The 144,179-nt window shown below is 39.0% G+C and overlaps 5 protein-coding genes and 1 pseudogene across 8 annotated transcripts; 5 read left to right on the forward strand and 1 right to left on the reverse strand.

Annotated features, from left to right (window-relative positions):
- Positions 1-5,161: 5,161 nt before the first annotated feature.
- Positions 5,162-27,532, forward strand: Chordc1 (cysteine and histidine rich domain containing 1). Its single transcript, XM_059267361.1, has 11 exons — positions 5,162-5,355; positions 9,162-9,211; positions 12,215-12,271; positions 13,047-13,204; positions 15,045-15,148; positions 15,934-15,992; positions 20,664-20,734; positions 22,136-22,241; positions 24,385-24,504; positions 24,977-25,039; positions 25,257-27,532. The coding sequence occupies exons 1-11, from the start codon at positions 5,292-5,294 to the stop codon at positions 25,401-25,403; spliced, it is 999 nt and encodes a 332-aa protein (XP_059123344.1). The 5' UTR covers positions 5,162-5,291; the 3' UTR covers positions 25,404-27,532.
- Positions 27,533-37,342: 9,810 nt separating this feature from the next.
- Positions 37,343-96,862, reverse strand: Naalad2 (N-acetylated alpha-linked acidic dipeptidase 2). 4 transcript variants are annotated; one of them, XM_059267363.1, is made up of 21 exons: positions 96,680-96,861; positions 95,700-95,820; positions 93,378-93,508; positions 92,625-92,736; positions 89,231-89,417; positions 87,401-87,502; positions 85,844-85,969; positions 83,724-83,910; positions 72,152-72,245; positions 70,942-71,040; positions 62,587-62,672; positions 62,215-62,334; positions 62,032-62,114; positions 58,394-58,457; positions 57,311-57,378; positions 53,497-53,588; positions 46,541-46,631; positions 43,383-43,647; positions 41,245-41,326; positions 40,024-40,116; positions 37,343-37,633 (listed from the first exon to the last, which is right to left on the reverse strand). In XM_059267363.1, the coding sequence occupies exons 2-21, from the start codon at positions 95,762-95,764 to the stop codon at positions 37,444-37,446; spliced, it is 2,337 nt and encodes a 778-aa protein (XP_059123346.1). In that variant the 5' UTR covers positions 95,765-95,820; positions 96,680-96,861; the 3' UTR covers positions 37,343-37,443. The 4 variants fall into 4 exon arrangements, 3 of the variants coding, with proteins under 3 accessions (XP_059123346.1, XP_059123345.1, XP_059123347.1); XM_059267362.1 differs by having other exon boundaries at positions 96,655-96,861; XR_009380183.1 differs by lacking the exon at positions 41,245-41,326 and having other exon boundaries at positions 37,519-37,633; positions 96,655-96,862.
- LOC131914743 (histone H3.3A-like) lies at positions 59,885-60,712 on the forward strand (annotated as a pseudogene).
- A 117-nt stretch (positions 96,863-96,979) lies between the features above and the next one.
- LOC131914620 (upstream-binding factor 1-like protein 1) lies at positions 96,980-109,600 on the forward strand. Its single transcript, XM_059267227.1, has 4 exons — positions 96,980-97,032; positions 100,396-100,551; positions 102,737-104,219; positions 109,535-109,600. The coding sequence occupies exons 3-4, from the start codon at positions 102,873-102,875 to the stop codon at positions 109,598-109,600; spliced, it is 1,413 nt and encodes a 470-aa protein (XP_059123210.1). The 5' UTR covers positions 96,980-97,032; positions 100,396-100,551; positions 102,737-102,872.
- Positions 109,601-117,927: 8,327 nt separating this feature from the next.
- On the forward strand, positions 117,928-121,022 carry LOC131914621 (upstream-binding factor 1-like protein 1). Its single transcript, XM_059267228.1, has 2 exons — positions 117,928-119,196; positions 120,995-121,022. The coding sequence occupies exons 1-2, from the start codon at positions 117,953-117,955 to the stop codon at positions 121,020-121,022; spliced, it is 1,272 nt and encodes a 423-aa protein (XP_059123211.1). The 5' UTR covers positions 117,928-117,952.
- A 4,618-nt stretch (positions 121,023-125,640) lies between these two features.
- Positions 125,641-128,670, forward strand: LOC131914622 (upstream-binding factor 1-like protein 1). Its single transcript, XM_059267229.1, has 2 exons — positions 125,641-127,070; positions 128,635-128,670. Exons 1-2 carry the CDS (start codon positions 125,808-125,810, stop codon positions 128,668-128,670), a joined length of 1,299 nt encoding a protein of 432 aa, XP_059123212.1. The 5' UTR covers positions 125,641-125,807.
- Positions 128,671-144,179: the final 15,509 nt, after the last annotated feature.

The raw sequence follows: 144,179 nt of genomic DNA on the forward strand, positions 1-144,179 counted from the left end.
CCATCAAGTACACCTCATGGTGGAGAAAGGAGGAAGGGGGAAGAGGAAAAAGGGAGGGGTTTTTCCTTAAAAAAAGGATTTATGTCAGGACACAGGATGGGTCCCCAAGGGGTGGGCCAGAATGCTAACAAAAGGGAGGGCAGGAATGCAGAACCCAAAAACCACAGACATAGGGCAGTTCTGACCTATCTCTGCACTGGCAAAAATGTTCAAGGTCATGGAGGATGGTAAATTCAAGAGTTCCCTTCAGTGGCCATCTTGATTGGTTATCAAGAGCGTATTGTGGCCAGGCCTTAGCGCACAGAGAAATCAGGCATTCAGGAGATATGGTTTCAGATAGCCCCAATTTCAATAGATTTTGTAAAAGACATCCCAAGGATGTTTGGGGATCTGGCTTAGACCTACAGGTGACTATTTCACAAGCCTGTATTGGGACCTGAAGTCTAAAACAATGTGTCCACTGCTATAGGCCTTGGGTCAAAAAAGGGGTGTATGGGATGTGCCCTTGAGCAGAACATCTTCTGAAGGGGTCCCGAGGAACAAAGATGGGTCTTTGCTCCAGTAATGGGTCGAGGGCCTGGCATGGCCGTGTCTTCGGCAGGACATCCCGAAAATTGGGGAAGGCCCTGGGCCTCTAGGGTAATGACTAGGAAAGGACAACTTACCTATCTAAAAGCTGTTCTAATCTGGCATAGAGCAGGTGTGGGGGAGGGGGTGTTTTCCCACCATGTGGCTGAGGGCCAATGAGGGAAGATCAACCCTCCTGGCTAATGCACCAGATGAAAAGTTTCTGAATACCTGGATATTAAGCCTCTCTACCAACGCAGTAATCCAAATCAGACCAAATCAAACCGAATTAAGAATTAAAAGTCCAGGTTTAATGAATAAAAAGCTCCCGGATGATCTTTTGACCCCTAGTGAGGAGATGGGGAGAAGAGACCAAAAAAACACATGTCCTTTCTCTGAGGGACAGTTTAAGGTCTTGAGCAGGTGTGGTCTTGAGCAGGTTTTCTGAGATGAGGCAGGGTTTGGAGAGAGAGATGGGGGTGGCTGAGGTGGCACTTCCACCTGAACAGGTTGCACCATTTTCTATTTCCTCTTGTACTTTCAGGTTGGTGATCACAGTGTTTCTCTATGTGACTGAGCTATCTGGTTAGATTTTATTTTATTTTTTTACTTTCTATTTATTCTTTAACAATTTCATTCATATATACAACGTATCTTGACCCTATCCAGTCCTGCCCCCACTCCTCTGTAGACTCAAACCTAATCCTGACTGCCAACACAACCCTTTCTCACTTTTGTGTCCTCTTTATTCATAACTCATTGTCCACTCCTTCAAGGATATGGGATTGTCCACTGGGACATGAGGAACCTATCAGCGGCCAACTAAGGGAGAATTTCATCCCTCCGCCATAGTCACTAATCACCAAAAGCTCTTCAGTGAGGGGTGGGTCCTCATGACCCCCTCTTCACCCACATTGTCCTGCTGACAGGCGGGATCAACTACATCATGCTTTGAGGACAATGTTTCACAGCACTCCTCCACATCATTCAGGTCTTACTTTTTGTTGTTGTTGTTGTTGTTGTTACCTTCTTCCCTGTACAAGGCTGTTGGAGGCATTGATACAGATGCTCCATTTGGGGTTGGGAACTCAACAGTTACTTATTCTCAACACATTTACACATTATGAGTCTACAGGAGACACTACTCCACTGTGAAAAAGAAACTCCTCTGACCAAGGTTGAGAGAAGCAGCCGTGTAAGGGGTATAAACATAAACATTTAGAAGGCAGTTTGGCAACATGTCTTTTTAGCAAAACAAGAGTAATAAGTTCCCTGTTAGGATCTATGAGCCTATCCATAGGCTATTGACAAGATATGACAAGGTATAATTACGTCTTTTGTGAAGCTACTAAAACTAATAATAACACTATCTTCAATAAAAAAAAGTAAAAACACAAATGAGGGGCTTCTTGGTTTTGGTTTTTTTGTTTGTTTGTCGAAGACAGCATCTCATTATGTAGCCCAACAGGCCTTGAATACTTAATCCTCCTGCTTCAGCATCCTGAGTGCTGGGATTACAGTTGTACAACATCATACTAAGTCCTCAAGATACTATAAAGAAATATTTTCACAATTCTGATATGACAATTTACTAATTTGTTTCCATCATAATTGCTGAATACAGAAAAAAGTCAAAAATTGATAACACTAAGAATAAATGTACTCTTCAAATATCCATGTACACGTGCATCTGTGAGTGTCTATAGGCACAAGCCACAAAGGAAAAAATACAATTTTTTATATATTACTTCTAGACATTCTTATTGTTTAGATTTTAGTTACTCCCATGCTTCATAAAAATGAATTTCAATGTACTCTTGTTTGTAATATCTATTGTTTATTTATTTATTTATTTGGGAAGTTACACTGAAAGGGTCAGAATGTAACCTATCTTAGACACGGAGCAACTCTATTGTAGATAATAACCTAAGCCTGAGTCCATGAAGTCCCCCAGCCAAGTTTAGCCAATCAGCTAAACAGTTTCAAATGTGGTTTTATAAGGCTGGGAGACCCAAAGTTATAAGATATGGCTGTTATTGACCATATGTGACTAAAAAGCCCACAATGGGTGAAACTGTTACTAGCTCTGTCCAATCAACATGCGCCCCATGTAACTGCTCCATGACTGCCCAATTAGAACAGAGATTAGCTCACCATACTTAGAATTCCCCAAGTTCTCTTTAAAAGGGCCCACGAGCCTTTGTCCTGGGTCAACATCTCCACTTTGTGTGGATGATCAGCCCCTGCACGCTGGCTGTTTCTGCAGAATAAAGGCTCTTTGTGTTTGCATAATATTTGAGTATGGGGTCTTTCTTCAGAGATTCTGGGACCCTAACAATACTCACAATCCTCCAGTCTTAGCCTCTTGCCTGATGGAATCACAGTCATGTGCCCATACCTATCCTATAATCTTTATTTTTTTCATAATATTTTTATTGATTATTTGGGAACTTCACATGATGAACCTGAGCACCCTCAATTCCCAGTCCTCCCAGATCTGAACCCCCCATCCCTATGGACCCCTTCCCCAAAAAGGAACAAAAAGAAAAAAAAAGTCTAATTTGTGTTGCCCATTTAAAAATTCTTGTTAGTTCAGTTGGTAGGTGTTGGCCTCACTTATACTGAGCCCTAAATTCAATCTCCAGCAGCATAGGGAGCTGAGTAAGGGAGTAAACGGTAACATCTGCAATCCCAGCAACTGGGGAGGTAGAGGCAGAAGGTCAGGAGCTCAAGGTCACTCTATGCTATACACTGAGACTGAGCCCAGTGTGAACAAATGAGATCCTGTGATGAAAAGGGAAAAACAAACAAAAGAACCCAACTTTACAAAACTTCAAAAGCTTGAGGCTCTGTGCCAATTCAAATCGTCACATATTTAAAGACGTTCAGCAATTCTGAATGATCTGCAAGATAATAAGTTTCCATCCCTGGACAAAAGGCTGAGGTTCCTACTTAAAAGCAGACCTGGCCTCCAGGTTCTCCCAGCATCCCTCAGTCCCTACCAGTTACATGGGATGCCTGGCATACCTCAACCTTTCCCCTGAACTCTTCAGCCTGGGGGCTGGGCTGCCCTTCTCTAGAGGCTCTTCCCTATACAATCCAGACATTACGGTTACCTGCCCCTTTTGGACCTTTGGCCTCCAGGATGCAACACCTAGTTCCTGTTTCCCTTCCCCTCCCCGTCTCCCTACATGGCCCAACTCAATCTAGTCATGTCCACTCTGAACTCTCCCAGATGTTCATTTTTTATCTTATTTTTTATTTTTTTAATTTATATATTATAAGCAATTGTTTTCTGAATGTAAATTTGTATCACTGAAAAACAACTGACATTAAATGTTAAAACTACTTAAAAGATTCATCTAATAATCCCATTAATGATGTTGTGACACTATGATATGAACCATTGGAACTGGCCAAAATAAAAACTTTTTAGAGCTCCTCATTCATTTCTTATTATTTATGATTAATTTCTATGGTCTACTATATAAGATATCTGTGGCTAAAATTAAAATTGGCACCACTTTTTAGAAATCAATTGGCAATACATAGTCTTTAAAAACTTAGAAGTCTTTAAAAGGCTTATGCCCTTTACACAGTATTAGCTACTTTCTAGAAAAAAAAGTAATATACAATAAATTGATTATTGACTTGGGCACAATTAAGTTGGTGAGATTATAGGAGAACATGTAAATGACAGAATTCAACAAACTATTCCATCATGACTATAAATAACAATGACATAAAATGGAAATCATCTTAGGTTAAATGAATAAATCATTTTATTTATGTTACAATAATAGGTAAATTTGATATTTCTAGGCATTAAAAGGATATGAAAAATGAGAAGTCTTTTATTATTGGGATGGGAAGGTTGTGAGCAGGCCTCCATTAATAATAAACTTGGGATCATTGGAAAAGTACACATCTTTTTGGTGTATCTGTCATCAAAAGTGTTTGCTATTTTAAAAGCCCCCTATAGAAAGTATGTGTTCAGGATAATATTGTTTGCATGTTGTCTATTAATGTCATGATGAGCTTTGTACACTGAAGTTGAAATTTTACTTTATGAGACCCACTAACTGATTGAATAGTAAGTTAAGTGGTGGCTAATGTGAAATTTCAACTTAGAATTATGACTGATTCTAGGAATGCACTTGAACCATAGTTTTGCTCATTCTAAAGTGCTGTGTGTTTTTAAAACGATTTAACCGAAAGTCTACGGTTACTGACACCGTCCCGGAAGAACACCGGTCCTGAGGCTGCGCAGATCTGGACGAAGGGACCCGTTAAAGAGGCGGTGCTCACTCCTCCTCCCACAGTCTCTGCCGAGCGAGCGCGTCTGCGCGGAGGACTGGGCACGCCACTGCCTCCGCTCCATGAACAGCGTAACACACGCCACCGCCGCCTGGGACGATGCGGGGCACAAAGGGAGCGCGGCTCGCCGGGCCTTCCGCTTCCGCCCAGGGTGTCACATCTATAACTGTCCGGGTCCACCCACTGCGCTCACCTGCGGACGTCCGGCGGGGAATCTACCGCCCAGCGCCTGGCTCCGGCCCCCCTTCCCGTCTCTTCTGCGCCTGTGCAACCCGAACGTTCGCGAAAATTCCTGAAGCGGCCCCGGCGGCTTCCGGAAGCCAGCCGCGGCCTGTCCAGGAGCGCCGGCGATTGGCGTGGTGATTCCCTCTTAGTCCCGGCGGTGTGCGTTTCACCTAGGCAACGGAATGGCGCTTCTGTGTTACAACCGCGGCTGTGGCCAGCGTTTCGACCCCGAGGCTAACGCGGACGGTAAGGAGGACCCTGGCCCGCAGCCTTCGCCCGCCGCTTGCCGGCCCCCGTCTCCCGACCCCCGGCCTTGCTCGCCTGGCCCTCACGCTGTCCCGGGAGCCTCCACGTGTCTGCCCCCTCCCTGGGAGCGCAGGGCCGGGCGCTTCGGTGTCCCCGGTGCCCCTCATTCCTCAGAGGGCATCCCCTGCACCTCCTCAGTTCCAGGGCTAACCTGACCCAGTTCACACTTTGTCACTGCCTTGGTTCCTGGGCATGAGAGGTCCGAAGAGGTGGTGGGCCGTGGACCATTCTTGCAGTGGGCTTCTTGTTGCATGTTGAGTACTAGTGAAAAGCGTAGTGTGACTAGTTCAGCCCCCTCTCCTATAAATCACTTGCTTTCTAAAGAACTGTTGCGGAAACGACTGTTAACACATCCGTTCCACAGTAGCAACGTTTTCGGTATACTTTTGCTGGGGCCTGCAGTTTTAAACCACGCCAAGCAGCATAAAATGAGCCCCATTGGTGCTCCAAAAACCAGTGTGGTCTAATTAAGATCGTACAGGGAAAGCAAGCACAGGCTGGGTGAGCTCAGAGGTGTGAGTGAGTCTCATTAGTGAGTGGGGATAATTATGCAGATTACTAGGCTCTTGTGGAAAGTGACAGCACTTATCTCAGGTTCGCCTAGCATGTATAGTATGCTTTTCACACATGCAAGGTAAGGTATTGGACTGTCACTTCGTTATATAACTTAACTACACTGAAGTATCTCATTGCAGACAGAAGCTCCACGTGGTAGTAACACAGTTCTGCATTGTGAAAGAGTTTAAAACCAGTACCTTATTTAAAGATCTGGGGTTTTTTGGTGGTGGTGGTGGTGGTGGTGGTGTTTTGGTTTTGGTTTTGGTTTTTTGGTTTTTCGAGACAGGGTTGCTCTGTGTAGCTTTGCGCCTTTCCTGGATCTCGCTCTTGTAGACCAGGCTGGCCTCGAACTCACAAAGAGCCGCCTAGCTCTGCCTCCCAAGTGCTGGGATTAAAGGCGTTCGCCACCACCGCCCGGATCTGTTTCACGTTTGAAGTGATTGAAATATTTATCTTGGTACCCAAGTAAACTGGTGACTTCTTTCAAAGTAAAATTGGTACAGGATTTAAAGAGAAAGATGAAGCCAGTGTACAAGCACTTGTTAAACTGCATTGGTAATGTGCACATTCTACTTAAATACTAAGTAGGTTGATGCCTTGTAGCATGGGGCAATAGTTGTAGTGTACTAGATTCTGGTTCAGAGTTCAGGAGAGATACCAGCTTGTTACTGGAAATTACTCTATCTGTGTGTGGAATGGTGTAGTACTTAGAAAAGATAAAAACCAGGCTAGGAAAGCCACACAAGTAAATAACAGCCATCAATTTGAGGCTATTAACAGCATCACATACAGCAAGGAACTCAGTCAACTGGCAAAAAAAGTTATTCACTTTAGCAAAGTGGGAATTGTTTTAGAAATTAGGGGTAAATGTCAAGTAGATTGGTTGAATGAATGACAGTTGATAACACTAGACTTAAAGTTTTTGGAATGGGAATAATTTGACCTTATACATTGAAATTACACATTAAAGGGTTAATGTCGAAGGTACCAATGTGGTCTGTGATTTCGGGGAGTACGGTCGGTGATGGATGTATTATTTGTAAAGAGCTGTAAGTCTGGATGCAGTCTTCCCTTTCTTAATGGTATAGTGTGATTTCCACATTCGTTGATTTATTTCATCTCTTTTAAGTTTATTTTTGTTTGTTTTTTGCCTTGTGTACAAAAATTTGACTCTTTTCAAGATATAGGACATTTTAGCTTATGATTCAAGTACATGTTAGAAAGAAATGTGAATTGTAACTTGCACATGTTAAGTATTGTAAAGTAAACACGTGTTTACAAACAGGACAGCAGCTACGAGTGACAAGTGAAAATTTCAGCTAAACCTAGTGTTAAAAAGCCCTTAAAATTTAGCCACTAACCTGTTGTAGCTTCTCAGCATTAAATACAAATTTCAGCAAAACTGGTAAACCTGATAAATGCTAGAGAAGGAACTCTGTCTAGTTGTCATTTCCTTTTGAAAGCAGTGATTTTCACATTTCGTTCATGCTGGTTACATGGGGAAGATCCAGCTGTCCCAGACTGTTTATGCCTGGCTGTGTTTATACATTGTGTACTTTATGGCAGTGATTATACATTAAATGATCTGGTATTCCCCTCTCAACTTCATGTCTGTGTTCATACACAGTTCCATGCCCAACTTTTTCTAACTCTGCTGTATATAACCAGTAGCCTCTTCCTAATCTGTGGGTTTTCTTCCTGTTCCATTTCATTAGCTAGTGTTTTGTATGCATAACCAACACTTACTAAGGAAGTAGTATTAGTTGTTAATAGAGATTAGAGAGATTTCAAGGCAATACCAGAAATCAGACTGTAGGGAATTGAAAATTAAACTTGAAAGATTGAGTGAAGTAAGAATATTATGGAGGAATGTAACTTTCTCTAACCTCATGGTACTGTATTCTCAGATAATAAGTGTGTCCGTTACCTGATTGCTTTAAACAAAATATTCCATATTGCTAGTGGTAATAAATGTATTTGGTATAAGAGTTAAATAAATTAAATTTTTTATTCTGTAATATGGAGAGAGACTGGATATACAAAATGATCAATAGCAACATACTATAACAGAGCAATAGAAACAGACTCTAGAACTCAACTCTGGTTTGTATCTAGGAATTACTGGTTAAGACTGCTAATGTAGTTATTACAGTAGTTATTAAAATGTTGAGTCAATTATTTTTTTCAAAAGAATTTTTTAGAGGATCTCTTGGGCAATTTTATGGATTGATTTATAAGTATACTGAAATTTGATATTTTTCTAAAAAGATAATTGCAATATGGCCAATCAGAAGATGGGAAGGAATGCTGTGAAATTCTGTGCTCACATCATGACATGACTGTTCATACATGAACTCTCAGCTGGTGTGGTTGCCTGCACAATATAGCATCATCATCTAGTTAAAATATTCCAGCAGAGTGGAAAGGGAAGTCTGTGGCTCACCCAGGCTAAACTGAGAAGCTGCTGGCAGTTGATGGCTTCTGAGGGAAGGAGTGACTTTTCTTCCGGGGAGTGGCTAGCGAGGGGCATGGGCATAGAGGCAGCACTAGTTGGACTCAGTGGGCATGAAGTTCTGGGGAAAGGAGATGAGTTGGGAAGTGTAGGTGGGGGTAGCAAGTGAGAGAGGTGGGCATGACTAAGATACTTTGTATAAATGTATGAAATTTTTAGAGAATCAAAAAGAAATACTGCCAGAATCATTAGAATTTAAAGTTTACTAGTAAACAAATTTTACTCCAAAAGATGGAAGAATATACAACAGTGGTTCTCAACCTGTGGGCCACAACCCCCTTAGGGGTCAAAGCAGTCCTTTCACAGGAGTTGCCTAAAACCATTGAAAAACATATTTACATTATGATTCATATTTACATTATGATTCATTTTATGGTTAGTGGGGTCACCACAACTGAGGAACTGTATTAAAGGGTCACAGCATTAGGAAGGTTGAAAACCACTGATATAGAGTATTCCTGAATGTTATTCTTGAACAGTTCTATATTACTTTTGTCTGTGTATCATACTCACAGAGATTTAACTGTTAGTATTTGTAGTACAAGGAATTAATGAAGTGTTAAGAGTAACTTACCTGCATTTGGAAAAAGGATCAAACCCTAACAACCTGAAGGAGTAATACATAAACTTCTAATTTATAAACAGCTGTATTGTTTCCTTTTTCTGTTTTTGACAGATGCTTGCACATACCACCCAGGTGTACCTGTATTTCATGATGCCCTAAAGGTAGGAACAAGATACTTTTCAGTTTCTTTATACCTGTATGATAAACTTCAAGATACAATAAAAGTTGTTTTCCTCCCTCAGCTTGTTGGTTTTTCCTAATGACCATTTTGGGGTGATTTAAGCATATTCTCTAAAGACAGAAGATAGTAGACAGTGATATTTTCTAGTTAGAAAGTTATTTTATTTATATTCCAACCCATTTTCCTAATGATTTATTCCCTTCCTAAGTTTGAAGTGAAATAAAAGCAGTCATATTGGTCTCAGTGTTTAGTCTGTCACTGCTGGCTAATAAGAAAGGCTTCCTCTGGGTGTTGGTTGTTTCAGATGTTTAATGCTTCTATAAGTGTTTTACTGGAAACATGGTACCACATTTTCTCTTTTATTTCCTTTGTGAGCTGAAGAATCAGAAATAGTACAGTGGTGGTTTATTTGTTTGTTTTTGCTTTGTTTTGACCAAGTTTTCAATGTTACCTTTTAAAAATTCATGATTAATAAGAGGTATACAAGTTCTCAGTAACATATATTTTTAAAGAAAGATAAATTTTAAGTATGTAAACATAAGGTTACTTTACTATCTTTCCTTGAATATTAACATTAACAGATCTTTTCTCTGAATATTCCCCTTATAACATTAGAATGTTTTATTATTAATATAAATTTGACCACTCATTTCGTTAGAAGAAACTAGTGGCTTTATATCAGTGCTTGTATTACCTGAAATTTACTGGGCCATGGAATCCAGCAGACTTGGAAAGCCGAGGTTTATAAAACATAGTTATACAGACAGACAACAAGAGTCTGCAGAGTGACTGACAGTGACATCACTCATCATCCAAGCATGACACCTAAGTTTGGATCCCCAGCACCTACATAAAATCAGAGTGAGGGCCTGCTCTAACCCAGGTCAGAGAAAAGTAAGTCCTTGGGCCTTTCAGTCTAGCTAGTCTGAATTATCAAGCTCCAGGTTCTGTAAGAGAACTTGTCTCAAAAAGTTAGGTGGAGAACAGAAGACACTAGATATTGACTTCCGGTCTCGACTCCCACACACATTCACATACAATGAACAAAGCTAATAAAAGCCAACACAACTACAAAATGAGAGTAATAAAAACATTTGAGTTTAGGAATGATTTGATGTTATCTGTACATCACATACATGCAAATCAGAGAATCACTGGACTAGAGGTGACAACGTGAGGACACAAACAAATGTACTTAAGGAGTGAAAATGGGAAACATCCCTATGATTACAGGGGAAAAATGAGAAATAAAAATGTACAGTAAGAGAGTAATAAACAGCAATCAAGAAACAGTCCTTTTCCAAGAAAGAGAAATACACCTTCATAATCAGTTCCAACACCCATAAAGGCTGTTAAAGAGGCTAAAGAGATCAAAGCAGGAGCTGGACAAAGGGCCCTCTGGAACGTTGTTTCCCTCACACAGAACTGAGCAGATAACACAGACTTAGCTGCTTGCACCTTTGTTTACATTGTTTTCATGTACCAGTTAATTACTAAGTATCTCTGCCCCCCCCCCGACACACACACACACACACACACACACACGATTAAGTCAGTAAAACTCTCTTACAGAATACATTTGTTGAATAATATCAGCACTCTTTAAAACACTGTAAGATGATTTTGGTAATTGGTGGTTGCTGTGCATCTTAATCCAAAGTTATCAAGAAAAAGAAAAAAGAAATTACAGGATATTTAATTTTCCTTCTTAAGAACAGGAGAGCAGGAGAGAAAGTGCGTATAGTGTTAAAAAATTCACTACCAAAACTTCTGTGCCCTAAGAAGCTGACATAAACCCACATAAATTTAATATGAATTTGTGGACACAAAGATATTGTACTTCTATTTCCTTACTTTCTACTACATTAAAATTAAAATCAATAACTGAAAGCTACCTTCAGTAAGCTGTTTATGGTAAACTACATAAACTATCTGTTTTTTGAGTGAAATAATTAAAATTAGACCCCTTCCTCAGTGGCATAGCACTAGACAAAGCAAAGGTGGAGACCAGGAGAAAAGCCAAGCAAGCTTTTAATGAATCCAGAGTACAGTGAAAGAATCAATAGTGCATCTTACGGTGGTGGTGAGGCAGGCAGTGCGAGGAGAGAGCATTAGGACCAGGAGCCTCTGCTCTTTGTTCCTCTTGGCTTTTATTAGGGTTAAGAAAGAATCAGGATGATGGAGGCTTCTAAATACCAAAGCAGCCTCTTTGCTGGCTAACCAAGGAAGAATTATTGAGCCTTACTTTATTGTCATTGGTTTAACTTTCTAGTCAGTTAAGGGCTACTCTTGTTACCCAAAACCCAAGATGTGTGTTTGAGATGGTGGACCACTAAAATCATTTATTACTATGAGCATATTTAGCTCTGGGTCAGCTAAAAGCTGCTCTGCTGATAATTCATTACAAGTGTTCTGTCCTGGCTTTTATTTATTTATTTGTTTGTTTGTTTATTTATTTATTTTTAACTTGGTAGCCAGAGAAGGGCATTGTAACTGGGGACATCTGTCTCCTCTGTAACTCCCTGCTTTAAAGAGTCACTTGGTAGTTAGTTCAAACTTCACTTACTCAGTTGCTTCTGTCTTCTCTGCTTCAGGCTGAAAGGCTAGTTTAATTGTTTAGAAACTATAGTGCTATAATTGTTACTTAATAATCACCTTATTCCTCAAATCCTTCAAATACATGAATTAGAGAGAGGTTGTTGGGAATTGAACTTGCAGTATTATGCGCACTAGGCAAGAGTTCAGTGAGTTACACCCGTAGTCCTGTAGATGGTGTTTAAAACCTTTTTTTCTACAACTCAAATAATATTCTTAAAAGCACATTTGATTTTTTGTTTTAAGTAGTTAATTGTTTATTGAAAAAATTATGGGATTAGGACACACCTTACGAAAACTGAACTCACATGTATATATGTGTATAACGTCTGGATTCAAGGACATAAGTGCAACACAGTTTTAAGGGTTGGTTTCCCTTGTTTTACAGGGTTGGTCTTGCTGTAAGAGAAGAACAACTGATTTCTCTGACTTCTTAAGCATTGTAGTAAGTACTAGTTTACTTTGTTATTCTTTTTCCAAAAGTACATCCTCCTAGATGCTCCAGGCAGAGCAGTCAGGTCACTGGTATCCATTAACTCAGCTATCAGGGTACGCCATACTTTACAAAGCGGATTCATCTCTGCATAGCCTCTAAAATCCTTTGTTTGCCTTGGAGAGTAAGATTTTATTATGTTAACTTCATTTGTCATTTTACATTCTTGATTTCAGTAGTCCTGAAAAGAAGGAAGGAAGTCAGAGGCAGGTAAAGAACATTTTCAATTAGAGGCAATAAATTTTATCAGGACACCAATGAGATGGTTCATTGTTTCATATGGCACGAAGAAAGAATTTCTATTTATAGATGAGAAAAATAAATTTTTAAAGATTATTTGAGTTAAGATCATATTTCAGTTTAATAGCAAATTAGAAGCCTAGATTGAGACCTTTTTGTTTGTTTTGTTTTAAGGCAGGGTCTCAGGAAGTCCAGGTAGGTATAGCCAAGGATGACCTTGAACTCCTGAACTTCCAGCCTCCAAACCCAAATGCTGAGATTACAGGTGACACCATGCCAGGCTTAGTGGTATTGGAGGTCAAACCCAGGGCTTTGTAATGCTAGACAAGCACTCTGTCAACTGAGACTGCAGACTGGGACCTTTTTGAATAAAGAGCTTTGGCATGTATACATAATTTGAAAAGGCTTTTGAAAACACCCAAAACGCAAACATACATACATAAAGTAGGTGAAAGTGTAACTATTCGTTTGTATCTTTTACTAATAGGGTTGCACAAAAGGTAGGCATAACAGTGAGAAGCCACCCGAGCCAGTCAAGCCTGAAGTCAAGACTACAGAGAAGAAGGAACTGTCTGAATTAAAACCCAAATTTCAGGAACACATCATTCAAGCCCCTAAACCAGTAGAAGCAATAAAAAGGCCAAGGTATATAGCTGCTTATATTTTTAACACTATGGTAATGGCATTTGCTGGTGGCAGTTCCTTTTAATGTTATATATAAAGGTATTTATAGTGGCTACTGTATATGGTTTTTCCTTTGGTAATAACCCTTTGATTTTTGAGGGCATGCACACAGAGTTGGGGAGTTGTACATCTTCAATTTCTGGTGTATCTTTCTCAAGTGGCATGGTGGAATTCAGTAAAAGAATTGTCCTAACAATTAGTTTGAATTGAAGAGCCACAGAGGCCTAATCACTTACCTTTACTTTCGGCTTGGAGATGAATTAGTTACTCTCATTAGTACTTGTGGAGTTTTCGTTTATTTGATTTAGGATAGCCTGCCTGTCAAAATACTTTAAAAATGGCTTTTGCTCAGTTTGAAGTAAATTAGATTGTTTATATCACCTTCTGTTCAAACAAGACTATTTTGAGACACATTAATTGGATTGCTCATGTAACACAAGATCCTCAAACTGCACTTAAATAGTGGTTGTTTCAGAACTTGAACTACAGGAGTTAGCACAGGATCTGGACTCCAGATTTGTCTCTCAGATGAGTTCTTTTTAAATACAAACCTGAGAAATCATTGAAACCAATTGAAGCTTTTATTCATACTATAAATTTACAGTGTTCCCAGCTCCTTCTTTATTATACTTAAATAATTTATAAACCGTTACATAATATAGCACAAGATAAGAATCCTAACTTTGGATGCTTGTTTCCTCATTAATTTTTTGAGGTATAGGCTGTAGTTAAAGATCAGAATGTTTTTATTCCACCTGCATTATTAATCCAGTCTTAAGAGACTGTCAAACACGAGCCTAGGCAGTTTAAAAAAATACTGGAAAAAGACAAGAATTCTGATACAGTACAGTTCATCCTTGAGCCTATTACAACTTAGAAGCCTCCTAGAATATAGTAATAGTATGAGTTAATACCGTTTCTTTAAATGATGGACTGCAGACTTATAAGTTCTACTTAAAAGACTATGAGAAAAATGTATCATTTTATTTCATTTTATCTGTGGGTATGTTTTGCCTGCATGTGTATCTGACCACTTACATGCTTGGTACCCATGGAGAATATCTGATTTTCTTGGAACCAGAATTACAGACAGTTTTTGATCTACTATGTGAGTGCTAGGAATCAAACCCCTTAATCAATGAGCTAGCTCTCCATCACTTAAGTGTTTTATTTAAATCCATCTGATACATGAGTTACTTCTTCTAGTGTACTTCATTAATGTTTGCCAATTTGGCGTTGTGGATGCAGAGTGAACTGCCTATGATATATTTTATTGCTGTATTTATTAGTAGTCTCAATATTTGCTTATTGAATAGGCTTAAATTATATAAAAAAAACTTAAGCCATTATGAATTTTTAGAACATGGTAAGTCTGTATATGTCATCTCTCCACATAAAGTTAATTGACTCTGCTAATACACAGAAGTATGCTTTCACTTAGTGCTTGAGGATTTGTGCTCAGAATTTTGCTTAGGGATGAACTGAAAAGGATTATACAGTCTTTTTTTCCACAGAGTTTACATTCCTAGTCTTTACTTCCTATAGCTCCACTGTATTGTAGTATCTTTTTATGCTAGCAGTGGCTTAAGTATTTGAAACTTAATTTCTTAGTAGAAGAATCATTTTGATAAAAGTTAAAATGTTGGTAGATTGTGACATTTGCTTATAAAATACTTTTATTAGGAATAACTTGATGCACAAATATTTAACGTCTTCTATAGAAGATATATATATATTATATATATATTTAACATCTTATACGTTGGTCTATTGATGATAATATAACTTCAAAATTCTCCAGCCCAGATGAGCCAATGACAAACTTGGAATTAAAAATATCTGCCTCCCTAAAACAAGCGCTTGATAAACTTAAACTGTCATCAGGGAATGAAGAAGAAAAGAAAGGTAGGACACTTTTTTGTTTTTTTTACAATATTCTTCTGTATAAGTAAGAAGCCATTCTAAAAAGATAGCTGTAGTACACTGAGCATGTGAAAATGTAGCACATTATAGTGAAGAACTTTATTCTCACATGCTAATAACACCATGAAAGAACGTTCAGTTCCTTGATTATGTCTGTGTGCAAACTTATCACCTCTTAATTATTTTATCAAGTAATAAATTTCTTCAACAACTGAAATTTTTTTTGTGCATCATATAAAATATATTTTATTATCCATTTGACCTCTGCCTAATACCAAGGGACAAAAATAGCTTCCGTGATTTCTGCTGTATAAGATTTTATAAAAATGGATAAGCACTGCATTGTAGAATGAAAACACATATACCATTTGGGGGCACACAGACAAAACCTACGTACAGGGATTTTTGTTTTTTTTTTGTTTTGACACAAGACTTTGTCCAGTAGCTTGTCTTAGATGTCGCTTTGTGATCTAAGATGTCTTAGAACTCATAATCATCTTGCCTCAGCCTTCCAACTGCTGGGATATACACCACCACATTGACTGGGCTCTGGGTTTCTGTTTTCCTCTCTCTCTCTCTCTCTCTCTCTCTTTTTTTTCCCTTACATTGGAACTGGGGTTTTGGTTTTGGTTTTGGTTTTGTTTTTTTAAGACCAATACAACAGTGGTGTTCTATTTTAATATTGTAGTTTTAGATTTTATTCCTCTTGTTTCAAAAGAACATAGTTACGAAATTTCGTGTTACCTTTTTTTTTTTTTCCATTGCAGAAGAAGACAGTGATGAAATTAAGATTGGGACTTCTTGTAAAAATGGAGGGTGTTCAAAGGTATATATTATAAAACTTTGGATTTATGGAGTAAAATTTTAATATTGAAGCAAAGTACTGTGACTCACTCTAAAGTTAGCAAATAGTTGGGTGTTAGTTACATTTTGGGCACTTCACTGAAGATTAGGGCTGTAAATACAGTAAGAGACTTTGTAAGAGGAACATCTGATAGAATTATGGGAATAAATCTAATTTGATTGACATTTACTAAGCATTTCATCCATGCTAAACATTGTTTCAGGGGCTGGAGACAACAGTATCAAACAAAAACCTCTGTTCCTAAGGAACATACTCTGATGTGAGCAGGAGAACAGACTAGGCCATTGAATAATGAACTCAGGCAGACCTGAAGTAAATTTAATAGATGGAGCACCTGCAGTGGTCCCAGTCAGGGGCTACTTAAATGAGATTTGTTGGGGAAGGTCTTTCTAATGAGGCACTAGGTCAGAATTATGGGGGAGGTGGGCTGTAAACCTGAGAATGGAACTATCCTTAGATGGAGCAGCAGAGGCAGAGAGGCTCCAGAACTAGACTGTTTGGTTAGTGGCAAGGTCACAGGATTTGGGCAGTAATCTGAAAGAAGTGGGCCAAGAAGTAGACAAGATGGTGAAAGGTCTAAACCAGGATGAGGGTCTGAGCTCCTTCACAAACTATGATGGTGAGTCGTTACCTTTTGGGAAGGTGTTCTGTTTGCTGAGGCAAGTCTCACTCTACCCCATCCTGGCCTCAAGCTTCATTCCTGACCCTTAGCTGAATGCAGGATTACGGTTATGTGCCACCTTGCCCAATTTAGGGAGAGGTAAAGCAGTCTCTATGACAAGTGGAAATGGAAGAAGAGAAAGCAGCTTGGACACTGTTGTTGAAGACCAGGCAATGTCATTCTGGAGAGTAGGTTGCTGAGACATGACTGAGTGTGGGGTATGGCTTAACATAAGCCCTTTTGCTGTCTGCTCTGTGTACCCTCTCATGCTTTTTCCTCTGTAACACTTGTAACCTTCCTTGTCTCCCTTCAGTTACGGTGAGGATTATGATAGTATGGTTTTGTTTGCTTTTTTGTTGTATATTGAATGCTTTGAACAATGCCTGGCACATAACTGATATGTGTACAATTAATGATAAAATTTGAATAATTGTGCCTTCAAGAATCTGGGTAATTGGTGGGCTTAGGGTTACAGTCTATGCCCCAAGAAGCCAAGTTCATCCACCCATCTTTGAAAAGCCAATTTAAACAGATAAGTTAATCTGAGAAAAACAGAAAAGGCTTTTATTCATGTGATCACATTGGGAAGAGGGACAAAGATCCAGCAGCACCCACTGCAAGTCCGTTTTGTGTAAGGGAGATTCTTAAATAGAGGGCTAGAGGTATGCATAGTTAAGCAGTCCCAGGCAAGGTCTGGTCCCACCTACCATAATCATTGTCTGGCCTTTCCATTGACTGGCACAGGATTGGCTTTCTCTTCTCCCAGCATGATATTCCTGGGAGGAATTTGTGTTTTAGAATCCATTATTTCGGTAGTCTGTTAGTTAAGAGCACTGGCTGCTCTTTCATAGGATCCAGGCTTGATTCTAACCATCCATATGGCATTTCACAACCATCTGCAACTCTAGATCAAGGGGATCCATTGACCCTCTTTTAGCCTCCCTGGGCACCAGGCACACATTGGGTACACAGATATAATCAGTCAAAACACCCATACTCATAAAAATAACAATAAAAACGGTTTCTTCATCCCTGCCAGACAGACCAGTTATAGTACAGTTGAGAATGAAGATGGGGCCTCAGCAGGTTTGTTTTCCTTCTACGAAGTTTGAGACTCCTTTGCTTACTAAAAGTGGAATGGAAATAGAAGTATAACTTCATATGTATAAGGTAGAAGTAGTAGGTAAAAGAGGGGTAATTTTTTTTTGTTTTAAGTTTTATTACTTATTTTTTAAATTCTCATTCTTTTCACATTCCCAAGCCTTTCCAGATCATCCCTACCCACCCACCTTCATGTTCTTTCTCTCTCTCTCTCTCAATAAATAAATAAATCAGCAAACCGTAATAAAAAATGCACCCATACAAAAGCTGGAATCTGTTTTGTGTTGGTCAGCTCCTCCTGAGCATGAAGCCTGTCCTGGAACATGGTTGAATTTTTTCCCCTTTCTCAACAGGTACCAGTTGCAAATTGCTTCTTGGTTAGGTGTGTGTACTTCACCTTCTCTTTGCTAGAATTTTCTCTGGTTTCCATTTTTTTTCAAGTCTTGTGCATGCTATCACAGTCTCTCCATATGTACATAGGTTCTGTTATATCTGGAGCATGCTGTTTCTTTGAAGGCATCCACTATCTCTGGCTCAGAATCCTTCTGCCTCTTCCTCATTGCTTCCTAAGCCTTGAATGGGGAGGGCTTTGATACAGACATCCCATTTACAGCTGAATGCTCCAAGGTTCCTCACTGTCTGCCCACTGTCAAATTGTCTCTATTAATTACCGTCAACTACAAGAAGCTTCTCTGATAAACTTGAGTGATGCAGTGATCTATGGGATCGCAATCTCTCCCCACCCCTCATGTTCATTTAGCAGAGAAGTAGTAGACTTCCTCTCAAAGCCCATGGCCTATCTAGCCTTAGATCTTGGCCTCTTTAACAATTTCAGGTGTAGATAAATTCCATCTTCTGGATTGGGCCTTGGACCCAGTCCAGATGGTTTGTTATGCCCCTAACATTTCTGCTCCTGTTGCACAGTCTTGCAGTCAGTTTGCTGTTAGAGGTCATAGGCTACATAGTTCAGTACCGTTCATAAGAGAATGAGAAAGGCAATACAGGTAGCAGAGTACTAGTGGAAATTCAACTTAATAAAAGTACCAAAAATGGGGACGGGGAAATACACCCACTAAAAGTGATCGCAGTAGTACAAAGAAAATAATACGAATGTCATGATACTGTTTCCTTATATAAGTTGAAATTAAGAGATAACCGTATTTAAGTGCCTTTTGTGCTGAGAAATTAAACTTTTAGATTATAGAGGATTTAAGAATTATTTAAACTATTTCATTGAAATAGTGAGATTTAAACTTGAGGGCTTTCAAAATGAAGATGGCAGTATTTCCCTACAAAGGTTTATTTTTTTTCAAAATGAAGATGGCAGTATTTCCCTACAAAGGTTTATTTTTTATCTATCAACACATAATACTTTGCTCTTTGTCCTCTTTCTTAATATTCACTTGTGTTTGTTAGATTTGTTTTAAGGAATATAGCCACAATCTTGCCCTTTTTGATGCTTTGTGAATGTCAATGTTAAAAGTGTGCTACAGTTGATAATTGATTTTTCCTTCCTGCTATCTTTTTTTTTTTTTTTTTAAATAACACCACTTTAAACATTTCAGTGTGTAACTTTTGTGACTAGAAATGGAATGTATGTATGTGTTCGGTTTTAGGGGGTATGAAGACATAGGTAGTTTTCAAAGGTTCTTTCCTCTCTGGCTAAATGTCCCTAATTTCTCACCTGTCTTTTTCATTTTTTTATAACAGTCTTGTAGGAACTATTGATATCTTTTAGCTATAGGTCCTTTGTCAGAGATACTTAGTTTCGTTTTCACTGACCTGATAAACAAAGAGACTTAATTTTCATGAAATGAAGTTTTTCTATTTTTTCCTTTATTGCCACTGCTCTGCTTTATTTCAGAAATACTTCTGAGCTATAGGCAGTTTCTCATGCAGAGGTACTTTTAAATATGTGAAACACCGAGTATGGCAGAAACTATGAAGTGTTCTTTTAATCAAAGGACATTTGAGGAGAATTTGCTAGTTCTTGGGTGAGGTTAAAATGTTAAGTGTTTCCTTTAAGTTTGACAAGATTTTGTGATAACTTTAAAGGTAGAGAGGACAGATGTACTGATTCAGATTTGGAGGACTCAGTACATTTGGTGCCATTGAATAAGATAAGAAATGAGACATTTAGGTGCAGTAATGATAAGTTCAGATTCTAACATACTGGAATTTATGTACTTAAGGTAATAAACACCCAGTACTTTTTACCTGCAGAAAAGAAACAGAAAATTTCATCTTCTGTACTTCAGTTAATAGAAATACAAAGTTAGAGAATATACTACCAGCTGCATCCATATTTTATTAACATAACTTTTTGTGAATTCATCTGTAGAGCCTTCATGTACAGCAGCAGTGGGGCCCGGATCTTCCAGACAAACCATGGATGTATATATAGGTCTGCAGCTCATTTTACCATTTGTAGGGATAAGATATCACCATTTTACTGAAACTTCCAGAATAGCTTATTAGATTTCCCATATTAATTGGTAATGCTCACACAGAGTATAATATACACATAATTCATACTCTTTTGGGGGAGAGGATAAGTCCCTTGGTTCCAACATGTTTCTGTAAATTTAAATACTTGAATATTGTTCATTGTAACTTCATACCTAAAAGGCTAAAAGCATCTTATATAGTGAGTTGCCTACCTTTTTGTTTGCTTTCTTTACAGGGATCTAGAGTTTAACCATGTCCAAAAGAGGGTCATTTTCCATTCCTTAGTGAATTTGCCAGTGTTCTTGTAGCTGCTGTTATTTAAGTATTTTCTGAAGGCCTTATGGGTAACCAGTACTACAGATAGGTATAAGATGCAATGTGAGATGAACATCTAATTTTTTCTCTCTATCTTTGTTTTTTAGACATACCAGGGTCTACAGAGTTTAGATGAAGTCTGTGTATATCATTCTGGAGTACCTATTTTCCATGAGGGGTAACTTATGCATTCCTAATTAAAATATTTATAGTACTGATTCAGAATATTAAACCTTTATATCTTTAAACGCTGCCATGCAGTTTTTGGAAAATTTTACCTACATTACCATTTAATCCTTATACTAACCTAAGTAAAGGGCAGGGGCGGGTGCCTTCACTAAACACAGGAGAAATAGGGTTACAGTTTTTAAGTAATTATTGTGATTCTTCAATGTGATCTTATTTGGACTTTATTTTTACTTTTTATTTTTAATCTGATGCAGGGTCTTACTGGTTGTGAGGACTGCCTCTACCTCGAGATACTCAGGCCTTAGCCTCCTGCAGAGAGAGCACTTTACAGGCATGTCCTACCATGTGGCCTGAATTACTTTTCTTAAAGGACTGTCAATTCATTTTTAGGACATTAGAATTTTTGGCCATGGGGCACTAAAGCACCATAACCCAGGAAAGCCCATGCTTTTCCATAACTCACAATTTTTAGTTTGTCTCTATATTGTGATACAATTAATATATAGAAACTTGATGGTATTAGACTCTTCAGCTGTTTCCACATGCTTCAGATGTCTGGAGATGTGTAATTTTTAGTTACCTGTGCAGGGTTTTTCTCGATACTAGTAATGGTTTTTCCTGCTTTGAGATTGGCCGTCATGTGTGGAAACACTAGTTTCTACTTAGTTCCATGTTCTTCAGTGGGTTGTGAAAGTGTGACTGTCAGAATATTTGGTCATACCACTTTTTGGTAGCTTCATGAGGGAATTAAGGTATACATCCTCAGTGAGAAATTATACTTGGAATTTGTGATTGTTTTGTATATTTACTCAAAAGCCAAATTAATACTGTAGCTTGAGTTTTCCTGCCTGGCCCACAGTCAGGACAAATCTCTCTCACCTGCCAGTCCCACAGCCGCTCAGACCCGACCAAGTAAACACAGAGACTTATATTGCTTACAAACTGTATGGCTGTGGCAGGCTTCTTGCTAACTGTTCTTACAGCTTAAATTAATCCATTTCTATTAATCTATACCTTGCCACATGGCTCGTGGCTTACTGGCATCTTTACATGCTGTTTCTCATCATGGCAGCGGCTGTCAGTGTGTCTCTGACTCAGCCTTCCACTTCCCAGCTTTATTCTCCTCCTTGTCCCGCCTATACTTCCTGCCTAGCCAATGGCCAATCAGTGTTTTATTTATTGACTAATCAGCAACACATTTGCCATACAGAACATCCCACAGCATAATACAATAAATACCACCCTGGTTTTAAAATAATTAGTTTCCCTAGTATGTGTTCATTTTAACTGTTCACTAATACTTGCAAGTTATTTAAAGTTGGAGTTTTTATTTCTTAATTGCACCTGTTATAATGATAATACTGACTTGAATTCATTGTCTAATTTAAAGGATGAAATATTGGAGCTGTTGTAGAAGAAAAACCTCAGATTTTAACACATTCTTAGCCCAAGAGGGCTGTACAAGAGGGAAACATGTGTGGACTAAAAAAGATGCAGTAAGTAACCTTTCAAAATCACATGCTGACCTCTATTCATCTAAGTCATTTTTAAAATAGCTGAGATTGGTATGTGTTTATATTACAAAAATAGCTTTCTTACTATTTAGATAAAGCATTGACACATATGTACAAAGTAGTTAATCTCAGTCTCCCAATGCTGCCTAGTGACAAAATAACCCTTGTGTGTATTGATGCAGGTATGTAAGTTTTCAGAAATACTTTAAACCTGTAAAAATTGAAAGATTTTTGTCTTACTAAGTTGGCTCCATAGGTAAGAGCACTTGTTCTCGCAAAGGACCGAGATCGGATTCCCATCATCCAGAAGACTCAGCATTTCCTTAGGCACCTGCATGCATGTGGTGCACAGACATACATGCAGGGAAAAAACACTCATACACAAAATAAATCTAAAAATATATTTTTTAAAAATTAGTTTCACAACCTTTTCCTACTTTAAAAATTGTTTCATATCTTAAAAGCACTTCCTATTAATTTTATGTTACTAAACCAGTATTCAGGCCTCTAGTTCTTTTTTAGCCACAAAGTCTTTGAACCATACGTATACTCTTCCGTCTAGTGTCCAAAGTGTTGATTCTTCAACGGAATTTCTTTGAATGCCTCTGTCAGCTCTGGAGAAATTTATCAAGAGAAGAAAAAAAGAGTTACAGAGCATCAGTTCCTATTTTCTAGTTTTTTTTCCCCCCATAACATCTTAGGGATATGAGTGTAATCCCCTTAAGCTCTTTATATTCAAAGAAGAAAACCAGTTTGTTGCTAAATAATGGTTTGTATGCTAGATCTTATTATTTTAATAGCATGGTTAATATAAACAAATCTTTTGTGCTATGCTGACAGTGATAACCTTTTAGGAGCCTTTCTGGTTCATAAAACTTTTACCTTTCAGGCTAGAGATGTATTCAGTCTTTGATATATCACTGTTGTTGGTTTTGAATCATAGATTACTGACCATAAAACTTGCAGAAATATTTTACTAGCAGAAAGTGAGGTGTGCTTGTACATTTTCTCTGAGGTCAAAACCTTAAATAGTTTGAAAAAATAAATTCTGCTTTACTTTTTGTTTAAAAAGTTTTGAGAGTGTATTCCTTGGTGAAATGTAACTATTTTCTTTCTTTTAAATATAAGTGTTTTCAGAGTTTCCTGAGCTTTTTGGCTGAATTGTTCTTACTTAGAAAAATCTCAATTTGTTCATTTATTTTTTGGAAATCGATTGATACCATAGTAAAGCACTGGAGAATAATGGTCATATCCATAATAGCAGTCAAAAGATGATGTGTATAAATTGTGACATTTTCTGCATGCTAATATGAAAGGACAAGATAATTTAATAATAAGAGACTAGTTACTAGTAGACAACGTGTGTGTGTGTGTGTGTGTGTGTGTGTGTGTGTGTGTGTTTGCATTTGTGTGCGTACATGGGTGTAACAGTTCACTTTAGGTCTCTTCCTTGTCACTACCGTATTTTATGAAATACGGGTTCTCCCTGAGCCTAGAGCTCATCAGTGCAGCTGTGGGACCTTGTGCTCCACCTTCTACCACTAGGATCACAGAATCATGCTACCATGTATGAATGTTTTCATGTCGATGCTGATGTTCCAAACTCAGGCCCTCATGCTTGGAAAGCAGTCATACTGCCAACTGAGCCCTGTCCCCAGCCCTGACACCACCCAAAACTCTCATTTATATAAAATAAACTCAGGTTCTCATGCTTTCAAGTTCTTGTGTTATCTTGTTTATTTTACCAAACAAATTCCTTTTTCATTTCTGTCTTCAAAGAATGATTCTATGACAGTACATAATGGACTATAGGATATGAATGGAATAAAGTTTAGTAAGGCTTGAGAAATTATCTCCCAAGTGGACAGTGACAGTGTAGCCCCAAAGGATAAAACCAAATTGGAGAAAGAGGGTGTTCTCACATCATAAACTGTTAAGATATTTTGTATCGTAGTTTACTGTTTAAACCTCTTGGTGGAATCTTTAGAAGTTGTTGCCCTGAGGCATCAAGTGTTAGTTGTGCATGGTAAATTTTCTCTAGATGAGTGAGTTCTTTCGTAGAAGTTGATGACGATGAAAAAGCTGTGGTGGTTCTTAAGATTACAAATTCATTATTACATTACAGGGAAAAAAGGTTGTTCCATGTAGACATGACTGGCATCAGACTGGGGGTGAAGTTACCATCTCCGTGTATGCTAAAAATTCACTGCCAGAACTCAGCCAAGTAGAAGCAAATAGTACACTGGTGAGTATATTAATTGACTGAACAAAAATTATCTTAAACCCATTCTTTGTTAATATTTTCTGAGTTCTTAGTTCTCATCAGAAAATTACTAATGACTTTCATAGAAACAGTATTTTAAGTGAAAATCACAGTGTAGTAGAGTTTGTTCTGAAGTTTTCTAAAAATACAGTATCTTAGAAGAATCATAAAATATATATTTGTTTCTCAGTACTTTCTGGTTAATTTTTCTACTCTCTTAATCACTTTCTTAAATGTGGGGCCTCTACTGACATTTTCTCATGGCTTAAGTAATGTCAGTCTTTCTTGTCTTTACAGTTGGTAGGTACTTGGTTTCACAGATCTTCAGTAGGAATTTGATCAGTTATCACTCTGACTGGATGTGGTTCAGTGTTTCACTGCATGCTTAGTATGTATTAAGGCCTTGTTTTTAGTATCTGGCACCAAAATAATGATAACAATTTATCTATTTCAGTTAAATGTTCACATTGTATTTGAAGGAGAGAAAGAATTTCATCAAAATGTGAAACTGTGGGGTGTAAGTATTATGAATCCAACTATATTTTTCCTGATGATTCAAAACATTTTGAAAATGAGTATTCATGGAAAGTTTGTGAATATAACCTTAATGTGTCTGTCAAGATACTTAAACTGCATGAAAATGGCCTCAGATTTTGACATTAGAATAAGCAAGATGTGGTATTTTTGTGACCAATAAAAGTACCCACTTAACTTTTACTTTTCATGTGTTGTAGGTGATTGATGTCAAACGAAGTTATGTAACCATGACTGCAACAAAGATTGAGATCATTATGAGAAAGGCAGAGCCCATGCAGTGGGCGAGTCTTGAACTGCCTACAACCAAAAAGCAGGAGAAAAAGAAGGAAGATAGTGCACATTGATTGGAAGAGAAACAGATAGCTCTTGTCTGTTTTAGAGTTCTTAACGTGTGTGGTGAAATAGTAGCTTGCTGCTGTAATCCTTTTGTTGTTTTTTAATCTGCCCTTTTAGAGTTATCATGAGGTTCTTCAAAGCCAAAGTCTGTTAATTTTTTGTGCCTCTATCTTCCTTTTGAGTTTCATAATACGATTTTTTGTGCCTCTTTCTTCCTTTTGAGTTCCATAATATGATTATTCAGTTTCCTCACTAGTAGAAACATAGTTGTTACCCCACACATGAAGAGAGGGAAAGAACTCATAAGCTGTATTATTTCTTAGTATAAAAAAAAACTAGTATTTCTTAGTATAAATTATTATAAGCAGAGAAATAAAAGGATTTTTTTTATCCTGATATCACTGTTACCCTTAAATGGGAAAGCAAGGTGTAATATAAAAAATTTAATTGGCCTTTCCATGAACTTTTGTTACTGTAATTCTTGAAAACCTTTAAAGAAAACAGTTCTGTTTGCTTTCCCCAATGAGATGGTTACTTCCTGTAGTATTAGCCCTGAAGCAATGTAGTCACCATTATATATAATTCATTTGCAATTAATTTAATTTCAGAAAGCTACATCAGTACCTATAGTACTTGTCAAACAGTATAATTTAAGACTATAGGAAATATAACTAAGATTATAGAAGTACCAATTTTGTTTAAAATTCATCATTTCATAAGAGTAAGCAATAATGTTTAAAAAATTTCTTTTAATTATTTAAAGGTCTTTGTATGGTGTTTTAATTAAATTGTATCTAATTTATAGTCTAAGCCCTTTTAGGGATTATATCTGTCTCCCAGATGAAAAACTGTATCTGTAAAATTGTGACTGTGTAGCTTTGTTGAAATAAGGTATGTGTGAAGCTTGAATCTGGAATGCCCTTGCAGGCTTGTTTTGAACTGTTGGTCCCCCAACCTATGGCTTATTTTGAAGGCTGTGGAATATTTAGGATGTTGGGCCTGGTTGGGCTCTCTGGGGTGAGCCTTTAATGATTATGCAGCCTGCTGGCTTGCCTGCGGTCAGGGCACGTGAACCGCTCTGTCCAGTGCTCTCAGTGCTGCCTCCTCAGCCATCATAGACTGTATCCTCTGAAACTGTGAGCCAAAATAAACCTTTCCTCCCTTGAGTTGTTTCTGTCAAGTGCTTTGGTCAAGGCAACGAGAAAAAATGACACTACAGAAAAATTAGGAGAGTTGTGTCTTCTATGTTAATGGAGTTGCCTAACTCTTTGGAGTTACTTTAAGTGTTTCATGAAGAGGTTGACAAGTTTACTAATACAATATTGGTTACATATTATACTTCATTTACATTAATTATATATGACAGAATTGCTTGTTTATGCCAATTACAGCCGTTAATGAATGGGTTACTTTTTGAGGCACAGCTCAAGAGGAAACTTGTTATATGAAAGTTAGAACTGTAGCAGAACTTAGTAAATTGGTGCCTTAAACTTGTATAAGTCAGAATGAAAGTTAAAGGTGTTTACTTCCCAAACTCTTTGGTATTAATGGAATTCTTACAAAGAAAGTTTGAGTATAGCCAAGATATTATTTTTAGCAAGTAAAGAAATTAGGACAGGGGCTGGAGAGACAGCTCCCTTAGGAGCAGCTATTGAATTTGATTCCCTGAACCCATATGGCAACTCATATACTTAAAGGAACTCCAGTTATAGGTCCCTCTTCTGGACTCCATGGGCACCAGGCAAGTATGCAGCGCACCTTAGATACAGCAGGCAACCTGTATGAGTCATTCTGCTATTAGCAAATAACTATTAGAGATACTGTCTAGTTCTGTCAACAACTGTAAAGACACAAATTTAGCCTTTAAGCTTTGATGCGACAAGAACATGCTAAAAAAAATTTGGCAATAAAAAACTGGGATCCAAATAGTGTCTCTAAGTTTCTAGTTAAACATGAATTCATTTAGCAAAGAGATCTTGTTTTCTGCCAGAGGAAAGAGGTTGAAATATTTTGATTCAAAATATTAATTATACCTGTATCACTTCCTTGTTGAGACTTTTGTTATTCCTTGAATGGTAGTTTTGTCTGTTGGGATGGTACTGTTGAAGCAAGTTAAGTTTTCAGACTTGGTTGCGCAGTACTGTTTTTATTTTTCATACAGTTGTGCAGGGGTTACGTTTGTGACTATTTAAATACTGTTTTCTTTCAGAACCTCTGGATGTCACTCAGATATAAATTAAGTGAAATTTACCTTAAAGTCTGGCAACAGAGTTGTTTTTTTTTTTTTTTAAGGAAGAATGTTTTACTCTTTCAGTTTATTAAGAAAAGTTAATGAAATGCTTGTTAGCACTAAGAAGTTATTCCTGCTAGATATATGCCTTTCTTTTAGTATGGCATCAAAGCAGTCAAACCTAAATATATTTTATACATGTTGTTACTCACTTTAGCATGGGAAACTTAAATGCTATTTTTCTTGCCTAGCTTTTGCTTGCACAAAGGAATTAATACCCTAAGTTGACCTGTCTTTTCTAACCTCTTATTTTAAAATAACTTTAGGTTGGCAGAATTACAAAACTAGTACAGGGGTTCTTTATAATTAGTATATCATCTTCCCATGTTAAAATTGCCATGATAGACAGTTTACAAAACTGAGACATTAACCTTGGTATAATTTAAAGTAGAATGTTTAATTTTAACCTTTTTAATGGAGCCTTTAAATTGTAATTCTTGAAACCTGTCTTCTAATTTAAGCCAGTAATGTAAACAATTAAAACATGAATTGAAATCAGATGTTTATAGGTTGACTGTATACATTTAGAGAACTGTATAGTCAGTGCACTGATTGAGCTTTGTCATTTGTATCTTAATGCTGGGGGTTTTGTCTTTACTATACATAGAACTTGTTTGATTTTCTTCTTATCAGTTCATCATAATGAAGAGAACCATTAAAACATTTTTGCAGATATTTTGAGTCCTGTGAATTACTGCTTCTAACCCTCTTGTTAAAATGATTGCTTTGGGGGCTGGAGAAATAATGGTGCAGTGGTTAAGAAAACTTGCTACTCCTCTGCAGGAGCTGAGTTCACTTACCAGCACCCACTTTGGGCAGCTTACAACTACCTATAACTTCCAACTCCAGAGGATCTAATGCCCTTTTCTGGCATCTGTGGTTAGCACCCACAAACACAGAGAATAAATAATGAATAAATAGGATTACTCTGAACATTGGTTGTTACATACATCTACAGTAAACTTTAAAAATTCATTAAGGAGCCTAGTGTCTACTTTTTTGTTTTTGGAGACAGGGTTTCTCTGTATAGCTTTGCGCCTCTCCTGGAACTCACTTGGTAGCCCAGGCTGGCCTCGAACTCACAGAGATCCGCCTGGCTCTGCCTCTCGAGTGCTGGGATTAAAGGCGTGCGCCACCACCGCCTGGCTCCTAGTGTCTACTTAAAGGCACTTGAGTATGTATTTTTTTAAACTTAATTTTTCCTTTTTCCGTTTGAAAACGATTGTTTTATGCTGTCATTCTGTTGTAGATTGTCTTATTTGACTTTAATCTATAGTAGTTTAATCCAGTATTGCTTCATAGCCTTATTCTGAAGTAGGAGCTGTTAAGTCCAACTTGGTTTTTTAAAGCTTATTGTTATATAAATCTTTATTGTTATAGATTTCTTTGGTCTGGTCAGTAGAAGGTCATGTTTTTCCCTGATTGCTTGTCATCTGTTCTTGCAACTACAATTCATCTCACTTGCATGGGCCTTTTAATTAATGATGGATGCCTGTGCATGTAGCATTATCTCTAAATACCTACCTTGACAGGCTTCTCTCTATATATTTAGTGCTTTATTTTTGAGTTTTCATGGAGTTCTTAGATGTAAGGAATTTCTTCAAGAATAGGTTTCCAAAGACTATTTTCATTAATGATCTGTAGATATTTTTATGTCACTTAAAGATTTATTTAAAAATAGCTTGATTTGTTACTCTTTCTACTAAGCAAATATTCAAATGGTTAAATTGTATAATTATCTTTTAAAAAAGACCTTTGTAATTACAGCCTAATGATTAAGCATGAAAAAGGAAAATCTCCCAAAACTTGAAACACTTTATTTACAACAAAGACGTTAGATGAGTCTATTCCTGTTCTATGTGTATTATTTATTAGTCTTTTTGCTGGCTGTGTGTTATTTTGGCTGTTTCTGATTTGGCTAACTAATGGATGCCTGTTTTCTACTGCATTATTTGACATATTTGGGTAACTGCTAATGACAAACATACACCAGTAATGGACTAGCATTGTTTTTTGTTTTTGTTTTTTTTTTTTGGTTTTTCAAGACAGGGTTTCTCTGTGTAGCTTTGCGCCTTTCCTGGAACTCACTTGGTAGCCCAGGCTGGCCTTGAACTCACAGAGATCCGCCTGGCTCTGCCTCCCGAGTGCTGGGATTAAAGGCATGCGCCACCACCGCCCGGCCTAGCATTGTTTTAAGAACATCAATGCATATGAACCTAATTGCTCGTGGCTACCATGTGAGGTATGTGGTTTTGTATTACGGGCGAGGAAAAAGATTCAAGGCACTGCTTAAACTCTTCCAGTAAGCTGTGGAGTAAAAATGGCAGACTCAGACATTGAGAATTTGTTCCCTATGTCTGTGTCCAGACATACTCTGTACTACTTATTAGCAGGATGAATAGCTTTTCTAAAATATTGGCACAGTACGTGGAAAACTGGTGACTGGTAGTCAATACTATGTTTTGTTAGAAAATAATATGTCATTTTTGCCTGGATGGTTTTGATTGATAGCCTATTAAAACTCATCATTTGTGATTTGACAACTTTTAGAGTGTGGTTTCTCCAAAGATCTTGAAGGAAATCTCAAAATCCTCAATGCAGCAAGTCATAATAGTTTCCATTGCCGTTCAGGTAGTGTTACATGCCTTATAGATAGGTATGCCAGAAGCTGTAGTCAAACACCAGCAAACTTACCTTTGTTTTCCCTGTTAATGTAAGATATTAAAAATAGTCACAAATTTGCAGTATCTAGAACATATTCCTGGTATAGGAATAAGGAGTTAGAACCAAACCGCTAAGGATCATTAGATTTTTGTTCTCCTGTGGACCAGTGGTAGTCAGAATACTATTTCTAGACTAGCTTGATCACCCATCAATGAAAATTAGTTAGAAATGCAAGTTCTTGATCCCCAATTCTAAACACTAAGTTGGAAAATTGAAATGGAACCTAAGACTATACTAAAAGTATTACAGGTATAACAATTTAATTTTTTAAAATTTGTCTGGGTTACATTATGATGGTTCATGTATATAATATGTATTAATCACATCAAGGTAGTAAGCATTTCCATCTCTCAGGCACTACTTAGTCACCTTTATGCAGTGGGACTGTAAGTTCTGTTATGGCCATTTTGAAATAGACCATGTGTTGTGAGGTGCCTGCCAGCTCAAAGTTAAGTTCCTTTTCTATCCACTTTTAGTAACATGAACAACACAGTTTACATCTTAGAAAGATCAATTTGATACAGGGCATTTGGAGGTAGGAGAGAGACAGGAACAAAGCATAAAATAACATCAGGAAAGAGAATTAAGAAACTACGATCCTGAATTGGGGATTAGAGAGTAAAATTTTGAATAGCTCCTAGGTTTGAGTAAAGAGGAAGAGTCCAAAGGAGACAGATAACAGATTTTGGAAGTAATTGGTTCTCAAAAAGATTGCTGAGTCACAAACTAAATAAGGTTGCCCAGGCTTTAAGGAGGCTCTGAGTAAGTCAGCAGGATGTAGGATTATGCAACTTGAGGATACAGTGTTGACAGTATTCTGACCAACTTTGAGGACACCTACTCATTAAGAGAAAAGCAATAAACTCATTACAGATGGCACAGGCACAGAATAAATGAATCCAGTAAAAGATTGATTTAGGTTAGCATACCAGATGTTTGAAGGACACCACCAAGCTATCTGTAATGTGCCTCCCAGAGGAGGAGGACTCTCATCAGGAGAATGAAAAATGAAGGTTGAACAAAACCACACAAACCAATGAGGGCATTTCAGGCCTTATTCAGTGTCAGTGATGATAAACATACAATACATCCTTAAGGTAGAGAAAAATGAAAGTTTGTGTCAAATTCCACAAACTTAAATACTTGGTACTTTGGGTTAATCCTCATAAGATTGGTATAATTACATGATGTTTTTATAAAACTTCAGATAGTTTTCTGGTAGTTAAAGCCTGATTCAAAGCGATCCGCTTCCTATTAGAAGCCATATTGGCCACTTTGGATACCTTAAGATTTCTTGACCTTTTTGCTTCCCAGCAAGAAGAGACAAAAATGAGTAGAAAAAAAAGGCAGGAAGTCTTTCTAAAGCAGTGGACTTTTATTTTTAAGAACCTTCCCATTATTAGACTATTCTATCACCCATATTCAAAGGGAAAATCTGTGTAATTTGCCTAAAGTCACAGATGGAATAAAGTGAAATTCAATTTTAGCAGGAGGGCCTTCGCCCCCAAAGTTCTTTTAAGAACTTAACCATGACCCTAAAGATAACATTCAAAATTAAAAATTATGATTGTTTGTTTCTGATTTTCTTATAATAGCTGAATTGTCATTAAGTGTGAGCATGCTTTGCGTTGTCACAGTACTTGTGAGAGCAGCAGTTTTAATTGCCATGGCCTGGACTCACTTGAGAAGGAGAGTCTTAATGAGGGATAGTCTAGATTGTGTTAATCCTGGGGGCATATCTTCAGAGATCTTGATTACATTAGTTGAGGTGGGAAGACCCTGACTGGGGTCCTGGGCTGTAGAGTGAGTTGAGTGCCAGTATGCATGCATTCCTTGCTCTTTGCATTTGGTACAGTGTGACCAGCTCTCTTGAGCTCCTGTCACTGTACTTCCCCATAGTGATAGACTTTGACCTGGAACCATGAGCCAGAATGAGCCTCTCACCTTGGAGCTGTTTTGTCCAGGTGTTTGATCTTCAAGTGAAGACACAAAGACAGTGGGAGTCAGCTGCTTTCTCAATGAGCGCCTTAGGGCAGTTGACATGAATCTGGACAGATGTAAAAAGGTCCTTGTTCACTAGTTAGTCCTCTGCAGTTCTAAAGGCTTTTGTGTGTGAATAGCCTTGGCCTGTGATCATCTAGACTGGAATGTTTTCCTACATCTGTTAGGTGTGGATGACTAAAAGTCCATGTTTCTAGACTGTCACAGCAGGGCACTTAAATAATAGTGTATCAGGCAACATACTTGTATTTCTAGTCATGTAAAATAGGTTCTTATTTGTGGAAAGTTAGCAAAAAATGTCCCATCACAAGGGAAGAACATTTTCTTAGAGCAGGGCAAACCTGATTCAGTAGTTTTATTCTACTTAATAAATTATCTGTCCCAACAGGTTTCCCAAGGGTTTTTCTTTTTACCTGTCTGACAGATAAAAAATGACTGACAGGCCCATTTGGATTACCTCTTAAAGGAAAGGACAGTAATAAGTCTATTCTTTACTAAAAAGCCAGAGATAAGACTCAGGTCCTTTCTTTGAGAATTTTGTGCCTGCATATAATATATTTTGATCAAGTATACACACGTGCACATAGGCACACACACACAGAGCTGATCCCCCCCCTTCCCCATCTCTCTACCACTATTCCCTCTCAATTTCATGTTTGGGGTTTGTTTGTGTATGGATGTGTGTGTCTGTGTTTTCTTTTTAATCCACTGAGTTCACTTAGTATTGTCACTGTACTGCATGTGTGGGTATATGGCCATCTACTGGAGCATGGGTAGCCTCTCAGTGGTTGCATTCTTTTTTTTTTTTTTTTTTTTTTTCTTACTGAGATGGGGTTTCTCTGTGTAACAGCCCTGGCTGTCCTGGAACTCTCTCTATAGACCAGGCTGGCCTCAAACTCACTGAGATCCACCTGCCTCTACCCCCCAAAGTGCTGGGATTAAAAGCATGTGCCACCACTGCCCCGGCTCAGTGGTTGCATTCCTGAAGGAAACTGTCCTCACCCCCAACTTCCCTTCAGCAGTCATCAATTGCCATAGCTTTTCAGCTAGGTGTGGGACGTGTCAGGTATTATTTCTTTTTCAGGGGAGAATGTAAGAATTGACTAAAAAGAATTAAAGAATAAAAAAAAAGTAGCCATGCTTAGGATCTTGGAGAGTTGTCTCAGAAGTTAAGAGCTCACTGCACTTCCAGAAAACCAGAATTTGATCATTTGATCCTCAATACTATATAGCAACTCACAACTGTCTAACTCCAGTTTCAGGGGATCCAGTGCCCTCTTCTGACCTCAGTGGGCAGTAGGCATGAATGTAGTACACACCTTCACGCAGGCAAAACACCCATACACATAAATAAAATTTAAACTTAGAAAAATAGCCATGGATGACCAAGAGAAATTATCCTTATCCTTCCCTTAAAGCTTCACAACAAAGTGTCCTGCTCCCACTTTCCTCTTTTCATATGATGTTTTCAACCTCAAGGAGAGACCATGTGATACCTCTCCTTTACCGTTACTGTTTCTCATTTGTCCAAAACTGATTATGATCGAGTGGTCCTTCTTGGGTTGACCTTCAAGCCAAGACCTTAATTTTAAACTAGCTTACTAACAGTATCACATGTTCTCCAGAGGCATGGGCTGATCACAGTGCATGCAGCACAATGCCTTATTCTGTCATTAATGATCAGCAGCTGACTTAAAAATAAGAAACGAAATAACCAATTAGGTATAGTAGTTGGAAATTTTACTATTGATCCCAAACTCACATTGCTAATCATAGGTGCTGTCTGGCAGCCATGTTTTTCAAGAAAGCTATTAGCAAGAGAAATTCTCAGAAATTTCAAAACTTTTGTCCTTTATCACCTTTAGAAGTGATTTAGAAATAGTGTACTATGGCTTTGAGTTTAGAAATATATAGTATTTCATTCACTTTGATAGCAGGGAAGAATAAGCTTCAGAAGTGGGGCTGGGAAGCACTCCTCACTGCCTCCTGCTACAGCTGGACCAGTTCCAGAGACCTCCACTCAGGTCAGGTCTGAGCACAAGGATTTGAGCAGAAGCCATTGTGAAGCAGAACTGGGATTTATTAAGGTGAGATCTTGACACAGATTTAAGCATAAGTGTTAATAGGTGTTAGGATCCCAAACCAGATGCTGCTTAGGTCATGCCCCTCTACAGGTGTCTTTCCACCTTCAGAGCTGACTGTATTCCCACTCTGTAGGGAACTGACTGAGGAAGTCTATAATCCTCATGCCTAAGGAGTTTATCAAGCTGCCCAAATAACCAGACTAGGAAATTGACAAGTACTCTATGACTCTAATTCTCACTTCCCCAAAGAAAGTTTATCATGCAACTGTTGACACCCGCTCCCCTTGAAAGGCTGCATTAAGTGTAAAAATTAACACCCTTCCCCCTTCCTTTCCCACTAGAAAATCAGAGCCTATGGGTTTCTTATCAGCTACAAGGCATAGAAGAGTCCTGCTTTGTCTTGTAGGCCTGAACTCTTGTCAGAATCCCCAACCTAATATCTGTTCTATGGCACTAATAACTTTTTTAATGAATCTCTTACCCAAAAGGACATTCTGCTTCAGTGTCTGTCTGAACTGCAAATTCTAGACATGCTAGAGGAAAGGATGGGACACACCTAAAGGTTTCCACAGGGGTAAGTAGTCCTTAATTGTCTTAGCAAATAGCCACATTAGATTTTGGTAGCTTCTGAAGTTACATTGTACAAAGAGTTATCAAGAAATGTGTGCTTTTGTTTTCCTTTCAATTTCTGCAGCTAATTCTGGGTGGGTCCTAAGGGAACACTGGACAAGATTATAGGCTGATATAACAAAGCCGTAGGTCACCAGAATTTTAGAAATCACAATAAGGTTTAAATATGTTTTTACCATAAACAAAGTTTATTATAGTCTTGTGAGATCTTGGAATAGTGTAGGCTTGTAAGTGGGAAAGAAATGAACCCAAACGCAAGTCATTTATTCTCAATCTAAATTTAAGCATGGCTCATACTATTTTAAAATTCTTAAAAGATCTCTATATAAAAAGAATATTATCCGTGTAGGCAGTCTTCACAGCAAATTTTAAGTGTGTTGTTGAAAATAATTCTTCAAGACTTCGAGCAGACTCTTACATGAGGGGCTCCCTTCCTTCTGCATGTCTCATATACAAATATCGGGGGTTGCAAAGGTTTGTGCTTCTCCGACACCCCACTCATTAGTCTGTCTTCTTGGCCAGGATGGAAGAGTAGTGGGATCATTTCTCCTTGTGGTCAAACTGAGCTGTTGCTTATATTTTAGCTAGTGTGCTTATATAAGGTTAATTTTTAAAATATTTTTATTCCTTGATAATTTCATACATGTACATAATATATTTTGAACGTGCTCACCCCCAGTCCTCTTATCACTCTCCCATGCCCTCCAGAACCTATTTTCCCAATACCTTCTACTCCTTTCATGTCTTTTTTTTTTTTTTCCAATACACTGAGTTTAATTAGATTTTCTTGCATGTGAGTGGTTGTGGGTCTGTTTACTGGACCATGGGCAACTTACCAGTGGTTACAGCCTGAAAACCTAGCTTACCTTCTCCCAGCCATTAACTGCCAATAGTTCTTTCTTTACAGATGGCACCTCATGAGTTTCTCCCCTGTCTGTTCTGGACTCCTTTTTGGTTTGTTTGTTTTCTTTTTTTGGTTTTTTGAGGCAGGGTTTCTCTGTGTAGTTTTGGTGCCTGTCCTGGATCTCGCTCTGTAGACCAGGCTGGCCTTGAACTCACAGAGATCCACCTGGCTCCTCCTCCCAAGTGCTGGGATTAAAGGCCTGCACCACCACCACCCGGCTCTGTTCTGGACTCTTGTACTTGACCTTGTGTAGATAACCCACAACTGCTGCACATTTATGTGTGCAACAATAACGTCCAGAAGACCATTCCATAGCATTCCTTCCGGTCCTCCAGCTTGTATTTTTTGTCCATACCCTCTCCCTTGATGCTCCCCGAGGCTAAGGGAAAGAACTGTGTTATTTTTTTTTTTTTTATTTTTAATTACTTGGTGAAGTAGTTAAACAACGAAGCTTACTTGATGTGTGAGTGCATATGTGCTTGTATATACACATATATTCATGCAGGTGGGTGTAATACTGAGGAAAAAACTTGGTTCTTGAAGAAACGAAGCAAGTGTCCTACCATTGAGCCAAGTATGCATCCTTTCTTACTGGATGAAACTTCAATGATATTTACCTGTAATCCCAAGGCTCTGCCTAAAACCCTGTAATGCTGTTGAACTTTTCTTAAAGGAATTAAGGTGGAGAGTTGGGGTGGTTATTTCCTCATTTGTTAGACTTACATGTTTATTCAGTAGAACTGAAGTTATTAAAGTACCATCTGTACTTCATATATTCCTTGATCATTTACAAGGGATGATGTACTATTTCTGTTTCTTTACCTGACTTCTTTTTTTGGTGGGATTTCCCCCTCATAATCAAATGTATTTAAAAATAGTTTTCAATAAAATGTAGACATTTAAATGACAGCTTGATGGTAACTAACACTAAGCCAGAGGTATGGAAAATTCCATTTATCCCAGAAGTTTTTCCATTAAAAGGATAAATAGCACTGTAGATTAGTTTGGTCTTATGGACTCACTGATGTCCACCTTTTTACTCAGCAGGATCTACCAATACTATTGGATGTTCAGCAGTTCTTTCATTTTCAGTAGTACCCCACTGCGTATGTACGACAATGAATTCAATTATCTGTCCATGAACGTTGGGATTGCTTCCAATTTCACTTTCACTGAATATGCATGCAAGAGCTAAAGTGAAAAACAAAAACAGGACAGGTAAGTAAGGTGGCTGTACAAAGCATGACCTGAAATGACGGTTTTAGAATACCCCGGCTTGGTGAATCATCAGAGAAAGACGTTTTGTCTCCGCGGCACCTTTAGTGGTGAATCCGTTTGAGCAAGACCTCCCTCTGACAGCTTCACTCTCAAACCCTCTGCAGTGCTGTTAGAGATGAGGCTACTTGACAGGAGCTTTACAACCCATCTGTCAGTGTCCCTGCTGCTGCTTGAATCGTGAAAGCGGCAATAGAAATATGTTTCTTCACTTCTGCCCAGGCCAAGTGGGGGTCTGCTCTATTTTCGATATCAAACATGGCATCATAAATCCCAGGGAATGATTCTCCAGCATATTTGTTGTGACTACTTGGAGCAAAGATGATGTGCCTAAACAAACAAACAAACAAACAAACAAATGAAAAATTACAGATGTCATAGCTACATTTATCTAAGAAGTTGTTGGACAAAGCATAAGTATGCAATATGTCATACAGCCATTCTACAAAATCTTTACAGTAATGAGTAGCATTATTCTAGAACACTGCAGCAGACTAAAACTGCAATATGAACTACTTTGGTATTCAAATATCTAAATATTCAATTAATAGTTCAAAATGTATTTTTAAAATAGAGCATAGTGTTTGGGAGGACATTTTTGATATATTCTCATCAAATTTAAAAATGTGTTGTCTTTTTTTGGCCCTAAGTCCCAGGGCCTGATTATAGAAATATTAATATTTATAAATGTTCAAAGAGAACACAAGGACATCTTAAGGAAGTGTATTTCATAATGGAGAGAAGCTCATCTAATAAATCTCAATAGTAAGTCATTAAAACTATAAATGAAAGCTAACCAATGAAGTACTATGTAGGGGACTAAAGTGCTAGAACTTTCTATGCTGACATCAACAGATGAATTCTTGAAAAAAAGTTGTAAATTAAGGTATGGTTCCATTTATATAAATATAAATGTTTCTGTACTAAAAGACCTGTGAATATGTATATATAAATATACATTGAAATACAAATATAGTACATGAATATAGTAAGCAGACTTACGAATAAATATGTGTGTATACAGTTACATGTAAACATGCGTATAAAGTACACATTTATGTACACATACATACACGTTACATAAGTGTGTTAACACTTCACACAAGGTTGAGTTTTCCTGAAAAGATTAGCAGAACTAGATGTGCAATTGAGGAGGGAACTGATGAAAGAGAACTGTCTCTAGATCACATGCTTCAGAGTCTGAACATTTTAAAAGTACAGATGTTTTCACTATAAAAAGTAGTTCTAAAGCATTAATAGGCTAATAACTTTCAGAAAGGACTAAAATTGCAGATATTTCTTGTTTGATATATATACACATACACATATATTCATAACTGACATCTCCAATTTGTATCTATGAATAAACAAACATTTATAAATACAGCTCACATTTCAGAGTGCCTCCCTCTTTGAGATGAATCTTCAGATGCCTTAAATCTATAGGCCTCAGTGCTAAGAGCTAAAACCTCCATTTGTAGCTGAGAAATCCAAGGTTTAGAGAAATGATTTCCCAGGTCACAGTAGAAGATCTGTGCTCCAAAAGCTCTGTTTATATCATTTGAATGTTAGTCCTAACCACTAACATTTAGAGAGGTGATAGCTAGCTTTGTAAAGTAGCATTTGTTATGTTAATTCAGACAGGCAAATCCTAGCGACATGCTAACATCAAAGAGCACCGAAACACTCAACCCTACATCTGCATGAACATGAATGAAGAGTTTTCTGTCTAGCACTTTAAGTGCTAGGACCATCTTAATTTCCATCAAGGAACCACTTAAAATAGTTTTGAGATTTATTTACATTGTTATGTACATACATGCTTTGCCTGGGCGTATGTATGTATACTCTGCGTGCCTGGTGCCTGCAGAGTTCAGAAGAGACTGGCAGATCCCCTGGAGTTACAGATGGTTGTGAGCCACCATATTGGTGCTGAGAATCAAACTTGAGCCCTCTACGAGAGCAACAAGTGCTTAATCCTTAAACCATCTCTCCAGTGACAAGGAACCCTTTTTATTTTAAGGACCTTGAGAAAAATAGACTTTGGGGGCTGATCGTGCTAAAAAAAAAAAAAATGACATAGATAGAAAACAAAAAGAAATAACCTGACATAAAACAATATTTCTTCCAAGGGACATGGCAGCTGTCTTAACAACTTAAACCATTATATGGAATGAAACTAAATTTAATAAATGTAATAAGCTAGTTGCTTTACTTGGGAAGAAAGATCAGGTCAGATGAAAACATTACAGGATAAAAGTTTTTTTTTTATGAAAGAAATTCTCTAATAATTACACCTTTCAATAAAATAGACTAGAATAGGATTCTTTACAGAGCAGTAAGCTCTCCATCACTAAGGCTGAAACAAACTGCGTATTTATATACCTGAAAGCACACAGAAGGGATTCCTTAGAATTTGCATGTGCTCTAAGATTCCTTTCAAACTCTGTGGCTAGAATATTTTGTTAAGGTTCTTTCTCAGTTTGGCACACAGTGAAGAACTAATTGATGTGAAATGTATTTCTCTGATACTACATATTACACCATTACTGGATACATAATCATACCCATATTACATTTACCATTTATATTACATTTAGTATATTAAGTATTTAGTCATCTTCCCCTCCTGTGATGGCATTAGTTTAAATCATCTTTGATATGCTTCTTTGACTATAGAGGGCGCTTGGTGCTCTCTGGAGCACCCATCTTCCCCTTACCTGTAGAACGGCCTCCCAGGTAAACCAAGAGGATCTATGAATGCTCTTTCCAGAAGCATCAGTTGGTCATTCATAATTCGCACTGCAATAGGACTTGGAGAATAAGAAACACATCATTCAAATCTCTACTAGTAGGCCACAATTAAACTAATATTAAATAAAGGTAATACGTGGGAATATAAATAAAATGATCAATAGATCATTAACAGAAACAATGTTAACACAGTAATGTGTTACGCAGCAAACACCGTATAACAGCAGGGTCATCTTACTAGTATTTGTAATAGACACAGAATGTTACTGAGAAGTGGTGTGTTTTGGTTTTCAAGGCCACGGAGTGGTCAAAAAGAAGTGAAAGAAAGATATTCTTTATTTCTCTGTAGGATAACCAGACCTCCCAGAAAGATGGAGAAAACTGCCAAGTTATTCCTTATGACTCACACAGCCCCATTCTGGAAGAAAGAAACAGAATAAAGATAAGCAACAACAGAGAGTAATGGTCTCTAAAGTCTGTGAGAAAGGCAGGGGCAGCTTCACACAGTAAACAAGGACGGTCCTTTCCCCATTCACAATCCTTATCCTGCTTTTGGCATAGCTGAATTACATACATCTTTGGGCTCTCCCATAATCCAAGGGACAAGAGCACCTCCTCAAAATGACTGATATGGCTTGTTGATTAAGTCTGAAAAAAAAACTATACTTTGGTACAATTCCATTTGTGGTATAATGTTTTAATATAATTTAAAAATTATTTTCTACCTAAAGTGGCAATAACATAAAAAATTCCAGAAAAAAAATCTATACAAAAAAGTGGTTGATGGGTGAATAGGGGTATTAAGAAGAACTATACAGAAATATACTCAAAAGCACCCAAGTTTATAGAGTTATGAATTACCAACTGTAACTCTCATCACACAAATTCAACTTTAATGTTAGTGTAAAATCATCTACAGTGTCATTTAAAAAACAGAGCTCTGAGAGCCCTAGTTATAATAGAAGAAGAAGCCAAGAATCTGAGAATGAAGTGAGGGAAGGGGACAACAGAGGAATTAAGGGAGTAGTTGGAAATTAGAGAAAAGACAACTGTAAGCGTGCCTTTCTGCTTTCTAAGAAGCTGGCAATGGTTGCTGATGCTGCTGTCGTGCAGACCATGGCTTAAGCGGCGACACATGTGTGGGGGAAGACAGCCCACCCTTCCGAGAGTGGGCAGCTGAAACTTACTCAGTAAGATCAACTTGTGTGAGTCTTCTATGAAAGTCTGAAGCAGCCTTTGAAAAGTTTGTCACAGCAGAAAATAAGGAATCTTTTTCAAAAGTAGAAAAGTAAAAGAATTTAGTCAGTGGTTCACATTTCAGAGGGTCACATTACTGTCCTCTCCCTCATAGGACCAAACATTAGAAAAACCATTATTCTAGGCATCCTTCTTTGTGGACTTATGAAAAGTATTGGTGAAAAAAGATGGGAATTTTAAATGTAGTCAAATTGTGTTTTTAAGTGTGTGTGTGTGTGTGTGTGTGTGTGTGTGTGTGTGTGTGTGTGTGTACATGTGTCCTAGTGCCATGGAGGTCAGAAGAGGGGGTAAGATCTCTTAGAGCTGGAATTACAGGTATTTATGATCCACACATTTTAGGTATTTATGATCCACATGACATGAGTCTTGAGATCTGAACTCCTGTTCTTATGATAGACCAGAAAATACTTTTAACCACGGAGCCATCTCTCCAGCACTCCCCTAAGTTGGTTCTTAAGAGAATTTTCTTTCACAAGTACAGGGAATAAATAATTCCTTAGTCAATTATTTACCCAAACCCCAGCATTCATTCATTGAATATATTTATTAGAACAATTATGACATATTAGTCTATATATGTATATATACACACACATATATATACATACATACACACACATATACATACATACATATATATATATATATATATATATATATATATATATATATATATATATATTAGCATCGGTCTTGAGCAGGGCCTTGTCTTTTTCTCCAGTTCATCTCTTCATTCCTCTCATCATGCAGACATACTCTTTCTTCTTTCTTTTGTTTGTTGTTTTATTTTTTCAGGCAGTCTTGCTAGGTTGCCCAGGTTGGTCTAACACCTGTGATCATCCTGTCTCAACCTTCTAAATGCAAGGTTGTGGGTATAGACCAGTACACCTGGCTCTTCTTTTTCATTTTATGTCCACTTTGAAACACCCACATGTGGGCTAGCAAGATGGGTCAGTCACTTGCTGCCATGCTTGGTTCGATGCCTGAGACCCACAGAGTAGAAGGAAGAACCAACTCCCATGAAGTATACTCTGACCTCCACATTTACATGGTAGCACACAACATCAACCCCTACAAATAAGGACTCTAGAAATGTGATTTTTTATTTAAAATAAAATACCTGCTATTCTTCATAACTTCATAAAGATTACTAATCCTTATGTAATAAACTAACATTCAAATGTCACTAATGACCAACTCCATCCCTATTCTCTATGCTCTTAGTTACTCTTTTTGTCCCTCTAATAACTTGTCATCTATGTTCGCCTTCCCTTTTCTCATATTAAATTTCAAGCTCTTTGAAAACATTAGTGATTATCACTTTAATATTAGTAATGTACTTGGTACACAGTAAACATTCAGTACAAATTTGATTATTTTGATATAGACTAAGAATATATATCTGGAAGTCAGGAAAGAAAATATTTATAATTAGTGCCAGTAGGCAACATTCATTGAGCGTTAAGTGCCAATCACTACTAATCTACATAATCCCTAATAATCTCCCTAATAGTGAAGTGTGTTTTATTGGTTCGTGGTTTAAGAAATTAGCAATACAGGAGTTAAGAAGTGTTCTAAAGATCACAGGTACTAAGTGGAAGAGAGAATATCTGAATCAGGCCAATTGCTTCCAGATCCAGTGTTTAATGTTACAGCATTGTGCTGTGTTTCATCCTCCTTTATAAAAGACACGTGATATGAAGAGCCAGTCATAAAATGAACGACTGACTATAACAATGTAAAATAGCCTTTATGTACACAAATACTGATGAATATATTCAGCAAAAATAATATACGTAATAGAATTTGGGACCATAATTTTTAATATTTGGGGAATATTAATAAGAGTAGTAATGTAAGAAACTATATACTCAATTTAATGTTTGTAGCACTACTTCATAAGTAATGGATTCATCATAGACATTTCAGATTAAATCAGACCCCTAAGTCAGTATTTGTTTAAAGTTTTTGTCAGAAAGAGTAAGTAAATAAGCAGAATTTCTTCTAGAATGCACTGACTATGATGGGAGCTAAGAAAGTTTATATTAAAGTCCACAAAATATCTTACCAAATGACACTCCATAGTTTCTCAGTTGCTGTTTGTGTTTCTTTGATAAATTGAAGATATTTGCTGCATAGGTTTTCAAGGCTTTTGCATAGTCTTGAATGTTGAAAGGAATGATAACAGAGTCTGCAAGCTCATATACCAATGCTCCTCGAAACTGAGCCACAGAAAGCTGTTTTTTAAATGTAGGGTCATAAAAGTTCTCTACTAATTCAAACGTCTCATAGATGGTATGGTATACAGGATAGCTACTGTATTTATCTGTTTTCTAAAATAAAGAAGGAGTTGAAAAATAAGCATTACATGTTCAATTTATAATATTTTAATCATAGAAATGATTAAAATACACAACAGTCCTGATTTCATCAATTAAGCAAATAAATTTAAAACATTACAGCCAAAATGCTCACTGATTTAAATTTTTACATTCCTGTCTTCATTTTATGATTCATGTGACCTTCATTCAACCTTTGGTTCTGATAACTAAAGAAATACATATTCAAATCAGCGCTATTCAACATTACGAACTGATTAAGTGTATGAAAAGTTCTGGGCACCTTAGTGTCTATAGACCTGAAAGGTAATGCATTCTTTCCCTAACCAAGCAGTCAACCAAAGGCTATCAACCCTTTATAATATTCTGGGAATATGTGTAATGAACATGTTATCACATGTTACTACCATGTAGAAATAATTTGAGATCTTTGGTCTGCATATCCTAATTTTATTTTTTACCATCTACTATCTTCTTAATAGGACTGTCATTCCTACTACTCTGGATCACTAAAAAACAATCCAGTATCAATCCCCTTCTTCTAAATGTGTGCTTCTAATGTGCTGTAGTCTTGAATAGTAGACAACTTTCTTCAAACTGATGACAGATATAATAGTGAATAGGGTGATAAAGAGCTAAGTCACACTTTTCATGTGCAGTTGACCCATGAACCACACAGGAATTAGCGAGAAACAATTTAATTTCCATATAGTTGAAAGTACGTATATCAACTAAACTACTAATAATATGGACAACACATATTTTGTATGCTCTATGTATTCTGTATGATGAAAATATGATACATATAAAAGATTACTTTTTACTACAGTATACAACTTACTGAAGAGGTAAAGAGCTCAAGCACAGGTGATTTAGTGTCACATGACATTTTCAGTAAATATTCAAAACAGTCACACCACAACACCATAGGAGAGAGCTATAGAATTATTTTAGTAGTATATTGTGTTCTATAGTTAATTTTACACAGCTATAATTTAATGTAATATCTTTACATTTTCTTATATTTCATTGTATTGAAAACAGCACCATGTATAATTCTGTATACAACTTTGATAAATTTATTTTTCATTATTTTTATATATTTTATAGCAGTAAAAGATGAAACTAGATTCATCTGCATATATTTTATGTAGGACATACCTAGCTCTTAAAGTTTTTTTGATAGTTCTAGAGTATGTACTTTGTAATCTTTTTCAAATTGTAGAAAAATCTTAAAAATATTTACATCTAAATGAACCCATACCATTTAAACCCATGTTGTTTGATGGTCAGCTGTAGTAAAAAAAAAAAATGAGTATTGATATATAATGCTCTTTCATCTAATTGTCAATATTCTGGAGCTATCTTGGCTTTATCATTGGCCAAATTCAGAATAGTTAAATTGACAACCAATATGCATTATGTACAGCAAGATGTTGATTAAAAGATGCAAAGAAGCCAAGTCTACTAATATTTGGTGTATGACATAACTTAAGACATGCTCAAAGCAACACAACACATGTTCACTATGTCTAAGTACTTGCAAGTCATCAGAATGGTTCAATGACAATGATACAAACTAGCCAGTACAGAATAGAAAATAGGGAGAAATTAAAAACTGAAAGAAACTTGCTTTGTGCTCTACCCACAGACCTTGCTTCATGACAGACAGGAGTAAGAAAATGTAGACAACAAAAACATTTCCTTTAAGAAAAACATATAGAGTCTACACAACTAGACTACAAAATAAAATTTTATTTATTTATTTATTTTTCATTTAGTTGGAGTGAGAGTCTAGTCCAGGCTGATCTCAAACTCTCTATGTGGCCAAGAATGACCTTGAATTTCTGTTCTCCCTACTTTCACTCCAAGTACTGGGGTTACAGGGATGCTGTATGGATACATTCCATTTTAGGGGAAGAAACTCAGGGCTTTGTGCATCCTAGGCAAGCACTCTACCAACTCAGCTACATCCCCAGAAAAAATAAGATTTTCCAACAAATTCTGTTTTGAGAAGAGTATGCAAATGGTTAGCATGTATAACCAACTATGCATCCAGCATGTATACGTGAACTATCATTTCAATGAAAAACTTAGTAAATGATTCACAGAACAGCCCACATCCCTTCATAGTGTTTCTATAAGGAGCAGGAACAAGTAGTCTGTCTGTATCCCTGACCTCTTCTTGGGTCCCAAGGCTACTTACTGCCTGATGCAATTCAATTACAGTTCATATGAGGGAAATGTTGCTATGGTTTCGATCTGGAATAACCACCATCCAAAGACTTATACAAAAACTCATAAGTTCAAGCTTATACTCCCAGTGTAGCACTCTGAAAGGTAGTAGAACAATTTTAAGAAGTGTTATAGAAAAATGGATGGAGCTTGAGCTCATCGTATTAAACAAAATAAGTCATACAGAGAATAATAAATATGGTATGTTTTCTCTATTTACAGAAGCTACATATCTAAATTTAAAACAAAAGACATGAGAGTAGGTAGAGGACTATTTGAAAAAGGACAAAAACTACAGGAGGAAGTATGAGAGGGTGGAGAAGGTACAAGAGGAAGATAAGCATCATTAAGTTTCATTATTTCATAACTAAAAAGAAATGCCCCCAGAAAGACGTATTGGGAAATGCCCTTGAAGAGGAAGTGGAAATTCAGCCCCTTCTAATCTCTCTTTGCTTCATGGCTGCCCAAAGGTAAGCAGCTTTCTGCCCACTATGATGTCCTGACTCATCACAACCCTACAAGAACTGGAACAAACACTTTGAAACCATGTATAAAAACAATCTTCTCTGGGAGATGATCATTCCAGGTATCTTGTTCCAGTAATGAAGAGTGAAATAATATACTACATATTAAAAATTACTAAATAGCTTACCCTGTTCTTAGTGTAGCGAGCTCTGCCTGAGGCAATTCCAAGTCTCTGAAAATAAGCCTCAAAATCGCTTCCAGATCCCAGCTTATTGATTCTAGATATAAAATATTAATAAATAAATATATACATGATAAAATAAATAATACAAGTCAAACAAATGGGAAAATGAATCATTCTCCAAGAGTAGCTAAGAATTTGCATACCAAATTGTTATAAGAATTAGAAGAAGCTAAACAATCTTCAAGCTGTTTTCCTATTATTTGCTAGAATATTAATGTGACAAGCTACATTAAATATGACCAGAGTTCTATAGAACACTGAAGCCTAACATTTTTAAATGAATGGAAATATTTGAACCACTCATGAGCCATTTTCATAGGCCACCTCAAGCTGTTTATAGGAAGAGCCTGTTTTTTTGTCTTTTGGGGTTTTTTGTTTGTTTGTTTCTTTTGCTGAATAAGCCTATTAAACTTTTATAAAGGAAAAAACACACTTTTAAGTTTCACAAGACTAATTTGGAGCTGGGCAGTGGTGGCGCACGCCTTTAATCCTAGCACTCGAGAGGCAGAGCCAGGTGGATCTCTGTGAGTTCGAGGCCAGCCTGGGCTACAGAGTGAGTTCCAGGAAAGGCACAAAGCTACACTGCTGTGGGATGTTCTGTATGGCAAATGTGTTGCTCTGATTGGTTAGTAAATAAAACACTGATTGGCCAGTCAGGCAGGAGGAAGTATAGGCAGGACAAGGAGGAGAAGAATTCTGGGAAGTGGAAGGCTGAGTCAGAGACACTGCCAGCCGCCACGATGACAAACAGCATGTGAAGATGCCAGTAAGCGACAAGCCATGTGGCAAGGTATAGATTTATAGAAATGGATTAATTTAAGCTGTAAGAACAGTTAGCAAGAAGCCTGCCACGGCCATACAGTTTGTAAGCAATATAAGTCTCTGTGTTTACTTGGTCGGGTCTGAGTGGCTGTGGGACTGGCAGGTGAGAGAGATTTGTCCTGACTGCGGGCCAGGCAGGAAAACTCTAGCTACACTACACAGAGAAACCTTGTCTCGAAAAAAAAAAAAAAAAAAAGACTAATTGGAGCACCAACAAGATGGCTTAGAGGATAATGCCTCTTGCAAAGAAGCCTGATAACCCGAGTTTGATTTTGTGAACCACATGAAAAAAAGGAGGAAACAAAGGAAAGTTGTCCTCTGACCTCTGACCTCTACACAATTGGGTGGCATATGAATAAGGACACACACACACACACACACACACACACACACACGTTAAAATAAATAACACCATTCTCTAGGGTATAACCCAACACAAACTAATAAAAGAAGTCCACATGCCCAGATCTCATCACAAAAATACAAATAATATCATGCAATATCAAGGTAGTAAACCCACACACATAAAGTAATCCACCAGTTCTAGAGAAATGTCTGCCAATGAGAATTACCTAAATGAACCCCAGGATACAATTTAAAAGAAAAATTATAAACATCATCAAAATTCCAAAAGGTTTAAAGAAGACAAAAAGAAATAGCTCAGTGAACTTAAAGAGAATGAATGCCTGAGCAATGTCCCAGAAAACAAATGTAAGGCTGATAAAAATGATGGAGACAATCCAGGATTTGAAAACAGAGTTCAATAAAGAGAAACTTTGTGAACGACTAAAGCTGAAATGAAGATGGCATTGAAAAAACCAATACCCTCAACTAGAAAACTCAAAGGAAAGCCTTACAAGAAGAATTAAGTAGAAAATAGATCAGAACTCAAAGATAAAATAGAGGAATTTTATGAAAAAAAAATTTTAAACACTATTAAAAAAAAAAAGCCAAACCTCAAATTACAGAAATAGATGACAGATAAGAATTCCAGGTCAATTACATAGACCAGATACTCATCCAAATCATGGAAGAAAACTTCCTCAAACTAAGAAAAGACATATTCGTATAGATACCGGAAGAACACAAAGTGTCAAATATACAGGATGAGAAAAGAAAATTCCCATGACAAATTATAGTTAAAACACTATACATAACAAAGAAAGATTATTGAAAGCCCTAAGAGAAAAACAAATCACATATCTGATAAAATCTGATAAATATCTGATAAAATAGATCTCAAACCAAAACTAATCAAAGACATAAGGGAATGTCATTGTAATCAAGAGAACAGTTAACCCAGACTTTACTCTCAAGTATACATGCATCAAACTCTGGAGCATTCAATTTCATTAAAAAAAATACTACTAGAATTAAAGACACAAATCAATATCAACCCATAAATAGTTGGTGAAGGTGATTTCAAAATCCCATTTGCTCCAATAGTCAGGTCATCTGAACAAAAATAAGAGAAATATCAGAATTAGAATTAAATGATCATGTATCAAATGGACCTAGCAGATATCTACAGAATGGTCCAGCAAAACAACAAGGAATATATATTTAACTAGCAAAAGATGGCAAAGCTTTTTTAAAATAGACCACATTCTGGGGAACAAAACAAAGTCTTACAAATTCAGAAAAATTGAAGTAACTCCATGTATCATCTCTGACTATAACTCAAAGCAACTCAAAATTGACAGCAAACAAAACTATTAAATACACAAACTTATGGAGATTAAACAACACAGTACTGAATTATGAATGGGTAAAAGAAGAAATCAAAAGATAAATAAAAAATTTCCTGGAACTAAATGAATATAAAAACATAACAACACAACAAAACCTCTGGGACACATAAAAAGCAGTCCTGTGAGGGAAAATTATAGTTCTAACTGGCTACATTCAAAAATCAGAAAGAGCACAAACAAATTACTTAATGATTCCACTCAAAAATTTGGAAGAACAAGAACAAACCAATCCAAACCTAGTCAACAGCAAGAAATAATAAAAATCAGAACAGAAATTAATGAGAGAGAGAGAGAGAGATAAGGAAGGAAGGAAGAGAAAGAAAAAGGAAGGAAGGAAGAGAGAGAGGGACAAAGGGAGGGAGAGAGGAAAAGAGATTAAAAAAAATAAGTGAATTGAAGAGCTGATTCTTTGAGAAGATAAGCAAGATCAACAGACCCTTGGCCCTACTAACCAAAAGAAAGAAAGAAACAGTAAAACATTAAAAGAGATACCCCAAAATTCAGAGTATTATATGGGAGTATTTTAATAACCTGTACTCCATTAAGTTGGAAAACCTAAAAGAAATTAATGCATGTCTACCTTCAGCTAAACCACCAAAATTATACCAGTAAGAGATTGACAGCCCAAACAGACCATAGCAAACTTTGAAATAGTAATAAAGACTTCCAACTATAAAAGGTCCATGGCCAGATGAATTCACAACAGAATTCTACAAAAATTTCAAAGATCTACAGCCAATCATCCTTAAACTATTCCATAAAATAGAAACAGGAGTGCTCCCAAACACCTTCTATGAAGACAGTTTCACTCTAATACCAAAACCAGGTAGAGATACAACAAATAGGAGAAAACTATGAACATAGAGTTAAAAGGCACTATAGAATACTTGTAAAACAAATACAGACATGCACCAAAAAGATTATTCGTGTAACCAAACTGGCTCTATCTCTGAGATGCAGGTATGGCTCAACACACAAGTCAACAAATGTTATAAGCCAAATAAATTGACTTAAAAAACAAAAATCATATGATCATCTCACTAGATGCAAAAAATTCATCATGCCCTCTTTGCCAAAATCCAACATGTCTTCATGATAAAAGTCATAGAGTGAGTAGGACTGGAGAAAACAAACTTCAAATAGGAGATATATATGAGAAATGCACAACCACCATCATTCTAAATGGAGAAAAACTCCAAGCAATCCCATTGAAAATAGGAAGGAGACAGGGTTGTCCACTATCACCACTCCTTTTCAATATTTTGTTAGGGCACTAGCTGGAGTAATAATGCAAACAAAGGAAATGAAAGGAACACAGGTAGAAAAAACATCAAACAATTCTTTTTAGCAGCTGACATAATATTATACATAGAGATCCCAATAATTCTAACAGAAAGCTTCTAGAAATTATAGTTTCAGCAATGTGACTTGAGCATAGGTAACTACAGTCGTTTAATATTTGACAAAGATGCCAAAAAGCACAACCTGGAAAAACCATTTCAACAAATGGTGTTGGGAAAATTGGATGCTCATTTGTAGATAGACTGAAATTAGATCAGTGTCTATCACCTTGCACAAAAACTAACTCCGAATGGTTCAAGGACCTAAATGTGAAACTTAAAACACCAAAACTACTGGAAGAAAACATAGGTGTGGGAAAGATGCAGGTACAGGAAAAAACTTCCTGAATAGGACTCCACTTATCCTAGAATTAAGGCCAACAATTGACAAGTGGACAAGACTAAAACATTTGTGAACAGCTAAGCAACAATCAAGCAAAAAAAAAAAAAAGCCCACAGAATGGGAGAAAAGTCTTTTCTAGATATGCAGCTAATACAGGATTAATAACCAGAATATATAAAGGACTCAAAAAGCAGAGTCAAAAAATAAAAAAATAAAAAGACTCACTCAAAAAATGGAGTTGGGATATGAACAGGGAGTTCTGAAAATCAATCAGTCAATCAGTCAATCAATCATAGCTAAGTAAAACCTCAAAAGGGAACATTCATTGTCTTTAGCAATTCAGGAAATGTAAATCAAAACAATTTTAAAATTTCATCTTAACCCAGTCAGAATGGCAAAGATCAACAATATAACCCTAAGGATGCAATACTAACATAAATACCTTGATGGTAACAACAGCTATTTAAGTGGACATAGGTCCCACTCAACAATAGGGAAATCATTCCTGATACTGGAGACCTCACCAGCTACCCAGAACTACTAGTGAAGTCATGGATATTAGAGAACTTACAACTGCCACTTTATTAAACCAGATTAATCACTAACTTTTATAAATAAAATATTTGTCATTATACCTCCCCCAAATAGTGTCATTCTCATTACACATCAAGGAAAGTCCTCTTTGTGACAGAAAGAAACCAGTACATAAAACCATAACTGTTCAAAATGCCTGGTTGTGGAGCCAAGTCCCAACTGATACATCTACAACACAACTTCTGAATCTTAAGGCTCAGGGATCATTGTGGAAAAGGAGGCAGAAAGGTTGTTAAGATTCAGAGGAATAGGAAGGTTGCTCTGAGATTGTGTCTTCTAGAAAGTCAGAGAAGCTACACCCATAAAGTCTCACCAACATGGCTGCCTAAACAAGAGCTGAACACAGATAACACCAGTAGATACGCTATCATGGGAAGGAGGAAAGCTCATGGGGCTTCAATCCTAGACAAAGAACTACAGACAACTAAGGAATGATGAGAACAGAGGAAATAGTCTTCTCCCAGGAAACAGCACACCTATTGGTTATCCAATACCAAATGGTCAGCCCTGAAAACGTATAAGTAACACTATAAGGACTGAGCAAGTTGAATTTATACCTTTAGGAATATGCACACTGCACGTTTCTATGTACACATATAGACATGCATATATGTAACAACAATTGAAGAAAAAGAGGCCATAGATTTGAAAGAGAAGGCACAGAGTACATGGGAGGGATTGGAAGGAGGAAACAGAAGAGGAAAATGATAGGATTATAGTCTCAAAAAGTAGGAAAAAATTATAATAAAAATAAATAGAATAATACTTTCAAGAAGACTTAAGGAAATAGAATGACACTATAGACTACTACCATCTTCTGGTAGTTTTATAAATCATATTGAATAAAAATGGATAAATATATAATAAACTCAAGAAGACACTACAGCATGAATGAGAAAATGTAAAAAGATAAAAGTCTAAACTGATTACAGAAAAACACACAATTTGAAGATTATTGGTAAGGCCTTTTATTAAATATAAAATAAAATGAGGGGGTTAGGAAGATGACTCAGTGGGTAAAGTGTTTTCTGTGCAAGCATAAAGACTTAGAATTCAGATTTCCACAGTCCACATAAAAGCCAGTCTTAGCCACTCATATCTCGAACCCTATGGCTAAGGGTAGGGGGCAGAGACAGTCAGATCCTGAAAATCCACAACCAGCCAGTTTTGCTGGGTGCTCCAGGTTCAATGAATAATCTATCACGAAAAAGTAAAAATAAATAAGGTAGAGGGGCTGGAGAGAAGGCTCAGTGACTAAGAGCATATAGTGCTCTTCCGGAGGATGTAAGTTTAGTTCCCAGCACCCACATCAGATGACTCAAAACTGACTGTAAATTCGTTTCATTTTATCTAACTCATCTGGCCTCTGAGGATAGATGCATATACCCATACACAAATGTACATATATACACATAATTAGAAGTAAACATAAACACACATATATACCGCATATACACACATGCACACACTTACATCCATACACATCCATACACATGAATACACATAATACATTTATTTTTTACATCATTATCACATGAAGTTATGCTATTATTTAAAGCATTTACTACATATTTAAAATTACATTTCTGTAAGAATGCCAAATAATGATTAATAAAAAGCAAAAATCATCATAAAATTTATTTTACTTATATTTAAATGCATATGTCTTCAAGTATATACAAGGATGTTCAGGTGCCCACAGAATCCAAAAGATGCTATTGGATCTCCTGGAGCTGGTTACAGATGGTTGTGAGCCACCTGACATGGGTGCTGGGAACTGAACTTGGGTCCTCTGGTCGAGCAGCAAGCATTCTTAAGTCCCCATAAAATCAGTTTAATTGAAAATTTCCAAAGGTGTATCTAGCTTACACTGAATGGTAACTATGTGTCTAAGCTGATTAGTAAGCAAAACAGCAGCTGGCTGGACAGCTTTATTGAATTCATTTAAATTATTGGTAAGCTCTCTGAGAACAGCATGTTTGGAGGAGCAAGGGAAAGGGGGAAATCTATATTTATCCCAGAATAGAAAAGATGCATACATTAATTTACCTAGGATAATCTTTATTTTCAGGTGAAGGGTCTTTTTCCAACCAGCTTTCATAAAGTGTTTTACTTTCAAAACCATCATCGGGGCTGGAGATCTAGAAAAACAAACAGTGGGCATGAGGAACTGAAGCAAATGTATAACCAATTTAACTCCATCTGCACATTAGTATCAACTTCCATTGCTATCTGTATGTGCGTGCATATGTCATGTTCACTTACATGAAAATAGTATATTTTGCAGCTTATAAGAAGAACAAACAACTACCCCAGATTTGTCTTAATTTATGATGACTGTTCTTGGTAACATTGTCAATTACCTAAAAAAAGGAATTTCCTTTTTTATTGATAACATTTTAAGTAAAAGTTTTAAAATGTTTCAGGTAAAGATACTGGAGAAAATGTAGATACATTTTCTTTAATAAATTGCCTTTATCTAAACAGATAGATCCTACTTTTGCTGGAAAAAAGTCAGTAGTAGTGAGTATAATTATTTCTATTTTTTAAATTATATTTAAGCAAAGCTGGATTTTCTTAATGTGCAGAATCAGGAACCTTTATACCATGGTACAGTTACTGTGGAAATCAGTGTGGAGTTTTCTGAAAATCAAAAATAGATCTTCATATGACTCAGCTATACCACTCCTGCACATATACTCCCAAAACTAACACTAGAGACACTTGCACATTTGTGTTCATTGCTGTCCTCTTTACAATAGCTAGGAAATGGAACCAAACTAGATGTCCATCAACTGAAAAGTAGGTAATAAAAATATGTCACATTTATACAATGTAATTCTATTTAGCACCAAATAAAAATGAAATTTGTAGGAAAATGGGTAGATTGAGGATAAAATTCACTAAGTGAGGTAACTCAGACCCAGAAATCCAATACCACGTGTTCTTTATTATACATGTATCATCCCTTTTAATTGAATTTTGTATTTAACTTGGAATCTATAGAGACCAGGAAATTATAAAAGGAGTATGGGGGCTAGGGAAAAGTCCTAAAGAAGGGTGCACAGTAGAACTCATGTGTAGATGAATTTCTAAATGGTCTTATTAAATAAAAAACACAGAGCCAGATATAGGGGTGAAAGCCTGAGAGAGATCAGGGACATAGAGAAAGCCACAGCTAACCTTACCTCACCAATTTGGCAGCTTCCAAATGCAAGCAACTTCCTATCTACCCATACCTATAAGCCTTAGCTGTTCTGCCATCTGATTTGCTCTCTGTCCAGCTATATCACTTCCTCTTCCTGCCCAGCTCTGTCACTTCCTGTCTGTCTGTACAGATCTCCAAACCTCCATGGTTAACTAGTGTTGGAATTTAAGGCATATGTCACCACACCTGGCTCTGTTTCCAGTGTGGCCTTGAACTCACACAGATCCAGACAGATCCCTGCCTGCCAAGTGATAGGATTAAAGGCGTTTGCTACTGTTGCTTGACTTCTTTATTTACTTATAATGGTTGTTCCTATTCCTCTGATCTCTAGGCAAGCTTTATTTGTTAAAGCACAAATAAAATATCATCACATTTCAGCACAAATAAAATATCACCACACTCATGTGATATGAAAATGGAAAGGAGTGTGGTGGGCCACAAGAGTATATTATAGAGATTCAGCTATGTATTAAAGCTATACTTTGACTGGCCAAGGGTCATAACTAAGACAGGATCCAAAATGCAATCTCCTGAGTATGACAAGCCATTGTAATTCTAGCTTACAGCAATTGTGTTTGCAGTTGCCTTCACTGAGCCTGCATTTGACTGGGCCTATCAACAGTCAATTGTTGAAGGGAGAAAAATTTGTGGCTATTGATGTATGCAGAGAGAGGAGGATTCATTGTCTCTATTTCTGTACCTACCAGTAAGCCCAACATGCTCCAGTGGCTAGTTCCACAACCATGGTCATAAGGACAGCCCTGTTTAAACTCAGTGGGTTAAAAATCCAAAGAGACATGAATATGAGGAAAGGGAGGAAGGCTGGCAAGGTAGGAATCCGCCTCATTTTCTAGAGTCACTAACTCATCCTTGTGGCCCTGAACCATGACCAATCTTAACTGCTTCCGTGAGATGTCCTATTAGCACAGCAGTACGGTGCCCCATTTCTTGTTGAGTCGGGCAACTGCTTTTCTTTACCCTCCTGCCATCACCTTGATTATTTGACTTATTAGGCGTGGTGGTTTGAAGGCCTGCCATAAGCTCATATGTTTGAATGCTTGGTCCTCAGTTGGTGGAACTGTTTAAGGATTAAGATGTATGGGCTTGTGGGAGGAGGTGTGTCACTGGGGAAGGGCTTCAAGGTTTCAAAAGGCTATGCCATTCCTAGTTAGCTCTCTCTGTGCCTTGTGCTTACAGGTAAGGATGTAAGTTCTCAGCTACTGCTCCAATGCGGTACCTGCCTGCCTGCTGCCATGCTACCCACCATCATGGTCACAGACTCACCCTCTGAAACTGTAAGTCTCCAGTAAACTCTTCCTCCTATAAGTTTGTTTGGTCATGCTGTCTCTTCATGGAAATAGAAAAGTAACTAATACATGAAGGATGGGAGAAATTGTAGTAATCTGTGTACAGGAAGGTGAAGGAGTCACTTTAGTTCCCCAGGTCTTTGTATGACCATAGATAATAAGTATGTGTCTTTGCACAAGATGCACAAATAAGAACTTCTACTTACTGGTTCCAAAGTTCTTATCACCCTGACATCAAAGACAGGAGCCATTTTTCAAATACAGTACAGATCATAAAAACATATTCTGAAGTATTGCACCATAAAGATTCTCTTTACACTTGATTTTAGGAAAGAAACTATTGTGAGGTGTTCCAATAAAAGAACAAGGAAATAAGTTTACTCAAGAGGGTAAGGACACCAACAAGAGGGAAAATATAGCAAGCACTTTTGCTTGAAAAACAAACAAAACCTGTAAACACTAGCAGTAAACAGGCAGATAGAGCAAGATTAAAGAGATTAGAAAATAGAACCTGCATTAGAATGATACTCACCTCTTACTTTTCATTAAGGCTGTCCTTACAGCAGCAAACACTTCTACAAGTAAATGCTTTTGTTTTAAAGATTCGTTTTATTTTTATTGATGTGATTTTTGTTGTTGTTGTTGTTGTTGTTGTTGTTGTTGTGTGTGTGTGTGTGTATTCTCATGCACCATGTGTGTTCAGGTACCCAAGGAAATATAAAAGGGTGGCAGATCCCTTGAGCTGGAATTACAAGCAGTTGTAAGACAACTGATGTGGGTGATGGAAACCAAAATCAGGTCCTCTGGAAAATCTGGAAGGTCAGCTGGTGCTCTTAACCACAGATCTGTCACTTCAGCACCTCTATAAGTAAATTCTATACCAGAGGACTACTTAAATGAAGTGTACAGCTATTGGGAGTACATTATCTGATTTTACTTTGAGATTCAATGTGCTCTAGTTCTTCAGAATATTTAACACGTATAGTTAGTTTGATGTTTATAATGTTTCTGTGTAATCACCAGTTGCAGATCTCCTCCCCCTTTGCCTCTGGACTAATTACTGTTCATTCTACTCACTATGCTGACATACAGTGATTTGTCTGGTGAGGAAGACCAGTGATTTCTGCATTGCCTGATTTCTGAATTCCTTGGCTTCTTTTTAATACTTTACTTCTTAGCATCCTCACAATTATGTCACATAGTAAGCTGTATATTATAAACTTTGTTTTAGTTGCTACTATTTGAGTCACCGATGTTCTGATAGCAATTTAAAAATAAAGGTAGCTAATTAAGCCAGAAATGTGTTATCCATTCATCATAAAATGGTAAGCCAGGTGTCCTCATTTACCTCTCTTGCCACTTTATACACCAACTGGTAAAGAAGAGGAGTACAGTCAACTCGTAGAGTGTAATTGCCTGAAGAACAAAGCAAACACAAAAGTCACATTTCATGCTACTAAATGAAATCCATTTATGTTTAATTGCAACTTTCTATTTAAAATATAATGTAACAGTCTTTAATTCAAAATGCGAGAGAGAGAGAGAGAGAGAGAGAGAGAGAGAGAGAGAGAGAGAGAGAGAGAGAGAGAAGCTGCAGTGCATTGTTTAAACCAATGAAGCAATGGTGGACCCTGGTGGCTGATATGGCAGCTCCCACAGCCATCGGCCAATTTTCCTTGTAGCACCATCTCTCAGGGACAGTGTCAAAGAAAGCATTAAGACTACAGAATCATTCATTCTTTCATTTGTTTAGATCAATGTATTAGAAAACAGTATGCATGTTGCAACAGCTTCAGGGACAATAAACAAAAATGTGCCAAAAATACTGAGAGGTAAATACAATGTGTCACTCCAAAAAGCAGTTCCAATAAGTAAGTGAAATATTATTTTTATTTTTCAAGGAAATGTTTTATTAAGAAAATATTTTTGTATGAGATATTCTGCAGAATATTTCTTCTTAAATACTCCAATCAAATTTCACTAATTCCTCCACAAAATTGTGGTGAATAGTAGGGTTTTAAGTCGCAATCCAAGGCAAGCAAATATAAACCAAAGATAGAGCCATAGCTCAGTTGTGAGTCATAATGATTGATATGAATTATTTTTCCTGTGGTAAAACTAAAAACTAAGTTATTGCTGAATAGTTTTATCTAAACATAAGATTTGAGATACTAGTAAGTTAGAATTTTTAGGTCTAAGAAAATAACAAACCAAAAAAAAAAATTGTCAGGCATTCTGGTGCACTCCTGTAATCCCAGTGCTTAGCAGGTAGAAGTGGGAATTTAAGGAGTTCAAGGTCATGAACACCAACACATTTGAGGCCTTTCATGAGACTCTTAACCTAAAAGGATAGCATACTTACTAGAAATGAAATTACTAAAAATAGAATTTACTTTTTGAACACTGTATTTCAAAACAAAATAAGATGCACCTTCTATAGATGAATCTGAGTTGATGTAAGCAACGCTTCTGTCCTGGAGGATCTTTGCATTCTCCTGCAATTGAAGCCAAGCTGTTAACACTCACAGCATTTACTGCTTTGGAAATATAAACAAAGTAGCCACACTAATCTCCTGTAAAATGGGTTGCTGATGTTTATAAGTCAAATACAGTATCTGCCCATGACCACAAATTTTAAAAAATTCTGATAATTTCTTTTTTTTTTTTTTTAAGATTTATTTATTTATTGTGTATACAGTGTTCTACCAGCATGTGTCCCTGCAGGCCAGAAGAGGGCACCAGATCTCATTATAGGTGGTTGTGGGCCACCATGTGGTTGCTGGGAATTGAACTCAGGACCTCTGGAAGAACAGCCAGTGCTCTTAACCTCTGAGCCATCTCTCCAGCCCCCAAAAAATTCTGATAATTTCTTAATTGATAATAGCAATAAAAACTAAAGTAAGAAAAAGAGAACATTATGAAGCTGTATACCAAAAGCAAAAAGGCCATGAAAATATTTTCAGGTGTGATTCCTTCATTCTTTGTATCAGAATATGCTGAAGTGAGGGTCCAAAATTTGGTAGTCCTAACTAAAATCTATTAAATCTAGACTGTTCAAAGTGAGGCCTGAAACTGTTTTCTAATAGGTGTCCCTAGAGATTAGTCCTTACATCCACTGAAGTTTGAGGTCCACTAAGTGGATTCCTAAGTACAGTATAAGAGTGAGAAACATAGAATTCATTTATCTATATTTATAAAAATCTATGGAGAAGTGAAAGAATAAAATAAAGAATAACAAGCCTACTGTATGTGCTAGGGTTCTGGGCTGGAAAGCAAGCACCAGCATTCATCTAGTTCAGCTTCCTGACTGTGGATGTAACGTGATCAGCTGCTTCACAGAAATGGCATCTCTACTTTCTTGCCAAGGGGTTGTACCTTTGGTCTGTGAGTGGAATAAACCCTTTCTACCTTGAGTTGCTTTTCTCAGGCATTTTGTTCCAACAACAAGAAAAGTAACTAATGTGGCTGCCTTGATTATAGTCAACATCTCTAGTACAGCATTTGCAGGGACTCATATAAACTTGGCTGGTCTCAAACTATAGATCTTCCTGCCTCTGCCACCTGAGTGGACTAATTAAGGTGTGCATCACCATACATAACTCCTTATATGTTCTCATAGAAGTTAAATGTACTATTGAATATGACAACCTGACTTATAGAAAATTGTTGTGGAATATTATTTTAACTAGGAAAAGATGTGTTACATTTGTTTATGCTGCATTTGTTTAGCAATGTAAGGATGTGTGTTTAATTATGTAAAGATGTCTTGTATTTGTTTCACCTTGCCTGCCTAAGGTACCTGACTGGTCTAATAAAGAGCTGGGCAGCCAATAGCTAGGCAGAGAAAAGGATAGGCGAGACTGGTGGGCAGAGAGAACAAATAGGAGTAGAAATCTAGGCTTGAGTTCGCAGCCGTCCGCTCCTTAACGCCAGCGCCGCCTCTCGCTTGCAGAGCTCCAGCCGAAGGAGAAGGGGGCTAAGTAAGGAGGTGCCCATACCATGGCTCGTACAAAGCAGACTGCCGGCAAATCCACCGGTGGTAAAGCACCCAGGAAACAACTGGCTACTAAAGCCGCTCGCAAGAGTGCGCCCTCTACTGGAGGGGTGAAGAAACCTCATCGTTACAGGCCTGGTACTGTGGCACTCCGTGAAATGTTATCAGAAGTCCACTGAACTTCTGATTCGCAAGCTCCCCTTCCAGCGTCTGGTGTGAGAAATTGCTCAGGACTTCAAAACAGATCTGCGCTTCCAGAGTGCAGCTATTGGTGCTTTGCAGGAGGCAAGTGAGGCCTATCTGGTTGGCCTTTTTGAAGATACCAACCTGTGTGCTATCCATGCCAAACGTGTAACAATTATGCCAAAAGATATCCAGCTAGCACGCCGCATATGCGGAGAACGTGCTTAAGAGTCCACTATGAGGGGAAACATTTCATTCTCAAAATTTTTTTTCCTCTTCTTCCTGTTATCAGTAGTTCTGAATGTTAGATATTTTTTCCATGGGGTCAAAAGGTACCTAAGTACATGATTGCGAGTGGAAAAATAGGGGACAGAAATCAGGTATTGGCAGTTTTTCCATTTTCATTTGTGTGTGAATTTTTAATATAAATGCAAGATGTAAAGCATTAATGCAAGCAAAATGTTTCAGTGAACACATTTCAACAGTTCGACTTTATAACAATTATAAATAAACCTGTTAGAATTTTCTGGACAATGCCAGCATTTGGATTTTTTTAAAATAAGTAAATTTCTTATTGACAGAAAAAAAAAAGAAAGAAAGAAAGAAAGAAAGAGAGAAAGAAAGAAAGAAAGAAAGAAAGAAAGAAATCTAGGCTTGAGAGAGAAGAGAAGGAGAAGGAGGAGAGAAGAAGGGACTTGTCTGGGGCCAGCTAGGAAGCTGTCAGCCAGCAGACACAAGAAGCAGTGAAAGTAAGATATACAGAAGCAAGAGAAGTAAAAAGCCCGAGGCAAAAGGTAGATAACGACAAACAGGTTAATTTAAACTAAAAGAGATAGCCACAAACGAGCCTAATCTAGGCCGAGCATTCAAACTAGTAAGTCCCCATGTCATAATCTGGGAACTGGTTAGTGGCCCAAAAGAAAAAGCCTGGTACAGAAAACTAGGAAGAATGTTAAAATTATTCCTAAACCCACATGTGTATCAATGCAAATTTACTATTGTAAATCTTAGATTTCTTTTTTTTATTTTGAATTTCTGAAATGGAAGGAACAAATATATCTATGTACACATACATTATAAGAAATCACACATTCTAAAAAGAAATTACCTTGATCCATAATATTCAACCAATCTAAATTAATGTTCTATTTTCAAATTTCATATTTAGTATCAGTATCAAAATGAAACTTTACAATGTAAATGTAACCAACAAAGATAAGTGATATCAGTTAAGTAACTATTTGTTTTTGCTTCATATGATTATTTTATAGTAATGTAAGAGGAAATGATTTGGGAGGAAAGCATTTTTTAAAATATACACAGACATGCAAATTTTGCTTTAGAACACACCAGTAAAATTTATACTTACATATGACAGAGAAATGGTAGAGAGAAAGCATATCTAACTTTATGAAAATGTGTGCTCGCTTTACACATGTGAGAACTTAGACATTACCAACAGAGGAGAACTGGAAAGAAGAAAGAAGGTGCACAGGAGAGGCTCTGTAAGAGTTAAGAGCCTGTAAGAAAGAAAGAAAGACAGCACTGTGAAATAGTAAGGTAAGCTACTTTATGAAACTGATTACATTTACAAAATTGTCATTTTATATTTAACAATCAAAGCATATAACTGTAATGAAAGGTAAAAAAAAATGAACAGCTTGCAGATTCCGATTATTTTCTGAGTTTACTGATTTTGTTTTCACAATACAAATACAGAAAAATATTGGAATACTTTGGTAATAAGTAGTTTTAGCCTAAGAAGTGACTCTGCTTTGCCAAATAGATGTGAGAGTAAAAACAAATTCCATGTCTTAAATTCACTTGAGTCATTTTCGGTTAGGTAAGATAATCTATACAGTATTATAATAAGTACCTTCTCTGCCACTTACTTCAGCCCATTCAGTTGAACCCAGCAGCCCAAACTCCTCTGCATCCCAGCTGGCAAAGATGATCGTTCTCCTAGGTCTCCAGCCTGCAATCATGTTAGTGAGCATGGTTAAATACACCCACCTACAGGTACAGGAATATTAAGCAAGTCACTTTCAGTCAGCAGCTACCAGAGAATGCGTTACCTCGATTCATCAGTTTCCCAAAACTTTGGGCAATCTCTTGCAAAACTGCTGTCCCAGTGGTAGGGTCAATCCCTCCAAACACCCAGGAGTCACGATGACCTCCCAGAATGACATACCTATCTGGACAAGAATGTGTTCAAAGAGGTTCAACTTGTATACATTACAGGCATTTGTCATTTATGTATTTAAATTAAGTTTTCTCCTGCCTGAGTTTCCTCCACAGAAGACAACCAAAAGTAAAATCTTTTAGATTGGAAATATCCTTCCCCTGAATTTCAGTTTCAAATCAGCCAGAAAAATATGTTACTGACGAATTTCATCTTTTCTTAATCTTTGTTAAAAAAAAATGTCTTTAAAATTTTAGTGACTCACCAGGTTCCATGGACCCTCTGATAGTTCCAATCACATTGTAAATTCTTGTGATTTTGTTAATGTTATTAACATGCATTCTAACTTTCCTAGAATTTTGAAAAGAATAAGTTAGTTCAATTAAGCATTGTATTTAGTTTCATTTAACATTTTATTGTGAAAAATCTCAAAACTACAGAAAACTATACAATAGGACAGTGAATTCTCATATCTTTGCCATCTCAATAATTGGATTATTTAAAACACTTGCAAAGCATCATTACAATGTATTCCTATGTATTGAGGCATGTACCTTAAAATCAACTTTAAATACCAATATTTTATATTTTTCTTCATAGCTATATTACTTAGTCTTACTTTTAACTCAAAATATTCTATTAAATGCCTTAAAGTATTAGTTTTAAAATTTTATGCTCTCACTACACAGGGGCAACTGTTTGTTATGTAGTAATAACTGAAAAGATAAATTTATTGTTTGAGCATCTGTTTCTGTAAATCCCTGAACAGCCCACTGATGTTTAAATCAATAACAGATTAGACATGTGATAGTATCCCTAAAATTACACAAGAATTAAAAGGATCTATTAACCCTGCACCTGCTATGATATCATAGTATAATGTATTACTTATGTGTTTGTAGTGATACTAATGTAAACAGACATTAAGTGTAGAGCAATGCAGTATGTACAATTCATAGTGTACTTTCATTGTTCATTTAAAATGTACTCCTCCTTACTGAAAAAGAGTTTCCTCTAAGACAGATTGCCATGTTAGGCTAACAGTAGCCTCCTTCTTCCTGTTTACAGAATCTCTGGATGCCATCAAGAAGCCACATTCAGTGACTGATCAAACCAGTTAGGTATGTGTAAGTACACTCTGATGTTCCAACAATGACACTTTTCTCAAAATACATCTTCCTGTTAAGTGACACATGATTACAGTAATACTTGCTATTCATTAACTTTCATTAATGACTGTGAAAGTGGTCTATAAACATATTACTTGAAATTGATCTAAGCAATGAATTGAACTAGAAAATACCATCCTGAGTGAGGTAACCCAGATTCAGAAAGACAAACATGGTATGTACTCACTCATAAGTGGATACTAGATGTAAAGAAAAGGATAACCAGACTACAACCCACAGCTCCAGAGAAGCTAGGAAACAAAGAGTACCCTAAGAGGGATACATAAATCGCCCTGGGAATGGGAAATATAAGAGATCTCCTAAGTAAACTGGGGGTGAGGGGGGCAATGGAGGGTAGGGGATGGAGGATGGGAGCATGGGGAAATGGGGTGGTTGAGCTGGAACAGGGCAGAATGGGAGAGCAATGAGGGAGATGTATTGATAAAGGGAGACATCATGGGGATAGGGAGAAACCTGGTGCAAGGGAAGTTCACCTGGAGTCCACAAGGCCGACCTCAGCTTAGACTACTATAAGTGGTAGAGGGGGTACCTGAGGTGGCCTACCCTGGTAATCAGATTGGTGAATGCCCTAGCTGTCATTATAGAGACTTCATCCAGTAACTGATGGAAACAGATGCAAAGAGCCATGGCCAAGCACCAGGCATAACTCCAGGAAGTCCAGTCGAAGAGAGGGAAGAGCAAGAGGCATCAAGACCATGATGGGGAAACTTAAAGATACAACCAAGCCAATCTACTGGGAACTCATGAACTTTGGACTGACAGCTGTGGAGACATAGGACTGGACTGGACCCTCTGCATGGACGAGACAGTTGTGTAGCTTGTTCTGTTTGAGGGCCTCTGATGCATGAACTGGCTTTTTGGAGCCCATTGCTTATGGTTGGGACACCTTGCACAGCCTTGATGCAGGGGGAGGGGCTTGGACCTGCCTCCACTGAATGGGGGGATTTGCTGACTCCCTATGGGAGGCCATACCTTTTCAGAGGAGGGAATGGGGAGTGGGCTGGCGTAGAAGGCTGGGGGAGGGAGTGGGAGGAAGGATGAGAGGGGGATCTGTGGTTGGTATGTGGAAAGAATAAAAAATTTCTTAAAAAAAATTGACCTGCGCACTGACTGAAGAATATGATCAATTCTATTGTTAAATAAAAATTTGGAAAGCTGTGCTAAGTGCAGAACTACATACTGAAACTTCCCTGGGCCATCCATTTTGATTCTGATTTGGGCTGGACTTTAATATTCATTCATGATTTTAGCCAATTTAAAAGCAAATGTAAGCCGGGCGGTGGTGGCGCACGCCTTTAATCCCAGCACTCGGGAGGCAGAGCCAGGCGGATCTCTGTGAGTTCGAGGCCAGCCTGGGCTACCAAGTGAGTTCCAGGAGAGGCGCAAAGCTACACAGAGAAACCCTGTCTCGAAAAACCAAAAAAAAAAAAAAAAAAAAAAAAAAAGCAAATGTAAATTCAGTCAAACCCAGCCAGACTTCCTCCATCTCAAAGGCAATACACATTCTATGAATCCCCGAATGACATACATAAATATTGAGTTGCTTTTTCACAGGAACAGAAAACAAGCCTTTGTTTATTCTAGACATAGAAAGGTCTCTAACTTGTTATCATGATTATTTGATGGAAGGAAGGATTCGGCTACCAAAGCTTGTACAGTGTGAAATGCATGCAGATTTTGCTATCCTCCTAAATTTTTTCTAAATACATAATTAATCCTAATTATAATTAATACATAATTCAGCTAAAAGTTTCAAGAGCAAAAACAATCAACAAGCGAGGGTTTTTTTTTTTTTTAAAAAATGCATTAAGTAAAAATATTACTTTTGCTATTGTGAAGTAAAAACACAAAGGAGCTGGGGAAATGGTTTAATGGCGGAGCCACTGGTTTGCAAAAGCGAAAGCCTATGATCAGTTTTAGCAGGAAAACACCCTGCTGCTGCAATGCAGAAACATTTTCAGCATCTTCCCGTAATTAAGAGCTTAAAGTCTATAATTAAAAAGAAACCCAAAGTCATTGGTATTATATCACTGTATCATTAAATTAAGAAAGCTAAGTCAGGCTTAGTGTGATGGCTTTTGCCTCTAACAGCAGTACTCTGGAGCCTGAGGCAAGAGAATTTCCATGAGTATGAGGCCAGGTCAGCTACACAGTGAGAGCTGTTAAAAAAAAAAAAAGGTAAATATTGATGCAATAGATGAATGAAATTTAGAGAAAAGTCAGTAATTGTAAACATTAAACATAGGGTAGGTGCCCAGAGTCTCAATCGTTTCTCCTACATTCAAGCCTTCTCCCTTTGTACTTTCCAAGCTTTTACTTTCTTTGACTTCCTGAATTGTTTGTAGCAATTATCTGCTTTTCCTCACATCACTCCAAACACACTGTCTTCCAAATGAAGCACAGTCTAAGATCTAGGCTTAATAGAGGGGTGATTTTTGCTTATTTGATCCAGGATGAATTCCCAGGACTCGGAGTGGTACTTTGTGTACAGTTAGTTAATGTTCATCAAGTATTTGTCAAATGAACTAACTCCCTCCTATAGGGAAAAGCTGGAAAACACTCTAGCCCATTTATCACTGTCACCTTAGCTTTTGTTTCATTTCATTGTACGACTAGACTGCTTATACATCTCTGTAGAGACAGTCTGAATGAACACACAGAAGCATGACAGAAACACAAACAATTCACAGTAGAGTCATATCCAGTACACATTCATTTAAGATCCTTCCCCACTGTAAAAGCAAGCTTTCCTGCAATTATGTTCATCTCAAGACCTCTGAGTAAACTCAGAGAAATTATGAATGTATTTTCTCCATGTCTGTCTGCTTCTGCTTGTAAATTTTTTTTAAAAAAGGCCTTTATGTTGTGCAACTATGTTATCTTTCCCTCTCTCTGGAGAATATAAGAAAAACAGATAATATACCTTCTAATTGATGGAAGACTGTTGTGATTGAATTATGATAATTAAGCCCTTATATACCTCAAATTCTAAAATTCCCATAAAAATAAGAAAACTGAACTTCTTTCACTTCAAATTTTCTGAAACAAGTCAATTCTAGCAATAAAAACATATCCTGAGTATCAAAGTTCATATAGATAGGCAAATTAGCAAACAAGACTGGCTGAGCAATGTGTGTTTAATAAAATAAACATCTAACTATATCCTTTCTGATTTGTCAGCACTAACATTTCCCTTCCCTGGTCTTTCCAGTACAAACATCCTACCATGGCCCATGTTTCCACAACTACACTGTCTGCCTGCTTTTTCTCATGCCAACAGGCACATAGGGTCACTCCTTGGCAACAGTCTTGTGTTAAAACAACACTAATTAGAGCAAGTGGTGGTGGTGCCCCCCTTTAATCCTAGCACTCAGGAGGCAGAGGCAACTGGATCTCTGAGTTCGAGGCCAGCTTGGTTTACAGAGTGAGATCCAGGACAGCTGGGACTACACACAGAAACCTTGTCTTGAAAAAAAAAAAAAAAAAGGAACAGACAAAAACGATACTAATTATAATGATATATCTATTGAGAATTGTTGTACAACATGGCTTCCTCATTTTGACTCATTTATGCCATGTAGTATAGGTAAAATAACTGATGGATCCTCAATCTCTGCCCTTTTAGCTTCTATCAGCTGCCCCACCAAAAATGTCACTAGGAAAACTGGTTTAAAATTTGAGTTGAAAATGGAAGTTAAACCTTCAGTAATGTGGCAAAATACAAGAGCAACTAAAAAAATATATATATATATATTAGTAGCTCGCCTATAAACAAATGATAAATGGGCTGAGAAAGAAATCACAGAAACAATAGCCACAAGTAATATAAAATACCTTAATATAATTCTAACCAAACAAGCGAAAGACCTATATGACAAGAACTTTAAGTCCTTAAAGAAAGAAATTGAAGAAGACATCAGAAAATGGAAAGATTTCTCATGCACTTGGATAGGTAAGATGGACATAGTAAAAATGACAATCTTACCAAAGGCAATCTACAAATTCAATGCAATCCCCATCAAAATCCTAACACAATTTTTCACAGACCTCAAAATTACAATACTCAACTTCATATGGAAAAACAAAAAACCCAGGATAGCTAAAAGAATCCTGTATAATAAAGGAACTCCTGGAGGCATTACCATCCCTGACTTCAAGCTCTGCTATAGAGCTATAGTAATAAAAAAACAACTCAGTATTGGCATAAAAACAGACATGTGGATCAGTGGAATCAAATTGAAGACCCTGACAATAAATCCATACACCTGTGAATACCTGATTTTTGACAAAGAAGCAAAAATTGTACAATGGAAAAAAGAAAGCATCTTCAACAAATGGTGCTGGCATAACTGGATATCAACAGGAAGAAAAATGCAAATAGAGCCATATCTATCACCATGAACAAAAGTCCAAGTGGATCAAAGACCTCAACATACATCCAATTAAACTGATAGAAGAAAAAGTGGGAAGTGTGGTGATATTTTGTTTGTGATCTAACAAATAAAGCTTGCCTGAAGATCAGAGTGTGGAGCTAAGCCATTATTTAGCCATAGAGGCCAGGTAGTGGTGACACACATCTTTAATCCCAGCACTTGAGATCTCATGCCTTTGATTCCAGCAGTAGGGAAGTGGAGACAGGAAGCGATATGGCTGGGTGAAGAGAGGAATATAAGGTAGGAGGAGACAGGAGCTCAGTCTTTTTCAGGCTGAGGGTTTGGTAGAGGTAAGAAGTCTTTCTAGTCACTGGCTGCTCTGCTTCTCTGATCTTTCAGCTTTCACCCTGATATCCAACTCCAAGTTTTTAATTAATAAGACCAATTAGAATTCACGCTACAGGGAAGTAGCCTTGAACACATTGGCACAGGAGACCACTTCCTGAATATAACACCAGTAGCACAGACACCACTAGATCAACAATTAATAAACGGGACCTCCTGAAACTGAAAAGCTTCTGTAAGGCAAAGGACATGGTCAATAAAACAAAACAGCAACCCACAGAATGGGAAAAGATCTTCACCAACCCCACATCTAACAGAGGGCTTATCTCTAAAATATATAAAGAACTCAAGAAACTAGACATCGAAATACCAAATCATCCAATCTTAAAAATGGGGTACAGATATAAACAGAATTCTCAACAGAAGAATCTCAAATGGCTGAAAGACACTTAAGGAATTGCTCAATAGCCTTAGTCATCAGGGAAATGCAAATCAAAATGACTCTGAGATACCATGTAACACCTGTCAGAATGGCGAAGGTCAAAAATACTGATGACAACTTCTGTTGGAGAGGATGTGATGTAAGGGGACCACTCTTCCACTGCTGGTGGGAGTGCAAACTTGCATAGCCACTCTGGAAATCAGTATGGTGGTTTATCAGAAAGTTGGGAATCAGTCTACCTCAAGACCCAATGATACCCCTCTTGGGCATATACCCAAAGCATGCCTAATCATACCACAAGGACCTTGCTCAACTATGTTCATAGCAGCATTATTTGCAATTGCCAGAACCTTGAAACAACTCAGATGCCCGTCAACTGAAGGCTGGATAAAGAAAATGTGGTACATTTACACAATGGTGTATTACTCAACGGTAAAAAAAACAATGACATCATGACATTTGCAGGCAAATGGATGGAACTAGAAAAAATCATCCTGAGTGAAGTAACCCAGACCCAGAAAGACAAACACATTGTATGTACTCACTCATAAGTGAATATTAGATGTAAAGCAAATGATAACCAGGCTACAATCCACAGTACCAAAGAAGCTAGGTAAGAAGGAGGACCCTAGGAAGGGGAAATAGATAAGATATTCTGGGTAAATGTGGGGTGGGGATGCGGTAAAGGGGAGGGGATGGAGGATGGGAACATGAGGGATTGGGATGGCTGAGTTGGGGGAGGGACAAAGAGGGAGAGCAATGAAAACTATCTTGACAAAGGGGGCCATTATGGGGTTAGGGAGAAACTTGGTGGTAGGAAAACTCTCAGGAATCCACAAGGATGACCCCAGCTAAGACCTCTAGCAATAGTGGAGTGGGTGCCTGAATTGACCTTCTCCTGTAATCAGATTGGTGTCATCATAGAACTCATCCAGTAACTGATACAGAGATCAGCATTGGGCTGAGCTCCAGGAGTCCAGTTGAAGAGAGGAAGGAGGGATTATATAAGCAAGGGGTGGGGTGGGTCAAGATCATGACAGGAAACCCACAGAGACAGCTGACCCATGCTTATGGGAGGTCATGGGCTCTAGACTGACAGCTAGGGAGTCTGCATGTGACAAACCTAAGCCATCTGCATGTGGGTAACAGTTGTGTAGCTTGGTCTGTTTGTGGGGCCCCTGGTAGTGGGACCAGGATCTGTCCCTGGCATATGACCTGGCTTTTTGGAACTGATTCCCTATTGTGGGATGCCTCGCTCAGCCTTGATACAGGTGGGGTCAGCTTAGTCCTGCCTCAACTTGATATGCCATGCTTTGTTGACTCCCATGGGAGGCCTGCCCCTTCTTGAGGAGTGGATAGGGGGTGGGTAGAAAAGAGACGGGCAGAGGGAACAGGAGGAAAGGAGGGAGGAGAAACTGTGGTTGGTATGTAAAATAAATTTTAAAAAAACTTATAAAAAATTAAGCCGGGAAGTGGTGGTGCACGCCTTTAATCCCAGCACTCAGAAGCAGAGGCAGGCAGATCTCTGAGTTTGAGGGCACCCTGGGCTACAGTGAGTTCCAGGAAAGGCTCCAAAGCTACACAGAGAAACCCTGTCTCAAAATTAATTAATTAATTAATTAATAAAGTTAAATAAGTGTTCCATTGGCAAAAAAAAAAAAAGAAAGAAAATGGAAGTTAAAAAAGAAGGCTATTTGTCCCTGTGCTTTATCCGGCCCTCTGAGTGGGTGAGACAGTTGATTGGCCTGATCTGTTTGGGAGGCATCCAGGCAGTGGGACTGGGTCCTGTGCTCATTGCATGAGTCGGCTGTTTGAAACCTGGGGCCTATGCAGGATCGCTTGGCTCGGCCTGGGAGGAGGGGACTGGACCTACCTGGACTGAGTCTACCAGGTTGATCTCAGTCTGCGGGGAAGGCTTTGCCCTGGAGGAGATGGGAATGGGGGGCGGGCTGGGGGGAAGGTGAGGGAGGCGGGAAGGGGGAGAACAAGGGAATCTGTGGCTGATATGTAGAACTGAATTGTACTGCAAAATAAAAATTAAAAAAAAAAGAAGGCAACACTATAGCAATATTTCACCTAATAGTACAATGTCACCACTGAATAATTCAATAGTTAACTCTGTAAGTCCTTCTGAGTTGATATAAAATGATCAGTTGGTCACTGGTGACAAGGAAAAAAAAGAAAAGCATACTTTACCTGGCAAAACATTATCTTGACATTTTTTTTTTGTTATAACAAAACTTTTCCAGGCTATTCAAGATTCACATTACCTGGAATATTCACTTCCTGTAAAGCCAGGCCCGATATTATAACTAACATTTAGAGTTCCCTTCCAGCTTTTGTCTGGTGGAGCAGCTCCTCCCAAGTTTCTGTCAAGATTACATGAAACAACAAAAAGATTGATCTTGAGAAAATCATGAGATTGAGTGTGATACTATAAATGTTGGAACTATTTACAAAAAGGCCTAGCCTCATGGAGCTTTCATTCTGGAAAGAGTCATAGTCTAGATAAATAAGTAACATGCCACATGTTAGTTATAATGACGAAGGGAAAAAATAAAATCCAGAGGACAGATAGATGAGTGGCAACAGCCTCCTCACACATGATGTAGTGGGAAAACCGGGGAATTGAGGCTATCCGAAAGAGGGAACATTCCTGACTGTGTTAAGAAGCACCACATTTTTACAGAAACTCCTGACTCCATAGGAGGCGCCTATAAAAGGTAATTAAGTTACTCTGGTACAGACGTGTAGGAAATGAAGTTGGGAAATAGGCGACGAAGTACAGAAAACATTACCAGCAAATATTAACCCAATGTTCACTGTACTGCAGACCCTGCTCCCAGCTGGGATTCCAGAAGAAACAGCACTGTCCTCATTTTACAGTGAGGAAACTAAATCAGGAAGTAACTGGTGAAGATCACGCATCTAGTGGCTAGCGTGACTGTGTGTTTACACCAATGAAGTCTAAGTATTGGAATCTTGTCAAAGGGCTTGAATTTAAGTGGGGTTTTGGTTGTTTTGTTTTTTTTTGTTTTTGTTTTTTTTTGGTTTTGGTTTTTTGAGACAGGGTTTCTCTGTGTAGCTTTGCGCCTTTCCTGGAACTCGCTTTGGAGACCAGGCTGGCCTTGAACTCGCAGAGATCCGCCTGCCTCTGCCTCGCCTGCCTCTGCCTCCCTGCTGGGATTAAAGGCGTGCACCACCACCACCACCACCACCACCACCACCACCACCACCACCACCACCCAGCTCAGTGCTTGAATTTAATCTTTGGACAGAATTTCGTATTTGGGAATTTCATTTGAGCAGAGAAATGTTTTAGTATTATTTCTTAGTAGTTAATCTGATTGTTCTCATAAAAATAGTGTTTCTACTTCAGGGCTTATTTTGATATATGTTATTTTTAACATAATTGACTAATAGAGCAGAAAATGGACATTGTAGGGTAAGATATACTCATATGCAACCAAATGACTATACCGTAACAGTATCTCTGCATCATTGTATCCAATTGGATGTACCGGTATATTCGGAATCCCTACTCCTTCTTCAACATGAAGTCTGAAGGTGTACTCTGCAAAAATCAAGTATATAAGTGAAAACCATTGAACAATACGAGCAAGGATAATGGCATGCAGGAGTTTCTTGTAATATTAATACAGATTTGTTATATTTTACAATTAAAATAAAATTAAAGGTTACCAAAAAGTCAAACTGTTTTATTTAAACTGGACTATTTGAGTCAGTAGTAAATAAAAAAATAAATAAAATGTCATTTACATTTTAAGGCAAAAATCAAATCATAGAAATAGATTTTTAAACTAAACATTTGAAATAATTTTCTTAAACTTTTTAATATTTTATTTGCTCAAAAGATATTATAAACCACTATTATAGAAACTCCAGTAAACTGTATGCTTGGAAACTATGTCTATATATTCTAAAGTCACATATAATGGGGAAAAAAACAGAAAACTTTTGAGATCTTGAGGAATAATTACATTTATCCAAATGATAAGACAAAGTTTTCTTCAAAGGATGCTTGGAAAGTGCTGTCAGACTGATAAACTCTTGGGGCCTGGCTATCTGGCAAGAGAGATTAACATGGAACCCTTCATGCTCATATCTGGACCAACTTAAAAATGACAAGACATATGAAGCAATAATTCAAAGATTTTTTTCTTATTACTCATTTTTATAATTGCTTGTTGAAAAAAAAAGCATAACAGTGTAATTATACAAAAAAGTCAGCAACTACACTAACTTGATCGGGCAGCTATTCTTAACAGTTGGGCATACTTCAAAACAGCAGAGTTTACTTTGTTCTCAGGTATGTGGGGAACATGCATTCAATAGATTTATATTATGGTATTGTGAGCCATAAAACATGTTCCAATGAATGCAAAAATCATACAAAGTCTATTGTTTGACAATAGTGAAATTAATTATAATGGAATTAGAAATCAATATTGAAGAAAATATTTCCAAAATTCTTGAGTAGCTAAAAACCAAACAATGTGATTCTCTGCTAACACACACACACACACACACACAAAAACCCAGGTAGGCTTTCTGCAGACCTTCCCTTCTCTCTATTCCGCAGTTTGAATCTCCGAGTCTCATCCCCAGCTCTATAGCAGAACACCCTTGGCAGCCCCTCCTTCCATCTCCCATGGATCCCACAGATCTGCCCCCTTTTAACCTTCCTCCTTTGATTTGTTGTTTTGTCCAGACCCCTACCCCAGTGGGCACTCCCTGCTAACCCAAGGGCCTCTCTCAGGGCACCTGTGCTGCTGCTCCTGAGATCCACCCTAGTCCCAGTACCATCCCCAGCTCCTTAGCAGGAAACCTGCTGTGGTCTCCCTTTGCTCTCTGACTTCACCCTAATGGAACACAACGACCATTCCCAACCCTCCTTCCCCCATCTAATCCCAGTATCCCAGTCTCCAACACCAGCAGGCATTCACTGGGAACACAGCAGCCTAGCAGAACAACGGAACAACCCACAACTCCAGCAGACAGGCCTACATTAACCCACAGGCCACACCTGCAGGCTCCCTTCAGACCTCCTCTTCTCTCTGTTCCACCAGTTCCATCCCCAGCTCTACAGCAAAACAAACTTGGCGGAGTCCCACCCCCACCTGCTTTCATCTCCAGCGGATTCCACTGATCTTTCCTCTTCTAACATTTGTCCCCAACTTGTTGCTTTGTCCTAGATCCCAACCCAGCAGGCAGCCCCTGCTAGCCCAGGGGCCTCTCCTCCCAGGACAAGTAGGCTGGAGGCAGACTCACACCTCTCCTGCTGCTCCTGAGTTCTAATCCCTCCAGTTTTATCCTAAACTCTGTAGCAGGATATTTACTATGGTCTCAATTTCCTGTCTGACCCCATCCCCAAGGGATCACAAAGACCTTCTTTTCCAACCTTCCTTCCCCTTCCTCATCCCAGTTTCCCAGCCTACAACACCAGCAAGCATTCCCTGAGAATGCATAAGCTGGATAGGACAGGCAACACTCAGTCAAAACACTCTCTGAAAAATCCAGAGAGGAAACAGAAATCAAGGAATAAAACACCTATCCAATAAAGACAAATCCAGAAATCAGCACCTAGACCTATAATCATCCCAAATTCAGATGCCAAGATGCCAGCATAAAAACATAATCAGCCGGGCGGTGGTGGCGCACGCCTTTAATCCCAGCACTGGGGAGGCAGAGCCAGGCAGATCTCTGTGAGTTCTAGGTCAGCCTGGGCTACCAAGTGAGTTCCAGGAAAGGTGCAAAGCTACACAGAGAAACCCTGTCTCGAAAAACCATAAAAAAAAAAAAAAAACCCATAATAACAGCAAGGGCAATATGTCTCCAGTAGAGCCCAGCTATCCTGCTATAGTAAGCCCTGAATATTCCAACACAGCTGAAGCACAAGAAAAAGACCTTAAAATCAACTATATGAAGATGATAGAGTTCCTTAAAATGGAAATTAATTAATCCATGAAAACAATGTGAGGAAATGAATAAATCACTTAAAGAAACCCCAGAAAACACAAACATTTGAAGGAAACAAATAAAAGTGATCAAGACCAGAAAATGGAAATAGAATCAATAAAGAAAACACAAGCTGAGAGAATTCTGGAAATGAAAAATTTAGGAATTCAAACAGTAACTACTGAGGAAAGCTTCACCAACAGAATAGAAGAGACGGAAGAGAGAATTTCAGGCAATCAAGGTACTGCAGAAGGAACAGCTACATCAGTCAAAGACAATGTTCAGTGTAAAAATCCCCTGACACCAAACATCCAGGACATCTGGGACACCATGAAAAGTCTAAACCTAAGAATAATAGGAATAGAAGACGGAGAAGATTCCCAACTCAAAGGCCCAGAAAATATAGTCAACAAAATCATACAAGAAAAATTTCCTAACCTCAAGAAAGAAATGCAGCTAAAGCTACAGGAAGCTTACAGAACACCAAATAGATTGGACCAGAAAAGAGAGTCCCCCCACTACATGAGAATCAAAACACTGAACGTACAGTAGTACAAAGAAAGAATATTAAAAGCCACAGGTGTTAGTTTTTTGGCTGCGTTGTGTTCTTACCCAGCAAGGAAATGCCACGAAACACGACAGAATCCGCTAACAAAGAGTTTTATTAAAGGTAAAGGGACAGAGAGTGAACAGGCCTGCGGGAAACACGTGTGTGGAGAAGAAGGAACCAGGAGCATGGCGCCTGATTTTTTAAAGGCTGGGCGTGGACAGATCAGCGTCACTACTACACGCAAGCGCGTAGATCACATGGCCACGTTGCACGCTTACGTGGCCAGTGAAACGTCACGCATCTCGGTCCCGCGAGATGCCCTGACCCGGAAATGGCTATCCTGACCTGGGCCTGGCTAGGCGGAAGTGTCCGCCAGGCATATGCGAACACGCCTGACCGTGGGGGCGTGTTGTAAATCTTTCATTCCTGACTCTTTCTTTTTAAAAAAGAAAAAAAATTGTGGTTGACTGGGTATGGGGGCGACGTTTCTCTCAAAGACTGCTTCCAGCTGAATAGTGGGCGTTGGTTGGCTCTTGGGGGCAGGGGGATGAGAGAGTATCTTGTGAAGTCCTGGAATGATGGTGGGCAGGTCCTGGAATGAAGTTCTGCCGCTGTCCATCCGTGCTGTGGCTGAGAACCTTCCGTGCTGTGGCTAGGAACCTTCTGTTTGACAAGATACGCCTGGATATTGATGGTCCTTTTTTGCCTCCGGCTCTGTGTGGCCCTGGTTGGGAAATGAAGGGGTGATACCTTATTCCTCTGGAATTGGTGACAAGGCAGTGGATCCTGGTGTCCTCTGGAGCTTGAGAGTGAGAGGGGATACTGAGCTTGGGTGATATACCTGGCAGGATCTTGTAGCTGGATAATAACAGGCTGATGGTGCCTAGCAATAGAAGGGTTCTGGGTATCCCAGACTTTTGGGTCTACCTGAGAAGCTGGTAGGGGAAAAGAATTGTTAGAGTCATAAGAGTGAGTAGCTAGGAGAGGTCTACCTGAGAATCTGGTAGGGGAAAAGTATTTTAGAGTCAGAAGAGTGAGTAGCTAGAAGTAAAGGAGCTGCTGGCGCGTCTGGGATGAGGCGAATGTGTGGAGCGAAAGAAATGGACGCTCCTACCTTAGCTAGAAGATCCCTCCCCATTAAAGGTACAGGGCAGCTTGGCACCACTAAGAATGTGTGTGTGAGAGGGATGCCCCTGAAAATGCAATTAAGTGGTGGTGTCTGGTGAGGTAGATAAGGCTGTCCCCCAACCCCGACAATAGGGAGACGAGCAGGAGAAGTGGGCCCCCAAAACTCTCTCAGGACACAGTTTTGACAAGGCTTTGTCGGTGCCCTTCGTGGGCCGGCGGTACAAGCCCGGGCCCAATGGCCTTCTCTCCCACACTTGAAACAGGGACCAGACGGCTTTCGGGGAGCCGGTCGGGCAGTGCTTGCCAGCATCTGGCAGCTCCTTCTATGGGCTTTTTCATCTCTACCATGGTACACCTTAAATGCTATCGCCAGCATATCTGCCTGTGGAGTTAGAGGGCCGTTCTCCAAACGTTTAAGTTTATCCCTAATGTCAGGGAAGCTCTGTGAGACAAAGTGGGTCATTAGCAGCTGCCTGCCCTCCGGGCTCTCTGGGTCTAAGCTAGTGAACTGAAGTAGAGCCTTGGTGAGCCGCTCTAGGAAATGAGACGGATTTTCGTCCTTATCTTGAATAACCATTTTTAGTTTTTCATAGTTTACTGGTTTTAGGGCAGCCTTACGGAGACCTGTCAGGAGACAGGTAATAAACCTATCTCTGGCTAGACAGCCACCCTGGGTGTTATAATCCCAGTGTGGCTCCCGGTCAGGAACCGCCTCAGCTCCTGGAGGGTGTGAAAGGTTAGTTTGATGGATTTCGTCTGCGTGAATCCTAGCCTGCTCCCAAACCCACCTGCGCTCCTCAGGAAGTAAGTTATTAGAAAGTATCATGAATATATCATGAAAGGTGAGACTATAAGATTGAGTTATATATTGAAATTGTTTAATAAATGCAGCAGAATTAGAAGTATAAGAACCCAGCTTACTTTCTATCTGAGAGAGTTCTGCTAGAGAGAATGGAACATGAACTTTAACTAGTCCATCCACACCAGCCACCTCTCGCAAAGGGAGAACAGTGGAAGGTTTCGGATGGCTGGAATCCGGCAATTTAGCAGCCCGAGAGCGGGTAGTAGGAGGAGTGAAGTTTGGAGCTAGGGCAGGGCCTTTGGAACTGGCCGCTGCCGAGGAAGGAACAGCTTTAGAAGAAGAATCCGGAAGAGGAGCGGTAGGAACAGTCGTTCTAGGAGCCGGAGCTGGAGGCCGAATAGGTGGAGGTTCGTTAGCAGGATCTAGAGTCAGAGATTCCGGAGTTAGAGAATCCTCCGGTTCAGGCATAGCTAAGAGCATATGAGCAGGAGAGAAGGAATCCAGAAGAGACGGTTTAGCACTGAGAAAGAAAAACGCAATTATGTAGGGAAACTCTTTCCATCTGCCTGAGCGCTGACAGTAATTAGATAACTCCCGTAAAATATCGGGATCTAAAGAGCCGCTCGGCGGCCATTTTTTGTTGTTTTCTAAAGCATATTTTGGCCATTTTTTAGAACATAGATGAATTAGCTTAGGAATCTTTATGTGAGGCATTAAACTGAGAGGTTTTAAAGCTTCAACAAGACAGCCTAACGGAGAGGAAGGAGTAACAGGGTTGGAAGCCTTGTTTCCCATGTCTGCAGCAGAGAGGCAGAAAAAAATAAAAAAGAAAAAAAAAAACAAACGTGATCCAGAGCCAAGGCCCCAGGCGTCCCCAAGGCCAAGGACGGATACCAGGCACAAGCTGCTCCTTGGCTCGTCAGCCACAGAAGCAGGGGCCTCCCGCCACGTGAGGAAAGGATTCCCCGGGAATCCAGACAGCGTCTGCCGCTTCGTCAAGTCGGATGAACGCGTCGGCCCCACGTGGCCCCCAGGACGCACCCAACGGCGGTGGTCCCAACGCGAGATATATCTCAGGCTGCAGACGTGGGAGAGGGCTAGAAATCTCAGGCCTGCGATAGGGGCCGACCGTAGCCAATGAAGACCGTGGCCGGGGGTTCCCCCGGTCTCAAGAATAATTGTGAGGCGCCAGACGATCAACGGTCGTTCTCACAAATTCAGGAAACCGTTTACGCTGGCCAAAAAATGGGGGGACTCACCAATCGGAGAAAGCGGTGTTGCATGGAATTTTTGCAGTCAGGCGAAATGGAGAGCGGTCTGTCGCGTACGGAGCAGAGTGTTGCAGTCCCCGGTTTACGGGTTTCCAGGCGCAGGGCTCCTGGAAGCGCCCGCTCGGTCTCGGCACCAAAATGTTAGTTTTTTGGCTGCGTTGTGTTCTTACCCAGCAAGGAAATGCCACGAAACACGACAGAATCCGCTAACAAAGAGTTTTATTAAAGGTAAAGGGACAGAGAGTGAACAGGCCTGCGGGAAACACGTGTGTGGAGAAGAAGGAACCAGGAGCATGGCGCCTGATTTTTTAAAGGCTGGGCGTGGACAGATCAGCGTCACTACTACACGCAAGCGCGTAGATCACATGGCCACGTTGCACGCTTACGTGGCCAGTGAAACGTCACGCATCTCGGTCCCGCGAGATGCCCTGACCCGGAAATGGCTATCCTGACCTGGGCCTGGCTAGGCAGAAGTGTCCGCCAGGCATATGCGAACACGCCTGACCATGGGGGCGTGTTGTAAATCTTTCAACAGGGAAAGGGCCAAGTAACATAAAAAAGCATATTAGAATTACACCTGAGTTCTCAATGGCGAGTCTAGAAGCCAGAAGGGCCTGGTCAGATACCTTGCAGACTCTAAGAGACCACAGGTGCCAGCAATGACTACTATACCCAGCAAAACTTTCAGTCACTATAGATGGAGAAAACAAGATATTCCATGATCCAGTCAAATTGAAACAATATCTATCTATAAATCTGCTGTGGATGGTTGATTGATAAAGTGCTGATTGGTCAGTAGCCAGGCAGGAAGTATAGGCGGAACAAGGAGAGAGAATTCTGGGAAGTAGAAGGCTGAGGCAGAAGATGCTGCCAGCTGCCGTGATGAGAAGCAACATGTTAAGATACAGGTAAGTCACAAGCCACGTGGCAACTTAGATTAATAGAAATGGGTTAATTTAAGATATAAGAACAGTTAACAAGAAGCCTGTCACGGCCATACAGTTTATAAGTAATATAAGTCTCTGTGTGTTTACTTGGTTGGGTCTGAGCGGCTGCGGGACTGGCGGGTGAGAGAGATTTGTCCTGACCGTGGGCCAGGCAGGAAAACTCTAGCTACATAAATCCAGAACTACAGAAGGTGCTAGATAGAAAAACCTAAACCACCAGTGTTAACTACACCCGTGAAAACATAGGAAATAATCTTATACCAGCAGAAACAAAAGAAGGAAAGTGCACACACACCACCACCACCATCACCACCACAAACAACAACAAAATAATAGGAATCAACAATCATTGATCATTGGTTTCTCTCAATGACAATGTCTCTGTGAGACCAAAATGACCCATCTTAGAAATAAGACCAAAATGCTTTCACCCTAAAATTAAGGCTTCTCCTTTTGGGAATAGGCCACTAGTTACTGAAACCAGTCAGTTCAGATTCCAGAAACCAGGAAGTGTAAAAGTACAGAGTCACAAGATAGTCACGAGGTAATGCCTGCCGGATTATGGAATGTCCTCTCCCTGGTTTCCAGGGTAACTGATCACAGAAATGTCCGCACCTGAGGGCAGCCAATGAGAAATGGTGGCGGGCAACCACTCCCTTAGAAGTAATTTCTAGAAGTCCCTAGAAGTGAGCCAATCAGAATTGTACCCGTACTAGCACCCCTAAATGATGTAATTTAGTGATTTTTCCTTTTAAAACCTGAGCTTGCAGACAGGTGGGCACTTCCTCCAGCCTCCACTGCGTTGGATATATTGGACGAAGTCCCTGCCTAGGCTTGTATATCCAGAATTAAACCTTGTTTTTGCATTCCAGCACGCTCGTCTTTGATGGTCTCTCTGGGGGTCACGATCTGGGCACAACAGTCTCAGTTCTCCAATAAAAAGACAAGGACTAACAGACTGGGTGTAAATCAGGATCCATCCTTCTGCTGCATCCAAGTAACATGCCTCAACAACGAGGATAAACATTACTTCAAGGTAATGGGTTGGAAAAAGATTTTCTTTTTTCTTTTTTCTTTTTCTTTTTTTTTTTTTTTTTTTGGTTTTTCAAGACAGGGTTTCTCTGTGTAACAGAGACCTGGCTGTCCTGGAACTTGCTTTGTAGACCAGGCTGGCCTCAAACTTACAGAGATCCTCCTGCCTCTGCCTCCCGAGTGCTGGGATTAAAGGCATATGCCGCCGCCACCACCACCCAGCTGGAAAAAGATTTTCTAAGCAAATAGACTTAAGAAGAAAAATGGTGTATCCATTTTAATTTACAACAAAATATACTTTTGTAGCACAAATTCTAATTGGTCTTAATAATAAAAACCCGGAGTCAGATATAGGGGTAAATGCTGAAAGATCAGAGAAGTAAAGGAGTCAGCCACTAGAGAGACTTCTTACCTCTACCAAATCCTCAGACCAAAAGGGGCCCAGGTCCTGTCTCCTCCCGTCTTATATTACTATCTCCACCTCCCTAGTGCTGGGATTAAAGGGATGAGCCTCCACCACCTGGCTCTGTTTTCTTGTATAATATTAGAGGGACCAGCCTTAATATTATACATCCCAGGGGCTCAGGAGAGAGAACTACTAATGGCGAGGACTATTTTCAGGAAATAAAATCTCAGCACACCGAGCTCTATAGTCTACTTGCTTTAATTCCTCTGGCATAACATCCACATATACACAGCTTCAGTTCTGTTCTTGTGCCTAGCTCCTTTCTTGCCTGATCACTCTCTGTTTATCTACTGTTCCCTCTCAAGTTCTATCTTAATTCTCTCGTCTTAATTCTGCCTCATCTAGGTCCTTTTCACCTTGTTCTTACCCAGCTAGTACTTCCCCATCTGACTCTTCCTCATTTTCCATCTCGTTCCTCTAGTACTCTCTTCTAGCCCTTCAATCTAGTTCTTCCCCATCTCAGTTTGTTCCTCCCAAGTTCTTACCCATATAGTTCTTCCATTCTCTTTTCTTTTCTCTGTCCCTTGTCCCTGGAAGTCTTAGTATATAAAGAGAGGGTCTGGAGCTACATTGTGTAAAGCTATTATTTAACGTCTACCTCTCCTAGGCAGTGTCTCCTTGTGGAATTTACCTTAAGTCAGGAGACTTGCCTGTGGGCTGCTATCATTGTTAGTCCTTGGAAGTTGGGCACCACCCTGGGCGGTGTCTCCTTGTGGAATTTAAGTCAGGAGACTTGCAGGTGGGCTGTTATCATTGTTATCCTCGGAAGTTGGGCACCCACCTGGGTGGTGTTTCCTGTAGTCCTTGAAAGTGGCTAAGGGAGATAATCTGATTCCAGAGAAAGCCTTTCCTGAGGCTGTTCTCCAAATACCTGGAATGTGTATGTCCAGAGAGTGATCAGTGCACATTGTTAGCCCTTCTTAGGGAAAAGTCAATTGGGAAAACTATGAAGGCACACATGACTTTCATGACAGAATACAGCTGATATATAACAAGCCAAGTAACACCAAAAACTCCTTGGGATTTGGCTTCCTCTGGAGGAATTCCCTGATCCCTCCAGGTAGTGACTTTGCCATAACCAGCTGAGTTCTTATAATATATTCCTGCGGCCTGCAGCACTGTTTCTCTATTAGACAGGATCAGAACTCCTGATCTTCCTGCTTCCTCCTCCCAAGTGCTAGGACTAAAGGGGTATGCCACCACTGCATGGCCTCCATGGTTAGCTACTGGCTAGCTCTGCACTCTGATCTCCAGGCAAGCTTTGTTAGAGCACAAACAAAATATCACCACAGACTTCAAACCAAATTTAATCAAAAGAGACAGAGAAGGACACTACATACTCATTTTCTTAGTTAGGGTTTCTATTGCTGTGAAGAGACACCATGACCACAACTCTTATAAAGGAAAACACTTAATTGGAGCTGTCTTACAGTTTGTGGCAATTTGAAAGAAAATAGCCCCCAAAGGGAGTGGCACTATTAGGAGGTGTGGCCTTGTTGGAAAAAATGTAGCCTTGGAGAAAATGTAGCACTGTGTGTGTGTGTGTGTGTGTGTGTGTGTGTGTGTGTGTGTGTGTGTGTTGTTGGGGGGAGCGCTTTGAGGTTCCTTTTGCTCAAACTTCCCTTAGTATGATATTCAGTGGACTTCCTGCTGCCTGCTGGTCAAGATACAGCCAGCACCACATCTGCCTGCAGGTCATGATGCTCCCTGACATGATGATAGTGGACTGAACCTCTGAAACTATAAGCAAGCCACCCCAATTAAGTGTTTTCTTTATAAGAGTTACCATGGTCAAGGTGTCTCTTCACAGCAATAAAAACCTTAAGACACCGTTTCAGTGGTTTAGTCCATTATCATCATGGTGAGAAATGTGGTGGTATGCAAACTGACATGGTGTTGAAAAAGGAACTGAGAGTTCTGCATCTTGATCAGCAGGCAGCAGAAGGAGTCTGTGTACCACACTCAGTGTAGCTCCAGTATATGAGACCTCAAAGCCTGCCTCTACTGAGAAAGAACACACTTCCTCCAATAAGGCCACACCTACCCCAGCATGGCCAAACCTCCTAATAGTGCCACTCACTCCCTATGGGCCAAGCATTCAAACACATGAGTTATGGGGCTATTCCTATTCAAACTACCACATTCCATTCCTTCACCCCCCAAAGCAATTCAACTAAAATGTTTCCTAAAAGACAAAACTGCCCACACTCTCCATATCTACTCTTTGTAGTACTTGAAGTTTTTGCTAGAGAATAAGACAACTGAAAAAATCAAGGGAATACAAATTGGAAAGGAGGAATTCAAAGAATCATTATTTGAAGATGATCTGATAGTACACATCAGTGACCCTAAAAATTATCCCAGGGAACGCCTACAGATCATAAAAACCTTCAACAAAGTAGCTAGATACAAGATTAACTAAAAAAACAAAACAAAACAAAAAACCAGTATCCATCCCATGTACAAATGACAAACAAAATGGGAAAGAAATCACAGAAACAATACGTTTCACAATAGCCTCAAATAATAAAAATATCTTGGGTGTAACTCTAACCAAGCAAGTGAAAGACTTGTATGATAAACTTCAAGTCTTTGAAGAAAGAGATTGAAGATATCAGAAGATGGAAAGATCTCCCATGCCCATGGGTCAGTAGGATTGATATAGTAAAAATGGCCATCCTACCAAAAGCAATCAAAATTCCAAGACAATTCTTTACAGACCTTGAAAGGACAATCCTCAACTTCAAATGAAAAAATAAAAAAGTACTTATTTCCAAGTAGTCAGGCTACAAAATGACATAAAGTGCTTGTTTGTATACACCGAGAACAGGAAGGAGTGTTTTACAAAAGTGATCAACTAACAGATTTGCCCATTACCTTTAGCTGGATAGCCTGGAGTGAGTGGGTCACCTGCCCCATTCAGATTTAAGACATTTCCTCTCTGTGCTGCAGCTCCAGGAAGGTTCCATCCTTTGGGATACGGCTGTACCTCAGGGGCAAAGTAGTCAGCTGGATCAGAGTACAGGATGATTCCTATGGCTCCAGCTAGCATGGCATTTTTAACCTGTAAGAGCAATATGCAAATGACTCGTTTACTCCTACAAAAGTAGTAATAACTGCTTTTGATCCTGTTGTTATATGCTTGTTATCTTTGCATTCAAAACTAATTTTCTTCATGGTAAACTTAACATATGGTCACTTATCTTACAAAATCCTTACTAAATTATCTCTTTTAAGAACTGTTCCTGGCTGGGTGGTGGTGGTGGCGGTGGCGGTGGCGGTGGCGGCGGCGGCGGCGGCGGCGGCGGCGGCGGCGGCGGCGGCGCACGCCTTTAATCTCAGCACTTGGGAGGCAGAGGCAGGCGGATCTTTGTGAGTTCAAGGCCAGCCTGGGCTACAAAGCAAGTTCCAGGAAAGGCACAAAACTACACAGAGAAACCCTGTCTCAGAAAAAAAAAAAAAAAAAAAAAAAAAAACCAAAAAACTGTTCCTGTCATTCCCAAACTTGCAAAATTAAAGTCTCCCTTCTTCATACTTATTTTATATATTTCTATCATAGGACAGTTTATAATATATTAAGATATCTTTCTAATGTGTGTCTCCCCTACTAAAATGAGAGTGTTGTTGAGAATGTGACTGATGCTATACTCTTAACCAACTACCCACAAAAGTCTTGCACATCACTGAGAAAGCATTTTACAAATACTTACATAAGCAAACAGGTTTTCACCTTTATGTAAAACAGTCACAGTGTGTTTTTCAAAAGTAACTTTGTAAGCATCTAACCATCTGGATTTGCTAAGAACAGAAAACTTTATTCTGTGAGATAACTGAATTCTTAATTATCAAAATTATTACAGCAAAAGGAAGAAAACTTTATTCTGTGAGATAACTGAATTCTTAATTATCAAAAATATTACAGCAAAAGGTAGGTAACTCTCACTCTTGGCTCTCTCATATGTATTATAATATTAAGAAAGCACTCAGCTTTGTTAATGTCTCAACTTTCTGGAAAAGAAATTTGATCATTTCATCAAAATTATGAAAGAATATATAATACATCTATCTATATGTATATATATATATATATATATGTACATACCCTTAATTTTTAGGAATCTATATCACAAAAATTGGATGCAAATATTTGAAGTATATGTGAAATGTTAATAGTGGAATTCTTTAAAGTAGTAACATATTGAAGCCCAACTGAGGTAAGCATCTATCAACAGAAGAATGATTAAATAAACTATCAATTCTGAAAAATATTATGTTCCCATTTAAATTAATGAGGCATTTAATAAACAGTTACACAGAAATTACTAGTATCAGTTTCCTACTGAGATGCTCTCCAGTGCAGACTAGGATCCTATGAAGAACTCTTTGAGGTTGGTATTATTGACAATCCTAGTCCACTCATGAGGACACTGGCACAGAGAGAGTAGTTGACATTGAAAAGATCTAGAGATTCAGGCCCAGACCATGCCTGACCCAGGTGTGGAGCCAGAGTCCTAGCCCCTTAACTGCTACTGTACAGCTCTTAGTCTGTTACCATAGATATGTGCAGGAATAGCTGAGTGGGAACAACAATGTTACAGGATACACAGTGTATCATGGCATCTTTAAAATCTAACCATAATAATTGCATAAAGTGTACATATATTCATAATTAAAACTCAAAGAGTTAAATCAGGAAGGGGTGGCTAAAACTGAATATGTCTAGAAAAATTAAGTTGGGCAATAGAGAGGAAATGTTCCTTTTAATTGATACAGATTTCCTCTTATTGACTTTTAAAAAGCAAATACTACTTTTGTAACAAAAATAATTTCCTTCTTAGAAATATAAAGTTACATAAAAATAAAGTTTTCTGTGTAACCATGGAGAACAACCAAAAAAATAATTAAAATTAAGAGCAATTTTAGAGTGAATATAACCATCCATTAATATCTGTGGGATCGAACCTCTCCCCTTCCCTCTAGAAAGAAGAATACCCTACTTTATTTCCTCGAAAGATCTTCCCATATCTTGCAATAACAATCTTCCCAGTGCAGGTGATGTTCATCTCTCTTTCTAGTTTGAAGAAGTCTTCAGTGCGAGCATAGTTGACATATACAAGCTCTCCCTACAGGGAAATGGGAAAGATACATATGCTACTGCCTTAAAGATAAAATTAAAATAATTTGTTCTTCAAAACTCTATTGGCAATTTTCTTTCCTTATTTGGGATTAATTAACATTTTGGAACTCATTACAACATCATTTTCACACTTCAAAAACTTCTTTAAGGAGCTAAGATGTATTTTCAATAGTTGTTCTCCAGAAGAAAATATCAGCAAGAAACAATCAATGCCATTTCAATAATCCCAACTGTGTTTTAATTTTTAGCTTGTTTTTTATAATCTTTTTTCTTTTATTGAAAATATTTGGGCTGGAGAGATGGCTCAGAGGTTAAGAACTCTGGTGTTCTTCCAGAGGTCCTGAGTTCAATTCCCAGCACCCAATATGGTGGTTCACAACCATCTGTAATGAGATCTGGCTCCCTCTTATGACCTGCAGAGATACATGCAAACAGAACACTGTATACATAATAAATAAATAAATCTTTAAAAAAAGAAGATATTCTTAGTACAATATATTTGGGTAATGGTTTCTCCTCTCCCTACTCCTTCCTGTTCTTCCTCATCTCCTCCCCCATCAGGATCCACAGCCTTTCTGTCTCTCATTAGAAAACAAACAGGCATCTAAGGGATGATAATAAAGTAAAATAAGATAAAAACAAAACCAAACAAATCAGAATAGGATAAAACAACCAAAAAAGAACAAGAGTAAAAGAAAAGGTGTAAGGAATGCATATAAATGCAGAGACACATGTATTCACAAACAAAGTAATTCAATAAGCACACAAAACTAGAAGCCATAATATATAAGGAACGAATCAGTAAGATTAAAACAACCTGGCTTAACATTATGAGACAAAGAACCTCCAAAGATGCCATTGGGTTCATTTTGTGTTGGCCATCTACTGCTAGGCATGGGGGCTTACCCTTAAGGGTGGTTTGTTTCCCTAGTGAGACTTCTGTGGAGAAAACTAACTTTTCATTTGCAAGTGGCTATCAATTGTAGATAGCCTTTGAAATCCCAAATGTGTTTAATTTCCAACCACAACATTATTTTAAGAATATCTGTAGTATGAACTACAGGAACAGATGGATAAAAATAATTTAAAAGTCAAATTGTAAGCAGTGGGAAAAGCTAGCAAGAGCACCTGTTAAAAGCACACTCAGAAGTCTGCTGTTTGGTAGAGTGCTATCTGCTTCAGTGGGACTCCTTTTAGTGCATTTGTTTCATTTTTCTCTCCCTTATGATCTTTTCTATTACTAAAAAATAATTTTAATTTTTGAAGGTGTTCATAGTACTGAACATTAAACAATGAATACACAAGTATTTAGTCTGCATGTGAATTCCCCTTGGTTGCATTTCTCTGCACAGGCTTTCATATAACAAAGAAAGGCATAAAGGTGTGCATATTTAAACATGTAATTTTTTTTTTTTACCTCTGGCATGCCATGGGCTGAAAACGCATTATATGGTGGTACGATGTTTGTAACATTCTCATATCCATCTGGTGGTGGTTCAAAGTATGATGTTTTAAAAATCTAGCAAGAATTCAAACATGTCAAGTCACAGAGAATAATCCCAGGTCACTATTAAGGCATGGTCCATCTTGCCCTCAAGTTACACTTAGGTAAAGTTTTATAATTTAATAGATGAATCTTGCTGACAACAATAAGTTTTATATCATCTTCAAGATAATAGTCCTAAGTGATTAAATGTTCTCTTATTAAGTGTAGAAGCAGAGCTGCAAAGGTGGCATTCATGGGCGAGGGTGTAGCTCGGTGACAGAATACTTGTATATCATGTCGAATTCCATCCCCAACACTGCTTAAAAGTGAACAAAGGAATTGCTACCAATGGTGGCACTTTGTGATTCCCTTGTTTGTCTTTTCTTCTTCTCTTGCAAAGCCCTGTTCTTTCACCATCATTTAAATGGTTACCATATTTTATCCCTATACCACTTCTTGACTAATTTTCTATTCCTTCCAGTGTAATTTCACTATTAAAACTGTGCCAACAACTAATATGCTTCTGGGACTCAGCGCTTCACATTCCTGTATTTAAGAGCCAGGTGACTATTTAGCTTTGATGTTCAAACTCAACATATTAAACTTTGCTTTTACCTTCTACCGTCCCTAAGCCTGCTTATGGTCTGCATCTCCCACCTGTGAACTCCGTCACTAGGTAAGCCAGCTGCACCAGGCAGTTGGGAGTGGACAGTCACCCTGATTATTTATGCACTTCTTCCTTGCTCAAGTCAGCCATGAACCATGTTGCTAACACACTCCCGAACTGCTTCTCAAATTCAGCCTTCCTCTTTACTTCTGCTCATAGCCTAATTCAGGGCTTCACCCTTGACTTGAACTATTGTTACAGTTGTAACTTTGACTCCCTGCCTAGTCTCTATGTGATATGCAAGCACCCTAGGTAACATGCTTTTCGGTCCCATCTTTGTTTTACCTAAGCTTTTCAGGAAGTTTCATTACTGAAGCTTGACATTTAACTCCTGAAGATATAATATAATCCTATGACCTGTCTCCAGAATATATCTACTAGTTTATCCCTTTTTGTAGCTCACTTTGCTTTCACACTATTGGAATACACAAAATCTTTAGACTCTACCAATAATACCGAGCCATGATACACATCCATGCATGTCCAGTGTTTTCCTCTGACTAGAACTCTCTTACCTTGCTGTAAGTTTTCATGTGGTTAAACTCTTATTCTCTTTTCGGACTCATATATCAATTCCACCAGGAAGACTTTCTATCTCCTTATTTAGGCTAAATGATCTGTTCCTTTGTAGATCAAGAACTTTAGTTCTCTCTTCCCAGCACTTACCCTACGGATTTTAAATAATGTATCCCTTTGTCTGCCTCACCTTACTAAGCAAAAGAACTATGTCCTAATCTTCATTCTGGCCTGAGGAATTAATACCATGCTAAACACAAACAGACACCGAAGTTTGCAGTCTATCCACTTTTCTAAATGATGTAAATGGTACTGCACTATTAACAAATTTCTATTATTACTTGACTCTACATTCCAATCAATGAAGGGGCAAGAAGCAAGTAATGAACTGGGTTGTGTGCACCTGTAATCTCAGAACTCAGGAAGCAGAGGCAAGAGATTCACCACAGATTTGAGGACAGTTTGATTCATCCAGAAGATTCCAGGGCAGCAAGAGCCAAAAAGTGAGATCCTGTCTCAAAGGCAAAGTACAAACCAGAGATTTCAAAATACAAAAACTCCCAAGAATTCTACATCACCTCAACTCCATGTTCATCCACAATTGATACATAGTTTGCATTTGTCTCATTTGGGTAAGATAAAAGAACATCATAATGAACCAAGTTGGCTGAATCTAATCCAAATTTCTTCCACTGTGTTTGGATTTTCTTGGCAAGCAGTAAATTTTGTTCTGTTCCTGCCAGATGGGGAAATTTTGTAAAGGAACTGAAATGAGAGTAACAAAATTGAGAATTAAGAGAGTACATCCAAATGATGCTACATGGTTCACCTTTCAGGAAGTCATGTATCAATTTTCTATCAGATGCAGAAAAATCTCAGTTGGATATACCAATTTTCAGACATGACTCTTTAAAATAATTAAGCAAAACTGCAATTTCCATGTTATGCTCCCTCTGTGAATAACATAATCCCTGGTAAACACAATATCACAGGACTAAATGTGAGAAGACACCTATAAGAATGTCATAGCTCTACAACAAGGATGCAACACCCTGATGTTTATGAGTGAACTGAGGACATTTTGAGGGAGAAGTCTTAATATTTGCTCAGGAACAGCCCAGTACTCTGCATTTGGCTTAGATGCATTTATCAACTATAACATGTATGTAGCAATGTATTTATTTCATTGAAATTAAGGTCCATGAACATATATATTCTCTAGTGCCAAGGTCTTGTCTGTGACATGAAAAGCACAGCTCTGTTAAACTACTTTGGGTGATATTTTCTTAGTTCTGGGTGTAAAAGAGCTATAGCATTTTAATAACCCCATAAAGAGTTAATAGTGAGATTTATTTTACTTTAGACAAATATTATGTTAAAGGTTTCTTCTCTTTTCCACTTACATCAGTAGAGAAATAACATTACAAAAAAAACCCTAAAACTAAAAAACAAAAACCTATGGACATGAAGATGAAATTTTCATTGAAAACCTGGTACCAGCACTTTTACATTTCATCTTTACCCTCACAACCACTCTTCCTTTCTCCTATTTTTCAAATAAGATAACTGAGAAAGTAGTTCATATTGTTATAGCTAATAAATGCCTGGGCTAGACCTTGAAATTATAACTTTCTGATTTTGAGAAATAGTATATTTTAGTAGTTGTAAGTAGACCTTACTGCATGATTGCTCACGATACTTGGACAGTCCCATATAATCTAGACTATAATGTTCATAACCCAACATGCATTTGACCCACCCTTCCATCTTTCAGCCTCGTTCACTGTTACTGTGCTCACAAGCTTTTGCTCAACGGCACTCTTTCCACTGTCATTTTAATTGTTTGTAGACTTTGCACAAGGTCTTCTTTCCAGAATAAATATTTCTTCATCGACTTGAGTCTTCCCTCTCCTACCTGCAAACTATGACTGATCCATGATGACTCAAGTATCAAGCTCTGTGAAGCATGCTCTCTGTCTCTGTCTCTGTCTCTGTCTCTGTCTCTCTCTGTCTCTCTCTGTCTCTCTCTGTCTCTCTCTCTCTCTCTCTCTCTCTCCATGTCCTTAAGTGAAAACTGCAAGCTACAGATGTTTAATATGTCAAATATTTCCTTTACAAAGTACAAGTGAATTCAGAAAAGTTATTTTACAGCTAGAGAAAAATACTTCAAGCCTAGGTATATTTAATTTCTACTTTACATACTTGTATTAGTTATGGTTTTTTGTTTTGTTTTGATTATTGTTTTCAACTTGACAGCCAAGAGTCATCTAGAATGGGGAATCTCATTTGAGGAATTGCCTCCTTCAGACTGGCCTTGCAGACAAGTATGTGAGGAATTTTCTTGATTAATGGTTTATTGGGGAGGGCCCAGCCACCATGGGCAGTGCCATACCTGGGCAGGTGGTTCTGGAATCAATAAAACAGCAAACTGAGCAAGCCAGTAAAGTGCATTCACAGTTTATGCTTTGGTTCTTATCACCAGGTTCCTCTCTTGAGTTTTTGTCCTGACTTTCCTCAGTGATGGAGTATGTCCTGAGAGTTGTGAGATGAAATAAACCCTTTCCCCTCAAGTTACTTTTGGTCATGGTGTTTATCACAGCAATAGAAACCCAGCTATGACAATAGTTCATTGTTGTCTTACTTTCTACAGTGGATAGATACTATTTTTTTTTTAAGATTTATTTACTTATTATGTATACAGTATGCCTGTGTGCCAGAAGAGGGCACCAGATCTCATTACAGATGGTTGTGAGCCACCATGTGGTTGCTGGGAATTGAACTCAGGACCTCTGGAAGAGCAGACAGTGCTCTTAACCTCTGAGCCATCTCTCCAGCCCTGCAGATACTATTTTTGTGCACGCTTTTAATCCCAGCACTTGGGAGGCAGAGCCAGGCGGATCTCTGTGAGTTTGAGGCCAGCCTGGGCTACCAAGTGAGTTCCAGGAAGGGCACAAAGCTACACAGAGAAACCCTGTCTTGGAAAAAAAAAATTCTTTAAATGGAGATGAAGGATTAATCATGAACTTGTGCTTCTCATCTTCTAGAGGGCTCAATGAAATGAAACACAGGAGTGAAAAAAGAAAACCAGACATTTGAGTTTCCCTTTGTGATCCAAATTGAACAGTAATTTGGTAATGTTCAATCAAAGAACAAGTAAAACCACAGTTCCCTCTTGCATTTTTCATTCACTAGAGGAAAGCTTCTTTAGTTACACTTCCTCCACCTTTCATGAAGCATGACCGCATCGCACATCCCTTCTTCAACTAATGACCAGAGAATTCGAATTCTCAGGATCCCAGTAGAGCATGTGGTTTGTTGACTATAATACATCTGTAAAATCTCTGAAATCACAAGGTTCTGAAGGTGTGTAGTTTATGTAAATTATCATTCCACAAAGCTGATTTGTTAATGCCACTCTTTTTGAGGGATTCTGAGAACAAAAATGTGTTGCAGTAGCTGCCTTCAAAAAGAAGTTGAAAAGTTTACATTGTCTTTACTGTTTTCATTTTGTTCACTGTTTGAGAAAAAAAATTATATTTGCAAAATGAGGGGGGAAAATGTAAGGCAGCCACAATCAGAAACACTGATCTTCTTTCTAAGTCATCAGGCTGCCAGTGTCCTAACTCTTCTTCGCAGGATGAATAAAGAAAGGGGGTGGAAGGGTGGGGTAAGATTTTTCTAGTTAATGCACAAGGAACACAAAATCGCATTCAGTTGCAGTTCGAGGTTACACAACAATAAAATGTCTCTAAAAAGACCAACCAGATACTTTTCTGTGGGATGAAGTTATAGGTGAAAAAAGACTCCTTTGTAACAGGCCATGGATTTCATCCTGAGTGGTTTAGAGACATTTTAAAAATTGGCGAACTAATGAAAAATTTATAATTTCACATATAAGTAAAGGCTGGCCAAGTTTTAATACATTTGTTCATGCAACACTGTTTTTAAGATAAAAATGTAAAACAAACTTACCGAAGAAATGATCTAATGTTTTCAGCTTTCATTTCAGATAGGAGTTTCCACTGCATATTTTGATGATAACCAGTTGATGTAGTTGTTTCTTTGAGAGGCTTAATAAACCAGCCTGGGGGTGAAGTGGAATTACAGATACATACAAACAACACACAGAGATAACAAACACACATAAAGACACACAGACACAAGCACACTGATTGCTTCTGACTATTAGACCCCAGTAAAGTAAACATAAACAAATAAATAAATACATAATAAAAAATGATATCTAACCAACAGATCACTGTGCACTTTTGGGGAAAAACATGCTAATTGCAGAAAGCTTTAAAAATTCTTATACACACATAACTCTCAGTTGGTTAACACAGGTTTACTTTAAGAACTGTTATCTACTTCTCTTGTGCTATGGCCTTCAGGCTCTCTTTTGAAATCTAGTTCATAAACAGCCCCTGACACTCAAGAAGCACTGAAAAAAAATCCATGTAAAAAAAATGGTTTCAATTCATAATTTCTTAGTCATCTTTTTTCCATGCACATAAATAGTAACAGCCCGTGTTCTCTTCCCAGCAGCTTACAGCACTAGTCTATACGCAATAGAAACTTAATAAAGTTGAATTCCGATTTAAATGCATTCTACTCGCTCTCTACGTTTGCTGTGTTCTTTTGGGAACTCCACCGAACCCAGGCCAGCCCACTCTGGGCTTCTCCTCCCTCCAGTGAGATCTCCTCACCCAACTTTTTCGTACTTACCCAGAGTGAAGCCGGCGAGGAAGGACGCCAGTGCAGCGGCAACGCAAATCCCCAGCCCCCTGAGATGCCTAGGCTTCGCCATGCCGTCCTGGGCCCGGGAGCTCGGGGGACTGCAACTGCAGGCCTGAGGGCTGCGGATGGAAAGCCAGGGTGAGCAGAGGACTTTGCCACGATCCGGAGACTAAGGGAAACTCTGCAAGGCCATGGAAGCCCTGCAGGGAGCAGCCTGCTCAAATCTGCCTGCAGTGGAAGGCGGGGCAGCGCAAGAAGCTGTTACAAAGAGCTCCGATTATTTACTGAAGAGACCAACCAGAGCCTTAGGTCAACCACATCCTAAGAAGGGCAATTTCAATGCAAATCTCACTGAAGAGTTCCTTACCTTGCTTTCAGATTCTACCAGTTGCTACCTGATCACACTAAGGCATAGCGTGTCCTGGGCTGCTTCTGGAACAAGCTGGAGCCTCAACCCTGGAACACCAAATCCTAGAGACTGAGACAGAATTCTTCCCTCTCCACCCCAACACGCATATCTGAACAGGACTCCGCATTTCTGTGCTTCTGTAGCAGTTTTTAAAACATACCTCACTGGAATATTGTAGCTACAAATGAACAAAATTCACCATTGCAAACGCCTTACACTATTACTGGCAGTGAGTTCTAAACGTCACTTCTGTCCTTGTCCTGTTAAACCTAAAAAACATTTCCCTTTAAAAGTGTTTAGAAAGTTGGCAAAATAGCAGGCATTGCAAATAGAATTCCTGCCTGCATCTCACCCAAAGGGAAGGTCTAACAAGTGATAGCTGACTTTTCATCCCTAGCCAGAAACACATTTGCAGCCAATCAAATTCCCCAGTGGATGATGAAGGCAATAACACCTCTACGATATGCCCAGCTGTTCTCCACATCCTGGGCATTCTTAATGACTTTGACTTTGGGTGAGACACCTTACTTCCAATAAGGTGCTGAAAGTTCCTAGTGTGTTTCTTTTGGGTGTCATAATTGATTGCTGTATCAAGTGGCTTTTCTATTCTAACTTTGGCAAAAGCCCTAAAAGCTACCTTAAAAAATATTTATTGATTGATTGATTGATTGTTTTTTGAGACAGGGTTTCTCTGTGTAGTTTTAGAGCCTTTCCTGGAACTCACTCTGTAGCCCAGGCTGGCCTCGAACTCACAGAGATATTTTAATATAAGTTTATTTGTTTGTTGTTTGTTTTTTAAAGAATTCTCCCAGTCTGGCCTTGAACTTGCTATGCAGGCAAAGGCAATCTTGAACTCCTGAGGAGTGTGCCCCCATGCACTGTTTCTATGGTTATGGGAATGGAACTCAGATCCTTGTTCATGCTAGATGTTCCTTCTACCAACTGTGCCACATCCCCTGCCCTGACAACTTATTTCTAAATGTTTGGAAACTTTAAAAGCCCCATGAGCTCCTTCAATAGTGGCTCTTTAGACTGTCCTAACCCAATGTCTCTGTCAGTCTCAATTTTAGAAATAAATACCTTTTCAAATACATTTTCATATCAAAATGAATTCCCCTACATGTGGATGAATACATAGAAAATTAGAATGAAATTATTTCGAAGGCGCAGCAGACTGTGAGGTAGACACACTCCCCAAATATAGCTTAAGAAAGCAAGCTGTTATGTAAATAAAGAATGCCAGAATTTTGTTGGTTTTTTACTTTTTTGAGACAGGGTTTCTCTGTCCTGGAACTTGCTCTATAAACCAAGCTGGCCTCGAACCCGTAGATCTGCCTGCCTCTGCCTCCTGAATGCTGGGATTAAAGGCATGCTGTATCATACCAGGCTAAATATATGGTTTTAAGTAACTGTCCGGTATCTAACAGCTGGGACAAGAATTACCTCCAATCACAAACAGTATGAAATGTTACTTGTATTCCACATAAGTATTTTGGGAACTGTTTATATAATTTGCTAGTTTCCAGGCTTTGGGCTGGTATCTAAAAGTACACAAAAATTCAGTTAGGTTTGTGAGAGAAAAGGTGGCAACTAATGATTAAAGTAACTAAATTATTTTCAAATTTCAATTTTCCCCACCCTATCTCAATTTTGACAGCCAATTGAAGTTTGACAAGTAGAAGTTGATGCATCATTTATCTCTTTGTCAATTTGATTAATCTTCCAAAATTAAAATTAGCATCTTGATTCAGTCAGCATTTAATAAGCAACTATTACATGACACACATTGCACAAACTCCTGAGGATGTGATACTTGCCATTACAAGACCTATAATGGACTGATAAGGTAATCATTGGATAAATTATTTCATATAACAAGTTCTAAGAAAAAGCAGTATTACCTCCAATATGACCGCCGCCGATACCCTATCAGGCGGCATCTGCAGTCTGAGTCCTGAAAATCCATTGTAAAAAGTGTGATTGGCTAGCTCCAGAGTCTTCGGCCTTTGATTACTATGGAATCTGCAAGCATTCAGAATTTCTGCTCCATTAAGTGTATCACAGAAGGCTACTGTTAAGTAATGCTTTCTAATAATTAGCATCTTGGCAGATATTTGCATTTTGCAAAGAACATGTAAAAGACCAATACTATTGATATTTGCTAACTTTTTCTAAGAATTTTTCTTTAAAGCTAAATATGAATATAAAAAAACGTTTTCTATTGGAAACCAATCTCTCCATAAAACTATTTGATCTACTCATTTGGTGAGCCTCCAAAATATACTGCTTTCCCATTCATCAAGTTGAATGCTTTTATATAAATATTTTTTTCTTCCTCTTCTCACATTTTAGAAGCATCCTTACAACTCCAAAATCAAGTCACTTCAACTAGTTTATGTCTAATCTTTTGAAAAATGATTAAATATAGCTAGGTGTTGTGGCACACACTTCTAATCCCAAAACTAAAGAGGCTGAGGAGATTTACCTCAAAAACTTGGAAGACATCTTGTACTAAGTAATGAACTCCAAGCTAGCCTGAAATACATAGGCCCTGTTTTTAAAACAAAAACAAACAAACCAGTGTGAAATGTGTACCAATAAAACAATATATATAGCATATTTATCTTAATAATATTTTAATAATTAAGTGTTAGAAAGGGTTTAGTGACTAGATATTTGTCACATCCACATTCTCAACAGTGGCTATATCAGAAATTCCACCTTTAAGGTTTAGCCTTATTCTAAATGCCCTCTTTATAAACACAAGCATTAAACCATTAAAGATATCACAAGGTAACACTACTACAGAAACGGTCATAGGCTATATGATATGGCCATCGAGACAGCAATGCTTACTTTCCAAAAAGCAAGTGTTGAGTACCTTGAGTACTGTATTCACGAGAAGAGAGGCATTCCAGTTGAGCATTTCTAAGATTCTGGGCACAATTTTCATTACAAATAGAAATTGACATGCTATAGTGTTAGCATACTGATCTATATAGAGAAACCTGTGGGACAGATGATAGATGAAATAAAGGTAGTGAGAAAAGACTAGCAAAGAGGAGAAGAAATTTAGAGAAAAAGCAGAAACCATGATTGGATGGTTTTCTTCTGATGTCACAATTACTCTACTCAACAATAAATGTAGAAATTAGGGAACAGCCACCTATTTCAAGTGGAGGTGAAGGTCTCTGCCTCAGCTCCTGTCAAGCCAACATTCCAGTTAGAATACTGGTAAGTTACAAACACTGGCCTTTAACTCAGATTTTCCCACTTAGCATTGTTCATCTCTTACCATTAACATACACATTCTGTCTGTTACCCATGACACTTTGCCAGCATTGATCATCCTAGTGTCTTTTCTTTCTGTGTTCTCTACTTTCCTTCAGTAACCTTGGTGTCTCAGTGCTTCTACATCCTCTCTAAAAGGCTCTTTTTCTGGTATTTATTCGCATTTGATGATACCATTTTCTAGAAGCTAGCTAACAAGCCATTTTATCTTTCTACCATCCTTCATCAGAGTGTAGCATGAATCTTAAAAGGTCTTGCCAGCTGATCCTGTTTCCTCAGACTGGAAGCCTCTGAGTTCTCATCCAGAATGAATCTCAGTTGAACTGTTGCTCAAAAGTCTAAAAGCTTAACCAGCTCTAGTTCCTGGTTTTCATGCCTTATATACCTTTCTGCTTTCTGACATCACTTCCTGGAATTAAAGGTTTGAGTCACCATGCCTGTCTGTTTCCAGTATAGCTTTGAACCCACAGAGATCCAGACAGATCTCTGCCTTCAGAATGCTAGGATTAAAGGCATGTGTGCCACCATTTTCTGGCCTCTATATCTAGTAACTGTTCCGTTCTCTGACCCCAGATAAGTTTATTAGGGTACACAATATTTTGGGGAACACAATATCACCACATCAGAGGTCGGAAGTGAAAAAGGCGTTTGGTCTGCTGCCTTGCTCTGCTCTGCAACATCTTTTGAAATCTCCTTCATACATTTGCTTCATGTCAGGATCCTTCCTGCCAGCTGAGCACCTACTACCCTGTTCCCTGGTAGTAACGACTGTCCTTTAAATTTTATGTCCAACACATCTTTGACCTCAGTTTTTCATATTATTTCCTCAGTTTTTTTACATCCCACACACAAACTTTCAGAAGACTATAATGATTCTGCAATCCAAACACAACTGCTTTCCACCTTCACCACACACACACACACACACACACACACACACACACACACACACGCACACTACTTAAGGTAGAGTTCTTCCTAAAGCAACAGTCAGATCACTCCAAAGCCTCCCCTTTAAACTTAAAAACAAAGTTCAGACTTGGGATAGTGGTCACCAAAGTCCATGTGATCTAGTTTTAAATTCCACCTCCCTTCACGGGAAACCTTCATCAAGGAGAAAAATGTAAAACCAACACATGTAGACTAGGCAACCACATATCAACAGATCACTAGCATCACAAAGAAACTACTGAAGGCCCAGTGGTGCCATGATTTCCTGGTGATGGTGTCAGTCTTCATGTCTTCTAGTGAAAGACACAGTGTGACATGGTAAATGGCCTAGAGAGTCCCCAGCTATCTTTAACAGTATTTCCCAGGGATCCCCCAACAAAAGACAAAATAGGAAGAGAGTAGCTAATAATTTTATAATGAAGACGATTGTTGGAAAAGTTAAATAATTCTGTGCTTTTATTCCATTGCGTTAAAAAGTCTTTATTAAATAGTTACTCTTGGTGACCAACTAGATTGGCTGAGAACAGCCCACTTCATTTAATAAGAGTATAAACCTTGTCCTCACAGACACAATAATCACACCCCATTTTCTTTTTTTTTTTTTTTTAAATAAAGATTTATATATTTACTATGTATTCAGTGTTCTGCCTGCACGTCTGCCTGCAGGCCAAAAGAGGGCACCAGATCTCATTACAGATGGTTGTGAGCCACCATGTGGCTGCTGGGAACTGAACTTAGAATTTCTGGAAGTACTCAGGGCTCTTAAACCATTGAGCCACTGAGGCATCTCTGCAGCCCCACTCCCCATTTTCTTAAACTGCATTGTCAATAATAGGATTCAGGGTTAATTCTGTGCTTAAGTCATAAACTACCTGAGAAAGACTTGCTAGTTCTTTTCAGTATATACTATCTCCTGTGAAGAATTCTTTGTTTGTTTGTTTGTTTTTGAGACAGGATTTCGCTGTGTAGTTTTGGTGCCTGTTCTGGATCTTGCTCTATAGGCCTGCCTGGCCTTGAACTCACAGTGATCCTGGCTCAGCCTCCCAAGTGCTGGGATTAAAGGTGTGAGTCACCACCACCCGACTTTTAATTATTTATTTATTTATTTATTATTTATTTATCTTTCCATTTATTTTTTTGAAAAAGTCTTTTTTTCTCGAAAACAGACAGGCTTGTATAACAGCAAATATGTAAAGTTACTTTTCTGATGATTAGATGATCAATTTATAACAGACTCTGAGTTTGACCTTGAAATGGAGGTGACAGGTTAAGGGAAGGAAGAGTAAGAGGGTCATGGTGGAATCCAACTAACTGGGGAGCAGCTGATTCAATCGATGCTTTCTGACCCTTACAAAGAACAAATCTGTTCCAAGATATTATTATAAGCTCCAAAATATATAATCTATCATCAACAAATTAAATACATAGATTTTTTTAAAAAAAATTAGTATATACTAATTATGAAAGAGTGAATTTCCTGGTGATATTTGAAATCATGGATTAGTCAGGGTTCTCTCAAGGGACAGAACTGATAAAATGACTGTACAATTAAGAGGAAACTTATTAGAGTGTATACTGAAGATGTGGTTTGAGTAGCCCAACAATGGCTGTCTCACAAACAGAAGGCTGAGAATCCAGTAGTTGTTCGGTCCATGAGGCTGGATGTCTCTTCAGTCCAAATATAGTCTTGCAGTCTTGAAGGATTCCTGGAAAGCTGCTTGTCTTCAGTCTATATGGGAATCCTGATGAAGTTTGATTTAATATTGGCCACAGCAACAAAATAGACAAAATTCCCAGCATGAGTGAGGGCAAGCCAGCAAAAAGAAGAAGTATCTTCCATGTCCTTTTGTGTGGGCTCCACCAGAAGGTATGGCTCAGTGTTAGAGTGAATCTTCCTCCTTCAAATCAGCTGAGTGATATGAAAATTTCTTACTCAGCCTGGTATGGGGGTGCACACCTTTGATCCCAGCACACGGGAGCCAGAGGCAGGTAGATCTCTGAGAAATGGAGGACCAACTTGATCTACATAGTAAGTTTCAGGACAGCCAGAGCTACATAATAGAGAGGCCCTGTTTCAGAGAGAGAAAGAGAGGGAGGGAGGGAATTCCTTACTGGAGTGCCCAGAGGCTTAGATTTAGATGAACCAAGATTAGCCGCCACAATAAGTTTCTTTGCATTTATTAACATGTGGAAGCGTTCATGATGGGGTGTTCATGAAGAGCCCTGCTTCATCCATAGCAGAACAGCAAAAGAGCCATGAGGGCTAAAACACCCCTCAGGGTGTATCCAGTGGGCTAGGGAAGGAGATTGTATAAGTTAATTGAATCAGACTAACACGTAAACACTCCACCTTAGGGTGGGGCTTTCAGATCTGTATATAAAGGCTTCAGAACTGCAAGATGTGCTCAGTTCAGAGTCACTACTGCTGTCTAGAGAGTCCAGGAGACACAGCACCCCTGAAGCAGAGAGCAGACTTTCTGGCAAGCATTGTTGAGACCAGAGCATCTGGAGGTGAGTTGAAATCCTGACTTTATATTTCTTTCTCAGATTTCAAGTTTTCTCAAATAGATGTATTGAACAGAGTTAATAAAGAGGACACCAGCTGGTGGTGGCAGTGAATGCCTTTAATCCCAGCACTCAGGAGGCAGAGGCAGGTGGATCTCTGTGAGTTGGAGGCCAGCCTGGTCTACAGAGTGAGTTCCAGGACAGCCAGGACTCTTTCACAGAGAAGCTATGTCTCAGAAAATAAATAAATAGACAGACAGACAGACAGACAGATAGATAGATAAGTATTTAGAGCACCGTTATTTTCAGTTTCCTGTTGAACTACAGAATTTTGATCTATCATTTTAAAATTTAAAATGAATGTGATTTTTCTGTCTCCTTTATGTTTCTTGTGATCCTAAATTTTGAATGTATGGATATATGTAGTTCTATTTTTAGTATGGGATCTGAACTTAGTGCACATTATAGCATTCATAAAATGCAATGTGTATAAAACCTTCCACAGTATAAGAAGCTATAGTCTTGTGTCTCATGTTTTAAAAAGCTTTTTAAAAATAATATGTTATTAGTGCATTATGACACATTCAGTTAGTAATATTATACATTTGCTGAGCTGCTAGTGCTGGAGACTCAGCTCATTAATAACTTGCCTAGCACACGTTTTTGTTCTATCCCTGGCACTAAGAAAATATCAAAACAAATAATTGAAACCACTCAGTTTTACTGGTGCCTACTTGGGAGCTTTAGGCAGGAGGATCCTGAGTGAGAAGGCAGCCTATGGTTAATAATGTTGATTTTGACACAATTTAAAAAGTTCAAGGTAAGCTTTCTATTTAGATCCAGCTGATCTTATCAATTTTCTTTGCAGAGAGTTTTTAAATGATGGATGGTTTTTATCTTTATTTCTACTTTATTATATTTTGTTTGGTTTTTTTTTTTTTTTTTTTTTTTTTTTTTGGTTTTTCGAGACAGGGTTCCTCTGTGTAGCTTTGTGCCTTTCCTGTACTTTAATATATTTTAAAACAACTCTCAGTGTTATTCTCAAGTATTCAGAAGTTTACTCTCAAGATTTCTCCTTTGAGAGGATTGGGCTCCCCAAGGATGAGCCCTCTTACTGGCTGCTCAACTCAGAGTGTTTAGCCCTGAAACTATATATACACAAACAACAACTAAAGGCTCAGAAGATTACATGCAATTTGGCTTAGGTAAGGTTCAGAGCACATTTTTGAAAAAATTAGGAGAATACTCAGAGTGATCTGTTGAACCACATTCCAGAGAAATTACACTACAAAGGACAATATTGGTGAGAAACTAGCAACCGTCAGAGCTGTTGCCACGTAATCGAGTTCTGGGTTCCAGATACTTGTGTATGTAGAAAGAGGAGCCAAATAAAACTGCAAATGTGGTAATGCAATGCTTGTTTGAAACCTATGCAAGATGATGCAGCATAGAGCTCTTACTCCTGGACACAGAGTCCTGGAGACTATATAAATCCATCATTTATTACAGAGTCACATTCAAACCATGAAAATGCCACAGTTGGATGTCTAGGGAGTTCAGTGTCTTGTCTCCTGTTTTCAGCTCATTTGCTTGTAAGTGATGAACAGCTTGGCTCTATCCAGACAGCAGTCAGATTCAGTGTGAAAGTCCTTTTCTTCTTAGTCATTTAGTCTTATTGTTTTGCCTTTTTATTCCATCCCCACTGGGCCCTCTTGTCGACTTCTTCTTCTCCTTCTTCTTCTTCTTCTTCTTCTTCTTCTTCTTCTTCTTCTTCTTCTTCTTCTTCTTCTTCTGTCATCTAAGCTTCCCCAGCCTGGTCTTTATTTCATTCACATTTATTTATTTATTTGTTTGTTTTATGTTTGTTTGATTGAGTATCACTGTATAACCCTTATTGTCCTAGAATTTGATCTGTACACCAGACTGCCCCTGAATTTACACAGATTTGCTTCCTGGTGCTGAGAATAAAGGTGTACCCCACCATGCCCAGCTTCACTACCACATTTTTCAGGCAAGCTCTGCTAATATTTGGAAAAGGAGGCCAAAGATGCTAATACCTTTCAAAAGGAGAAATAATTGCCTTACATTGTTAATAGTAAATTAATTGTATAAGTAACATTTTACAAGTGATACCTGATTTTTTCTGTAAATTCCAATTATGAAGTCTAACACTCATTTTATTTCTCTTCAGAAATACAGATTCATTCCAACTGTGGAATTCAGAAACTATCTACAAAGTTGTACGTGTTTGTCTAAGCAGTTCCAGCTACTGTTAAGGTGTTCGCACAACTGAGATATTATTAGTGGGCACAGAACCTAAGCTAGTGATGGCATCACTTGATAAAGATTATCCATGGTCCCAAGAAGACATTCTGAAGTTACTGGAATGCATCAAGAAAAATATCCCCTCAGATGACTCCAGATCATTCAAAAAAACCCAGGAAGACCTAGACTGGGGCAAAGTGGCTTTTAAACATTACTCAGGAAAAATGTGCAAACAAAAGTGGATGCAACTTTCTCATACTTTGAGGAAGTTCCGCACACTGTCAGAATTAGTGGTAGAAGCCAGTGAACATATGAAACAACAGCCCAAAAGGAAGAACCATCCTGACTTCCCCAAAAGACCCCTGACTGCCTATCTGCGCTTCTACAAGGAGCAGCGGGCTAAGTACTCTCGGCGCTATCCTGAATACAACAACTCGCAGCTGGCCAAACTCCTGGCTGAGAAATACAATCAGCTGCCAGGGGAGGTCAAGGAGAAATATATTCAGGACTTCCGGAAGGAGAAACGGGACTTTGAAGAAAAAGTGACTAAATTCAAGAGAAGCCATCCTGATGTAGAGCATAGTAAGAAATCTGTGGTGCGCAGGAGCCAGGAAACCAAAGTCCCTAAGAAATCACAAGGAGGTATGGAAAACGTGAAGTCTCCTCCAAAAACAGATCTTCCCAAAACATTACCCTCGGTGATGAAATTTCAGGGAGAACCCAAGAAACCCCCTATGAATGGATACCACAAATTTCACCAAGATATGTGGTCAAGTCAGGAGCTGCGCCATCTACCCTCGAGGGAGCGCTGGGTTGAGATTAGCAGAAGATGGCACAAAGTCCCAAAGAGCCAGAAAGAGCATTATAACAGCCAGGCTGAGGAGCTACAGAAACAATACCAGGTGGACATGGACCTCTGGCTCAATGGATTGTCATCTGAGGAGTACACCGCCTACAGAGAGGCAAAGGCCACCTATGGTAAGCGAAAGAACTTGGCCATGTCTGGAGGCAGAAGCCCCAAGCGTGGACGGACAGATCAGCAGTCCGCTTCAGCAGAGGAGCAGCAAAAAGGGCCTGGGGAAATGCAAGGGCTGCTGGCTCCTGGAACAGATTCCTCAGAGACTGTTCAGGGCGCTGATGGTGGCTCCCAGGTATCCAGGCAGAATATGATGGAAGATGGAGAAGAGGAAGACTCTGGCAGCTCCCCTGAAGACTCCAGCAGCTCCTCCGAGGACTCCAGCAGCTCCTCCGAGGACTCTAGCAGCTCCCCTGAAGACTCCAGCAGCTCCTCCGAGGACTCTAGCAGCTCCTCGGAGGACTCTAGCAGTACAGATGAACGTGAAGATGAAGATGAAGATGGCTGCGAGGTGGAGGCACAAGCCCCTGATCCCAGCACTGACGAGGTAGAGGCAGGCGGATCTCTCTCAAAAAAAAGAAAGAAAGATGAAGATGATGGACATCTCTCTTAGCGAAAACCTCAGATTTAGACTCCATTTTAGTCACTTTCATATCCTAAATGATTTTTTAAGACCCAAGGCATCCCTGACAGAGAGGGAACTGTCTTCTCTCTGCTTTTGTACTCCCTCGCTTTTTTTCTCCTACATCCTTCCTTACTAAATGCAAAGGAGTATGGTTTGGGGAGAAGGGAGTTTGCCATAGCACTGCCTTCATCAGGTGCATAGGCTTAGGAAGACACTCTTGTAAAAGCTACTATCATTTTATTCCAACAAACTATAGAACCAGTTTTACAAAATTAGGCACTTGTGTGTACAAGTGGTCAGTTAAATCTAAGACAGTTCTCTTAGTCCTTGCGATTCAGGATAAGTAGAAACACAGATAGATACAGATAAATACTCTATTCTCTGAACTTATCTGATGTCTTTAATATATACATCAGCACCACACTACCGTCATTATTTTGGTTACTGGCATTTTAAATATATTTACTGTTACTTTATCGTTTTGCTTCTGAATAATCTAAGCTGTTTTCATGAATATTACCATTATAGAAATTGTTTAAGACCTTAGAGATTGTATATTTGTACCTAAATATTAATTGATTTCTTTTAACTTACACATAAATTGTAAAACTTGTACATATTAATAGATTACTAGGATATTTTTATAAATATTTACAATGTGTAATGTTTAAATCGGTTAAATATATGTATCTCTTCAATTATTTGTCATTTATTTAAGGTGAAATTTGCTAAAATAATTTCTTTTGGAAATGTATAGCACATTATCATTCTTATCTTAGTGAATCACTGTTTATATGTTCTTGCATGAAAGATTGTTTTGATGCATAATTTGCAACCCATAATTTTGTACCTTTCTGATTTGCCCAAGCTTCTAAAGATGTTGGATCAGATGCAACAATATTAAAAGATAATAGTGATAAATTTGTGTCATTTTAAAACACTTAAGCTAAAACTTGCAGGATTTGCTATCATGAAACTGTTGATATATAAGTTTGAATTAAATTACAGCATATTGCCAGAAGTGTATATTTGCTTATACAATTAAACAATTTTAATGCATGATGCTTATTAATTTTGTCCTATCTTTAATCATGTAATGATAGACTTTTCTATAGCATAATCCTCACAGTTCTTTAAAGATACACAGAAAGTACTATTATTGCTTCTACTTTGGGGCCAAAAATAACAATGGCCTACTTAGGGGCCATCTTCTGCATGACTATGTAGTATCTCCCTGTCTCTTCTGGTTAGTTTTGTTTGAGGTCTATTTTGTCAGATATTAGCATAGCTACATCTGCTTGGCCTTGGGTGCATTTGCTTGGAATAACTGTTTCTATCCTTTGACCCTGAGAAGACTTCTGTCCTTGATGATAAGGTGTGTTTCTTGAATAAGCAGAAAAACCACAGTTTTCATATTATTCCTCAGTTTCTTTCACATCTCACACCCAAACCTTCAGAAGACTATAATGATTCTGCAATCCAAACACAACTGCTTTCCACCTTCACCACACACACACACACACACACACACACACACACACACACTACTTAAGGTAGTGTTCTTCCTAAAGCAACAGTCAGATCACTCCAAATCCTCCCTTTTAAACTTAAAAACAAAGTTCAGACTTGGGATAGTGGTCACCAAAGTCCATGTGATCTAGTTTTAAATTCCACCTCCCTTCACGGGAAACCTTCATCAAGGAGAAAAATGTAAAACCAACACATGTAGACTAAGCAATCCCATATCAACAGATCATTAGCATCACAAAGAAGCTACTGAAGGCCCAGTGGTGCCATGATTTCCTGGTGATGGTGTCAGTCTTCATGTCTTCTAGTGAAGGAGACATTGTGACATGGTAAATGGCCTAGAGAGTCCCCAGCTTTCTTTAACAGTATTTCCCAGGGATCCCCCAACAAAAGACAAAATAGGAAGAGAGTAGCTAATAATTTTATAATGGAGACGATTGTTGGAAAAGTTAAATAATTCTGTGCTTTTATTCCATTGCGTTAAAAAGTCTTTATTAAATAGTTACTCTTGGTGACCAACTAGATTGGCTGAGAACAGCCCATTTCATTTAATAAGAGTATAAACCTTGTCCTCACAGACACAATAATCACACCCCATTTTCTTTTTTTTTTTTTTAAAGTAAAGATTTATATATTTATTATGTATACAGTGTTCTGCCTGCACGTCTGCCTGCAGGCCAGAAGAGGGCACCAGATCTCATTACAGATGGTTGTGAGCTACCATGTGGCTGCTGGGAACTGAACTCACAACCGCTGGAAGTGCTCAGTGCTCTAAACCTTGAGCCACTGAGCCATCTCTTCAGCCCCACTTCCCCATTTTCCCCATTGTCAATAATAGGATTCAGGGTTAATTCTGTGCTAAGTCATAAACTACCTGAGAAAGACTTGCTAGTCCTTTTCAGTACGTACTATCTCCTGTGAAGAATTCCTTCTTCTTTTTTGTTTTTTGTTTTTTGTTTTTTTGAGACAGGATTTCTCTGTGTAGTTTTGGTGCCTGTTCAAGATTTTGCTCAGTAGGCCAGGCTGGCCTTGAACTCACAGTGATCCTGGCTCAGCCTCCTAAGTGCTGGGATTAAAGGTGTGAGTCACCACCCCCCAGCTTTTAATTACTTATTTATTTATTTATTTATCTATCTATCTCTCTTTCTATTTATTTATTTGAAAAACTCTTTTTTCTCAAAACCAGACAGGCTTGTCTAACAGCAAACATGTAAAGTTATTTTTCTGATGATTAGATGATCAATTTATAAGAGACTCTTAGTTTGACCTTGAAATGGAGGTGACAGGTTAAGGGAAGGAAGAGTAAGAGGATCATGGTGGAATCCAACTAACTGGGGAGCAGCTGATTCAATCGATGCTTTCTGACCCTTACAAAGAACAAATCTGTTCCAAGATATTATTATAAGCTCCAAAATATATAATCTATCATCAACAAATTAAATACATAGATTTAAAAAAAATAGTATATACTAATTATGGAAGAGTGAATTTCCTGGTGATATTTGAAATCATGGATTAGTCAGGGTTCTCTCAAGGGACAGAACTGATAAAATGACTGTACAATTAAGAGGAAACTTATTAGATTGTATACTGAAGATGTGGTTTGAGTAGCCCAACAATGGCTGTCTCACAAACAGAAGGCTGAGAATCCAGTAGTTGTTCAGTCCATGAGGCTGGATGTCTCTTCAGTCCAAATATGGCCTTGGAGTCTTGAAGGATTCCTGGAAAGCTGCTTGTCTTCAGTCTATATGGGAATCCTGATGAAGTTTGATTTAATATTGGCCACAGCAACAAAATAGACAAAATTCCCAGCATGAGTGAGGGCAAGCCAGCAAAAAGAAGAAGTATCTTCCATGTCCTTTTGTGTGGGCTCCACCAGAAGGTATGGCTCAGTGTTAGAGTGAATCTTCCTCCTTCAAATCAGCTGAGTGATATGAAAATTTCTTACTCAGCCTGGTATGGGGGTGCACACCTTTGATCCCAGCACACGGGAGCCAGAGGCAGTTAGATCTCTGTGAACTGGAGGGCCAACTTGGTCTACATAGTAAGTTTCAGGACAGCCAGAGCTACATAATAGAGAGACCCTGTTTCAGAGAGAGAAAGAGAGGGAGGGAGGGAATTCTTTACTGGAGTGCCCAGAAGCTTGGACTTTAGATGAACCAAGACTGGCTGCAACAATAACATTTATTAACATGTGGAAGTGTTCATGATGGAAGTGTTCATGAAGAGCCCTGCTTCATCCATAGCAGAACAGCAAAAGAGCCATGAGGGCTAAAACACCCCTCAGGGTGTATCTAGTGTGCTAAGGAAGGAGATTGTATAAGTTAATTGAATCAGGCTAACACATAAACACTCCACCTTAGGGTGGGGCTTTCAGACCTATATATAAAGGCTTCAGAACTACAAGATGTGCTCAGTTCAGAGTCACTACTGCTGTCTAGAGAGTCCAGGAGACACAGCACCCCTGAAGCAGAGAGCAGACTTTCTGGCAAGCATTGTTGAGACCAGAGCATCTGGAGGTGAGTTGAAATCCTGACTTTATATTTCTTTCTCAGATTTCAAGTTTTCTCAAATAGATGTATTGGACAGAGTTAATAAAGAGGACATCAGCTGGTGGTGGCAGTGAATGCCTTTAATCCCAGCACTCAGGAGGCAGAGGCAGGTGGATCTCTGTGAGTTGGAGGCCAGCCTGGTCTACAGAGTGAGTTCCAGGACAGCCAGGACTCTTTCACAGAGAAACTATGTCTCAGAAAATAAATAAACAAATAGATAGATAGATAGATAGATTGACAGACAGACAGACAGACAGATAGATAAATAAGTGTTTAGAGCACCGTTATTTTCTGTTTCCTGTTGAACTACAGAATTTTGATCTATCACTTCAAAATTTAAAATGAATGTGATTTTTCTGTCTCCTTTATGTTTCTTGTGATCCTAAATTTTGAATGTATGGATATATGTAGTTCTATTTTTAGTATGGGATCTGAACTTAGTGCACATTATAGCATTTATAAAATGCAATGTGTATAAAACCTTCCACAGTATAAGAAGCTATAGTCTTGTGTCTCATGTTTTAAAAAGCTTTTTAAAAATAATATGTTATTAGTGCATTATGACACATTCAGTTAGTAATATTATACATTTGCTGAGCTGCTAGTGCTGGAGACTCAGCTCATTAATAACTTGCCTAGCACACGTTTTTGTTCTATCCCTGGCACTAAGAAAATATCAAAACAAATAATTGAAACCACTCAGTTTTACTGTTGCCTACTTGGGAGCTTCAGGCAGGAGGATCCTGAGTGAGAAGGCAGCCTATGGTTAATAATGTTGATTTTGACACAATTTAAAAAGTTCAAGGTAAGCTTTCTATTTAGATCCAGCTGATCTTATCAATTTTCTTTGCAGAGAGTTTTTAAATGATGGATGGTTTTTATCTTTATTTCTACTTTATTATATTTTAAAACAACTCTCAGTGTTATTTTCAAGTATTCAGAAGTTTACTCTCAAGATTTCTCCTTTGAGAGGATTGGCCTCCCCCAAGGATGAGCCCTCTTATTGGCTGCTCAACTCAGAGTGTTTAGCCCTGAAACTATATATACACAAACAACAACTAAAGGCTCAGAAGATTACATGCAATTTGGCTTAGGTAAGGTTCAGAGCACATTTTTGAAAAAATTAGGAGAATGCTCAGAGTGATCTGTTGAACCACATTCCAGAGAAATTACGCTACAAAGGACAATATTGGTGAGAGACTAGCAACCGTCAGAGCTGTTGCCACGTAATCGAGTTCTGGGTTCCAGATACTTGTGTATGTAGAAAGAGTAGCCAAATAAAACTGCAAATGTGGTAATGCAATGCTTGTTTGAAACCTATGCAAGATGATGCAGCATAGAGCTCTTACTCCCGGACACAGAGTCCTGGAGACTATATAAATCCATCATTTATTACAGAGTCACATTCAAACCATGAAAATGCCACAGGTGGATGTCTAGGGAGTTCAGTGTCTTGTCTCCTGTTTTCAGCTCATTTGCTTGTAAGTGATGAACAGCTTGGCTCTATCCAGAGAGCAGTCAGATTCAGTGTGAAAGTCCTTTTCTTCTTAGTAATTCAGTCCTTTTGTTTTCGCTTTTTATTCCATCCCCACTGGGTCCTCTGTGGGGCGTTTACCCAACCACCCCTACAGTTCTCCAGAGTTTTCTTGAGTGGGAGCAGCAGGAAATATTAGATAGAAGGATGTATTGCGAAGATAAACAGATAGAAAATAAAGGATAGCCTCGAGAGGGCCTGGAACCTATTCCAATGAGCCCCAACTGTCTCTGCCCCAGGGTTTTTATAGAGACACCAAGGGGTGGAGCAAAAGACCTCCTCCCCCAGCACAGCCAAGTGCAGACCATCTCAGACACCTGCACTCAGGCCCATGGTCCTAATCATCCTCTATGTGGACCTGCTGGGTAAAGCCACGAGGAACCCGAGAACGGGCTCCCACAGGTCCCCCTTTCTTAATATATAAAAAAAATAATTATTAATGGCTTACAGCAATCTCCATAGCTGTTACACCTTCCAATATGGGAGTAGAGGATGATAAAGATGGCATTTCTCTTTTGAATAGGTCCAAGGTGACTACAGCAAAGTTAGCTTTCTCAAGCCCTTTCTAAACCAAAAATTCTTAAGGCGACTACAAACTTAAAGAATCCCTTAGCTTCATCGTTACCATTAACAGGTTAACATAAATATTGCTATACATAATCACAATTCTCTCAGTCTTATAACTCAAAGCAAACTCTTAACAGAACCATTTGAATTAGCATAAATGTTGTTATATATAGTTAACAATTTTCTCGGTCTTACAACTTTAACTCAATCATTTGAATTTTCTTGCTAACAGAACAAAGGAAAAACTTTGATGTATTCACATCAAACTTAAATATTCCTTAACTCCACAAAACCAGGGTGCATTAATATCAATAGGTTTCTGCAAACATAATTCAATCTCATAACTCCTCCTTTTCTTTATAATTTTTTAAACAAAATCTCAAACTTAGTTAGAAGAACCCAAACTTATACAATTCCTACAAACCCATATTGAAAAGCAATATTTTCAATCTAACCATTAACACTTTGAAAACTTTGCAAAACATCCAAAAGCAGTTTCTTAATAAAACTCTTTACACTTTAAAAGTAGTCTCTTAATAATACCCCATTTGCATTTTTTACTAACAAAAACATGACATTAATCCACTCAAACAACTTTTGAAATTAGACTAAGGAATATTATCTTTCCCCCTTTTCTTCATAATTTAAGCAAAATCTCAAGCCTAGTTAGAAAACCCAAACTTTTCCATTTAAACAGTTCCATTTATAACACAAAACCAGTTCTGTAAGTAATTTCATTTTTACATAGACAGTTCCACAAAACAATTCATGAATCACCAATTAATAAAGCACATATGCATATACAAAACTGCATTTTGATTCTAGGTAGAAATAATAAATTTCTTCATTTAAACAGTTCCATTTTTAACCCAATTCCAGCAAACAGTTCCTAGGTCATTACTTTGAATAAACTCAAAATTGTCCCATTGCAATGAAATCTCTTGTTTATTTCATTTCTTAAGTCTTAAAATTCAAATGATAAATTCTGGTACTAGCCTTCCAAATGAGAAATCCATAACCAAAATCTTTTTGTAATTTTATCTCATTTTAAGTTCAAAAAGTTCAAACAAATAAATTCTGGTATTAGGCTTTCACTTCAAAATATGAAGAGACGTTTTTCAACCAAAATTTTTTGCAGTTAACAATTTTTGTTCAAACAAGCGTCTCTGAACTTATTCTCAAGCCAGAGACCTTTTTAGGTACAGTAGTATTCTAAACCGCACCGTTTTTGATGTTAGCTCAGGTTTTTCGGTGTTGCGTCGATTTTCCACGGATCTCAGCTGAGGATTCCTTGTGCGGGTTCTCGCGTCCGCCATTCTTAGCTTCTTAGCGGCTTCTGGAGCTTTTGAAACCATTCAGACTGCCTACTTTGCAGTCTACTAGGACACTACCTTCTGTGTCTCAGGTTCTTTCACCACATACATTAAAAATAGACTCACACTTAACATTTACACTTTACAAACTCACATGTAACATTTTTTGCCTTGCAAAGCATTTAGACTCACATTCAACATTTACATTTTACAAACTCACATATAACGTATTAATATCTACTTATTTATACTCCTTAGGGAAACTATAGAACTACTTTAGCAAATATATTTCTTATTGCTTCTTATGTACTTATTTAAACTTACATTTACAACTAGCATCTTTACTTATTACAAGCTTATTACTACATGTCTTAAGACAACATTAGATACTTCTTGCAAGCTTATGTTCTTAAAGGAACTCTATAGATCTATTTTACAAACTTATATAGGGCTACCATTAGCATATATTTAACTTAGCAAACACCTAAATATTTCTTAACACAGATCTAACAAGAGATTTTTTACAAACTCACATATCTTAATTTCATCTTTTTCTACTTCTTACTCTTAATTATTATCACTATCTCTATTAGAAAGATTCTCTTAACTAGACAGGAATTACGTACATCATTTCTAAATTTTAGAGTTTATAGTCAGCTTTGCTATAAAGCACTGGGATTTAGTGAGTGTTGTTGTTATAGAATTGAGATAGTTGTTGCTAGGGGACTGTAACCTTCCCAGGACGAAGCCACACTCCAAAGTTGCCAGTTCTCTCAGCCGTTCCGGAACCGGCAGAGATGCACTGTCAGCGGCAAACGGTTTTTAACTAGAGGTGTCCTTTCACCCAAATTCATAATAGTTCCCCTAAGTACTTCAATTTAGACAAACATTTCTATTACAGCAGTACTTTTTGTTTGTTCTACCGAAAAACTTCACTTCACGCTGAGGGTGAAATTACTGTATTTAGCTGCTGTAAAGCTCTTCGCCAATACCGAACAGCTATTAGGTGATATAAAGTATTTTTCTAAAGGAGCTAGTAAAGCCAAAAGCGTCACAGGTCCAAACTGTATTTAGTATTTTCACTTCATTAGCTTTAACTCCTGATGTTATTAGCAGCTGTAATATTTAGCATTGATTTTTTTATAAGGAACTTTCAGGTGAACCAACTTTTGTAAGACAGCTAGATTTTCTGAAATTTGTTTCCCATCTATAAAGCAGTCATTTTTTTGAATGCCTGTTTCCTTGTCTCATTAGATTTGCAAAGGAATCACTCATTGCAGGCTGTTTGTTCAAAAGGTAAATAATTTTTAATTTCACATAAGTTTCTTCATATCTAAGACAATGTTCAGTGTATAAACTGCTTTCCCTTGTTTTAAGGATTTTTAAGTGGCTTGTTTGCTCTTATAGGTAGCTTTTTGTCATCCAACTACCGTAAAAACTTTGCACAGCTGTTAGGGTAAATAAGGCATTTTACCAACGGAGCCCCAACCCGCGAAGCACCTAGTTCCGTATCCTTTCAATTTTTCATTGGAACTGACACTTAAACTCTTAGATGATTTTCCTCCTTATTCTTTTAAAAGCTGTATTTTAAGTTTATCATGAACGTATTTTTGAGCTGACAAAATTGTTTCAGGGCAATGTCGCCATCTTTAGCGGAAAAACTACCTTTCCCAGAATGCATTTCCCTTATATCAGTCCATAATAATATCAGTCCCATATCAGTCCCTTATATCATTTTCCCATCAGTCATTTCCCATAGTTCTTTTCGGGTCTGAGAGTCAACTGGTTCTCTTTTACCAGACTTGCTTACAAATTCTTGCCCGGGAGGTTTGAACAAAGTTTTTTGCTTTTGCAACGGGAGATTTGAACAAGCATTTTACATTTTCAATTTTGGGACACTGGGAGGTTTCTGGTCTCTCAGCTGGCTTCAACAGGTGTCTCTCCATTTGACACGGGCCTCCAAATCAGAACTGTACCTGCCTCGTTAGCTGGCATTGAGGCTGGCATTTCTGATAGCAACTTTCCTCGAGGCTTGTGTTTGTCTTAGCCAGTGAGTGAAAAACAAGATCATTTACAACAGAGCTTTTCCATGGCTCCTTCAGAGATTTTCTCCCACTGATCTATCTCATTTTGCTTGTTTCTTCCTTCCCCGGATGCAGAGCTTCATGTATCTGTCTGCTGCTCTGTTCCTCTGCTAGCCGCTTTTGGAGGTAGGGGCTTTTTTTCTTCCCCCGAATCTGCCTCAAATTCTAGCAGCTTTTTCAGGTCACATATTTTCTGGGGAGGATTATGTTCCTTCTGTTTCTTCGGAGTCTTTTTCCCAGACAGTTCCCAGTTTGGTCTCAGTTTATCCCCTCTACCCCAAAAACAGTGTCCGACACTACAGTGGCGGCTTTCCCTGCTCCTGAAGGTAGGGGCTTTTTGTCCATTGGTTTTCTGGGTCTGTGTGGTTTGCGTACAGACTGAAAATCTAACAAGGGAGGTTTTTGCCATCTCTAAACTCCCATTAGGACAGGTGTTTTGCCTCATCAGGCCTTCACCTGGCCTAGTCCCCCAGTGGGTTGTGTTTGCTTGTCTGGGTGCTCAAGGACAGAGCTTATGCCAGAGGCTATCACCCCTCAGGGCTACTGCCCGGTCCCGCGGGCCAGGATATTTGATGAGACCCCAGGAGGCACCTCCTGAAAGATCAATGGGGGCGAGAGAGAAAGGAGACCAGGCGCGTAAAGGAAGACAGAGTCAGTCTGAGTTGCGTCAAGGTCTCATTTATTGACTGGGTGTTGAGGCTTATAAACAGGGCTTCAGGCAGGGAGGGGGAACAGGGGAAGCACGGAGAGAAGGATGGAAAATTCCTAAGGGAGGGTGAGGGCACTTTTGGTCCCAGGCCCCTGCACCTGGCTGATTAGCACGAACTCCAGGAAGTTGTACAGCCCGCGGTTAGGCCAGGAACTTCCTGCCTTTGTAAGGTTTGATAAAGTAAGGACACTGCTGTCCGAAATCGGTCCCCAACAGGCTACACTCCCTCACCTCATGGGGAGTCAGTTGAAACAAAGCTTTTCTCAAAGAGGTGCTTTCTCTGACACAAAAGAAAGCTTTGCCGGGCGGTGGTGGCGCACGCCTTTAATCCCAGCACTCGGGAGGCAGAGCCAGGCGGATCTCCGTGAGTTCGAGGCCAGCCTGGGCTACCAAGTGAGTTCCAGGAAAGGCGCAAAGCTACACAGGGAAACCCTGTCTCGAAAAACCAAAAAAAAAAAAAAAAGAAAGCTTTACTCCTGGATAGTTCTGTCCTGCCCTGGCTGGGCTCTTTCCCCAGACAGCGTTCTGACTCAGCAGCACGACTGCTTCAGACACAGTTCGGCTTTACTGTTTTCCCAGAAAGGTCCTTCCTCTGATGGGAAAGCTTTTCTCAGATGTCTTTTTGCAGCTGTGGACCTATCAACCCCGGACTTGTAGGAAAGCGGGCAACTGTGCTGTTCCCACCAGCTTTAGTTTTGTTTGTTCATTAGCAATCTTCCCCTGGGTCCTGCACCTTCCTGCCTCAGCTCTGTGCTCCAGCAAGTTTACCACTACAGGAACTTTAGTATCCCCAAAATGCACCCCAACTCAGAGATGCTGGCCAGTCGCCTCTGGGTTTTTGGTCAGAAGTGAGGATACAATGCTAACAGTTTGCCTTGCTTCAGGGGATCTTTGCATAAGGACGATTAGGAGCACCTTTTCAAAGATGCTCACTCACAAACAAAACCCTTGATGCCTCAGCTGGGCTGTAACTGAAAAGCTTGGCTTTTTTGCTTTTCTCAGGTAAAGTTTCTGGCCCTTTTGGGCTCTCTGTAGCTCTTTACCCACACTCTCCCAAGCGTTTCCCTCGGGGTACTCTGACCCACTGTCTTTTACTAGCTTGAAGAGACAGCTTAGAAGAGGTTTTTAGAACTTGTCCCTGCCTCCTGCATTGCAGGGAGGATTTTTAAAGCTTGAAAGGGAACTTGGAGTGGTTTTGCCATCTTAAGAGGTTTGTTGTTTTCCCTTAGAGCTAATCATAGGCGGTCCCCATATTAATCTTCAGGTGATTCTAATTTTTGTCCTTCTGAGAAAGTTAAAGGCTTTAGTTTTTAAGTTTAAGAGCTTTTGAGAAAGATGAAGGCTTTTTAGAGAGATTTCCCCCCCAAATTTTCCAAGAAAAGCTTTTAGTTTAAGAGTAAGATTTTTTTCCCAAGAGAAAGACCAACTTTTCCCAAAACTTCCCAACTTTAAACTTTTTGGCTTTTTACACCCCCATTTTTGTCTCAGGGAGAAAACACTTTCTCCTGCTGCTTGGACTTAGCATTTCAGCTGTCCCCAGGTCAAAAGCTTCCATAGGAAACTTTTTCTTCCCCATAAGCTCAGAGAAGAGCTTTTTTACTACCTGTAAAGCCCAAAGAAAGATTTTTCTCTCAGTTTGCATTTATAGCCCCCAAAGTTAGAAAATTGAAGAGTTTTTCTGTCTAGTTGCCTTACTTATTTTTTCCTACACGAACTTACACTGCTAAGTTTTTCCTACACTATATTACTACCCTATACCTTATACTTATTTTTCAGATAGAAATTGAGAAAGGGATAGAAGATAGAAAATTTTGACAGAAGAGAATTTCGCTGCAGCATCGGACATCCTTCCAGTCTGCTTTCCTTTTCTCTCGAGGATAAAATCCCTGCCTCTCAATATATATATAAATATATATATTTTCCATAACACCAGCATGCCTATCCACTGGCAGGGCTAACTCAGCACTTTAGCCAAAAACTCTATAATAAAACTATTACTTTCCTTTATCTTTAGTCCCTATTACTTTGTCTTTAGTCCCTGTTCATTTGTCTTTAGTACCCCCCCACCCCCCCGCTTTTTTAGTCCCCCTTTTTTCTTTAGTCCCTGTTCGGGTGCCATTCTGTGGGGCGTTTACCCAACCACCCCCACAGTTCCCCAGAGTTTTCTTGAGTGTGAGCAGCAGGAAATATTAGATAGAAGGATTTATTGCAAAGATAAACAGATAGAAAATAAAGGATAGCCTCGAGAGGGCCTGGAACCTATTCCAATGAGCCCCAACTGTCTCTGCCCCAGGGTTTTTATAGAGACACCAAGGGGTGGAGCAAAAGACCTCCTCCCCCAGCACAGCCAAGTGCAGACCATCTCAGACACCTGCACTCAGGCCCATGGTCCTAATCATCCTCTATGTGGACCTGCTGGGTAAAGCCAGGAGGAACCCGAGAACGGGCTCCCACAGTCCTCTTGTCACCTTCTTCTTCTTCTTCTTTTTCTTCTTCTTCTTCTTCTTCCTCTTCTTCTTCTTCTTCTTGTCATCTAAGCTTCCCCAGCCTGGTGTTTATTTCATTCACATTTATTTATTTGTTTGTTTGTTTGATTGAGTATCACTGTATAACCCTTATTATCCTCGAATTTGATCTGTATCCCAGACTGCCCCTGAATTTACACAGATTTGTTCCCTGGTGCTGAGAATAAAGGTGTACCCCACCATGCCCAGCTTCATTACCACATTTTTCAGGCAAGCTCTGCTAATATTTGGTAAAGGAGGCTGAAGATGCTGTAACTATGTTATATATAAGGCAAACAACTTTTATTTCAAAAGGCGAAATTATCGCCTTATATTGTTAATAGTAAATTAAGGGTATACGTAACATGTTACAAGTGATACATGATTTTTTTTTGTAAATCCCATTAATGAAGTCTAACATTCATTTTATTTCTCCTCAGAAATACAGATTCACACTAACTGTGGAATTCAGAAACTATCTAAAAAGTTGTAGGTGTTTGTCTAAGCAGTTCTAAGGTGGTAGAAAGGAAAGATACATAGGCATAAGGACCTGAAACTAGAAGAATATGGCTGGTTAAGCATTCAGGCTTTTGAGTAGCAGTTCAGCTGAGAGCCATTGGGATGAGGACATAGAAGCTTCTAGTCTGAGAAAATAGGACCAGCTGAGAAGTTGGCCAGGTGAGGTTAGCTGTGGATGGTTCTGTCTCTCTGATCTTCCAGTAATCACCCCAATAACTGGCCCCGGGTTTGATCTTATTAATAAGAACTGTTAATATTCACACTACATCTGCTTATCAGATAATATCTGATATACTGTTAAGGTGTTTGCACAACTGAGATATTATTAGTGGGCACAGAACCTAAGCTAGTGATGGCATCACTTGATAAAGATTATCCATGGTCCCAAGAAGACATTCTGAAGTTACTGGAATGCATCAGGAAAAATATCCCCTCAGATGACTCCAGATCATTCAAAAAAACCCAGGAAGACCTAGACTGGGGCAAAGTGGCTTTTAAACATTACTCAGGAAAAATGTGCAAACAAAAGTGGATGCAACTTTCTCATACTTTGAGGAAGTTCCGCACACTGTCAGAATTAGTGGTAGAAGCCAGTGAACATATGAAACAACAGCCCAAAAGGAAGAACCATCCTGACTTCCCCAAAAGACCCCTGACTGCCTATCTGCGCTTCTACAAGGAGCAGCGGGCTAAGTACTCTCGGCGCTATCCTGAATACAACAACTCGCAGCTGGCCAAACTCCTGGCTGAGAAATACAATCAGCTGCCAGGGGAGGTCAAGGAGAAATATATTCAGGACTTCCAGAAGGAGAAACGGGACTTTGAAGAAAAAGTGACTAAATTCAAGAGAAGCCATCCTGATGTAGAGCATTGTAAGAAATCTGTGGTGCGCAGGAGCCAGGAAACCAAAGTCCCTAAGAAATCACAAGGAGGTATGGAAAACGTGAAGACTCCTCCAAAAACAGATCTTCCCAAAACATTACCCTCGGTGATGAAATTTCAGGGAGAACCCAAGAAACCCCCTATGAATGGATACAACAAATTTCACCAAGATATGTGGTCAAGTCAGGAGCTGCGCCATCTACCCTGGAGGGAGCGCTGGGTTGAGATTAGCAGAAGATGGCACAAAGTCCCAAAGAGCCAGAAAGAGCATTATAACAGCCAGGCCGAGGAGCTACAGAAACAATACCGGGTGGACATGGACCTCTGGCTCAAAGGATTGTCATCTGAGGAGTACACCGCCTACAGAGAGGCAAAGGCCACCTATGGTAAGCGAAAGAACTTGGCGGTGTCTGGAGGCAGAAGCCCCAAGCGTGGACGGACAGATCAGCAGTCCGCTTCAGCAGAGGAGCAGCAAAAAAGGCCCGGGGAAATGCAAGGGCTGCTGGCTCCTGGAACAGATTCCTCAGAGACTGTTCAGGGCGCTGATGGTGGCTCCCAGGTATCCAGGCAGAATATGATGGAAGATGGAGAAGAGGAAGACTCTGGCAGTTCCTCGGACGATTCTAGCAGCTCCTCCGAGGACTCCAGCAGCTCCTCCGAGGACTCTAGCAGTACAGATAAACATGAAGATGAAGATGGCCGGACATTGGAAGCGCAAGCCTCTGATCCCAGCACTCCAGAGGTAGAGGCAGGCGGGTCTCTCAAAAAAGAGAAAGATGAAGATGATGGACATCTCTCTTAGCGAAAACCTCAGATTTAGACTCCATTTTAGTCACTTTCATATCCTAAATGATTTTTTAAGACCCAGTGTATCCCTGACAGAGAGGGAACTGTCTTCTCTGTGCTTTTGTACTCCCTCGCTTTTTTCTCCTACATCCTTCCTTACTAAATGCAAAGCAGTGCGGTTTGGGGAGAAGGGAGTTTGCCATAGCACTGCCTTTATCAGGTGCATAGGCTTAGAAAGACACTCTTGTAAAAGCTACTATCATTTTATTCCAACAAACTATAGAACCAGTTTTACAAAATTAGGCACTTGTGTGTACAAGTGGTCAGTTAAATCTAAGACAGTTCTCTTAGTCCTTGCGATTCAGGATAAGTAGAAACACAGATAGATACAGATAAGTACTCTATTCTCTGAACTTATCTGATGTCTTTAATATATACATCAGCACCACACTACTGTCATTATTTTGCTTACTGGCATTTTAGATATATTTACTGTTACTTTATCGTTTTGCTTCTGAATAATCTAAGCTGTTTTCATGAATATTACCATTATAGAAATTGTTTAAGACCTTAGAGATTTTATATTTGTAGCTAAATATTAATTTTATTTATTTTAGCTTACACATAAATTATTGATCTTTTACATATTAATAGGGTACTAGGATATTTTTATAAATACTTACAATGTGTAATGTTTAAATCGGTTAAATATATGTATATCTTCAAATATTTGTCATTTATTTAAGGTGAAATTTGCCAAAATAATTTCTTTTGGAAATGTATAGCACATTATCATTCTTATCTTAGTGAATCACTGTTTATATGTTCTTGCATGAAAGATTGTTTTGATGCATATTTTGCAACCCATAATTTTGTACCTTTCTGATTTGCCCAAGCTTCTAAAGATGTTGGATCAGATGCAACAATATTAAAAGATAATAGTGATAAATTTGTGTCATTTTAAAACACTTAAGCTAAAACTTGCAGGATTTGCTATCATGAAACTGTTGATATATAAGTTTGAATTAAATTATAGCATATTGCCAGAAGTGGGTATTTACTTATACAAATAAACAATTTTAATGAATGATGTTTATTAATTTTGTCCTATTTTTAATCATGTAATGATGGAATTTTTCTATAGCATAATCCTCAAAGTTTTTTAAAGATACACAGAAAGTACTATTATTGCTTCTACTTTGGGGCCACAAAAAACAATGACATACTTAGTGGCCATCTTCTGCATGACTATGTAGTATCTCCCTGTCTCTTCTGGTTAGTTTTGTTTGAGGTCTATTTTGTCAGATATTAGCATAGCTACATCTGCTTGGCCTTGGGTGCATTTGCTTGGAATAACTGTTTCTATCCTTTGACCCTGAGAAGACTTCTGTCCTTGATGATAAGGTGTGTTTCTTGAATAAGCAGAAAAACCTCAGTTTTTCATATTATTCCTCAGTTTCTTTCACATCTCACACCCAAACCTTCAGAAGACTATAATGATTCTGCAATCCAAACACAACTGCTTTCCACCTTCACCAAACACACACACACACACACACACACACACACACACACACACACACACTACTTAAGGTAGTGTTCTTCCTAAAGCAACAGTCAGATCACTCCAAATCCTCCCCTTTAAACTTAAAAACAAAGTTCAGACTTGGGATAGTGGTCACCAAAGTCCATGTGATCTAGCTTTAAATTCCACCTCCCTTCACAGGAAACCTTCATCAAGGAGAAAAATGTAAAACCAACACATGTAGACTAGGCAACCACATATCAACAGATCATTAGCATCACAAAGAAGCTACTGAAGGCCCAGTGGTGCCATGATTTCCTGGTGATGGTGTCAGTCTTCATGTCTTCTAGTGAAGGAGACATTGTGACATGGTAAATGGCCTATAGAGTCCCCAGCTTTCTTTAACAGTATTTCCCAGGGATCCCCCAACAAAAGACAAAATAGGAAGAGAGTAGCTAATAATTTTATAATGGAGACGATTGTTGGAAAAGTTAAATAATTCTGTGCTTTTATTCCATTGCGTTAAAAAGTCTTTATTAAATAGTTACTCTTGGTGACCAACTAGATTGGCTGAGAACAGCCCATTTCATTTAATAAGAGTATAAACCTTGTCCTCACAGACACAATAATCACACCCCATTTTCTTTTTTTTTTAAATAAAGATTTATATGTTTACTATGAATTCAGTGTTCTGCCTGCATGTCTGCCTGCGGGCCAGAAGAGGGCACCAGATCTCATTACAGATGGTTGTGAGCTACCATGTGGCTGCTGGGAATGAACTCAGAACCTCTGGAAGTGCTCAGTGGTCTAAACCATTGAGCCACTGAGGCATCTCTCCAGCCCCACTCCCCATTTTCTTAAACTGCATTGTCAATAATAGGATTCAGTGTTAATTCTGTGCTTAAGTTATAAACTACCTGAAAAAGACTTTCTACTTCTTTTCAGTATATACTATCTCCTATGAAGAATTCTTTGTTTGTTTGTTTGTTTTTTGAGACAGAATTTCTCTTGTGTAGTTTTGGTGCCTGTCCTGGATCTTGCTCTATAGGCCAGCCTGGCCTTGAACATACAGAGATCCTGGTTCAGCCTCCTAAGTGCTGGGATTAAAGGTGTGAGTCACCACCAACCGGCTTTTATCTATCTATCTATCTGTCTATCTATCTATCTATCTACCTATCTTTCCATTTACTTATTTGAAAAAGTCTTTTGTCTAAGAACCAGACAGGCTTGTCTAACAGCAAACATGTAAAGTTTTTTTTCTGATGATTAGATGATCAATTTATAAGAGACTCTTAGTTTGACCTTGAAATGGAGGTGACAGGTTAAGGGAAGGAAGAGTAAGAGGATCATGGTGGAATCCAACTAACTGGGGAGCAGCTGATTCAATCGATGCTTTCTGACCCTTACAAAGAACAAATCTGTTCCAAGATATTATTATAAGCTCCAAAATATATAATCTATTATCAACAAAATTAAATACATAGATTTTTTTAAAAAAATAGTATATGCTGATTATGGAAGAGTGAATTTCCTCGTGATATTTGAAATCATGGATTAGTCAGGGTTCTCTCAAGGGACAGAACTGATAAAATGACTGTACAATTAAGAGGAAACTTATTAGAGTGTATACTGAAGATGTGGTTTGAGTAGCCCAACAATGGCTGTCTCACAAACAGAAGGCTGAGAATCCAGTAGTTGTTCAGTCCATGAGGCTGGATGTCTCTTCAGTCCAAATATGGCCTTGGAGTCTTGAAGGATTCCTGGAAACCTGCTTGTCTTCAGTCTATACGGGAATCCTGATGAAGTTTGATTTAATATTGGCCACAGCAACAAAATAGACAAAATTCCCAGCATGAGTGAGGGCAAGCCAGCAAAAAGAAGAAGTTTCTTCCATGTCCTTTTGTGTGGGCTCCACCAGAAGGTATGGCTCAATCTTAGAGTGAATCTTCCTCCTTCAAATCAGCTGAGTGAGAAAATTTCTTACTCTGCCTGGTATGGGGGTGCACGCCTTTGATCCCAGCACATAGGAGCCACAGCCAGGTAGATCTCTGTGAACTGGAGGGCCAACTTGATCTACATAGTAAGTTTCAGGATAGCCAGAGCTACATAATAGAGAGACCCTGTTTCAGAGAGAGAGAGAGGGCGGGAGAGAGAGGGAGAGGGAGGAAGGAAATTCCTTACTGGAGTGCCCAGAAGCTTAGACTTTAGATGAACCAAGATTGGCTGCCACAATAAGTTTCTTTGCATTTATTAACATGTGGACGCGTTCATGATGGAAGTGTTCATGAAGAGCCCTGCTTCATCCATAGCAGAACAGCAAAAGAGCCATGAGGGCTAAAACACCCCTCAGGGGGTATCCAGCGGGCTAGGGAAGGAGATTGGATAAGTTAATTGAATCAGACTAACACATAAACACTCCACCTTAGGGTGGGGCTTTCAGATCTGTATATAAAGGCTTCAGAACTGCAAGATGTGCTCAGTTCAGAGTCACTACTGATGTCTAGGGAGTCCAGGAGACACAGCATCCCTGAAGCAGAGAGCAGACTTTCTGGCAAGCATTGTTGAGACCAGAGCATCTGGAGGTGAGTTGAAATCCTGACTTTATATTTCTTTCTCAGATTTCAAGTTTTCTCAAATAGATGTATTGGACAGAGTTAATAAAGAGGACACCAGCTGGTGGTGGCGGTGAATGCCTTTAATCCCAGCACTCAGGAGGCAGAGGCAGGTGGATCTCTGTGAGTTGGAGGCCAGCCTGGTCTACAGAGTGAGTTCCAGGACAGCCAGGACTCTTTCACAGAGAAACCCTGTCTCAGAAAACAGAGAGAAAGAGATAGATAGATAGATAGCTAGATAGATAGATAGACAGACAGAAAGATAGATAAGTATTTAGAGCACCGTTATTTTGAGTTTCAAAATTCTGAACTACAGAATTTTGATCTATCACTTTAAAATTTAAAATGAATGTGATTTTTTCTGTCTCCTTTATGTATCTTGTGATCCTAAATTTTGAATGTATCGATATATGTAGTTCTATTTTTAGTACGGGATCTGAACTTAGTGCACATTATAGCATTCATAAAATGCAATGTGTATAAAACCTTCCACAGTATAAGAAGCTACAGTCTTGTGCCTCATGTTTTTAAAAGCTTTTAAAATATAATATGTTATTAGTGCATTATGACACATTCAGTTAGTAACATTATACATTTGCTGAGCTGCTAGTGCTGGAGACTCAGCTCATTAATAACTTGCCTAGCACACGTTTTGTTCTATCCCTGGCACTAAGAAAAAATCAAAACAAATAATTGAAACCACTCAGTTTTACTGGTGCCTACTTGGGAGCTTCAGGCAGGAGGATCCTGAGTGAGAAGGCAGCCTGTGGTTAATAATGTTAATTTTGACACAATTTAAAAAGTTCAAGGTAAGCTTTCTATTTAGATCCAGCTGATCTTATCAATTTTCTTTGCAGAGAGTTTTTAAATGATGGATGGTATTTATCTTTATTTCTACTTTATTATATTTCAAAACAACTCTCAGTGTTATTTTCAAGTATTCAGAAGTTTACTCTCAAGATTTCTCCTTTGAGAGGATTGGGCTCCCCAAGGATGAGCCCTCTTATTGGCTGCTCAACTCAGAGTGTTTAGCCCTGAAACTATATATACACAAACAACAACTAAAGGCTCAGAAGATTACATGCAATTTGGCTTAGGTAAGGTTCAGAGCACATTTTTGAAAAAATTAGGAGAATACTCAGAGTGATCTGTTGAACCACATTCCAGAGAAATTACGCTACAAAGGACAATATTGGTGACAGACTAGCAACCGTCAGCGCTGTTGCCACGTAATCAAGTTCTAGGTTCCAGATACTTGTGTATGTAGAAAGAGGAGCCAAATAAAACTGCAAATGTGGTAATGCAATGCTTGTTTGAAACCTATGCAAGATGATGCAGCATAGAGCTCTTACTCCCGGACACAGAGTCCTGGAGACTATATAAATCCATCATTTATTACAGAGTCACATTCAAACCATGAAAATGCCACAGGTGGATGTCTAGGGAGTTCAGTGTCTTGTCTCCTGTTTTCAGCTCATTTGCTTGTAAGTGATGAACAGCTTGGCTCTATCCAGACAGCAGTCAGATTCAGTGTGAAAGTCCTTTTCTTCTTAGTCATTTAGTCTTATTGTTTTGCCTTTTTATTCCATCCCCACTGGGCCCTCTTGTCGACTTCTTCTTCTTCTTCTTCTTCTTCTTCTTCTTCTTCTTCTTCTTCTTCTTCTTCTTCTTCTTCTTCTTCTTCTCCTTCTCCTTCTCCTCTTCCTCCTTCTCCTCCTCTTTCTTGTTGTTGTTTGTTGTTGTTGTTGTTGTTGTTGTTCTTCTTCTTCTTCTTCTTCTTCTTCTTCTTCTTCTTCTTCTTCTTCTTCTTCTTCTTCTTCTTCTTTTCTTCTTCTGTCATCTAAGCTTCCCCAGCCTGGTGTTTATTTCATTCACATTTATTTATTTAGTGTTTATTTATTTATTTTTGTTTATTTGAGTATCACTGTATAACCCTTATTGTTCTAGAATTTGATCTGTACCCCAGACTGCTTCTGAATTTACACAGATATTTTCCTTGGTGCTAAGAATAAAGGTGTACCCCACCATGCCCAGCTTCATTACCACATTTTTCAGGCAAGCTCTGCTAATATTTGGAAAAGGAGGCTGAAGAGCGTACAACTATGTTATATATAAGGCAAACAACTTTTATTTCACAAGGAGAAAATATCACCTTACATTGTTAATAGTAAATTAATTGTTTAAGTAACATGTTACAAGTGATACCTGATTTTTTTTTTTGGTAAATTCCAATTATGAAGTCTAACATTCATTTTATTTCTCTTCAGAAATACAGATTCATTCTAACTGTGGAATTCAGAAACTATCTACAAAGTTGTACGTGTTTGTCTAAGCAGTTCCAGCTATGTTGAGGTGTTTGCACAACTGAGATATTATTAGTGGGCACAAAACCTAAGCTAGTGATGGCATCACTTGATAAAGATTATCCATGGTCCCAAGGAGACATTCTGAAGTTACTGGAATGCATTAAGAAAAATATCCCCTCAGATGACTCCAGATCATTCAAAAAAACCCAGGAAGACCTAGACTGGGGCAAAGTGGCTTTTAAACATTACTCAGGAAAAATGTGCAAACAAAAGTGGATGCAACTTTCTCATACTTTGAGGAAGTTCCGCACACTGTCAGAATTAGTGGTAGAAGCCAGTGAACATATGAAACAACAGCCCAAAAGGAAGAACCATCCTGACTTCCCCAAAAGACCCCTGACTGCCTATCTGCACTTCTACAAGGAGCAGCGGGCTAAGTACTCTCGGCGCTATCCTGAATACAACAACTCGCAGCTGGCCAAACTCCTGGCTGAGAAATACAATCAGCTGCCAGGGGAGGTCAAGGAGAAATATATTCAGGACTTCCAGAAAGAGAAACGGGACTTTGAAGAAAAAGTGACTAAATTCAAGAGAAGCCATCCTGATGTAGAGCATAGTAAGAATTCTGTGGTGCGCAGGAGCCAGGAAACCAAAGTCCCTAAGAAATCACAAGGAGGTATGGAAAACGTGAAGACTCCTCCAAAAACAGATCTTCCCAAAACATTACCCTCGGTGATGAAATTTCAGGGAGAACCCAAGAAACCCCCTATGAATGGATACCACAAATTTCACCAAGATATGTGGTCAAGTCAGGAGCTGCGCCATCTACCCTCGAGGGAGCGCTGGGTTGAGATTAGCAGAAGATGGCACAAAGTCCCAAAGAGCCAGAAAGAGCATTATAACAGCCAGGCTGAGGAGCTACAGAAACAATACCAGGTGGACATGGACCTCTGGCTCAATGGATTGTCATCTGAGGAGTACACCGCCTACAGAGAGGCAAAGGCCACCTATGGTAAGCGAAAGAACTTGGCCATGTCTGGAGGCAGAAGCCCCAAGCGTGGACGGACAGATCAGCAGTCCGCTTCAGCAGAGGAGCAGCAAAAAGGGCCTGGGGAAATGCAAGGGCTGCTGGCTCCTGGAACAGATTCCTCAGAGACTGTTCAGGGCGCTGATGGTGGCTCCCAGGTATCCAGGCAGAATATGATGGAAGATGGAGAAGAGGAAGACTCTGGCAGCTCCCCTGAAGACTCCAGCAGCTCCTCCGAGGACTCCAGCAGCTCCTCCGAGGACTCTAGCAGCTCCTTGGAGGACTCTAGCAGTACAGATGAACGTGAAGATGAAGATGAAGATGGCTGCGAGGTGGAGGCACAAGCCTCTGATCCCAGCACTGACGAGGTAGAGGCAGGCGGATCTCTCTCAAAAAAAAGAAAGAAAGATGAAGATGATGGACATCTCTCTTAGCGAAATCCTCAGATTTAGACTCCATTTCTGTCACTTTCATATCCTAAATCATTGTTTAAGACCCAGTGTATCCCTGACAGAGAGGGAACTGTCTTCTCTGTGCTTTTGTACTCCCTCGCTTTTTTCTCCTACATCCTTCCTTACTAAATGCAAAGCAGTGCGGTTTGGGGAGAAGGGAGTTTGCCATAGCACTGCCTTTATCAGGTGCATAGGCTTAGGAAGACACTCTTGTAAAAGCTACTATCATTTTATTCCAACAAACTATAGAACCAGTTTTACAAAGTTGGGCACTTGTGTGTACAAGTGGTCAGTTAAATCTAAGACAGTTCTCTTAGTCCTTGCGATTCAGGATAAGTAGAAACACAGATAGATACAGATAAATACTCTATTCTCTGAACTTATCTGATGTCTTTAATATATACATCAGCACCACACTACCGTCATTATTTTGCTTACTGGCATTTTAAATATATTTACTGTTACTTTATCGTTTTGCTTCTGAATAATCTAAGCTGTTTTCATGAATATTACCATTATAGAAATTGTTTAAGACCTTAGAGATTTTATATTTGTAGCTAAATATTAATTTTATTTATTTTAGCTTACACATAAATTATTGATCTTTTACATATTAATAGGGTACTAGGATATTTTTATAAATACTTACAATGTGTAATGTTTAAATCGGTTAAATATATGTATATCTTCAAATATTTGTCATTTATTTAAGGTGAAATTTGCCAAAATAATTTCTTTTGGAAATGTATAGCACATTATCATTCTTATCTTAGTGAATCACTGTTTATATGTTCTTGCATGAAAGATTGTTTTGATGCATATTTTGCAACCCATAATTTTGTACCTTTTTGATTTGCCCAAGCTTCTAAAGATGTTGGATCAAATGCAACAATATTAAAAGATAATAGTGATAAATTTGTGTCATTTTAAAACACTTAAGCTAAAACTTGCAGGATTTGCTATCATGAAACTGTTGATATATAAGTTTGAATTAAATTATAGCATATTGCCAGAAGTGGGTATTTACTTATACAATTAAACAATTTTAATGCATGATGTTTATTAATTTTGTCCTATTTTTAATCATGTAATGATGGACTTTTTCTATAGCATAATCCTCAGAGTTCTCTAGAGATACACAGAAAGTACTATTATTGCTTCTACTTTGGGGCCAAAAATAACAATGGCCTACTTAGTGGCCATCTTCTGCATGACTATGTAGTATCTCCCTGTCTCTTCTGGTTAGTTTTGTTTGAGGTCTATTTTGTCAGATATTAGCATAGCTACATCTGCTTGGCCTTAGGTGCATTTGCTTGGAATACCTGTTTCTATCCTTTGACCCTGAGATGACCTCTGTCCTTGATGATAAGGCATGTTTCTTGAGTAAGCAGAAAGATGGATCTTGTTTTCTGATCGAATGTGTTAGTCTGTGTCTTTTTATTAGGAAATTGAGACTATGATTATTGAGAGTTATCAATGAATAGTGTTTATTGATTCCTGTTATTTTATTATTATGGTGTGGAGCTTCTTCTCCCTTTTGATTTACTTGTCTTGGATTCTTCATTTCTTGTATTTTCTTGGTTGTGGTTAACTCTTTAGACTAGTATTTTTTGTTTTGCTGGATTTATAGGTAAATATTACTTTATTTTTTTTTACCATGGTATGTTTTTCTTTTTTTTAATATATTGTAATTGATAGTTTTGCTGGGTATAGTAGTCTGTGCTGTGATCTGTTATAGTTTTTAAAGCATTCATACAGTTCTTTCTGGCTTTCAGAGTCTCCATTGAAAAGTCAGGTGTTATTCTAAAAAGTCTGCTTTATATGTAAATCGTTGTTTTCTTTCCCTTGCTGCTTTTAATATCCATTGGTTTTTCTGTGTTGTTTTTATTATTATGTGTTATAGTGAATTTATTTTCTAGTCCTGTTTACTTAGTGTTCTGTATGTTTCCTCTATCCTGATAGTTGTCTCCTTCTTTAGGTTTGGAAAATTATCTTCTATGATTTTTGTTTTAAATATTTTCTGCACTTTTGACCTTGGTTTTTAATTCCACTGTTCCTATTATCTATAGATTTTGTTTTTTCATAGTGTTCTATATCTCCTGTAGTTTTCAGCCTAGATTTTTATTATATTTAACATTTTCTTTCACTGAGGTATCCATTTCTTCTACTTTGTCTTCAGCATATGAGATGCTCTCTCTTTCATACCTTCTCCTCTGTTTTTGTGGCTTTCCTCCAAGGATTTTGCTTTACTTCTTAATTTTTTTCATTTCCACTTTTATTTCAGATTAGATTTTCTTTAATGTTTTATTTCTTTGTAAAATTCTACTTTGGTTTCATGAATAATTTTCATTCAACTATTTGTGTTTTCATAGATGCCTTATATTTGGCCTCTTTATTTCAGAAGATAGATTTTTCTCAACTTATAAAAACAGTGGTACTGATATAAGCTAAAGTCATGTCTTATATCTCGGAGAATATGTGTGCATGCATGTGTGTGTGTGTATGTGTAAGAGAGTCATTAGTGAGAAATAGTTGTCCAAATAACATTTTATACAGTTAAGTATAATAGCTGATGATTGATCTTACCTCCTTAGTCTGATATAAAAGGGGCAAGGTGATTCCAAGAGGACTCAGTAGGACCATGAAGTTTCATGGGTGTCCCTCTTTTGGCTGTGCCATATGGTAACATTAGCCAAGATGGTGGTGATGTTACATGCCATTTGTCTTTTTTATGATCTCATTAGCAAAAATATCAGTCAAGTCATATGGTTACTTCCATCTTGATGAAGTTCTCAGCCAAGATGCCAGCAAACCATGTGGTTGTTGTCTGCTCAAAGTGAACTTAGCCCATGATAAAGTGAGCCCATCCCCCATTGCCCTATTGAAACACAAGTCCCTCATTTCTCAGCTCAGTGGATTATTACACCCTTTTCTTTAAAAGGACACTTTAGTTAGGTAGGTAGGTTAGTATGGATATAGGCAATAGTACCTATGGCCTAGGCAGCCTTAGCTTAAGGAAGTTCATAGAAAAGCTGAGACACTTTGCTCAGCCTTGGTGTAGGGAGGAGGAGACTGGACCTGCCTCAGCTGAATCTACCAGGCTGGGCTGATTCCCCAGGGGAGACCTTGCCCTGGAGGAGGTGAGAATGGGGGTGGATGGGAGGAAAGGCTGGGGGTTGGGAGGAGGGAGGACAGGGGAATCTGTGGCTGATATGTAAAATTAAATTAATTATAAAATAAAAATATTTAAAATTAAAAAAAAAAAAGAAAAGCTAGAATCATACCAGGAGGTTCCTTTCAGAGTTGAAGAATAGGTAAGGAGAAAGAGACATAAAGACCCTTTGGGAAGTAACTTTCTAAGGAATGTTAGCAGCCCAGTTCCAGGATCAGGCCATCTGAGGCTTGAAAGGTCATCAATCCTTCATTAAATACCTGCTATTACTGCCCCCAGGCCCCTTTTCCCCTGAGATAAAATTTCTTTCCCACTTCAATACTCTTGTTCTACACAGTGTCTGCTTTTGTTTCTCCCTGATCTAACAATATATTTGATAAAGACCTATTTGCTAAGTTTCCCTTTCACAATGAGGATAATAATAATAATAACAAAAAACAGAAGAACGCCTTCAAAATCTTGACTTATTAAACATATCTTTTGTATGATTATGTATTTACAGACTGTCTGCTACATGTGATTATGCTTTTTTAAATATCATGTACTTAGTAACAAATTGACTTACAAGTAAGTGCTCATGTAAACTAAAGTTAACTTGGTCCAACTTCATTTTGTTCATAGTAAAATTAAAATTTTAAGAAAAAAAATAATAGATAGATAGAAGACAAAATGAATATTTTATCAATTTGGTCACAGAGGTAAAACCAAGAGATGATGGCCTATGGTCCTGAATCTTTCTCTGAGACAATTAACATGAGTTTATTGCTGTTGTTTTTTTTAAATAGTTATTTATCTTTATTTATGTTTTGCCTACATGTATGTGTGCACACCATGGTGTGTCTGATGCCCATGGAGCCAGAAGAAAGAGTCAAATCCCCTGGAACAGGATTTAAGGATGATCGTGATCCTCCATATGGGTGCTAGGAACCGAACCCAGGTCATCTGCAAGAACAGCCAGTGCTCTTAACCACTGGGCAATTTCATCAGCCCTAACATGTATTTTTAAATCTAAAATTTTAAATCTGATTTAAAGGACAAGACATATAATCATACAATTCTGGCTGAGATATTATCCATTTGATCCTTATCTCAAGTCTGGATCTACAGTATGGTCCCTGTTGCTTGAAGGAATAAATTAACTTGCTTTCAGTGGTGTTGATGACTGCAGACTCACAGTTGAGAATGAGAGACATAGAAGGTTCCTGTGACAACCTCTCCCCCAACCCATCCCCCACCACCCCCTAAAGACACAGTCTAGACAGGAAGCCATTGAAGAGAACTCTTAAAAATTGTTATAAAGGCCGGGCGGTGGTGGCGCACGCCTTTAATCCCAGCACTCGGGAGGCAGAGCCAGGCGGATCTCTGTGAGTTCAAGGCCGGCCTAGGCTACCAAGTGAGTTCCAGGAAAGGCGCAAAGCAAAGCTACACAGAGAAACCCTGTCTCGAAAAACCAAAAAAAAAAAAAAAATTGTGATAAAGGCCAGGTGGTAGTGGTGCACGCCTTTAATCCCAGCACATCGGAGGCAGAGCCAGAGGGATCTCTGTGAGTTCGAGGCCAGCCTGGTCTACAGAGCGAGATCCAGGATAGGCACCAAAACTACACAGAGAAACCCTGTCTCAAAAAAACAAAAAAACAAAAAAAAAAACAAAATTAAAAAAAAATTGTGGTAAAGATGCTGAAGTGTAGTTCTTCACAGTTGATGGCTTCTGGTGGGGGTGGGGAAGGACTCAGTTTTCTTTAAGGGGCTGGTCAATGGGAGTTTGACCATGCTCCAGTGAGTATATGGGCAACACAAATTGGATTTGGTAATTTTTTTCTTCTTATACCTTCTTTTGTTTTGGGGGGAGGTCACAAGGTTGGGGGTGGACCTGAGGGGCCTTGGAGGTAAATGTGATCAAGGTGCATTATGTGAAACTTCCAAATAATCAAAAATATTAAGTAAGAAAAAAAAAGGGAGAGACAATTGGTCCTACCCCAAGATTCATGGTTTTTTTGGGGGCAATTACCCTCCCTTTAGATAAGAAGAACTTCTATTTGTGCTTTTAAATATATTTTGATTATAAATGAATGTATATAGTGATACAAATCTTTTAAGAAACAATGTTATTTTGACCACTACAATCTCTTTAAAAACAAACAAATAAACAAAGGTTTTGTTTTCATGTTCCTTATTTTAACCAAGCCTGTGTTAAACAAATAAACACCTAATATCTATCTCGAAGAAGACAGGGCCTCTGTCTTATCTTCTAAGTTAAACAACTGTTATCTTCGGACCTTCACCTGTGCCTGCCTAAAATGATCACCGTGGTGCTTGTTAAATCTTTACATTCTTCACAAAAGAAGGAGATGAACAGAGCATCCCAGACAGTTTTATGTAGACAAAAGGGGTGGGGCAGCTAACAGGAACAGCTATCCATTTGGTATAAAAAAGCCTCATGCATACTGAATAAAAATTTTTCAATGTGACTGATTCTGAATCACCCACACTCCCAACAGTAACCCCTTACTAGTTCTCTTAAGTAGACTCAATAAACTCATTGGTTCACCAGATGAACATTGGTGAAATTAAACTTTGGTTTGTCATTGGTACCTTATGAAGAAGGTGTAGACATGGCTTAGTGTCCCCTTCCCTGAGGGAGAACATTCTCATAACTGCTGGTAAATTCATTTGTTAATGCTATTATATCTCATGAAATTAAGAAATAAAGGGACATTTACAAGTATATAAAGATGAAAATGTTCTAGTAAACAAGAGTTGAGAATCACTATGACTGGATGTTTCCAGAAGGAAAAAAAATTAGAAAGGTTTTGCAATTATGAAGATCTGAGAAGTTATTTAAGGTACCTAGTGGATGAGACTTTGAGAGGATATATATAATATTAAAGCTTATAAGACCAAAGTTCAACAATTAAAAACTAGCTAAGGCCGGGTGGTGGTGGCACATGCCTTTAATCCCAGCACTCAGGAGGCAGAGGCAGGCGGATCTCTGTGAGTTCAAGGCCAGGCTGGTCTACAGAGTGAGTTCCAGGAAAGGCACAAAACTACACAGAGAAACCCTGTCTCGAAAAACAAACAAAAAAAAAAAGAAAGAAAGAAAAAAAACTAGCTAAGATATATATCTAATCAAGTTTATTTATAAATTCCTGATTATTGAAGTATTACACAGTAAAGGCATTAGACAAGTATAACTGGCTTTGGGTATTAAATAACCATATTTATAGGTCTACATAAATGTGATCAGAAGAGTTAAAAGATAGAGTATTTTCCCCCTTGCCTTCCAAGGTGAACTAAGTCTCAGGGAACTGTGGATCGTCCCCTAATAAGTTCTGAAACCATGGATGTCAAGAATTCTGGTAGCTGGAAATACAGTCAGAGAAAGCTTGCCTGGGACGCCCAAGCTAGGCTGAATGCTCCAAGGTATGAACCACTCTCAGAATCCCTAGCAGAAGGTTCCTGGAGTCCAGATATGAGAGAACAATACCAAGAACTCATGGCTCTTGCATGCTCTGGTACCCATGCACGCACGCGCACGCACATACACGCACGCACACGCACGCACACACACACACACACACACACACACACACACACTCCCATAAAGAGTGGCACTACTGGGAGATGAGGTTCTGCTGGAGTCTGTATGGCCTTGTTGGAGGAAGTGTGTCTCTGGCGGTAAGCTTTGAGGTTTCAGAAGCACAAGCCAGGTCCAGTGTCACTCTTTCTGCTGCCTGTGGATCCAGATGTAAAACTCTCAGGTCCTTTTCTAGCACCATGTCTGCCTGCACACTGCCATGCTTCCTGCTATGATGAAAATGGACTGATCCTCTGAACCTGTAAGCCAGACTCAATTTAATGTTTTCCTTTACGAATTGCTGTGGTCATGGTATCTCTTCACAGCAATAGAAACCCTAACTAAAAAACAACAACAACAACAACAAAAAGAAACCCCAACTAAAACACACACCAAGTAATAATAAAAATACATTTTAAAATTAAAAATATGTTCAGTCTTTTTGTTCAATATTTGTTAGTATATACTTTTGCTTTAAAATTTTCCTACTAATTCATATACAATAATTATCAGTCAATCAGCTTGAACTTTTCCTTAATGTTGATAGTGGTTTTTTCATTAACAACCTTGAGGTTTTCATAAATGTTTTAATACTATCTGATGATAAAAGTAATTTACCTCTTTCTGTTTTATTTTTATGCCTCTATATTAGTGAGTATTAACTAAAACCTTCAATATAACATTGCATGGTAGAATAGAGTCTCATGTGACCTCTAGTTCATTCTAGTGACAGGCTTAAAATATCACCTTCCACCATTCTGACCATGGCTGTGCTGTGTATAAAAATGATCCCTACTTAGCCAGGCATGGTGGCCCCACTAAACAGGTAGGAAAACTGAATGTGCTGTTTCTGTGACCTCTTCTAGCAAAGGTCTTCGTAGACTTCAAAGATCTTGAGAAAAAGAGGATGTGCATACCAGAGGTGGGGTGCCACTTTATGGAAGTGAAAATTTAGTACACCTGAGCCATGTTTTCTGCCATAGTTGATTTGGTCCATCCCAAAGTTGAGAGTGGAGATAGAGCTGAATCACCCTCCCCACAAGCATGATTCTTTTCTCAAACAGAAACCCAACACCAGTCAAAAAGAAGTCACACTCACTCTCCAGCAAGGCCCATGCTCACTCCTCAACCTGGCAAAAGTCCAAAGATCTCTCAGATATTATGATATGGCTAAGGGACCCCAGGAGACTGAATATCATTGGATAACTCAGGATCATATCTTCTATCTAGTCCAATGGGCATTGGCTTCCAAATACCCAGCTGAAAGCTCTTATTCTACAAGCTGACAATTCTGTCAGTTGTTATGGTAGAATCTGTCATTTTCCTGAACCCCATAAATGAATGGCATACTTTATAACGAGCTAATAGCTTAATCATTTGTGCTTGTGGGACACTAAGAAGCAGTTGCTTGGCATGGTGGTGTGTGCCTTTGATCCTATCACTCAAGAAACGATGGGGTGGGGCACAAAGGGCTGACAGATCTCTGGGAGTTCTACATAAAGAGCTCCAGGCCAGCCATAATAAGACCCTGCCTCAAAAACAGAAACACACACAAAAAGAACTCTTTCTGTTCTGGGATGATTTTAGAAAGTGGCACCGAGTGACTTATTCATTGCAGATATTATAAAGAGTGTCCATTCTGTGTGCAGTGTGTGTGATCAAACTGTATTGTGCCAAGAGAATGTATGTGACAAATTCAGAAACTTAACAACCAGTGTACTTCGGATAAAACAAAGTTGAATAAAACATTAATATAAAAATATAAAAACTAAGAGTTTTATGTACAATATTTTGGAAGCCACATTAAACAAATTCATAATAACATTAGGCAGGATTTACATACATCCCAGTACTACTTCATATAATGATACAAACTGTTCATATTAACTAAAGACTCTACAGTATTCTTTTCTGTACAAGTTTGTTTTGTTCTTAGCTCTTTTTTTTTCTTTCTTGAGGCAAATGTTGTAGACCAGGAAGACTGCAAGCAAAAATCTATACCCACCACAGTCATTCATTAAAGTAAAAAATTTATCCTACCACACAAGAAACAAAACTTACTGTTTTGTTTACTGTTTGGTTCCATGGTTATCCATACAGAAATCCTCTTGGGGTTAGGGTGAGCAAATTTGTGTACCATTTCCCAGGAAGCAATTCTTGTTATGTAAATAAGAGCATTTCTGTGGCATCAGGTTGCAAGTAATTTTGATTAGCTGTACAAATCTACCATTCTGTGGCTGTAGTGGGGTAAAGGGGAAACCCATGTTTTCTTCCTAGGGAATGCTTTTTGGAGTTTGGTAGAAACTAGGACCTGTATATACCTCCTCTGTACTATCATTCACCTGTTGTGGGATAATCTTTTTGTATACTGTGAAGATGTGTCTCTGCCAAGGCACCTTCTGACTTGTTTAATAAAGAGCTGAATGGCCAATAACTAGGCAGGAGAGGATAGGCAGGACTCCCAGGGAGAAAGAGGAACTCAGAGGAAGAATCTGAGAGGGGGGATTTGCCAGCCAGACACTAAGGAAGTAAGAGGTACAGTACTGAGGAGAGGTAACAAGCCACTTGGCGGAATGTAGATTAATATAAACAGATTAATAAGATTTAAGAGCTACTTGGGGACAAGCCCAAGCTAAGGCCAAGCTTTCTTACTTAATAATAAGTCTCTGTGTCATTATTTAGAAGCTGGTGGTCCAAAGAAAGCCCGGCTACACTCTCCCTCCCACCCCCTGTCAATTTTATTATTTTATGTCTATGGGTGTTTTGCCTGAATGTATGTCAGTGAGTGCACCACATGCATGCCAGGGACCTCCAGAAACCAGAAGGGAGAGTTGCCTATCCTGGAACAGGGATATAGGAGGCTATTAGCTGCTATATGGGTACTCAGAACCAAACCCAGGTCCTCTGGAAGAACATGAAGTGCTCTTAACTGCTGAACTATCTTTCCAGCCTCCACCTCCACACTGCTCCCTTAGAACCATAGCTTTTCCTCTACACTCTGGTCTTTGAATTCACTTGCCTTTTATTACTGCTGTTTCCAATGCAGAAGAATCTATGCAATGCACACAAAAGCTAGGAAAGTCTAACAAAATTATCCCCAGGGTTGCACCATACATTAAAAATAAAAAAGAAACATTCCTGTAACCTCACTCCAGACATAATTGTGGCTGTGGATACACCCTTTTCTTTTGCTTTATTATGATAAGAGGGAGACAACTGGATAAGTAGTGGGGCTATCTCTCAGATTAGTGGACACATAGGAACCATTCTAAGGTTGACTTTTTAAAAAAAGGATCAATGACATTTGGCATAAAGGACAGAAGGTAGGTGGTTTGCCCAGCCTGCTAAGCACCTGCTCATGATAAATGCATGCAGATGCCAGAAGAGGTCACCCATACACCATCTTTAGTTTTCCACTGAATAAATGGGAACTTTCTTTACACTTGGCCCAGAAATATGTGGTCTGTGCATTTCTGTGCTGGAATCCCTTGATAAACAAATGCGCATTAGATAAAACATGAATAAATAAATTTTATGTGTGTGAGGTGGAGTGGGGGTGCTCCACACAGTGTCTATGTGAAGGTTGGAGGACAAATACAGATGTCATTTTTCTCCTTCTAACATGTGAGTCCCAGGATACAACTCAGGTTGGCAGGCTCACTGGCCATAAGTGATTTGTTTGTTTGATAAATGGTTTGGCCTGGAACTTATTATGTAAAATAGTAGGGTCTTAAACTCATAGATATCTTCCTGTCCTTGTCTTCCTGGTTCTGGGATTAGATGCAGGTATCACCATGCATAGCCCAGGTGACATTTTAAAGCACAGTGAATGAACACTTGGAAACAATCATAGATCATCTGCTTTTACCTTCCATGAGGGGTTGGGACTAAGCAAGTGCAGTGAGGCCTATTTACCTTTCATAGCAATATCATCAAAATATGTCACAGGCCAGTCATTCATATTTGGCAGGGGTGTTCATCAGATGCTGCTTGTGTTTCTCAAGCTATCATCAGCTTCATGGTAAACTGATAGTTCATGAAAGGAGTGTGCAGGGCTCACAGGGAGCAAATTGCCACCATGCAATGATCCTGGAGCAGAAATTTTTCCAAAGAGCTCTTTTAGGACATTCTAGAAGATAAGAGGTGATGAGATGACCCGTGATCCATAACCATTGCTGCTGTGGAATAATCCTCTTGTACACTGTAAAGATTTGTCACTCTAATTGGTTTAATAAAACACTGATTGGCCGGGCAATGGTGGTGCATGCCTTTAATCCCAGCACTCAGGAGGCAGAGCCAGACAGATGTCTGTGAGTTCAAGGCCAGCCTGGTCTACAGAGTAAGTTCCAGGAAAGGCTCCAAAGCCACACAGAGAAACCCTATCTCAAAAACAAAAACGAAAACATACTGATTGGCCAGTCAGGAAGTATAGGCAGTCCTGGAACTCACTTTGTAGAACAGGCTGGCCTCATACTCACAGAGATCCACCTGTCTCTGCTTCCCAAATGCTGGGATTAAAGGAATGTGCCACTACTGCCCAGCCATAGCTTCCCTTTTTTGCAACCTGAGTGGTCAGTCCTGAGTCCCACTGGTAAATAATTGAGTGTCAAACCATTATGTCCTCCAAAGCTTGAAACTGTTTAAAGAAAACAATTAATTTAATTCATTATCTTTTCTTTTAAATTTGACATGGGAGATACTAGAGGCTGTGGCTGATTTAAATGAATTTCAGTGGCAGGCTGGTTGCTTGTGGGCTCTGTGACAACTAGGTTTTCTCAGGGATTGGACCTTGCTGAGGACTTTTTTTAATCAGTATGTTGAGTATCTTCCTGAACACTGGCTGAGCACTGGTTTCCTTGAGGATGTGTGTGTGTTCTGTGAGATGAAGTGTGCTTCTTGATTCACTGTATAATTCCAAATGTTCCTGTGTGCCCACCCTGAGCTGGAATTGGAGAATACTGGCCAATGTGACCTTGCATGGTCTCACTTCTAAGAGGCTGTTTGCTTTCATTTATGTTGATCTACAGATATGTATGCTGTAGGCCTTCTTTTAGTTATTCATTTCATGGTATTAATTACATTTCTATTTCTTGACCACATAGATTTATGCATGCTCACCAATGGTGGTACGCTGCTACTGTGGTGGTCAGAGGATGACTTGTAATCAAATTCAGGTTCTTAGTCTTGGTGTCAACTGCCTTTACTCACTGTTTTGAAGGCCCATTGACACATATTTTCGTAACTTTAATGTTTAAAATTTCTTTAGCATTTATTGATTCATGAGCTGACTGACTGTTTGTGCCAACTAAACTCAGTTCTTTCCTTCCACCCAGAGATGACCCTCAGGTCATCAGCTTTGGTGGAAAGTGCCCTGGCCCGCTGAGCTTGCTTCGTTGGGCCCAACGTTATGAATATTTCTTCTGCTTACTCAATTGCTTGACACAGTATGCTTAACTCACAGAATGTGCATAGTCTTCTCTGGGAATCATAATATTGGCCAAGCAAGGCCAGGCAAGTCAGGGCCAGAATAGGCTACAGCAGCACCATAGACTTACAGACAGTCCGGTACTCTGTGTGAACCTAGCCTCCTCAGACTCAGACTAGAAATTACATTTAAGGTCACTTGTGCTAACATCCCAGGATTGTACACCAACTAATCTGGACTTCTCCTTTATTATCTGATCATCGTGTCGCCTACTAACTTACTAACTTGACCTGAGGTGGTACTCTATCTACAGCCTAGCCCATTTGCCTTCTTCCAGTGTACTCAATAAAAAATAAAAAAGTAAAAAATTCCATTTATTTATTTATTTATTTTTACTTTTATTTTATTTTAGTTAGGTTCTCTCCCCACCCTCCACCACATACCCCATACCTCCAAACCAGTGGTAAGAAAGAGCAAAAGCAATCTCTCTGGCACTGCGGCTTTAAGTGAGTTTGTGTTAAACATATGTATTTGTAATTTTGAATTTACTATGTTTTGTTTTTCCACTTTTATTGCTGTCGGTGTTACTACTGTTATTCTTTGACAATTTGCATATTTCAGCTGCTTACATGGTTTCCCTCTTTTCCTTCCTCTCTCACTTTCTCAGGCATATTCATAAAATACATATGTGAATAATCTCAGCACAATTCACATAACCTATGAAGACTGCTGATGTAAGGTTAGCAGTGTGTGTGTGTGTGTGTGTGTGTGTGTGTGTGTGTGTGTGTGTGTGTATTCAGGACAATAGTGTGGGAGGTTGTCTTAGTTAAGGTTTCTACTGCTGTGAAGAGACACCATGACCATGGAAACTATTATAAAGGAAAATATTTAATTGGTGTGACTTGCTTACAGTTCAGAGATTTAATCCATTATTATCATGGTGGGAAGCAAGGCAGCATGCAGGCAGACAGGGTGCTGGAGCTGAGAGTCCTTACATCTTGATCCAAAGGCAACACGAATTGCACTGAGACATTGGGTGGTATCTTTAGCATATATGAGACCTCAACACCCACTTATACAGTGACACACTTCCTCCAACAAGGTCATACTTGTTCCAACAAAGCCAGACTTCCTAATAGTGCCATTGTCTTTTGTGGATCATTTTCTTTCAAACTACCACAGGGGTAGTTTGCTGGGGATAGAACCCAGGGCCTTACTTGTGTTGAACCTACATACTCCTTCTCAGCCACATTCCAGATATTCATTATATTTTATTTTTCAATTTTATTACTTATTTTGTGTGTGGGTGTTTTGCCTGCCTGCCTATCTGTGAACAATGTGCATGCCTGTTACCCAACGAAGTCAGAAGAGAGAAGAGGAGGTCAGATAGCCTGGAATTACTGTTACAGATGGTTGTCAGCTGCCAGGTAGGTGCTGGAACTTGGGTCTGGACTCCCTAGAAGATCATTTGGTGATCTTAATTAACTGCAGAAGCATATCTCCAGCCCCTCTATTTTATTAATAGTTTTTAAAAATTATAGTAGAATTATATCATTTCCCCCTTCCCTTTCTTCCCACGAACTCCTCCTGCTGTGGAATAATCATCTTGTACACTGTAAAGATTTGTCACTCAAATTGGTTTAATAAAGCACTGATTGGTCAGTAACCAGGCAGGAAGTATAGATGGGGTGACCAAACTAAGGATGATGAGGAGAAGGGCAGAGTCAGAGAATTACCATCAAATGCAGAGAAGCAAAATGAAAATGTTGTACTGAGAAAAGGTACCAAGACATGTGGCTCAGCATAGATAAGAATTATGGGTTAATTTAAATGTAAAAGTTAGCTAGTAATAAGCCTGAGCTATTGGCTGAGCATTTATAAATAATATTAAGCCTCTGAGTGGCTATTTGGGAATTGGCAGGCAGGAGAGAACTATCCATTTACAACCTCCCATGCACCTCCTTTGCTAAATTTCAACCCTGTTGTTTGTTTTTGAGACAGGGTCTTACTCTGTAGCCAAGGTTGGCCTCCAACTCTCAGTCCTTCTGCCTCAGCTTCCAGAATGCTAGCAACACAGGTGTGAGCCACCACATATTGAATTTTCACTGTTATTGTGCTTCTCCTTGTTTGTTCTTTTGGGACAGGGGTCTCCTTTTGAGGCTCAGCCTAACCTGGAATTCACAGGAGTCCCCTTGTCTCAGTTTCCTGGGTGCCTGAGATTATAGATGTATGTCACCATGCCAGGGCTGACTAGAAGTTTTCATGAGGGAAAGCAGGGCTTGAAGAGATGGCTCTGAGGTTAAGAGAGAGTACTGAGTACTGAATACCAGTACAGAGGCTTGAGTTCCATCCCCAGCATCCAGATCAAACAACTCAAAACTACCTGTAACACATGTAGGGGAGGGTGTTAGAATTCCTAGCCACTCCCCAAGCTACATGACTGCCTGTGTGCTGTCCATTAGCCAGGCAAGGTGCTTAGTCATCCCAGGGCCTTCTATCCTACATAATCCATGTGCTGCATGATCATGTGATCTGTGTGCATGCGTGGTGTGGCTGTGTAAGCCCATGTGCTCATGTGTAGGGAGGGGGGGGACCTTAAAAGCAGGTTCTACCTACTCCTTCCCTCTCTTCCTGCACGCTCATTCTATAGGCCTATGCACATCCTCTATTCCCTTAATAAACTCTTAGAGTGGGTTTTGTTGTGCCTTGTGGTTTCTCTCCTATGGTAAACAGCACCGCTCAAAAAATAACATTGTGCCACTTAATAAATAACAGAGGGGTGCTCTCTACCCCCCAGTTAGTACTGGACACACCCAGACAATAAATTATCAGCACAAAGGATATTTTTTACTTGTGTGTGTATATGTGGGGGTGGGGGCTGCCTCTGAATCAGGCAAAGGCAGGCAGAAAATAGCAGTAGGTCATTTTTGCAGGAGTGGGCTTTTAAGGAGAAAAGGGGGTGTCTGTGCTAGGGTGAGTTGGTGAGTCCTGACTGGATATTGTTTGTTTGGAACCAGCTCACCCCTGCATGACCCAGAAATTCCCTATTCCTCTCTCTCTCTTTCTCCCTCCCCCTCCCCAAACCTGGCCTACTCAAAAAATCTCAGAACAAAGGAAAGGTGCCCAAAAGCCCAGTTCGCAATTCTTTGTTTGTTTGTTTGTTTTGTTTTGTTTTTTTGAGACAGGGTTTCTCTGCATAGCGTTGGAGCCTTTCCTGGAACTCACTTTGTAGCCCAGGCTGGCCTTGAACTCAGAGATCTGCCTGCCTCTGCCTCCCAAGTGCTGGGATTAAAGGCTCACTCTGTAGCCTGGTCTCCAAAGCGAGTTCTCCAAAGTGAGTTCTTCAAAGGTGCAAAGCTACACAGAGAAACCCTGTCTTGGAAACAACAACAACAACAACAACAACAACAACAAAAAAGACGTGCGCCACCACTGCCCGGCCCCAGTTCCCAATTCTTGATGGCTATTGCAGCTTCCTCCTCTGAAGTTGCCAGCCACCCAAGTTCCCACCTAAGAGCTCAGCTTTTGATCATGCTTGGATACAAACCTAGCTTGTGGTGGACAAACCTCTCACACACTCTATAAAACTCTCTTCCCTTGGTCTGGGCCCTCAACTTCTCTGACCTCAATCTTTGGGACCAATGAACCTGCAGGGAGTTGCTTTCTTCAATATACTTGTTGTTATACTTTTCAACTCGGCTTGATCTGGCTTACTTCATCGGCGGAGAAACTTATTATCGGAGGGGGTTGGTACAGAAAACCTATTAGATATGTTAGCCAAATAATAAATTTTGATTGTTGGACCTTGGTGTTTTGTCTCAGGTATGCGTCAGTGGCCAAACAAGAGAATGGACCTTGGGGGCTAGCTATACAGAATCCAAATATGCTTTCCATATCTTGCAAACACACTCAGACATCTGGAAAGAACAGAGTTTTTTGTTTGTTTGTTTGTTTTTTAAACCCGCAAGCTTTTATTCAGTGCATCCCTCGAGTCCCTGTAACCCACCGACTTACTAAGTTCGTTCAGTGGGGCCTGGGCCTCGGTAGAATTCCTGGCTTTGCAGTCCTAGGTAGGACAGAGGGGCCATGACTTGGGTGAGGTCAAGACTGACAATATCCCGAGTCTGTGTTCTTGACAGCTGTGCCAAGAGTTCCTAAGGCTGTAGATGATGGTGACTAGTGGCGGCGGTGAAGTCCCTCAACACTCCACACCATAGCGATCAAGGGGGCGCAACAGCACGCCAATACCGAGGTGCACTGTGCCACCCGCGGCCGTGTGCAGGCCATAGCGGTCAGCTCCACTGTAGATGGTGTCTGTATGCAGCAGCTGTGGCCCACCACCCACGGAGGCCGGTGCCAGCTGTTCCCGCCAACTGCCCAAGGGCCTCCATGTAGGGCAATCGACCACACCTGGAGATGGAGTCGAGGCCAACCTCCGCATACGTGACTGTTAGAAGCAAAACCTGCCGTAGGGATGGTAGTTCATGGGCCTGGCCTCCTCCTCTTGGCGGGCGCCATCGAGGCTAGTCTCGCGCCTCACCCGGGCCCTTCCGGGCGGAGGGAGATCTGTGATCCATACCTCCGCAGCTGCGCTCTCCTCGAGTGCCCCAAGAACAGAGATTTTTGTTTTGTTTTGTTTTTCGAGACAGGGTGTCTCTGTGTAGCTTTGCGCCTTTCCTGGAACTCACTTGGTAGTCCAGGCTGGCCTCGAACTCACAAAGATCCGCCTGGCTCTGCCTCCCGAGTGCTGGGATTAAAGGCGTGCGCCACCACCGCCCGGCAAGAACAGAGATTTTTAAACACAAAAGACAACTCAATT

Source organism: Peromyscus eremicus, chromosome 7 (genome assembly GCF_949786415.1).
Source record: "Peromyscus eremicus chromosome 7, PerEre_H2_v1, whole genome shotgun sequence".
NCBI lineage: Eukaryota > Metazoa > Chordata > Mammalia > Rodentia > Cricetidae > Peromyscus > Peromyscus eremicus.

What these genes read in the sequence shown, in the direction of transcription:
- LOC131914620 (XM_059267227.1), top strand. Translation starts at nt 102,873, where the DNA reads ATGGCATCACTTGATAAAGATTATCCATGGTCCCAAGAAGACATTCTG. An exon ending in CCAGCACTGACGAGGTAGAG is followed by an intron (nt 104,220 to 109,534) that starts GCAGGCGGATCT and finishes ACCACATTCCAG; the next exon opens with AGAAATTACGCTACAAAGGA.
- Chordc1 (XM_059267361.1), top strand. Translation starts at nt 5,292, where the DNA reads ATGGCGCTTCTGTGTTACAACCGCGGCTGTGGCCAGCGTTTCGACCCC. An exon ending in GAATGAAGAAGAAAAGAAAG is followed by an intron (nt 15,149 to 15,933) that starts GTAGGACACTTT and finishes TTTCCATTGCAG; the next exon opens with AAGAAGACAGTGATGAAATT. An exon ending in GTACCTATTTTCCATGAGGG is followed by an intron (nt 20,735 to 22,135) that starts GTAACTTATGCA and finishes TCTAATTTAAAG; the next exon opens with GATGAAATATTGGAGCTGTT.
- LOC131914621 (XM_059267228.1), top strand. Translation starts at nt 117,953, where the DNA reads ATGGCATCACTTGATAAAGATTATCCATGGTCCCAAGAAGACATTCTG. An exon ending in GATGGCCGGACATTGGAAGC is followed by an intron (nt 119,197 to 120,994) that starts GCAAGCCTCTGA and finishes CTCCCTTCACAG; the next exon opens with GAAACCTTCATCAAGGAGAA.
- Naalad2 (XM_059267363.1), bottom strand. Translation starts at nt 95,764, where the DNA reads ATGGATTTTCAGGACTCAGACTGCAGATGCCGCCTGATAGGGTATCGG. An exon ending in CCTCGCCGGCTTCACTCTGG is followed by an intron (nt 92,737 to 93,377) that starts GTAAGTACGAAA and finishes CTTCACCCCCAG; the next exon opens with GCTGGTTTATTAAGCCTCTC. An exon ending in CCTGGGAGGCCGTTCTACAG is followed by an intron (nt 37,634 to 40,023) that starts GTAAGGGGAAGA and finishes TTGTTTGTTTAG; the next exon opens with GCACATCATCTTTGCTCCAA.
- LOC131914622 (XM_059267229.1), top strand. Translation starts at nt 125,808, where the DNA reads ATGGCATCACTTGATAAAGATTATCCATGGTCCCAAGGAGACATTCTG. An exon ending in AAGATGAAGATGGCTGCGAG is followed by an intron (nt 127,071 to 128,634) that starts GTGGAGGCACAA and finishes TCTTTTTATTAG; the next exon opens with GAAATTGAGACTATGATTAT.